The sequence below is a fragment of the Anomaloglossus baeobatrachus genome, chromosome 6, assembly GCF_048569485.1.
Source record: "Anomaloglossus baeobatrachus isolate aAnoBae1 chromosome 6, aAnoBae1.hap1, whole genome shotgun sequence".
NCBI lineage: Eukaryota > Metazoa > Chordata > Amphibia > Anura > Aromobatidae > Anomaloglossus > Anomaloglossus baeobatrachus.
Window position 1 is genome coordinate 252,085,839 of NC_134358.1, and position 144,179 is coordinate 252,230,017.

Below are 144,179 nucleotides of genomic sequence, written 5' to 3' on the forward strand. Positions count from 1 at the left end.
TAATTTTGTTCTGGCACATACTGTATTTCGTTTTTTTCTCTATTTAATTTAGTGCCTTTTTGGGACATTCACATTTTCTAGGATTACAATCTTCTGTATCTCAGATTGGAATAGCAAAAACCTGGTGACAAATTCCCTTTAAAGCCTCTGATTTTATAACAGACAGCCCTTCCTTTTAAAACAGTCTGGCCACTTTATCTTTATATGATGCCAGTCTATCTCCTCTGTGATGGCAGACCTAGGGATCATGTTTTGGCTACACAACATGGCATGACTACAAGTGGTCAATTTTGTATACTGGAACAATTAAAATCACCCTCCATCCAATGAACACATCTCATAGTTTTAAGGTTTGAAGAAGACTCAAATTTATAGGGTTCAACCTATAGCCCTACATTTTGATCCAGAGGAAGGCAAAAACCCCAAGAGGCAGATGCTAATTGCCCCACATTAGGGAAAAATTCCTTCCTAACTCTCTAGATCAACATTCTATCACAGTATCTAGTACCCGTAACTTGTAATATCAAGAAACACATCCAGGCCTTCCTTGAATCTCTATTTTTATTGTATCAAATATTACAATATCATGTGGCAAACAGTTCTATAGTCTCACTTACTCACACAGCACAATGGCAGTCCCCAAGGACTTTAGTTCAAGGTGTAGAACCGAATTTCATGCACATAATGTCAACCTAATAGTTCCCTCAAGTGGACGCTATAGGCAATCAGAGACTCGATATATATTTTAGAAAAACATAAGATTTCAGATCATGGGAATCCTGGGTGCTGAGAGTAAAAGCCAAGTGTCAGCGTCATTATCCCGTACCCCAAGTGTCGGTGTACGTGGTGGGGGGGCTTTGGTCTAAACTTTGCACTGGGGCCCATCAAACTCTAGTTATGTCACTGGTGTGCTTGTTGCCATATGTGATTTTTTACACAGAACAACTGACTCATTTTATTATATGTACAACTTAAATACAATTTTGTAACTATTAGGTAGCGTATCCTTAAAATCTAGTACTTTCTGCCAAATGACAAAGAAGTTTGGAAAGTGTTTTGGAAACAGAGGAGGAAAAACAACTTGGAATGCCATTCTTCTCATCAGTTGGGTGGTTTTCTAAAACATTTACTGGACTGATTATTGTATGTTCAGCACTTAGTAAGGAATGTCTCCATTCTTCCTGAATCCTCATGGTATTATGTCTAGTATACATGATCATGTATTAGGTTAAAAGGGATATCCAGCTTGAAAAACATTTGTATTAATATACAGTACAGACCAAAAGTTTGGACACACCTTCTCATTCAAAGAGTTTTCTTTAGTTTCAGGACTCAGAAAATTGTAGATTCACATTGAAGGCATCAAAACTATGAATTAACACAATGTGAACTGAAATACTTAACAAAAAAAGTGTGAAAAAACTGAAAATATGTCTTATATTCTAGGTTCTTCAACGTAGCCACCTTTTACTTTGATTACTGCTTGAACACTCTTGGCATTCTCTTGATGAGCTTCAAGAGGTAGTCACCGGAAATGGTCTTCCAACAGTCTTGAAGGAGTTCCCAGAGATGCTTAGCACTTGTTGGCCCTTTTGGCTTCACTCTGCGGTCCAGCTCACCCCAAACCATCTCGATTGGGTTCAGGTCTGGTGACTGTGGAGGCCAGGTCATCTGGTGTGGCACCCTATCACTCTCCTTAGTCAAATAGCCCTTACACAGCCTAGAGGTGTGTTTGTGGTCATTGTCCTGTTGAAAAATAAATGATGGTCCAACTAAATGCAAATCGGATGGAATAGCATGCCGCTGCAAGATGCTGTGGTAGCCATGCTGGTTCTGTATGCCTTCAATTTTGAATAAATCCCCAACAGTGTCACCAGCAAATCATCCCCACACCATCACACCTCCTCCTCCATGCTTCACGGTGGGAACCAGGCATGTAGAGTCCAACCGTTCACCTTTTCTGCGTCGCACATAGACACGGTGGTTGGATCCAAAGATCTCAAATTTGGACTCATCAGACCAAAGCACAGATTTCCACTGGTCTAATGTCCATTCCTTGTGTTCTTTAGCCTAAACAAGTCTGCTGCTAGAACTCTGTGTGTCATTGACCTGGTCTCTAATCTGAGCTGCTGTTAACTTGCGATTTCTGAGGCTGGTGACTCGGATAAACTTATCCTCCGCAGCAGAGGTGACTCTTGGTCTTCCTTTCCTTGGGCGGTCCTCATGTGAGCCAGTTTCTTTGTAGCGTTTGATGATTTTTGCCACTGCACTTGGGGACACTTTCAAAGTTTTCCCAATTTTTCAGACTGACTGACCTTCATTTCTTAAAGTAATGATGGTCACTCATTTTTCTTTACTTAGCTGTTTTTTTCTTGCCATAATACAAATTCTAACAGTCTATTCAGTATGACTATCAGCTGTGTATCCACCAGACTTCTGCACAACACAACTGATGGTCCCAACCCCATTTATAAGGCAAGAAATCCCACTTATTAAACATGACAGGGCACACCTGTGAAGTGAAAACCATTTCCGGTGACTACCTTTTGAAGCTCATCAAGAGAATGCCAAGAGTGTGCAAAGCAGTAATCAAAGCAAAAGGTGGCTACTTTGAAGAACCTAGAATATAAGACATATTTTCAATAGTTTCACAATTTTTTGTTAAATATTTCCTTCCACATGTGTTAATTCATAGTTTTGATGCCTTCAATGTGAATCTACAATTTTCAGACTCATGAAAATAAAGAAAACTCTTTGAATGAAAAAGTGTATCCAAACTTTTGGTCTGTACTGTATGTACAGTGGGTGAACTAAGTATTGAACACGTCACCAATTTTATAAGTAAATATATTTCTAATGGTGCTATTGACATAAATTTCTCACAAAATGTCGGTAACAACCCATCCAATCCTCACAGGCAAAGACATTAAATCTTACGGTAGATGTCCATAAATTTAGCAATGTGTAATAATGAAAAATGACACGTTAACTTAATATTGCCTGGATCACCTGCCTTGAACATCTCTTTTATGTGGATTGCCTCATACAGTGCCTACAAGTAGTCTTCAACCCCCTGCAGATTTAGCAGGTTTGATAAGATGCAAATAAGTTAGAGCCTGCAAACTTCAAACAAGAGCAGGATTTATTAGCAGATGCATAAATCTTACAAACAAACAAGTTATGTTGCTCAGTTAAATTTTAATAAATTTTCAACATAAAAAGTGTGGGTCAATTATTATTCAACCCCTAGGTTTAATATTTTGTGGAATAACCCTTGTTTGCAATTACAGCTAATAATCGTCTTTTATAAGACCTGATCAGGCCGGCACAGGTTTCTGGAGTTATCTTGGCCCACTCCTCCATGCAGATCTTCTCCAAGTTATCTAGGTTCTTTGGGTGTCTCATGTGGACTTTAATCTTGAGCTGCTTCCACAAGTTTTCAATTGGGTTACGGTTAGGAGACTGACTAGGCCACTGCAACACCTTGATTTTTTCCCTCTTGAACCAGGCCTTGGTTTTCTTGGCTGTGTGCTTTGGGTCGTTGTCTTGTTGGAAGATGAAATGACGACCCATCTTAAGATCCTTGATGGAGGAGCGGAGGTTCTTGGCCAAAATCTCCAGGTAGGCCGTGCTATCCATCTTCCCATGGATGCGGACCAGATGGCCAGGCCCCTTGGCTGAGAAACAGCCCCATAGCATGATGCTGCCACCACCATGCTTGACTGTAGGGATGGTATTCTTGGGGTCATATGCAGTGCCATCCAGTCTCCAAACGTCACGTGTGTGGTTGGCACCAAAGATCTCGATCTTGGTCTCATCAGACCAGAGAACCTTGAACCAGTTTGTCTCAGAGTCCTCCAAGTGATCATGAGCAAACTGTAGACGAGCCTTGACATGACGCTTTGAAAGTAAAGGTACCTTACGGGCTCGTCTGGAACGGAGACCATTGCGGTGGAGTACGTTACTTCTGGTATTGACTGAAACCAATGTCCCCACTGCCATGAGATCTTCCCGGAGCTCCTTCCTTGTTGTCCTTGGGTTAGCCTTGACTCTTCGGACAAGCCTGGCCTCGGCACGGGTGGAAACTTTCAAAGGCTGTCCAGGCCGTGGAAGGCTAACAGTAGTTCCATAAGCGTTCCACTTCCGGATGATGCTCCCAAAAGTGGAGACAGGTAGGCCCAACTTCTTGGAAAGGGTTTTGTACCCCTTGCCAGCCTTGTGACCCTCCACGATCTTGTCTCTGATGGCCTTGGAATGCTCCTTTGTCTTTCCCATGTTGACCAAGTATGAGTGCTGTTCACAAGTTTGTGGAGGGTCTTAATTAGTCAAAAAAGGCTGGAAAAAGAGATAATTAATCCAAACATGTGAAGCTCATTGTTCTTTGTGCCTGAAATACTTCTTAATACTTTAGGGGAACCAAACAGAATTCTTGTGGTTTGAGGGGCTGAATAATAAATGACCCTCTGAATAAACTTTTCACAATTTAAAAAAAAAAAAAAAAGAAATAATATTCTTTTTTGCTGCAGTGCATTTCACACTTCCAGGCTGATCTACAGTCCAAAGGTCACAATGCCAAGTTAATTCCGAATGTGTAAACCTGCTAAATCTGCAGGGGGTTGAATACTACTTGTAGGCACTGTATATACCTCATGGCACTGTGTCGCCCTGGGCAAGCCAGGGGACACAGATCACCAACCACCACACCCTACATCCCAGGTAGGCACATCTAAGCTGAACCAAAAATCCATGTTGCCTTCCTCCAGAGGCTGATGATTCACACCAGGGGGTGGGCCAGGCGGTTGGCTCCGCCCACCAAGGAGATCACAGCTCTGGAGGCGGGAAAAACCAGGCAGATTAGCCTGGGCAGGGCAAGAGAACAGTCAGGGAGGAGGAAGTGGAAGGAGTGGAGGAGTAGCCCAGACAGGGCTAAAGTAAACAGCAAGTGAAAGTAAGGAAAGTAAAGTGGTAAAGGAGGAAAGCAAGAGTGGTGACAGAGAGAGAGAAAAGCCTGAAGAATCCAGCTAAGTACAGGACAGGTCAGCAAGGTCAGCAACGGCAGTGACTATCTGGAGGGGGACCGTTTGGAAGTTCCTGGAAGGACCCCGTAGGCTGTGTGCCCGGTGGTCTGGAGCAGTGTTCCGAAGGACAGTCAGCACCAGGGCAGGGGCCTCTCGGACCCCGGCAAGGCTTGGAGTCGCCACAATTTGCCGAATCCGTCAGTGAAGGGGACGTAGATCCCCCAACAACTAAGACCCGAGTGAAGGCAACAGCTCAACCTGTACAACAGAGACACCGCCACCGCCAAGGCACCAGTTTCTGAGGGCCAGCGCCTGCAGGCAAAGAGTAGAGCTCCTCCGGCCCAGCTTGAAGCCGGGGAGCGGGTTACCGGTGGGGACCCATCGCAACCAATTAGTACACAAGGTGCAAGGAAGAGGGACATCACCGTCACCTTCTGGGAGAGCAATTGCAGCCGTCCGTGGGACCGTCTTACCAGCCGTTTGGTTAACCGTACAAACTGTGTCCACGTCTCAGGCTGAGTGAGTACCACAGTGCCGCAAGGCACAGCGCTGCCCCCCGCGTCCCTGCGCCCACCAGGCCCTGCACCTCACAAGCCATCACCGGGCCCCGGGATCACCAACCCCTACCCACGGAGGGGCAACACAACACCTGGCTGCTCCGCATCACCATCCCTGGGATCCCCGTATTGAGCAGCGGTGGTGAAATCACCACAACCGTGGGTGGCATCACGGACTATAAACAATTCCCACACCCAACAAACCCCTTTCACTCACGGGCGAGGAGTGCCGCTCGAGAAACCCCCGGGATCCGGCCTACAGCTCGAGCCACCACTGAGCAGCGGCCGCCGGACCCGAGCAGAAGGGGTGAGCGTAGTGTGCTGACACCCTCCTCCCCACCCGCGACAACTTGGCGTCACGAACAGGATCTTACCGCTCTGCCGTTTGGTAGAGGTGCGCCTTGTTACCGCCGAAGGTATCCGGCAGAAAAATTTCAGAAGTCGCCATCTTTGGCGCGAAAAGTTCCCGCTCGAGCGTCTTCTCGAGCAGTAGAGGCGCGAAGGGCAAAACCCCGCCCCGAGAGAGGAGGGGCCGGAAAGAGCTAAGGGGGACGGAAACAAGATGTCTGCGCCCGACGGAGCCGCTGGAGGAGCGGTGGTCGCAGCCGCAGCGGCACCCGCGGATGGGAATGGACCTGCCCAGGTCCCGGCCATACCGGCGGGAGGTGCCGTGGCCCCCACGCTCGCTCAGGTCATGCCGTTCTCCTTGCCCTATGCGCCCGGAGCTGCCTGGCTACCGCAGTATGACGGGAAACCGGATGCCCTGCAGGCCTTCCGGGAAAAGCTTAACCCGTTGCTAGAGCTGTACCCCCTGACCGATAAGCAACGGGCAGCGATAGTGCTAGGCCAGTTAACCGGTGCGGCGGAGCAGGAAGCGGAGACCTGGGCCGAGGGGGACCGGCTCTCTGTAGCCACCATCTTTGAGAAGCTACAGACTGCCTTTGAGACCCGGACTGAAGCTGAGCTGAGGATGCAGTTTTACCAGTGCCGGCAACGAGCTGGGGATAGCATTCGGGACTATGCTCTACGTCTGCAGACCGCCCTCCGCACGCTGAAGCGGGTGAACCCTATTAATGAGGTGGATAGCAACAAGATGTTAGTGGAGCAATTTGCGCAGGGGATGAGGTCCCCTGAGGATCGTAAACAACTCCGGCTGTGGGCCCTGGAGCACCCTGATGTGGACTTTGCTGTGTTAAAGGAGCGGGCCATTAAAGCATTACAGCCTTCAGTAACCGAAGTTCTGGAACCCGCCCCGTGGCCCGTCGAGACGGCTCCCTTTATGGCGGCCTCAGCCAAATCTACCTCTCCAACACCTGCAGCCCCGAGCAGCACAGTGGAAGAACTGGCAGCCCAGGTCCGTCGCATGGACGGAGACCTTGCCAAAATCCTGGCTGCACTACAACCTCTGACCAGACCTCAGCCTCCGGCGCAGATACAGCTTGCTGATAGTCCCGAGGACGTTCCCTGGATGCAGCGGAGAAGTGCCGACAACCCGCGGAGCAGACCCCCAATCTGCTACAAGTGCCGTAAGCCGGGTCATTACTACCGACAGTGCCCGTTAAACGAGCAACCCCTGGGGCCCCGGGCCAATCCTCAGGAGTAGAACATCGTGGCCCCCCCGGACTGGCGGGACTGCTATATCGGGGCCCGCCCTATCATCCCCGTGGCTGTGGACGGCATACCAGTGATGGCTCTCTTGGACACTGGATCACAGGTAACTACCATCCCGTACACGTTGTACCAGCGGTATTGGGCCGTAGACGAACTGGCGCCCCCAGACAATAGTATAACATTGATTGCCGCTAATGGACTCCCATTGACCCAGGTGGGGTATAAACAAGTGGCTATGACAGTGGGGCAAGCCGAACTGCAACACCAGGGTATGATTGTGATCATGAATGAGCCCAGTGATCATAACCCGAAAATAGTGCTGGGAACCAATGTGATGGAGCACTGCATGGCTGATGTGTTAACCCTATTACAACAGCTAGCCGCCACAGCAGCAGGGAGCCGGCAGAGGGCTGTGCAGCGTGAGATCCGAGCCCTGATGTACCGCCAGCATGTAAGCTCAACAGGAGGGGAGATTGGTGGAGTGAGAGTGATGGATGTTGCTCCATTGACTGTGCCCCCTAGGAGTGAGATGATGATCTGGTGTAGGGCAGCAGTAGGGCCTCAGGGGCGTGATTACCCTGCGATGATGGAGCCCATGCCTTCCGAGCACTGGCCCACTGTAATGGCCGCCCGAGGGGTGGTGGATGTGAAGAAAGGGAGAGTGCCTGTGAGAGTGCTGAACTGTGGAGAGGAAGAAGTCAGGCTTCCCCGGTATGCCACCATTGCCAAGCTGCTCACCCTGGATCCTCACACTATCCATGAAGCCAGTCCATCCACACTTCCACCTACCACCAGCACTTCCCCACCCCAGGGGGAGACAAAGGAGTGGCATCAACAGCTACATGTAGGCACTGATGATACCCCTACACATCACAGGGCAGGGGTATACAGGGTGGTGCAGGAGTACGAACAGGTTTTTAGTAAGCACCCCCTAGACTTTGGGCAGATCAAGGGGGTCCAACACCACATCCCCACCGGTGAACATCCCCCTATCAAAGAGAGGTATAGACCTATTCCCCCTGCACATTACCAGTGTGCCAAGGATATGTTGAGGAATATGAAGGAGGCAGGGGTTATTCGGGACACCTGTAGTCCTTGGGCCACTCCGTTGGTACTGGTAAAGAAGAAGGATGGTACCATGCGGATGTGTGTGGACTACCGGAAGATCAACCAGATAACCCATAAAGACGCCTATCCATTACCTCGTATTGAAGAGTCTTTGGCTGCGCTGAGAACTGCAAACTACTTCTCGACCCTTGACCTCACCAGCGGATACTGGCAGGTGGCCGTGGCCCCAGAGGACCGGGAGAAGACCGCCTTCACCACCCCGATGGGGCTTTGCGAATTCAATAGCATGCCGTTTGGGCTGTGCAATGCCCCCGGAACCTTCCAACGGCTGATGGAGTGCTGTCTGGGACATTTAAACTTCGAGACCGTCCTGCTGTACTTGGATGATGTGATTGTTTATTCCCAGACGTATGAGGCCCATCTGGATCACCTGGCCGAGGTGTTCGCGTCCCTTGCCAGGTACGGGATGAAATTGAAGCCCTCTAAATGCCACCTGCTGAAACCCAGGGTGCAGTATCTAGGGCATGTGGTGAGTGCGGATGGTGTCGCCCCCGACCCTGAGAAGATTACTGCCATCCAGAGCTGGCCGAGACCAACTACAGTAAGGGAAGTAAGGCAGTTTCTGGGTCTGGTGGGGTACTATCGGCGCTTCATAAAGGGGTATACGAAGATGGCTGCCCCCATGCAAGACCTCATCGTGGGACAGACCAAAGGTGGTAAACCCATTGGAGCCCCACTGTCGTGGGAGGACAAGCATGAAGAGTCCTTTTGTCAGCTGAAGGCGGCCTTGACCGGAGAAGAGGTCCTGGCGTACCCTGATTATGGGCGCCCGTTCATCCTCCCCACGGACGCTAGCAACGTGGGGCTAGGAGCGGTCCTATCCCAGGTCCAGGATGGAAGGGAGAAGGTGATTGCCTATGCTAGCCGAAAACTCCGGCCAACTGAAAGGAACCCTGAGAACTATAGCTCCTTCAAGCTAGAGCTATTGGCGTTGGTGTGGGCTATCACGGAGCGGTTCCGCCACTACTTGGCGGCAGCGACATTCACCGCGTTTACGGACAACAATCCGCTGACTCACCTGAACACGGCCAAGTTGGGCGCGTTGGAGCAGCGGTGGGTAGCCCGGCTGGCCAACTATGATTTCACCATAAAGTACCGAGCCGGTCGCGTCAACGTAAATGCGGATGCACTCTCCCAAATGCCTCATTTGTCAGAAGAAGGGTGCGAGGACGACGATCTCGAGGAGATTGAGTTGCCTGCGTTTCACCAGCCGCCTACTGAGAGGGTACAAGTACATCAGCAACGAGTGGATCTGGACCCACGGCCCAGTCAAGAGTGGCAGGAAGCTCAGGACCAAGCGCCAGCTGTTCGCCTTGTCAAGACTCTGGTGGAACAAGGTGCTACGGGAATAAACCCTGCCGCTCCAGCCGAAGCCCAACGCTTGTGAAAGGAACGGAAACGGCTTTACTTACACCAAGGGAGGCTGTACCGTGAGCTGATCAACCCGAAGACCCATGAGAAGATATGCCAGTTGGTCATTCCCCAAGCTGACGTCGCTACTGTCCTGCGGGCATACCATGATGGTGCTGGCCACTTCGGGTGGAAGAAGCTGGAGATGCTGTTGAGGGAGCGGTTCTATTGGAGTGGGATGCGTGGATCGGTGGAGGCCTGGTGCCGAGAGTGCGGTCCTTGTACGCTGAGGAGAAAGGACGAGACTAGCCAGAGGGCACCCTTGCATCCAATAGTCACCCATCAGCCGCTGGAGTTGGTCGCCCTGGACCATGTCAAGCTCACCCCTAGCCGAAGTGGGTACGCCTACGCATTGACCATTGTAGACCACTACTCAAGGTTTATGGTGGTGGTCCCCGTTAAGGACCTGACTGGTCGAACTGCTGCTCGAGCGTTCCAGGCTTATTTCTGCCGACCCCATGGGTACCCCGAAAAGGTACTGACTGACCAGGGCCCGGCCTTCGAAGCAGAGGTGTTCCACGAATTCTGCCAGTTGTACGGCTGCAAGAAAATCCGGACCACTCCGTACCATGCCCAAACCAACGGCATGTGCGAGAAAATGAACCACTTGGTCCTGGGGCTTCTCAAGACATTACCGCTGGAAGAACGGAACCTGTGGCCGGAAAAGTTACCCGACTTGGTCGACATGTACAATAATATCCCCTCTAGCTCGACGAAGTGCACCCCAGCGTACCTGATGAGGGCTCGGCCTGGCCGACTGCCGGTGGATCTGGAGATGGGGTTGGAGGCCCCAGAAGCACTCCCTTCGACGGCGGAGTGGGAAAGTCGGAGGAGAGCACAATACCGGCAAATCCAGGAATATGTGGAGAAAAACCTTAGTCGCAGTCGAGAACAGCAGGAGCACCGGTTCAATCAGAAGGCGTCCGCGGGTCCTTTCCAGCCAGGAGATGTGGTGCTGAAGCGGAAGAGGAAGGCCCACAAGCTGGATGATCAGTGGGAGCAAGTCCCTTACGTCATACAACCCACAGCATGGGGAGATGGGAAGGCCTACCAGATCAGTCGTGACCAAGGGGGCACCCTGGCCACAGTTTCCCGGGACCATCTAAAAAGGTGCCCCCCGGCGTTGGAGGCAGAGGCTGAAGTACCGGTTCCTCCACCAGCAGAGAAGGCAGCAGAGGTAATCCACACTGTAATGGGTGACTTCCCAGCAAACTGGCCTACACAGAACGGCGCGGTGATTCTTCCAGTGATACTGTTCCCACAACCCGTGGATGAAGAAGTAGCGGAAGCGGTTAACCGTGAGCCAGAACCAGTACCAGTGCCCAGGGATGAACCTGTACCCAGCTCCCCTACGCCCCCGCCTGCCCCACACTATAGCCGGGAGGAGGAGCCGATTGTTCCCTCTACCCCACTGCCTAGCACCACTGACACCGGTCCCCGAAGGTCGACCCGTTCCAACCTAGGTAGACCTCCACTTAGGTACCGGGAGACCGTTCTGTGAGTACAAGGGGGCAGGGAATGTAAAGTGTGTTTGTTGTTGAAAAAGTTTGAAAAGTTTTGAAAGAATGATAAGAAACAGATGATTACCGAAGCTTCACCTGATTTAGTGTGATTTGCAACCGGCAGGAGCCGGCACCGTTGTCCCTGTGGGGACCGTTTAAAAAGGCATGGGAACTATACATGGACAAGCCCGTGAACTTGCAGGGCAACCACAGACGTTAGTGGCTTGTAAATATGTTGGTTACCGTTACCGTTTTCCGCAGTGCCGTCTCCGGAGAGGCAGGTTGGAGGGAGGGCCCTCAGCAGAGCAGGCTGGGGCCCAGCCACCAAAGGAACCGGTGGCTACCCTCTGGAGGGAAGGACAGATCCCGCTCGGGTACCGTGTGCTGGACTGTGGGTCAAGGGGTGCTACCTGGGCTTTAGGGGCAGCATCAGGGCCAGGTTGCTTGGGTGGGAGAGAGCGGAAAACGTAACCGTAAACCGTTGCAACGTTAAAGTAAATGTGCCTCCCGTCTTGGGAAGAGTTATTAAAAATGTATATATGTTAATTTCCAAATGTTATCTTTTGCAGAAAAATAAATCCGGTGTAGGACGGCAGCCCGCGGACGGTCTGCATTTTGCTAAGGGGGAATGTGTCGTCCTGGGCAAGCCAGGGGACACAGATCACCAACCACCACACCCTACATCCCAGGTAGGCACATCTAAGCTGAACCAAAAATCCTTGTTGCCTTCCTCCAGAGGCTGATGATTCACACCAGGGGGTGGGCCAGGTGGTTGGCTCCGCCCACCAAGGAGATCACAGCTCTGGAGGCGGGAAAAACCAGGCAGATTAGCCCGGGCAGGGCAAGAGAACAGTCAGGGAGGAGGAAGTGGAAGGAGTGGAGGAGTAGCCCAGACAGGGCTAAAGTAAACAGCAAGTGAAAGTAAGGAAAGTAAAGTGGTAAAGGAGGAAAGCAAGAGTGGTGACAGAGAGAGAGAAAAGCCTGAAGAATCCAGCTAAGTGCAGGACAGGTCAGCAAGGTCAGCAACGGCGGTGACTGTCTGGAGGGGGACCGTTTGGAAGTTCCTGGAAGGACCCCGTAGGCTGTGTGCCCGGTGGTCTGGAGCAGTGTTCCGAAGGACAGTCAGCACCAGGGCAGGGGCCTCTCGGACCCCGGCAAGGCTTGGAGTCGCCACAATTTGCCGAATCCGTCAGTGAAGGGGACGTAGATCCCCCAACAACTAAGACCCGAGTGAAGGCAACAGCTCAACCTGTACAACAGAGACACCGCCACCGCCAAGGCACCAGTTTCTGAGGGCCAGCGCCTGCGGGCAAAGAGTAGAGCTCCTCCGGCCCAGCTTGAAGCCGGGGAGCGGGTTACCGGTGGGGACCCATCACAACCAATTAGTACACAAGGTGCAAGGAAGAGGGACATCACCGTCACCTTCTGGGAGAGCAATTGCAGCCGTCCGTGGGACCGTCTTACCAGCCGTTTGGTTTACCGTACAAACTGTGTCCACGTCTCAGGCTGAGTGAGTACCACAGTGCCGCAAGGCACAGCGCTGCCCCCCGCGTCCCTGCGCCCACCAGGCCCTGCACCTCACAAGCCATCACCGGGCCCCGGGATCACCAACCCCTACCCACGGAGGGGCAACACAACACCTGGCTGCTCCGCATCACCATCCCTGGGATCCCCGTATTGAGCAGCGGTGGTGAAATCACCACAACCGTGGGTGGCGTCACGGACTATAAACAATTCCCACACCCAACAAACCCCTTTCACTCACGGGCGAGGAGTGCCGCTCGAGAAACCCCCGGGATCCGGCCTACAGCTCGAGCCACCACTGAGCAGCGGCCGCCGGACCCGAGCAGAAGGGGTGAGCGTAGTTTGCTGACACCCTCCTCCCCGCCCGCGACAGCACCAGCAATGGCATTACATTGGCACTGTGCTTTGGTATGTTCATCTAAGTATTTAGACATTGCTTGGGACTAACATGAGTAACATATCATATTGTATGATGGTGGAATAAAAGGTGTATATAAACTTTATTATCTCTTCTTTTAGCTCTCTCTGATCCAGCACCACTGCTCTGGTGTTCTGTTTCTATCTCTGTTGAGCTCCTTGCAGCTGATCACAAATTGTCTCACCACAAGACCACTGGAGAAAATTACTGGCCTAAGTGCTGTAATGCAAAAAAATACTGAGGCCCCTTTCACATTGCGTTTTACCTTCCGCTCACAGGTCCCGTCAGAGCATCTGTCCGAATCACCCCTCCCCCACTCTGCCAAGCTTGTTCCAGACGCATGTGCCCGGCAGGGCCATTCACTGCTATGGAGCGCACTGCGTTAGCGTGTGTTCTGTTTTGTGCCATTTTGTGCACATATACGTTTCTGCAGACGGACACCCGAACGTAGTCCACCTACGTTCGGGTGTCCGTCTGCAGAAACGTATGTGTGCGCAAAATGGCACAAAACAGAGCACACGCTAACGCAGTGCGCTCTATAGCAGTGAATGGCCCTGCCGGGCGCATGCGTCTGGAACACGCTTGGCAGAGTGGGGGAGGGGCGGTTCGGATGGATCCTCCGACGGGACCTGTGGACGTAGAGAAAAACACAATGTGAAAAGAGCCTGAGGTAAATGAATGACTGCAGTGATTCCATAAATAGACAACTTATTAACTACAGGGAATTAAACAGAGGCTAAAAAATGTGATTTATTTTTTCAATCATTTTCTGTCTTTAAAACTACACCAGGATGGGGACATATACACCTGCATGGAGACAAATATACCAGAATTTCCCAGAATTTGGACAACTGTACCAGGTTGGGCTCATATATACCATGATGAGGACAAATATACCAGGATTGGTTGAAATATACCAGGATAGGGACAAAAGATACCAGGATGTGGACATATATACCAGGATGGGCGCAGGATGGGGACATATATATAAGGATGGGGACATATACCAGGATGGGCCCAAGATGGGGACCTCTACCAGTTGGAATGGCAGCATTTCAAAGGCCAGTAATTTTAAATTGCTGCTATTCAGGACCTTTCTCTCCAGTGTTTGGGGAATGGATAGCTGAACGCTTCCATGGGACGATGTGGAGATGCTCGGTGAAAACTGCTGGTGGTGGTGCTGTTACATCCTCTCTTTGCAGGCAGCCAGATAGCCCTGTTACTCGGGAGGGGGAGGAAGAGGCCAAGACCACTGCAGAAGAGGGAGCAGGAGGAGCCTCAGATCTTTCCAGGTTTTTTGGTTGTGTACTCCACTGCAACTTTTGCTTTCGCACTGAGATGCTTCATCATGCAGGTGGTGCTCAGGTTAAGAACATTTATGCCTCGCTTCATGCTCTGACATGAATTGAAATACTATGTCCCAAGAATGACAAAACTATTTTAGGAGTGATACCTTTATAGGTTAACCAGAAAAATTGTATTAGCACTACCCATCTCTTGTTGTCAGCACATTGCTTGAAGAAATGCCTTGCCAGGAATCTTTGAGCTGCCTTTGGTGTACTCAGTATGTTGGCTTGGTGGGAAGTAACAGCCGATGTACTGGCTAGGGGCTGTCCACTATACTTTTGCACCCAGCTCCCTCTTTTTCTGTTAAGCTGGGGCAGCATGACCGCCACCTCTTCTTCCGAACTGGGCACAACATTGGGATGGCCTTAACTCCTTGTGGAGTCTAGGACCTTATGATTCCCGCATTATTTTCCACCCAATGCTCACCCCTGCCCTCTTTGTAAGTCTGCAAACTGCAGAAAGCAGCAACTGTTGGCACCTGTATTTCATCCTCATGAATAGAAATGTGCTGCAGTGGTCTTCTTTCAATGTGCACTAGCCCTCCCACATCCTCATCCTCAAACTGAACAAGTGGTTGGGCATCAGTGCACTCAATCTCAGCCACTTCTTGGCTAGGGCCAGCCAGTGTCATCATCAAAATGCAGAAGTGACTGCTAAATGACTTCGGGCTCAGACTGCTTGCCTAATTAGCTATGGGATGAAATGTAACACAAATGCCCATGGTCCGCAAGTGCAAACTCTGTGCTTTCAACAGGGAACCAAATAGAAGACAAACTGAAGGAACTGGGGGCACTCTCAGCCATCCAATCAAAAACTGCCTCTACTTGTTCTGGCCTAACTATTCAAGCAGCGGTACTCGGGCCTAATAAATTGTCCGGTGCATGCACAAGAGAAAGGTGTTTCATTTGGGCATGTAGCACAGATTGACCACATCTTCTCTCTGCAGCAGATCTACCTGTCACACTAGGCACTTCGGAATGCCAAGAGAATGGCAACAGGGAAGGAAAACTCTGTGTCTAGGGAAAGGAGAAGTGGGGACCCCTGACCACTATTACTGCTGGTCCGTGGGGTGTATCACAACCCTAGATAAATTCCGGACAAATGGGCTGAGCAGGATACCTGACCCTAGGATGACCCTAAAGCTGAGACCTAGATAGGGAATCGGTGGGATGAGCTCTTCGTCAACCTGACTTAACACTAAAGAATACACAGGGAGCACACACATGGGAAGCACATGAACAACTTATCTTCAGATGCCACAGGAAGAAGTTTAGCAAAGAGCAGCAACAATCCTGCAGATGAGTGCAAGCCACCTGCTTGCATCCAAAGCTTGTGAAGGAACTGAATATCTCCAGTACAAGTCCAGGGAAAATGACAGTAAACCCAAGGGGAAATACAGATCATTAGCAGCTAAAGGGAAGAAGAGCTCCATAGGCTCCTAGAGGGAAAAAAATGAAAACCCAGCAGAAGAGATACCTAGTACACTGAATACTAACAGCAGGAATAATAGAAAGTAGTCAGGGAGCCAAATGCACTGACCTTCGATTGCCGGACACCACAGGACACACCCGTGACACTACCCCCACTAGCAGCAGCAACAGCAGCACCATGGCCACATCCCCTATTATAAAAGTGCAGAGTATTACATGGCCTGTATACAGAGAGAGAGAGTGCTCAGCAGATTGTTACACTGCCTCTATGCAGACTAGCCACACAAATCCTTTTTTAAAACTACCCCCAATGAGCCTTAATTAAAATTCCTCCTACAGACCCTTTTTTGAGAGTACCCCCACAGAGCCTGGTATAGAGTGGCAACACATACCTTTTTTTAAGAGTACCCCCACAGAGCCTTTTTTAAGAGTTCCCCACAGAACCTCATGCAGAGTGGCCACACAGACACTTTTTTAGGAGTACGTCCACATAGCCTTTTTTAAGAGTACCTCCACAGAGCCGTTATTAAAATTCCTCCATAAACCCTTTTTAAGAGTACGCTAACAGACCCTTTATTAAAATTGCCCCCCACAGACCATTTTTTCAGTGTACATTTCTATATACACCATCTGCTAATCATGGAGGGGATGGAGTCAGACCTGTGTTCACGAGCTTCTGGTTCTGACTAATGGTAAAGTTAGGAACCTTAAGCTAACATAATAGATAAAAAGAAACAAAGTTTGTGATAATAGACACAGGGCTGAATTCTCTGTTTTAACTCTTACAGCATGGTGTCTTCAGATTATATGCCAAAACACTGCTGACAGATTCCCTTTAAGAGTACTACCACAGACCCTTTTTAAGTGAATCCCCACAAATCCTTTTTTAAGAAGACCCCCACAAACCCTGGTATAGGGTGCCACAAAGAACAAAATGTCGGCACCACCCATGATGCAGCGTTTATACAGGCCAAGTCATATGGTGTGCCAGCCAATCACAGCCATGCCAATACTCGGCTGTGCCCACATTTGAAAAGCTTGGTGATTGGCTGTGCTGCATCCTTTCAACGAGCTTTATTCAGCATCGAGCTACGAATTCGGTCACGGACTTCCGTGAAAAGTCTGTATTCGGGTTTGACCACCAGACACTAGGTGTCTGGTATGAACAGTTTAGGTTCACTCATCCCTAATGATGACGCATCTTTAATACTGCACAAGTTGAATTTAATGTCAAGTTCATTATGTGACAATTATAGGGATAATTTAGTTATTTAGTTTAAAGGTACCAGCCCATGATCAGGTACAAGACGCAGCGGGTCTTGACCTATGCAGCCGCAGTCTCCTCCGCAGGAGACTGCAGCTGCTCATGCCCACGATCCGGGATCGGGCAGTTGCGGTCTCTTTCTTCTGTTCTCCCTGCGGAGAACTCTTGCGGCTCCTCAGCAATAAATTGATATGCTGCGGCTCTGGAGGTCAATTTATGCTGTGGGCAGTACACGCACATTGGGCATGCAATTTCTATAAATCCCATCCACTATTCTTGTACTGTGCATCGCAGCATTTTGGACACAGCTGAAACATGCTGCGTCCAAAACGCTGTGAGCCCTGATCGTGGGCACACAGGGGATTTTCCCAATGTAAACATGTATCATTGAATTATCACTACTTCACACAATAATGGGCAATGCTTTTCAGGGGCGTATGAGAATCCTGTGCAGTTACATTATATGCACATATTGTTATCCGATGTGCGTCGGTCTACACCTACTACAGTAAGAACTTGTATGTTGCTTATGAATATTAATTAGTTTTGCTTTGAAAGTATTTTGTCCAGCATTAAACCACTGATAGAAAGTTTGAAAGGTTGGCACAAACGTCTAGGTTAAATCTGATTCTTGTTTTTCTACTCTTATTGTTGATTGAAGGACTATTTATTTTAAGGGCTTGATATCTTACAGGACTTTTGTTTGGTTAATAGAAAATGTCATGAGATAACTTGCTGCCTATTTGTTTAGTATTAGGTATTAATAACTGGTTTTAGATGGCATGGTCACTAAAGTAAAAAGACTTTTTAACAATCTAATTGCCAGTGAGGAAAATCAAAACCTTGTACAGGATATTGTTCCGGTAGGAAAGACATTTGATGCAATTCTAGACTAGGCCTTCAGTCACTGTATCGACCTACAAATCGTCCACTAATATTAAAAATTCACTGGCTGTGTGGACAGTACAATAAAATATATCCTTTATTATTAAATACTATTAAAAATTTTTGATAATTCCTCACAATTTTGAAGCCTATCTGAAACACACAGTTAAAAAGAACAGATACAGAATAGCAGGTAGACTGGTAGTTGTTATCTCAGTCAAAGCTGCTACAGTTAATTCTATAAAATATGTCCAGGCCTTCACTACTATTACTTAAATCATTTGATTTTTTTGTTTTACATTATATTCTACTGCATTTGTGGCACATTCCAGAACCTTAGGGCTTGGCTTTTACACAAACGAGCCCAATCCGATAAAACATCGGATTGCACTCGCTCCAGTGTAAAACTATGGGGCAGTGTCTACCTGCTATTCTTTTCTCATGCCATATTGTTGCCATATCACTTCTCATGCCATATCGTAGTCTTCAAATTATAAAGATTTATTCCATATAATCATGGTACAATCGTAATTCTATGCTTGTACCATGATTATATGGAATAAATCCTTATAACTTGAAGAATTTGGAGTGGACAAGTCCCGGACTTGTGCACCGGAATGTGAGTGCTGCCTCAAAACTTTCTTTAGTAGAATCTGGCAAGGATTTGTAATTGTCCCGCTGATTTAAAGAGATTGGGAAAACTAATCAACGTCGTGACGGAAACTACATCTGTCTTTCCAAAGAATGTTGAAATTCCACTTCTCTTCCTTGTCGGAAATGAGCATGACTACCTCTTCACTACAAACAGCCAACAGAGGAAGGAATTGTTTTACTTTGTAAAAGTAAACAGGAAAAATATAACCAACTTTTACAGATGACTCGCTAGGGGAACTCCAGAGAGAACCCTTCAATCATGGGACCAATGGATTGATACTCAACCAGATATTTCTTCACTTCCAGACTAGGACAGACAATCTTTGATGTATGAAGCGTGAACGAACATGTTATTTTAAGTAGACATGACTGCCAAAATATCTACTGTTAACTGTTTTTTGTTTATTTCTGCTAAATCCACCAAATTAGCAAATTCCTTATTCTGCTGAGTAATGTAATTTTTAGTGTATATATATATTTATTTATTTTCAAAAGCAGAAAGCTAATAAGATAAAGTTTTTTTAGGTTTCTGAACATACATTAATATTATATGTTCCAAATACAGAATATAGAATAGTATCACATCATAATATCTGAAAATATGAATAGCTGAACATTTGAAAGTGTGTCACTTCTGCTTAAAATTATTTCTGTAGGTCCTCTATGGACTCATTAAAAGGAAATCTTACCAGACTGATTTTATCTGGAGGCTATAGAACAGGTCTTACAAAAAAAAAAGTCATAAGCAGTTTTATTTCCTCTCTTGATATTCTACCTTAATATGATTAATATACAATGTCAATGGGCAATACACTTTTAGTTTCCTGAAGGTAATCACTCTGCTCTGATTGTTGTAAGTCACTGTAAATAATATGGTTATAATGCTATGAAAATCCTGCTTGGTTTATGAAATATACATATTTATGCCTTATAACTTTACATATATATAGGGAATAAAGTATAAAATTAGACACACTCTAGCTGTAGAATCAACTTTCAGAAAGGACAAATACATATTTTATTCTACATAATCTCCCCTTTTTTATACATCTGTCAACAAGCTTTCGCATTCCTTCATTAAAAAATATTTTAGGCTGAGTACCGCTGTCTTCACTTTTTCACTGTGAATCTTTGTCCTCATAGGGCTTCTTTCAGGGAATATAGTCCACTATCGGTCATCTATCCAACAGAATCAATTCACAGACATGATTGCTCAATATTAATAGTCATGGATGTGGTTGGGCATCTGGATAATTTTTGACTCAACCTCGTAAATAGTCTATTTGCTTACTAATATTTCCCTTGCAAAACATTTTTGGAAAATACTGACCACAGTGCTGCTTCACGGCTACGGCAAAGCTATCCTATTAGTAGTTGATAATTTGCATTCTTGGTACAGCCCCTTAAAAATGAAAGATATAGGTTTTACCAAATTTTTGCAAAAAAACTATAAATCACTCTACCCAGCTCCTCCTAATCTATATTATGTCGTCCCCTGATCAAATTGCATGATTGATCTAATCATACCTGATCATCATTGGCTAATTATATTGAGGGGTGTCAATGATGTCAATGCAAAATTGAACAGAGCACTTCTGATGTAAGAGTGGGTGCTCTGGTAGGGTCCAAATCCCTGCAGATAAATCTGATTAAACCAGTTTCTCCAAAATGAGAAGTAGAAAAAAACTTTTATTGTTAACAGCAAACAGTTCAATGGAAACGTTTCGGTCAATATGCTTACCTTCGTCAGAAGAACAAGCTGTATAAGGGCAACAAGGAATTATCATAAGGTCAAAAAGAAGGTGATGTAAATCAATCGTATAGATCGGGAAGTACAGTGGAACCTCGGTTAACGAGTAACCCAGTTAGTGAGTATTCCGCTTAACAAGCAAAGCTTGCAGTAAATTTGTAACTCACTTTACGAGCAAGCTTTGCCGTATCAACGAAATACTCACCGCACACACTTCCAGTTCCGTACATCCACCGCGCTCTGACCCGCTCTTACAGTCCGCACAAACACATACAAACACGCACACATACATATTATGCTCACTTTACCTTCCATTCCATCGCCAGCCTCATGGTTCTTGTAGTTCGCCACTACAGGATGTGTATCGGTAACCATCGCAACGAGGGAGGAACTTCTGCTGTCAGCCGCTACTTAAAGGCAGCACGCTGACCAATCAGAGGCAAGCGGCTCCTGCCTTTGACGTCAGCACTCTGGCAGAAGAAGGTCCTCCCTCGTCGCGATGGTTACCCGATACACATCCTGTACCGGCGAACTGCAAGATCCAGGGGGGCGGCGAGGGAACAGAAGGCAAGGGGAGCATAATATGTGTGTGTGCGGGCATTTTTGTGTGTGTTTGTGTGTGTGTGTGGAATGGCACAATAGGGGACCAAGATGGGACATTTAACAAGTTGTGGAACGAATTGTCTGCATTGCAACGATTTCCTATGGGAAATCTTGCTTTGCTAGACGAGTCCACTGTATATGTAAAATGTCATGTGAAAAAAGCAGGAAGGCTAAGAATGAAGAACCAAGATAAAGCGCAAGAACGATTGCTCGTTTCATGAAGAAGCAAGTTGAAAAAGGTCACCAATAATGGGAACAAAATCAGGTGATGGCAATGCCCAAGTCTAGTCACAGCGGGAATCAGAAGAAGAACAAAATGCGGTATCCATCACTGGGGTAATGGTGAACGCAATGATGTCAATACAATCTGTGTGTATATACTGTATATGTAAAGTAGATATATATATATATATACACAGTATATATATATATATATATATATATATATATATATAATGTGAGGTAGCAGCGTTGCTTGGGCAAAAACGTGAGGCAGTGAGGCAGCAGCGTGTTCACACCAACAGTCTATTTATTGTTGCAGCATAAATAGATCCAATTTCCCACTGTCAAAGTCTCTTCAGGAATAAAAGCCGGTGCATATAGACAAATTCTTTGCATCAAAAAGTCTTGTTACCTTAGGACCCCGTTAACCGCAGGGATCTGTGTAAGGTTCTCCTAGGCTCACACTCTTGGCCTGTGTTCACTCCACACAGAGCCAGCCCAGCTCACACGGCATGTGTTAGCTTCACCAAGCCTGGCTCTCAACTGAGACACACCCTGCTGTGCTCTGCATGATTTTAAACGAAAATGCCGGACATGAGGATTGCTACAAAACCTGGACTGGGAGGAGGGATCTGTCTCCCTGTTACCCTTTGTGCTATACTCCCAGTAATAGCTATAGCAAACTCAGAGGGTTTCCAGACACATTCTGGGGGACACATAGCGGTCTTCAAATATTACCCCTGTCACTGCCTCACATATCCCCCCCTCAGTTCAAACGGGCGGGGTTGAACTTTTGCCAACATACAGGGACCTCTAGACAGGGCATCCGCATTGCCCTGCAACCTACCAGCCCAGTGTTCCACAGAAAAGTGAAAGTTCTGCAAGGAGAGAAACCACCTGGTGACTCTAGCATTTCTCTCCTTAGCATTCCTCATCCAGACCAAAGGGGAGTGGTCTGTCACTAGGCGAAAGTGTCGCCCCAGCAGGTAGTAGCGTAGGGATTCCAGAGCCCATTTTATGGCCAGGCACTCCTTCTTCACTATGCTATAGTTCTTCTCTGCCGGGGTGAGTTTTCTACTCAAATAGGTGACCGGGTGCTCTTCTCCATCTACCTCCTGGGACAGAACCGCACCCAGACCCACCTCAGAGGCATCTGCCTGTACTATAAACTCCTTTTGAAAGTCAGGGTTGACAAGGACAAGCTGACCACATAGGACTACCTTTAGCACCTGAAAGGCTTCCTCTGCTTGTGTATTCCAGTGGACCATGACCGACTTCTTCCCTTTTAAAAGATCGGAAAAAGGCGCCGACCGTCCAGCAAAATTGGGTATGAATCGTCGGTAATACCCCATTATACCCAGAAAGGCTCTTACCTGTTTTGTGGTAAGGGGACGAGGCCAGTTTTGAATGGCTTCGATTTTGTTTACTTGTGGCTTGATAACCCCTTGGCCTATCACATACCCCAAGTAACGGGCTTCTTTGAGACCCATAGCACATTTGCTTGGATTCGCCGTCAGACCAGCAGCTCTGAGCGAATCCACTACCGCTTGTACCTGAGATAAGTGGGTGCTCCAGTCACTGCTATAGATGATGATGTCATCCAAATATGCGGAGGCATATGGTTGATGGGGTTCTAACACTATGTCCATTAATCTCTGAAACGTGGCCGGAGCCCCATGTAAACCAAATGGCAAGACGACATAGTGATAGAGCCCCCCTGGCGTGACAAAAGCGGTCTTTTCTTTTGCCGCCTCTGTCAGCGGCACCTGCCAGTAACCTTTAGTGAGATCGAGAGTCGTGAAGTACTGGGTCCGTCCCAGTCTCTCTATCAGCTCGTCGACCCTGGGCATGGGATACATATCAAACTTCGATACCTCATTTAACTTTCGGAAGTCATTACAGAATCTTAAAGAACTGTCTGGTTTCGGGATCAGCACAATGGGACTGGCCCATTCGCTCGTGGATTTTTCAATAACCCCTAGTTGGAGCATCTTTTTTACCTCCTCCGCAATGGCTTGCCTACGAGCCTCTGGTACCCGGTATGGCCTCAGGCGTACCCTTACTTGAGGCTCGGTGACAATATCATGGTGGATTACGGTTGTTCGGCCGGGTAGGCTTGAGAACACATCCGTATTCCGCTGCACTAATCTCCGAGACTCCCGTCTCTGCTGTTTTGAGAGAGAATCCCCTATCCTCACTCCTAATTCATCATCAGGGGACTCCTCCTTTGTTGTTGTCAAGGCACCTGAAAAGGTTAGGTCCAACGTTACGTCAGCCACCATACATTCCCTGTCTTTCCATGCCTTCAGCAGATTTACATGGTAGATTTGCTCTGGTTTTCTTCTACCTGGCTGATACACCTTATAGTTTACTTCCCCCACTTTCTCCCGGATCTCATAGGGACCTTGCCATTTGGCTAAGAACTTACTTTCTGCAGTAGGTATTAGGACTAAGACACGATCTCCTGGTTTAAAAGACCTGATGGAGGCCTTTCTATTATACTGAGTACTTTGGGCTGCCTGAGCATCCAGCAAATGCTCTTTAACAATGGGCATTATTGCCGTGATACGATCCTGCATACCCATAACGTATTCCACTGTGCTTTTGTTAGGGGTGGGCTCCTGTTCCCAAGTTTCCTTAACTATATCCAGCAGTCCCCGCGGATGTCTGCCATACAGTAACTCAAATGGCGAGAACCCGGTGGAAGATTGTGGGACCTCGCCGATAGCGAACATTAAATAGGGCAACAACATGTCCCAATCTTTCCCCTCTTTGGAGACCACCTTTTTCCACATAGCCTTCAGAGTTTTATTAAAACGTTCCACTAGACCATCAGTCTGGGGATGGTACACCGACGTGCGTAGCTGCTTGATCTGGAGGAGTTTGCACAGTTCCTTTGTAATTTTTGACATAAAGGGATTGCCCTGATCGGTCAGGATTTCTTTGGGTAACCCCACGCAACAGAACATAGCAAACAACTGCCGAGCAATAAGCCTCGCCGAGGTGTGACGTAGTGGAATGGCCTCCGGATAACGTGTCGCGTAATCCATCACTACCAGGATGTGCTGGTGACCACGGGCTGATTTTACAATGGGTCCGATCAGATCCATAGCAATCCGCTCAAAAGGCACCTCTATAATGGGTAAAGGTATCAGAGGACTACGGAAACGGTGCGTTGGTGCAGTCAACTGACAAACTGGGCAGGACTCACAGAACCTCTTAATTTCTGCGCCGACCCCTGTCCAGTAAAACCGCTGAAACATGCGTTCCCGCGTTTTCTCTTCACCTAGGTGCCCACTCATTAGGTGGTTATGAGCCAATTCCAAGGTCTGACGGCGGTACGGCTGAGGGACCACCAACTGTTCCACTATTTCCCCCCGGATTGTATCAACCCGATAGAGCAACTCTCGCTTTAGAGCCATGTAGGGAGTTTCCAGCCTGGCACCAGACCGCTGGGGTACTCCATCAATTACCTGTACATTTCCACGTCCAGGAGCCAATGTGGGGTCCCGGAGCTGTGCTGTTCCGAAATTATCTGGAGACACGTTCAACTCCGGGATTGCCTCGGGTGGCTCAACCTCTCCTGCCATTACCTCTAGGGGAAACCTGGCAGGGTTACACTCTGTCCCTATACTGGTGACCCCTACGGCAAGTATCCCTGAGTCGGGATCGTCCGGCTCAGGGCCTGGTTCAATCATACACCTCGGAGGGCTAGGTCGCCTCCCACATAATGTCCAGAACAGGGGCAAGTCTCTTCCCAAAATAACAGCATATGGAAGTCTTTTCATTACCCCCACTTCATGTTGTACCTCTCCACACGAGGTAGCAATGGTGACCCTTTCCATAGGGTATTCACGTAGGTCTCCATGAATACAAAGTACCCCTACTTTATGTCCCGTAGGGTTTTCCCCGGAGACCAAGGAGGCATGTACAAGAGTCACTAAACTTCCTGAGTCCAACAAAGCCTCTGCTGTATAGCCATTAACACGTACTTTGCAGAGATGGGGCTCCTCCCCCATAGTAACAGTGCTTACGGTACAAACAGTATGAGCATACATTGATACCCGGCGAGCGTACCGGCAGTCCATGGGTTCTGATGTGAGTGGGCACTGTGCCATCACATGCCCGAGCTGATGGCACCGCCAGCACATAACAGCAGAGGTGTCCCTGTTTCGGGTGTCTGACTTTGGGGAACCGGGACTCCTGCTGACCTTAGTCTGGGGTTTACTCTCTGCCAGGGCTGAAGACGGGGCAGCACCCGAGGAGGGACGGGAGTCTTTTACCAACTGTGAAGGGGGCGTATCCCTACGGAGTGCCCGCCGTGAAGCAGAGTCCCGGACCAACTCCTGGGTAGCTGTGTAGCGTTCCACCAAATTCACTAGCTGGTCTAGGGTACCGGGGTCCCCCTGTCCCACCCACCGTTGAATGGGGGCTGGCAAAGTCCGCACAAACCGTTCAATCACCACCCGCTCAATCATCTGTCCGGGGTTCAAGGTCTCCGGCTGCAGCCATTTTTTTACAAGGTCCAGTAAGACATGGGCCTGTGAGCGTGCAGGTTTTCCCTCCTCAAAGGACCACTGATTCACTCGTTGGGCCCGGAGATAAGTGTTAACCCCCATTCGTGCAAGGATCTCACCTTTCAGTGTGCCATAGTCCTTGGCATCCTCCGTGCTGAGATCCAGGTAGGCTTTTTGGGGTTCACCTACCAAGAATGGGGCCACGACATCAGTCCAACGGTCGATAGACAATTTCTCTCGCTCAGCGGTCCTCTCAAACACGGAGAGAAAGGCTTCTGGGTCATCCTCTGCACTCATCCTCGTAAGTGCTGCCCTTACTCTGTCCTGGGCCGCAGGAAGGACTGGATGACATGGAGTTACCGCTGGGAGCGCTTCTCGCAGAGCAGAAAGCTGCTTAGCCAACAAGCTGTTTGTCTCCTGTTGCTGAATGAACGCCCGCTGGAGCTGGACATTGGTTTGTTGCTGCTGAGCATTAGCCTGGGCCAGCTGCTTTACAAGATCCTCCATGGTGGCTGCTGAGTTAAACTGTAACTTTGCAGGCTTGATCATAAACATGTGAAAACTGGGTTGTTGCCCCTAGCAACCAGGCTGCAACGCCTGTAAGCTTCGTGGACCCGCCGATCCACCGCAAACAGTCAGTAAAAAAAAAAAAAATCCTTTTTTTTTTTTTTCGGGTAAGTACCTCTTAGGCCATTGCCCTTAGCAACCAGGCTGCCATGCCCGCATTCTCCACCATAATGTGAGGTAGCAGCGTTGCTTGGGCAAAAACGTGAGGCAGTGAGGCAGCAGCGTGTTCACACCAACAGTCTATTTATTGTTGCAGCATAAATAGATCCAATTTCCCACTGTCAAAGTCTCTTCCGGATCACAGCCGGTGCATATAGACAAATTCTTTGCATCAAAAAGTCTTGTTACCTTAGGACCCCGTTAACCGCAGGGATCTGTGTAAGGTTCTCCTAGGCTCACACTCTTGGCCTGTGTTCACTCCACACAGAGCCAGCCCAGCTCACACGGCATGTGTTAGCTTCACCAAGCCTGGCTCTCAACTGAGACACACCCTGCTGTGCTCTGCATGATTTTAAACGAAAATGCCGGACATGAGGATTGCTACAAAACCTGGACTGGGAGGATGGATCTGTCTCCCTGTTACCCTTTGTGCTATACTCCCAGTAATAGCTATAGCAAACTCAGAGGGTTTCCAGACACATTCTGGGGGACACATAGCGGTCTTCAAATATTACCCCTGTCACTGCCTCACAATATATATATACACACAACTCTGGCAAAAATTAAGAGACCACTTCCAAATTTTCAGTTTTTTTTATTTTTCTCCTTATAGGTATATTTTTGAGTAAATTGTAAATTGTTCTTTTATTCTATAACCTACTGCAATATGTCTCCAATTGTTCAAGCAAAACATTTTGTATTTATTTTCTGAAAATGAGAAATGGTCAAAATAACAAAAAATGCATTGCTTTCAGACCTCAAATAATGCAAAGAAAACAAAATCATTTAGAAACAACAATACTAATATTTTAACTCAGGAAGAGTTCAGAAATCAATATTTTGTGGAATAACCATGATTTTTAATCACGGCTTTCATGTGTACTGGCATGCTTTCCACGAGTCACACTGCTTTTGGGTGACCTTATGCCACTCCTGGCGCAAAAATGTAAGCAGTTCTTCTTTGTTTGATGGCTTGTGACTATCCATCTTTTTCTTGATTACATTCCTGAAGTTTTCAATGGGGTTCAGGTCTGGAGATTGGGCTGGCCATGACAGGGTTTTGATGTGGTAGTTCTTTATGCACACATTGATTGACCTAGCTGTGTGGCGTGGCGCATTGTCCTGCTGGAAAAAACAGTCCTCAGAGTTGGGGAACATTGCCTGAGCAGAAGGAAGCAATTGTTTTTTCAGGATAACCTTGTATGCGGCTTAATTCATACGTCCTTCGCAAAGATTAACCAGCCCAATTCCACTCTTGCTGAAGCATCCCCAGACCATCACCGATCCTCCACCAAATATCACAGTGGGTGCAAAAGACTGTGGCCTGTACACCTCTCCAGGTCTCTGTCTAACCATTAGATGACCAGGTGTTGGGCAAAGATGAAAATTAGGTAAAGAAAATTCAACAAACATCTTTGCAAAGGATGTATGAATCAAGATCTCACTTGTATTGTTATACTATTGCCAGTCTTGTTTTACAAGTTAAAGAGTTTGGCCACTACTTTAACATTGATGACCTATCCTCAGGATAGGTCATCAATGTCTGATCGACTGGGCTTCCGGCAGCCTGCACCCCTGCCAATCAACTGTCTTTGGTGCCAGCGGTAGCAGCAGGCAGCCATAAATGTTCAGTTCTGGAGCTGTCCCATCAACTGAAAATGGCCACTGCCAGGTACTGCATATACACCTCTCATTCAACCCAATAGAAGGCAGATGTGCACTACCCGGCCTTCGCTATCCGAAGATGGATCAGCTTTGGAACTGAGTGCTGCCAGCTGTCTGCTGCCAGGACCGAGAACAGCTGATGAGGGAGGGATGTGGGAAGTCAGACCCCGACCGATCAGACATTGATGACCTTTCCTGAGGATAGGTCATCAATGTTAAAGTAATGGACAACCTCTTTAAGAGTCCTTACAAGTCTGTGCTGCATATAGATAACTTAGACTTACATTGTATTGCTTATTGTCTGATTTGTATACCTGTTACACCTGGACCACATTAAATACATCATCATACCTCCCAACCATCCCAGATTCAGCTGGATTGTCCAGGTTTGAGAGCTCCCTCCCCCAGTCCCGCTGATTACAGCTGTTGTCCCGACTCCTCCCCTCAATTCATTGAATAAGTTAACTCAGTTCAGTGCATAAATTAAATTCTCATCTGCTCTGGTTTACCGAGAGGGTCGGAACTCATTGTCCAAAGGCAGCAGCTCTACCATTGAGACACTGCCTCTATTGAAAGACATAAGAAGATTTGGTAATCTTGACCTGTATTGCAGGCATAAACAAACAGAAGAAGATTATTCAGCTACATAGATACATGATAAATAGATATATGATCGATAGATACAGTCATATGAAAAAGTTTGGGCACCCCAATTAATGTTAACCATTTTTCTTTATAACAATTTGGGGTTTTGCAACAGCTATTTCAGTTTCATATACGGTATTTAATAACTGATGGACTCATTAATATTTCTGGATTGAAATGAGGTTTATTGTACTAACAGAAAATGTGCAATCCGCATTTAAACAAAATTTAACCGGTGCAAAAGTATGGGCACCTCAACATAAAAGTGACATTAATATTTTGTAGATCCTCCTTTTGCAAAAATAACAGCCTCTAGTCGCTTCCTGTAGCTTTTAATGAGTTCCTGAATCCTGGATGAAGGTATTTTTGACCATTCCTGTTTACAAAACAATTCCAGTTCAGTTAAGTTTGATGGTCGCCGAGCATGGACAGCACGCTTCAAATCATCCACAGATTTTCAATGATATTCAGGTCTGGGGACTGGGATGGCCATTCCAGAACATTGTAATTGTTCCTCTGCATGAATGCCTGAGTAGATTTGGAGCGGTGTTTTCGATCATTGTCTTGCTGAAATATCCATCCCCTGCGTAACTTCAACTTCGTCACTGATTCTTGCACATTATTGCCAAGAATCTGCTGATACTGAGTTGAATCCATGCGACCCTCAACTTTAACAAGATTCCCAGTGCCGGCATTGGCCACACAGCCCCAAAGCATGATGGAACCTCCACCAAATTTTAATGTGGGTAGCAAGTGCTTTTCATGGAATGCCGTGTTTTTTTGCCTCCATGCATAACGCCTTTCTGTATGACCAAACAACTCAATCTTTGTTTCATCAGTCCACAGGACCTTCTTCCAAAATGTAACTGGCTTGTCCAAATGTGCTTTTGCATACCTCAGGCGACTCTGTTTGTGGCGTGCTTGCAGAAACGGCTTCTTTCGCATCACTCTCCCATACAGCTTCTCCTTGTGCAACGTGCGCTTATTGTTGACCGATGCACATTAACACCATCTGCAGCAAGATGATGCTGCAGGTCTTTGGAGGTGGTCTGTGGATTGTCCTTGACTGTTCTCACCATTCTTCTTCTCTGCCTTTCTGATATTTTTCTTGGCCTGCCACTTCTGGGCTTAACAAGAACTGTACCTGTGTTCTTCCATTTCCTTACGATGTTCCTCACAGTGGAAACTGACAGTTTAAATCTCTGAGACAACTTTTTGTATCCTTCCCCTGAACAACTATGTTGAATAATCTTTGTTTTCAGATCATTTGAGAGTTGTTTTGAGGAGCCCATGATGCCACTCTTTATAGGAGATTCAAATAGGAGAACAACTTGCAAGTGGCCACCTTAAATACCTTTTCTCATGATTGGATGCACCTGCCTATGAAGTTCAAAGCTCAATGAGGTTACAAAAGCAATTTAGTGCTTTAGTAAGTCAGTAAAAAATAGTTAGGATTGTTCAAATCAAGAAATTAATAAGGGTGCCCATACTTTTGCACCGGTCAAATTTTGTTTAAATGCGGATTGCACATTTTCTGTTAGTACAATAAACTTCATTTCAATCCAGAAATATTACTGAGTCCATCAGTTATAAGATATATGAAACTGAAATAGCTGTTGCAAAAACCCAAATTGTTATAAAGAAAAATGGTTAACATTAATTGGGGTGCCCAAACTTTTTCATATGACTGTATCTATCGATCATATATCTATTTATCATGTATCTATGTAGCTGAATAATCTTCTTCTGTTTGTTTATGCCTGCAATACAGGTCAAAGAAAAGAGGTTAACATTAATAGGGGTGCCCAAACTTTTTCATATGACTGTACATGATAGCTAGATAGATACATGATAGATTGATAGATCCATAGATACATGATAGATACATGATCAATAGATTGATACATGATAGATTGATAGATAGATACATGATAGCTAGATAGATACATAGATTGATAGATTCATAGAGAAATGATAGATACATGATAGATAGAGAGATAAATAGATAGATACATGATAGATAGACAGATAGATAGATAGACAGATAGAGGGATAGATAGATAAATAGACAGATAGAGGGATAGATAGATATATACTGTGTCTCTAGGTGAAGGAAAGAATCAGATTCAAGATTCATTTGTTCCTATAAAACTACCATAAAGAAATGAGAAAAAGAAATACAAACATATATACAGTGCCTACAAGTAGTATTCAACCCCCTGCAGATTTAGCAGGTTTACACATTCGGAATTAACTTGGCATTGTGACATTTGGACTGTAGATCAGTCTGGAAGTGTGAAATGCACTGCAGCAAAAAAGAATGGTATTTCTTTTTTTATTTTTTATTTTTAAATTGTGAAAAGTTTATTCAGAGGGTCATTTATTATTCAACCCCTCAAACCACAAGAATTCTGTTTGGTTCCCCTAAAGTATTAAGAAGTATTTCAGGCACAAAGAACAATGAGCTTCACATGTTTGGATTAATTATCTCTTTTTCCAGCCTTTTCTGACTAATTAAGACCCTCCCCAAACTTGTGAACAGCACTCATACTTGGTCAACATGGGAAAGACAAAGGAGCATTCCAAGGCCATCAGAGACAAGATCGTGGAGGGTCACAAGGCTGGCAAGGGGTACAAAACCCTTTCCAAGGAGTTGGGCCTACCTGTCTCCACTGTTGGGAGCATCATCCGGAAGTGGAAGGCTTATGGAACTACTGTAAGGCTATGTGTCCACGTTGCTTTTTACCTGCTTTTTACCTGCTTTTTTGCTGCTTTTTCAACTGCAGCGTTTAATGCCGAAATGGATGTGTTCTGCTTTTCAAGCAAAGTCTATGGGAATTTGGGTTTCTTGTGCCCACTATGCAGTTCAAACTGCAGCCTTTTTCTGGCAGAAATTTGGACAAAAACTCAGCTTTGCAGTGCAAAACCCAAATGGCAAAAACAATTGACATGTCAATTGTTTTTGACATTTGCGTTTTGAACTGCAAAGCAGAGTTTTTGCCCAAATTTCTGCCAGAAAAAGGCTGCAGTTTGAACTGCATAGTGGGCACAAGAAACCCAAATTCCCATAGACTTTGCTTGAAAAGCAGAACACATCCATTTCGGCATTAAACGCTGCAGTTGAAAAAGCAGCAAAAAGCAGGTAAAAAGCAGGTAAAAAGCAATGTGGACACATAGCCTCAGCCTTCCACGGCCTGGACAGCTTTTGAAAGTTTCCACCCGTGCCGAGGCCAGGCTTGTCCGAAGAGTCAAGGCTAACCCAAGGACAACAAGGAAGGAGCTCCGGGAAGATCTCATGGCAGTGGGGACATTGGTTTCAGTCAATACCATAAGTAACGTACTCCACCGCAATGGTCTCCGTTCCAGACGAGCCCGTAAGGTACCTTTACTTTTTAAGCGTCATGTCAAGGCTCGTCTACAGTTTGCTCATGATCACTTGGAGGACTCTGAGACAGACTGGTTCAAGGTTCTCTGGTCTGATGAGACCAAGATTGAGATCTTTGGTGCCAACCACACACGTGACGTTTGGAGACTGGATGGCACTGCATACGACCCCAAGAATACCATCCCTACAGTCAAGCATGGTGGTGGCAGCATCATGCTGTGGGGCTGTTTTTCAGCCAAGGGGCCTGGCCATCTGGTCCGCCTCCATGGGAAGATGGATAGCACGGCCTACCTGGAGATTTTGGCCAAGAACCTGCGCTCCTCCATTAAGGATCTTAAGATGGGTCGTCATTTCATCTTCCAACAAGACAACGACCCAAAGCACACAGCCAAGAAAACCAAGGCCTGGTTCAAGAGGGAAAAAATCAAGGTGTTGCAGTGGTTTAGTCAGTCTCCTGACCTTAACCCAATTGAAAACTTGTGGAAGGAGCTCAAGATTAAAGTCCACATGAGACACCCAAAGAACCTAGATAACTTGGAGAAGATCTGCATGGAGGAGTGGGCCAAGATAACTCCAGAGACCTGTGCCGGCCTGATCAGGTCTTATAAAAGACGATTATTAGCTGTAATTGCAAACAAGGGTTATTCCACAAAATATTAAACCTAGGGGTTGAATAATAATTGACCCACACTTTTATGTTGAAAATTTATTAAAATTTAACTGAGCAACATAACTTGTTGGTTTGTAAGATTTATGCATCTGTTAATAAATCCTGCTCTTGTTTGAAGTTTGCAGGCTCTAACTTATTTGCATCTTATCAAACCTGCTAAATCTGCAGGGGGTTGCATACTACTTGTAGGCACTGTATATATATATATATATATATATATGTATATATATATATATATATATATATATATATATATATATATAGTACAGATCAAAAGTTTGGACACACCTTCTTATCTCTAGAACAAATATAAAGAGGAGACTTTGAGCAGCAGGCTTTCATGATAAAATAGCCGCTAGGAAACCACTGCTAAGGACAGGCAACAAGCAGAAGAGATTTGTTTGGACTAAAGAACACGAGGAATGGACATTAGACCAGTTTAAATCTGTGTTTTGGTCTGATGAGTCCAAATTTGAGATCTTTGGATCCAACCACCGTATCTTTGTAGAAAAGGTGAACGGATGAACTCTGCATGCCTAGTTCCCACCGTGAAGCATGGAGGAGGAGGTATGATGGTGTGGGGGTGCTTTGCTGGTGATACTGTTGGGAATTTATTCAAAATTGAAGGCATACAGAACCAGCATGGCTACCACAGCATCTTGCAGCGGCATGCAATTCTATCCGGTTTGCGTTTAGTTGGACCATCATTTATTTTTCAACAGGATAATGACCCCAAACACACCTCCAGGCTTTATAAGGGCTATTTGACTAAGAAGGAGTGAGATGGGGTGCTACGCCAAATGACCTGGTCTCCACAGTCACCAGACCTGAACCCAATCGAGACGGTTTGGGGTGAGCTGGACCGCAGAGTGAAGGCAAAAGGGCCAACAAGTGCTAAGAATCTCTGGGAACTCTTTCAAGACTGTTGGAAAACCATTTCCGGTGACTACCTCTTGAAGCTCATGAAGAGAATTCAAAGAGTGTGAAAAGCAGTAATCAAAGCAAAAGGTGGCTACTTTGAAGAACCTAGAATATAAGACATATTTTCAGTTGTTTCACACTTTTTTAAGTATTTCATTCCACATGTTTTAATTCATAGTTTTGATGCCTTCAATGTGAATCTACAATTTTCAGAGTCATGAAAATAAAGAAAACTCTTAATGAGAAGGTGTGGCCAAACTTTTGGGCTGTAGTGTGTGTATATATATATATATATATTTTTTTTTTCTTTATTTTCATACTCTTGGATTCATACCAGCAACTTTCAAACATGTGTCAAGCAGCCGTAAGCTGTTGAGCCACAAGGAATGATGATGTTAGAGGAAGGATTTTATATAGATGAACTTACAATGCAGCCTGTTACACAGCAGATTGCACAGGACATAGAGATCCATTGTACACAGCAACGTCTCTGTGTCCTGTGTTCTAGCGGGAGGAAAATAGATTTTTTTGTTCTTCTAATAAAATTACTAAAAATATAATGAAAACATTATAATATTGTAATTTTGATTGCATTTTTTTATTAAAATAATAAACATCACAAATCAGCAAATAACATGGATATATTTTGTGTCCCTGTAATCATAACGACCCGAACAACACAGTGATCAGGTTATTTATGGGGATTGGTAAATGGCATAAAAAAAATGGTGCAATTTATTATTTTTCTTTATTAAAACCTATAAAAAATGTAATAAAAATGTATTGCTGAGGCTGTGTTCACACATAGCGTAAATGCTGCATTTTTCTGCATGTGTCTGCACCACACAACGCAATAACAATCTTCTCTGATTATTGCGTGGTTGCGGTACTTTTTATGCATTGTCCCCCTTATTTGATACATGTTTGTTGCAAATGTGAATCCTGAAGCTTATAAAGAAAAAAAACCCACTCAGTTCAGAGGTGTCATTTAATGCATTTTCACATGTAGCGTAAATGCTGCATTTTTTTCTGCTGTTTTTTTGCACATATATTTTGCTGTGTTTAATTGTCCAATCAAAGTGGATGTGATTCCATGAGAAGATGCCACTAAACTCTGCAGTTTTGGTGCTTTTTTTCGCTAGAGGTTTCTATGTGGAGCATAAAAAAAATGCATGGAAAAATCTTTTCTGTACTGTACACTTAAAAACTCAGATTCACATCTGCACCAAAAACACATGAAATAATGGAGAAAAGGCATAAAAATGCAGCAAAAATGGAGTAACCAGAGAATATTGTTATTGTGTAATTTGGTACAGACACCTGCAGAAACAAAAAACACTTGATTTATACAACACGGCTTTACAGGCACAAATAAGCAACATGTCATATAGTGACACATATAAATATAAGAAAATTCTGGTTGCTATGACTATGAATGAACAGTCCAGGGCATCTGTTGAATGATCCATACTGCCAAATGGGTGTGGTAGGGGTGTGGCCAAAATTTGCCAAAGCGCGCTACGCACGTCGCAAAGTTTGTCTCTCTTTCCTTACTTCAAAAGTTGAAAAGTATGTACATCATATACAGTATGATAGTAATCTTGCTCATATCCGCATGTAGACATTCCATTTTTATTTGTGTAGATTCCATTTTATTTTTGTTTGTATTGCATTTTGACACTAATAAAGTGAAGTAATTTTATACCGTGTGATGTGGTGTCTGCTCTCATTGTATATAGGTGATGTAACATCACCATATTGCAATTATTTCAATCTCTGCCCAAGCAAAGAGAATCTTTAGATGTGATCAAGTATTGCTATAAAATAACTGCCTATGAAATAAAAAATATTACTATCAAATCAACAATTAGCGCGGCATGATACCCTATCTTTAGCACTTTATAAAATAAATGCAGTATATATCATTTTAAATAAACATGAAAAGTCTCACTCTAAAGCTGGCTTTACACGCTACGATATCGTTAATGAATTATCGTTGGGGTCACGGTGTGTCATTAACGATATCGCAGTGTGTGACACTTATGAGCGACCTTAAACGACCGCAAAAGCGATCAAAATCGTTTGCAGCGGAGAGGTCGTCCTGAAACAAAAAATCGTTTTCTTTTTATTAGCGATGTTGTTCCTCGTTCCTGCGGCAACACACATCGCTGTGTGTGACACCGCAAGAGCGATGAACATCTCCTTACCGGTCTCCACCGGCAATGAGGAAGGAAGGAGGTGGGTGGGATGTTACGTCCGCCCCTCCGCTTCTATTGGACGCCTGCAGAGCAGGTATGTGCGTGTGACGCTGCCGTAGTGATAATGTTCGCTACGGCAGCGATCACACAATATCGCACGTACGACCGGGGCGGGTGCTATCGCGCTCGACATCGCTAGCCGATGCTAGCGATGTCGTAGCGTGTAAACCCCGCTTAGGCTGGAAACACATCTATGCGAGTAAAATCGGTCCGAGTTGGCTGAAAAAACTTGGCTGATTTTAGTTCACGTTAGGTCAGAGTGCAATGCAACTGCACTGCGATCCTGAGATTTTTCTCATGATTGCAGTGCGTGTGCAATGCCTGTGTGATCCGTGTGTGATCCTTTTATTTCTCAGCAGCTGTCATCTGCCATTCAGCTCTGCTACATGGCTGCTTACAGCAGCCACAGACAGCCATGTAGCAGAGCTGAATGGCAGATGACAGCAAACACAGACAGAGCCGCATGATCAGAATGAACTCGGGTGACCATCACCCGACTTCATTGTCATCCTGCGGCACTGTCTGTGTCGCGTCCTGATTAGCGGTCACCCGTGAAGCACTCACCGAGTGACTGAATTGAGCAGCGTGATTAGCGCTGCTGTCACTCAGGTTACCCGCGGCTAGCTGGATCCTCCCCCCGTGACCGCAACTCACCTGTGACTTTATCGCTGTCACTCGGGTGACTTGCTGTCACTGTTGGATGATCCAGCGGTGTCCGCGAGTAACCTGACTGACATCAGTTGACCGCGCTTCTCACCTCAGTTGCTGCGTGGAGGTGACAGGAGCGGCGGTGTCTTCTGCAGCTCCTGTCACCTTCATGTAGCTGAGCTGGAAGCGACGCGGGACCTCCGTGGATTACGTCAGACAAGGATGGGTTTTTTGCGTACGTAAAAAAAGTGGTGAACGAGGGTCTTTGTTACTGTTTATTATTTCAAATAAAAGTTTTTTTCACTGTGTGAGTTTATTAACTTTAACTTGCAGGTTAATCATTGGCGGTGTCTCATAGATGCCTGCAATGATTAATCTAGGATTTAGTGGCAGCTATGGGCTGGATTTTATGGCATTTTAAAAATCTATTGAAATAAAGACGAAGTTTTACTTTATACAGACATGGATGCTGGAGTTCTTTCTATATGCTGGACTTAGACGAGCGTATGGCATCCGATGCGACAGCATCGGATGCGATATGCTACTGACTCCCGGCCTAGGCTCTGCTGGGAGCGTGAGCCGAGTGTCATGCGACTGTGACCCGATCCTGCAATCAGGTCACAGCTGTGAAGCTGAGGATGGGCGCTGCAGAGGAGATGGAGGGGTTAATCCCCCCATCTCCTCCATTGTCAGCCTGTGCGTATATCGCACTGGGATAACATCCGAGTGCAGTCCGATGTATCTCTCACACCCATTCACTTGAATGGGTGCGAGGGATACGGCTCTAGCAGAAAATCGCAGCATGCTGCCGCTTTTCTCGCATCCAGAATCTGGATGCGAGAAAAGCTGACTAACTGCTCTCCCTCATTGATTAACATAGGTCCGAGTGCAATGCGAGATTTTCTCGCATTGCACTCATCCGATTTTCACGCTCGTGGGTTTCTAAATTGGTTTTCAGCTTATATATTGGGGCTTCATGAATAAGCTGAAAAGACTGGAGAATGTAGCACATTTCGTATAACAGAGTTAGGTTTTGTTGAGTAATGAACTGGCAGAGATCACATTGACACATTCCACATCTGTGCGGAAGCAGTAAAAATAGAGCCTTTCCTAAAGGGATTTATTTTTTCCCTCAAGCACCTCCTCCAGCATTGTCCCTGAAATTTCAAAAATAAACTCATTACTCGTTAATATTTTCCATGAACTGAATTAGATAAAGATACAAAAAGCACTTTATGAGCAGCATCTATACAGATTCCTATATACATATCTCCCAACTTTTACAGACCAGAAACAGGGTTAAAGAAACAGGGTTAAACTCAGATGTGATCTGCTCCGCAGCTAAGATGGACTATGCCCCAGCAGCCCACCCGAGACTAGTGATGGGCGGACCCGGACCCGATCCACCCACGCCTGTTAACCCCCTACATCGTGCTGTCAAAATGTGACATCTCCATGTACATGTCCGCAGCGGTAAGCGCACACTCACCCGCCACCATGGAAGTCATGTGACGTGATCACGTGGAGCTGATGGTTGTCATGATAGCACAGGGTTATGTGATGACTCCTGTAGCTATCATGAGTCACGACCTCTCACTGCCAGCAGAGTGCCGTGTGTGAGAGGAGAGAAACAGTTAGGCCAGAATCACACTTGCTAGTGCCTCGCGTGTAACTCGCGCAAGTCTCTCATGGTAGAACCCGGCATGGCCGTACACTCTCCTGACAGGAGCGGGTCGGTTGCATGTATCTCTATGCAGCTCAGACGCTCCTGTATGCATAGTGTGTGGCCATGCCGGGTTCTACCATGAGAGACTCACGCGAGTTACACGCGATGCACTAGCAAGTGTAATTCTGGCCTTAAGCAGATCTCAGCTGGGCAGCTGTGATCTACAGAAATGAACAAGCAAACAGACTGCTGATACTTAGGCTATGTGCCCACGGGAGCTTATTTGTGTGGATTTTGCCACGGAAAACCTGCGGATTTTTCAGGATTTTCCAGATAAATCCGCAGGTTTTAGCATGTACAGTCACTCCCCATGTTATCCTATGGGACATGGGGAGTGCTGTGTCCACGCTGCGGAAAGTGTGGCTGCCGAACATGCTGCAGATGTCTGCATCCGCAGGTATAATTGCATGTCAATTATTCATGCGGAATTACCTGCGGATGTCCCGGCCCTCCTCTATGGAGATAGAGGCCGGGACGTCCGCAGGTAAGCCGCATGAATGTCCGCATATTTCCCGCAGCTATTCCGCTGTAATGTCGCAGCTAAAAAAAGCTGCAGACGCCGGCGGGCAGCTGTGGGAAACATGCGCTCGTACCTGCGGATACATCCGCAGGTACGAGCGCCCGTTGGCACATAGCCTTATAGTCCCCTAGGAGCACTAGTAAAATAAAAAAAAAGTTAAAAATTTTTTAAAAAATTAAAAAAAAAACCCTAAAAGTTCAAATTAACCCCATTTCCCCCATTGAAAATTAGAGGGTTAAAAAAATAAAAAATATACCCATGTTTTATATCGCCGCATTCAGAAATGCCCTATCAAAATATAAAATCGATCAATCTGATCAGTAAATGGCGTAGCCACATAAAATTACAAATTACGTTTTTTGGTCGCCACAAACTTTGTGCAAAATGCACTAACAGGCAATCAAAGCGTAGCATCTGCGCAAAATTGTTATCGTTAAAAATGTCAGTTAGAGACGTAAAAAATAAGCCATCACTGAGCCCCAGATCCCGAAAAATGAGAACGCTACGGGTTTTGGCAAGTGGCGCAAAAAGTGTGCCACTTTTTTTGGACAGGCTTGTGAATTTTTTTTAACCACTTAGATAAAAGTAAACCTATGCATGTTTGGTGTCTACAAACTTGTATTGACCTGAGGCATCACACCAAAATATCAGGTTTATCATATCATGAACATGTTGAATAAAATAACCCAAAAACAATTGTATGATCACACTTTTTTGCAATTTTTCCGCACTTGGAATTTTTTGCCGTTTTCCAGTACACTATATGGTAAAATGCATGGCTTCATTTAAAAGTACAACTTGTCTCACAAAAAAAAGCCCTTATATGGCAAGAAATATAAAAAAGTTACGGCTCTCGGAAGAAGGGAGAGCAAAAAAAACAAAACGGAAAATCCCACATCTACTTTACATTAGCACAATTTTTTTTTAAACATTGTTTGTTACAAAGTTCACAGTTTATCAAGAATTTCTATTTGTTCTATCAAAATTTACAAAATCATTTTTTAATGGACCACATCACATTCGAAGTGACTTTGAGACGCCTAGAAAATACCCAAAAGTGACACCATTCTAAACACTGCACCCCTCAAACAGCTCAAAACCACATGCAATAAGTGTATTAACCCTTTAAGTGCTTCCCAGGAACTAAAGCAATGTGGAAGGAAAAAAAAAGCAAAATTTTACTTTTTCCCACAAATATTTTATTTTAGCTCCAAATTTTGTATTTTCACAACAGTAATAATTGTTGAGCAATTTCTCCTGAGTACAAACATGCCTCATATGTGGTGGAATCTATTGTTTGGGTGCATGATGGGGCTCGGAAGGGAAGGAGCGCCATTTGAACTGTAGAGTGCAAAATTGCCTTGAATCAATAGCAGACGCCATGTCACATTTGGAGAGCCCCTAATGTGCCTAAAAAGTGGAGCTCCCCAGCAAGTAACCCCATTTTGGAAACTAGATCCCTCAAGGACTTTATGTAGATGTTTGGTGAGCACCTTGAACCCCCAGGTGCTTCACACAATTTTATAATGTTGAGCCGTGAAAATGAAAAAATAAATTTTTAACCACGAAAATATTGCTTTAACCCCAAATTTTCACTTTCAATAGGGTAACAGATGATAATGCACCATACAATTTGTAGTTTTTTCTCAGTACACCAATACCACATATGTGGCTGCAAACTACTTTTGAGTCACACTACAAAAAGAAGAAGAGAAGGAGAACAATATTTGAGTTCAGATTTAGGTGGAATGGTTGGAGGGTGCCATATCACATTGGCAGAACTCCTGAGGTGCTAAAACAACAGAAATCCCCCACAAGTGACCCCATTTAACAAATTGCACCCCTCAATTAATTGATCTAGGGGTGCACTAAGCATATTGACATTACAAGTGCGTCAAAAAATGTTATACTATTAGGTGGTGAACAAAAAATAATTACATTTTTACCACTAAAATATTGTTTTAACCCCAAATTTCCAATTTTCACAAGGGGAATAGGTGAAAAAAAGACCCCATCATATGTTACAAAATTTATCATGAATGTGGCAATACATCACATGTGACTGTTCAGTATTGATTGGCCCCACCACAGCACCATTTGGTTTTTGGAGTACAGATTTTAAAATAGTTTGCGGACTCCATTTGCAGAGCCCCTAAGTGCCAGTACAACAGAAATCCTCTTAAGTCCCCAAATATTGGAAATTACGCCTCTCTGGAAATTCATCTTATCATCATATGTTGATTTAGTCTCTGGAAAACACCCAGGGTGTCACACTCAGTAAATGTTGCAGAATTAAAAAATGAAATAAGCCCTTGTCATGCCCAGTAAATTGTAGTGCCCGTACATTGTGCCCAGCTCATGTTTCTGGAAGCCTTCACCCAGTAAATTAAGTGGGCCTTCTTCACTACAAAAATGCCAAACATGTGGATGCTAACTGTTGTGGGGCTCAGTAGGGAGCAGGGAGCAGGGAGGGGGCATTTGGATTTGGGAGTGCAGATTTTCCTGGATTTCTTTTTTTAGGGGGGAAGCCATAGAGTTTTTCCAGAGCCTTTGTGTTACCAAGAATGTGGAAGCCCCCTATATTTCCTTTAACAGATGACTAACCTGAGTGGGGTCTTGTGTTTTTGTGGATTAAGTTGACTGCTATTTGGTTGCGATTTGGGAACAGAACATTTTGGATCAGTTCACATTTATTCTGTGCTGTATACTGAGTATTTACATTGGGGTTTCCATCTACATCTCTGAAATACGCGAATCAGGTAAAATCTCCAACGCATCCATTCACTAATGAGGCAGCAGAGTTATTCTGGATTCTATTTGACCTCTTTTCAGCTATGTCTGTCTGTTCAAATGTGAAGAAAACTATTGATGACCATACTTTTGTGCATGTCTAAAAAGATGCATAAAAAGATGGACACCGCCAGATCACAGGACAGACAGAGTGCAAAGTGACTCCCTCTGGCTTATTACAGTAAATTTTCAGTTGGAAATTTTGTGTGAATAATGTGTTTCAGAGATTTACATGTAATCCCTGGTGTAAGCACTCAGCACAGAGCACAAGATAAATATGAGCTGCACCAGTTCCTATTACTGAGACAGGAGATGACAGTTGTTACTCATGAGATTCTATGACAAATAAATGAAGGGGTGGAGCTAAAAGAAGGGGTGGAGCTAAATGAAGGTGATGGAGCTAGATGCAGACCTCTGCCCCCTAATCCCTCTTGTAGCTACATAGAATCTTAGCAGTAACAGCTGCCATCTCCTATCTCAGTAATGGTAAAGTCTTCACTGAATACAGATTTTACTCCAGAATTGAGAATTTAATAATGACTGATCAATTTTGGCAAAGAAAGAAGGAAATTTGTCTTATTTGTTTTATTTTTATGTGGATTAATGATTTATGAAATACAAATTAAAATCACGGTTACACTTTAAGTTCCAGGCTACAGTATAATGTATCATTTGCAAATTGCTCCTAGATTCAGACTTTTTTCATGTTTCCATGTCAGTAGCACTAATACAAGCTGGATGTTAGTTCAGTGAGTTTAGGATAATGTTATCTTCACGATCTCTCATGTGTTGATTCCCTTTCTACAGCCTATTGGGTATCTCTTCTTTCCAATGCTGACAAAAACTAGTGCTGAAGAGCATTTAATTTCCTCCATGGTCTGTCATGCGAGCTCTTCTTTTTCTCTGATACACAGCTTGTATAATTTACTCCCTCTCTCTTATCATTTGAACTTTCTTACCAATTTCCAGCCTGCTTGATCTGCCCTCCCTGAAGACTAAGGCAGGCTTTACACATTGCGACATCGCTACCGATATATCGTCGGGGTCACGTCATTAGTGACGCACATCCGGCGCCGGCAGCGACATCGCAATGTGTAAATCCTAGGTGCCATGATGAAATAGCGCAAAAGCGCAAAAAATCGCTGATCTGTGTCACGTCGTTCATTTCCATAATGTCGTTACTGCTGCAGACACGATGTTGTTTGTCATTCCTGCAGCACCACACATCGCTGTGTGTGAAACCGCAGGAACGACAAACATCTCCTTACCTATGTCCATTGGCAATGCGGAAGGGAAAAGGTGGGCGGTTAGTTATGTCCCGCTTATCTCCGCCCCTCCACCTCTATTGGCTGGCCGCTTAGTGACGTCACGGTGACGTCGCTGTGACGCCGAACGCACCTCCCCCTTAAAGGAGATACCGACCAGGCATGTGCGTGTGAAGCTGCCGCAGCGATAATGTTCGCTACGGCAGCAAGCACCATGACGGGGGCGGGTGCTATTGCGCTCGACATCGCTAGCAATTGCTAGCGATGTCACAGCGTGTAAAACCCGCCTTAGATCCTTGTTTCCCTTACTGCACACTGATCCATCTATACAAATTGTTCCTTTCCCTGCTGTTACACTTAAAACTGAGAAAAGGGAAGTAGTTAGCAAAAAACACAGTTAGATCTGTCAGTAGCATTGGGACATCCAGCTCAGTGACGTACATATCGTTGGTCAAACCTGAGCAGCTGCATAGGGGACCAAGAGGTCTATGTCTACCTCCAAATCAAGTGGAATTGTGCGCTATCATGCGTTAGTGGATGTTAAAGTGCCCATATACTGTTCTTGTAGAGAGGGCCTCTTCTGTCTGTGTTCACATGGGATTCAGCTGTATAGAAGACAAAAATGCTGCAACAGCAAAATGATATTTTTTAATGAATAATATTTTAAAATTTTATTTATAAATTTAGCAAGCAAAAGAAACTAAGTCTAAAGAGGTTATATACTTCTATTAATCGGGTATATTGCATCTACTAATTGATCCAAAGTGCAAAACAGAAGAAAGCACTCTTGAGAAAATGTGCATGTCACTTCTTTTCCGCAGGTACCTGCTGTATTTCACTCCATTCACTGTAATGTACCGCAGGTAGCAAATGATGTGCGGTATACCCTCGGTATAGCCGCGGTTTACCTGCGGTAATGTTCAGCACTGCCTGTGTTTTGCAGGGAAGTGATGTCATTATGACAAGAAGAGGAAGCGGAGCAGAGAGTAAACACACACACATCACACTCCCTGGACGCCTCACGGAAGCACTTCCGTGTGACCTCCGTCGGGTGCCCGTGCAGTTTGTGTCCCGCTCCAGCCCCGCAGCTGCCTGCACTGCAGTGTGTCAGTGTCTGCCCGCCCTGCAGTATCAGCAGCTTCTCACACTGCAGTGCTGGCAGCCGCGGGGATGACGAGCGCTGCTGTCAGGAGGTTAGATGAGATCATTACCTGCTGTGACGATCTCTTGCTCTCCTGACGTCAGCGCTGTCACTGCCTTCCATTGCCCGCCGCATTCTCACATGACGTCTCGCGGCAGCCCGAGACTGTGACTAGTGATACTGCTGAGAACGCGGCGGGCATAGAAGTCAGTGACAGCGCTGACGTCAAGAGAGCAGGAGATCGTCACAGCAGGTAATGATCTCATCTAACCTCCTGACAGCAGCGCTCGTCATCCCCTGCAGTGACCTGGACTGACCTATTGATGTTAGCTCAGGTCACTGCATTACTCTCCCAGCCAATGGGGAACATTTTGTTCTTCATTGACTGGGACAGTGACTATGGTATGGATCGTCATGGGACCCCCGTATTGGATTACGCCGGACCTGGAATTGATTGTTCTTTTCAATAAATTGGTGAAAGAGGGAATGTTTTGGGCATTGTTTTATCAAATAAAACTTTTTTTGTTGTATATTTTTTATTTCTTACTGACTGGGTTTTGTGATGTCAGGTATCTGATAGATGCGTGACATCACTAACCCCAGGGCCTGATGCCAGGTGACATTACACATCTGGCATCAACCCCATATATTACCCCATTTGCCACCACACCAGGGCAAAGGGATGAGTTGGTGCAAAGCGCCAGGATTGGCACGTCTAATGGATGCGCCACTTCTGGGGCGGCTGTGGCCTGCTATTTTTAGGCTGGGGAGTGTCCAATAATGGTGGACCTCCCTAGTCCGAGAATACCAGACCAAAGCTGTCTGCTTTACCTTGGCTGGTGATCCAATTTGGTGGGACCCCACATTTTTTGTTTTAAATTATTTAATAATGTAAAATAACAGCGTGGTGTGCCCTCTGTTTTGGATTACCAGCCAAGGTAAAGCTGCCAGCTGTGGTCTGCAGGCAGCAGTCGACTGCTTTACCCTAGCTGGCTACAACAGATAGGGGGGACCCCACGTTGTTTTTTTTTTAATTATTTATTTATTTATTTTTTGGCTAAATACAAGGCTAAGCACCCTTTAGTGTCACATGAAAGTCACTAAAGGGTGCCAGCTTAGAATATGCAGGGAGGTGGGACATTATATAGGTCTTTTTCATCTATTATCTATCTATCTATCTATCTATTCATCTATTCATCTTTCCCTCTATCTATTATCTGTCTGTCTATCTATCGATTATCTATATTATTTATTGCAGTTTCAGCATAAAAAACTGCAGGGACCAACCAGCAGAAAAACCGCGGCAAAAACGCGGCAAAAAGGCATGCGTTTTTCTCGCGGTTTTGGTGCGTTTTTTTACAGCAGGTACAGTAATCTTCAACTCCCAGAAGTTTCTCAAGAAATTTTCTTTAGAAAAATCACTTTTCTAGTGCGCACCCTTAATGTACATACCGCAGAGCTTCGAGCCATGCTAATTTAACCCATTGTCTTAAATTAGCTCATTTTCATTTATTGCACTTTAGTTTTTTACTCTTTCTTTGAAGAGACTTATGTCTATTTTTTCCATATAATATACTAAAAACTAAAACGTTCCAAATAGGATGAAATGATTTAGGTTTTGTTCTTATGACACTCATTGTAAGGTAGATATGTCCCTGATGATTCTCCAAGTCAGAATGATTATAGTGATACTGAACTTGCATTGATTTCGTTTTTAAGTGGTAAAAAAAAGAAAAAAGTTGTGGAAATATTTTTTTTTTATCATCTCAGCGATCCATAACATTGAGGCTAGGGCCCCACTTTGCGTTTTCCTACTTGCAGTTCTAAACGCACGTTTTGGGCTTAATTGATTTGACCAAAGTTGCCTTTTTCAGAAATTTAGCGCTGAAAAGGCATGCATATTTACCGCGTTTTAGATGCGTTTTTAGCGCTTTTTACATGCTTTTCCACCTGCGTTTTGATAGATGCGTTTTGAACATCAAGACACTGCTAAATAAAGTTAAAACAGTCAAACACAATGAAAAAATTGGAAAAAAGTAACAAATCTATATTTCTGTGAAAATAATGAAAATAGATTAATTTAATGAAATTATAGCGGTAATATGATATTTAATGCAAAAATTGCAATAATTTATTAAAAATCTTATTTTTAATTGTCGGACTATGTGTGTGTCTAAATGGACATATGAAATCATTATTTTGATGTCCAAAAAGCATGCGTTTTTGAAGTCCAAAACGCATGTTTTCTGGACAGAAAAAGCAGGTAAGACCCGCAACACACATCCGTTTAATTTGTACGTGTGCGGTACGTACTTGCACGTACCGGAGACACGTACACACGGAGACCCATGTTATTCAATGGTAGATGGCACACACACGTAAAATTACACAGAACAAGTGACGCTTTTCACAAGTGTGCGCTTTTCTACACGGACGACATGTCCGTTTTTGGCCGGCAGCAAGCAGGCTCGGACCCGCTTTAGTCTATGGGTCCGTGCCTGCACGTACCGCACACGGAGTATCTCCGTGTTCAGCACGTTTCGTGCGTGTGCGTTTTTACACTAGCGATCTTATTTTTTTTTTTTTTTTTAAATTAAAGTCAGTATACTTACCTTTTTTTCTGCTGTTCTTAGTCATACTTACATTGGCACTCGGTTTTTTTCTTCCCCCGGCTCATACCGCTCCCTGATCACCAGCGCGGCGAGGAACAGCTGTGCAGAGAATACGCGGCAACAATTACTTTGAATATGCTGGCCGCTCATTAATCAATCTCGTATTCCCTGCTTTCCCCACCCACAGATGCCTGTGATTGGTTGCAGTCAGACACGCCCCCCACACTGAGTGACAGATGTCTCACTGCACCCAATCACAGCAGCCGGTGGGCGTGTCTATACTGTACAGTAAAATAAATAAATAAATAATTAAAAAAACCGGCGTGCAGTCCCCCCCAATTTTAATACCAGCCAGATAAAGCCATACGGCTGAAGGCTGGTATTCTCAGGATGGGGAGCCCCACAGCCTAACAATATCAGTCAGCAGCCGCCCAGAATTGCCGCATACATTATATGCGACAGTTCTGGGGCTGTACCCGGCTCTTCCCGATTTGCCCTGGTGCGTTGGCAAATCGGGGTAATAAGGAGTTATTGGAAGCCCATAGCTGCCAATAAGTCCTAGATTAATCATGTCAGGCGTCTCCCCGAGATACCTTCCATGATTAATCTGTAAAATACAGTAAATAAACACACACACCCGAACAATCCTTTATTAGAAAAAAAAAACACTAACAAATTGCCTTGTTCACCAATTTAATAAGCCCGAAAAAGCCCTCCATGTCCGGCGTACTCCAGGATGGTCCAGCGTCGCTTCCAGCTCTGCTGCATGAAGGTGACCGGAGCTGCAGAAGACACCGCCGCTCCTGTCAGCTCCACGCAGCTAATGAAGGGAATAGCCGACATGTATCAACGACATTGTGCAACACACAAACGGACATTCCACACGGACATTCCACATACACATACACGGGCATTTTACACACAAACACGGACATTTTACATGTACACACGGCTCGCATACGCCATCACACGGATGCCATACGTACCGGAGAAACGCCCCAAAAAAACGGAACACGGACCCGAAAAACGGACCGTGTCACACGGATGTTTTTTTTGCGGAAGTGTGTTTTAGGCCTAAAACGCAGGAATTTGCTGGAATCTTGCTTTTTGCCATTTCATAGACTTCAATATTAGCAAAACGCACCCAAAATGGCAAAAACAATTGACATGTTGCTTCTTTCAAACGCATAGTTTTTGCCACAAAATATGCAAATTAAACGCAGCGTTTTAAAACGCAAAGTGGGGTCATAAATTTCACAATTTCCATAGGATAACATGGAAAAACAAAACGCAAGCCATTTGGCCATAAAACGCTGCAGCTCAAAACGCTGCAGAACCGCAGGTTCAAAGCGCAAAGTGGGGCCCTAGCCTGAAGGTTTTATTGGTATCAATCAGAGGTATGTAAAATGTTTTGATCACTTTCATTGCAATTTTTACTGATAAGTGACCCCAAATGATATGGTAATCGATTGGTGCCTTTGTGATCGTGTGATGGAGACCAAGAGAGCCGCTGTGTGTGAGCACAATAAACTAAGCAATTTAAATGCTGCTATCAGAGCTTGACATAGGTATCTAAATGGTTAACTGCAATGTATCAGAGTTCAACTCCAGACACTTACATGCTACCATGGCCTACAGCATTTCCAGAATTGGATCCGGGACATCTCAGTAAATACAAAGGGAGCTGCCAGCAGCAGATCTTGATGATTTATGTACCCAAGTGCAATCAGTGTGGTGGAAGATTCCTCCCACAACCATTAATAACCACATAGATAGCAGCCAAGGCGTGTACATGTGGGTACTTCTGCAAGTGGCACTCATAGTCAATGATGAATAAATCAGGGTGTCTCTTTCAAAATTGTCTATTGATCCTTTTATTTTCATAACTGCGTGATTTTTTTTATTTTTGATGTTGTCATTTGAATATCAAGAAGTGTATATTTCCTTTTTACCAGGACTTATAGAAAAAGAATTGTGATGAATGGTATCTTTATTTTATGCAAGATACTTCGTGCACATAAATAGTAATAAGATTACTGATTCATAGGCATTCACACATGAATTCAGTTTGCAGCATAATTCATTCCCGTTATTCAGACTACATTAAAGACCTTAAGTTAATCTTTAATAACCTGCTTACTTCCAAAATTGAAGTACAAGGAACACTGATAAAAATAAAAAATGACAAATTTCATATTTGATGCTTGTTACATTTTACTGTTCTACATTAAGCTATTGGATTCCATTTTTGGCATTTCCTCCTAATTTTCTGGTGGCTTCCTATTTCCAGTATGAGCCAGTCCCACTTGCATTGTTGCGTTATACCCTGCTTGGATCATGAACAACCGATCCATGACACTCTTATGCGGGCGTCACATGAGACGATCTATCGTGCGATGCATCGTCGAGGTCACGGTTTTCGTGACGCACATCCGGCATCGCTTGCGACGTCGTCTCGTGTGACACCTCCGAGCGACGCTGACTCGTTCACAAATCGTCAGTCGTGTACACGTCGTTTAATTTAAAAAAATCTTTTAATTTTAATGGCGCCGGTTGTTCATCGTACCCAGGGCAGCACACATGTGACACCCCGAGAACAATGAACACAGCTTACCTGCGTCCCGCGGCACCCGCCGGCTATGCGGAAGGAAGGAGGTGGGCAGGATGTTTACGTCCCGCTCATCTCCGCCCCTCCGCTTCTATTGGCCGGCTGCTGTGTGACGTTGCTGTGATGCCGAACGTCCCACCCCCTTCAGGAAGTAAATGTTCGCCGCCCACAGCGAGGTCACTCATCAGGTAAGTACGTGTGATGGCGGTTTAACGACTTTGTGCGACACGGTTAGCGATTTGCCCGTGACGCACAAACGACGGGGATGGGTACGACCGCTCGTGCGATTGCACGATAGATCGTACCGTGTGACGCCCACATTACTTTAAAGGGACTTTAAATTTTGATCATTCCCTACTTGTTAGAATAGTCAGTAGACACAAAGTTCATTACAAAGTGTGCTCATGCTGGGATCCCACAGTGATCAGCTGTGATCCATGGGAAAAAAGGCGAAAAGTATTCAATTTATCAGGAAATTAGTCATTTCATCAAATAGGTCATTGATATGTAAGTGTTACATATCATATAACTCACGGAGTTAATAGGGTGGATCCAAAACCACTGACGCAAACGCCTACGCCGTTGATGTTGCTCCTCTGCAACCGTATATGCCAACATGTTGGCTTGATAAGAGTATTCCATAAAAGCCAGCATAATTTTAGAAGTAACACCATCCATCTTGATTCTTCTTCTCCAACCTCTACAGATGATCTGTGAAAACACATTTATATACATCTCCAAACGTTCTGCCACTCCCAATGGGCTGTCCCAAAAAAAAATTTAAAAAAAAATTGACGGATGACGACGGATCCGTTGCAAAACAGACGCATAGCGGATGTAATGGACGCGAAGCATGCGTTATTTCACAGGAAATCGCCAACGGATTCCTGTGAAAAAACACAACAATTGCGTCCGTTGCAGAAAAAAATGACGGATCTGTTGTTTCCATGCAACGACGGACTCGACGCAAAAGAAAGGACGGAAATGTGAACCTAGCCTTAGCAAACGTTTCTTAGTGACACTTTCACAGGTTAGCAGTGTCGGAGACAGCTAGATTGGTGAGCTGTGCATGGCAACATATTAGAAGGAGGGGTGGAAGCGCACGCTGCCAGAGAAAACACTGAAGAAACACAAAGGTGGACTGCAAAATAGAAATTTCACAGACTACACTCCAAAAGCAACAAATCTGAATATCTCTACAATTGTCATGAATGTGTCCTGCTCTGGGGAGACCTCTGGTGAGTCTGGGACCAGAAGGTCACAACACTTTCTTATCGGCAAGTCTACAACTTGTATTTGAGTTAATCTACTTTCTTTTAGGGCTAAGGAGTTAAGAACTCTTTCCTATCTGACTGTCCTTTGCAGTCTAAATCTCAGGTGCAACTCTTTTATGACCACTCTCCTTTGCTATAAAAAGTCACATGTCTTCCCATCTGATGCCAGTTATAGATTCTCATTCTATGCTGACCAATTTGAAAGGAGCCTATTTCTGAAAGATGCTGAGGAGTCATGACTATTGCAGGTGTGGTGTTTAGCTGCATTGGAGGAGCATAGAGTGTTTTCCTTTTTGTCTATTTTCCATTTGTCTGTCTCCCTTACCTTGTGTTGTATTTTTCTAGTGGTGAGACTAGTGTTCTCGCTAGCCAGGGTGAGTTTAGAGCAAACGACAGCCTGGGCAACTGGGGAAGGACCCATATAGGGATGTTCGTGAGCGTAGGGTACAGACTAAGGTGAGTTGCAAGAGGTGACCCTTCTCCTTATCACCAGGACCTTCCTTCTATACCATTCCCATTGTTACCCTTGTGTTGCACTGCACACTAAGCATCTGTACAAGCTGGCATGATAACAATCGAGCGTCACAGTGCAAAATGGAAAAAAAGAAGCAGAATTAGGGAAGCTCAGGTTATTTTATAAGGCATTTCACTCAATTTTTTAGCAAGTGACAGGTCTTTTTTAAATTCTGTAATATAGGCTTATCTAAGCAAGTAACACTGCATAATTAGCTAAATGTTAATGTCATTGTGTAGTCCTATGTGATTATATCCTAACACAAGTAAACTAATAGTATTTTAACCTTACTTCATAAATTGAATTTTTTCAAAAGCACATAATAAAAATGTAAATGAGATAAATGAAAAAGAATACTGATAAAAACTAGAGAACACTTTCAGATACCTGCAAGTTATTGATGTTAATCTGACACCTGGTGCTAAGTTCCTTAATTATCTGACAGACCCTATTTAACTGGCAGCCTAACTTTCCAGTTTGCACTGACTTTGCAAAAATGGTGTGCCGTTCCAAAGTGAATGAATCCTTCCGGGAGCAGGTTGTCCAGATGAAGGCCAAAGGGGTGACCCTATCAGCCATAGCAAGAGAAGTTGGTTATTCAAACTCTGTGATCTGGAGAATATTGCATCTTTACAACATCACAAACTTTGTCAAGTCCCCAAAGATGCCTGGTAGCCTTCAAAAGACAAATGCAAGAGAGGACAGGATAATGCAGAGAATCTCCATGGGTAATCATTTTAACACTGCAGCTGGAATTGCTCACCAAGTTCAGCGCTGAACAGGGTAAGGATGTGTCTCATCATACAGGGTCACGATGTTTAAGAGCATTTAGACTGAAAGGACACTCTGCAGTGACCAAACCTCTCATTAGCAGAAAGAATCAAAAGGCTAGACTCACCTTTGGTGAGGAGTATGTTGTGTGGACAGAGAAGTGGTCCACAGTTCATTTTAGTGATGAAAGAAAGTTTCATTTATTTGGGTCTGATGGGAAGTATTATGTTCGTCAACAAACTGGTGAAAGACTGAACCCAAAGTGTGTTAAGGTGGTGGAGGAAGTGTCATGGTTTGGGGAATGTTTTCTGCAGCAGGAGTTGGACTTCTCATACAGCTACATGGCAGAGTGAATACAAGTGTGTATCAGAACCTTCTTCAACAACACATGGTTCCTTACTTGTGTTCATCACCTAATCAGCCAGCAATTTTCATGCAGGACAATGCCCCCTGTCACACAGGAATACGGGAAAAGCAGTTCCTTGAAACAGAAAACATTGAAACAATGACATGGCCAGCACAGAATCCTGATCTAAACCCAATAGAAAACCTCTGGAAAATCCTTGGTGACAAGGTTATGGCCAAGAAACCCACAACAGTCAAAGAATTATGGAAGAGACTGGAGGAAGAGTGGCCAAAATCACACCAGAGCAGTGTGAGAGACTAGTGGTGTCCTGTGGCCGCAGATGTGCTGAAGTCATTCAAAGCAGAGGCCTGTATACTTTATACTGATTGGTGACTGTTGTTACCTTCAGAAAATTTAGTTATAATCTTTCACTGTGCTAAAGTCAATACTGTTCTCTAATTATGATAATCACATTTGGGACAAAATAAAGGGTTTATGGTGATAAACTTTGGATCTTTTGTCAAACACTGTTCTATTGGCATGGTGTACCCCTTACAAAAAAAACTTCAAAATGTTGATCAATGTAGATTACATTATTTCGGAAAAAGCAAGTGATCATGTATTGTTCACTAATTTTGATCTCCAGTGTACATGTTTGCTTTTCACAGAAAGAACACATACCACTTACCATGGGCAGGTTCACATTACTTTTTTTTCCGGGGGTAAGGCAGACCATTTTATTCACTAAGATAAAGTGTAACTATACTCGACTCCTTCAATAATATTCTAGTTTGTTATAAAATATATATTTTACCATATGTACTCAGAATCTTTAAATAATCCTTTATTAGATTGTGTTGCGGAGTGCTTCAGGCACTGTCAAGTTGTTGAAGGGTTGACATTTCATGTGAGCTCATTTCCATTGCGCTATATATTTAAAAGAATTTTTGGCCTATTTGAATCAACCTTAACTATGATATAATGAACAGTTTTGAAACTTTCTAATAGAAAGTTATTCTCAAGATTGTCAAACTATTACTGAAAAGTGATCACATTACTTTTACTGTTCCTTATACTTAATTTTAATAGCAAAACTATTCATATTATGATAAGGACTTTGATGCCAACAACAAGCACGCTATGTATTAAAGTGCACCTCAGATGATGCTAAATCTTGTATTTGCAAACTGTCAAAGGTAAACATTGCTGCCATGTCCCACGACTTGGGAATTGTTCACTGTTTTGCATAACTGTGTATTGTATTTCTGTTCCTAGGTAGAAGTTTTGCCTTTCACTGTATTTTGCCCCTACTTTCTCCCTGTACTGTAGCTCTGATGTCAGTTTCCCCGCCCTTCTTCTCCATGTAGTGTTAGTACCAGCTATCTTATATACATGTTGCATGCTCTCTGGAGAAGAATTACTCTTTGTACCTGCAGCATTGTCATCAATACAAGAAATTCAGTTTAAGCATCCCTCCTTTCCTGGAGTCTTCTTTCAATGACATTGTGGCTGAGTTAAGCTATCTGAGGAATCGATATGAATGCGAGTACAGGTCAATACGAAGGGCCCCTGAGAAAGCAACTGTTCAAGCACCACCACATTCCACATATCCGTGAGTCAGAATAATTGCTGATATCGCTGCAATTGTAAATCTAAATATGGAATAAAATAATCTGATCAGTAAATGGCATACGGAGAACCATATTGCCTGGTCAGTTTTAGGGTAAAATTAATGGTATTAATATAAAACCCCAAAAACCATTGCAGTAATTTGCTTTTTTCCCATTTAGCCACAGTTGGAATTTTGTTCCTGCTTTCTGGTGCGCCACATGATAAAATGGTGTCATTTAAAATTACAACTTATCCCGCAAGAAAACAAGCCCACATACACGTATATTGATGGGAAAATAAAAAAAGTTATGGCTCTCAGAATAAGGTGAAAAAAAAATGAAAAATTGCCCGGTCCTTAAGGGGTCAAACCGTCTTGTGAAATGATCTTTGGGTAGGCCATTTTGACTCAGTGCTACATATCCAATCCATATGGATTAATATTTTGAATATTCTGTAATGTTTTACAATTCTGATATTTTATGAACTGGTATTATTTCAACCAGCATAAGAAAAGAAGAAACATGATGCCTAGGGTAATATTACTTTCCTACAGTAAAATACCATTCGTACAGATTAGAAGAGGAAGCCTAGCCTCCAGATAGCCTGAAATGTAGAAACAAGATGTTCTAATGAATATGCTGATCAGATAACAGACTGTAGCTTCTAATTGTAGCCCGTGGGTTCTCTCACCTTGTTATATCTCACCATGTTCAGTGTAAAGACAAAATACGTGTACTCCCCCATGTCTTCATATTTATGCAAAGTCAATGGCAATCTCTCCACTCTGTCACCTTATGGAGTGTAACAAAAAGAAAAGCCTTGGTAGTTTTTTTTTTTGTTAAGCTTGCTGTAAAAGTTGTGTTGTATTTGATAAAAAAGTTGGATAAAAGTATTACATAAAAAAATTACATTATCTCTTTATCAACTTCTCTCTCCCCACTGAAATATATATATGTATAAATGTTTTTACTGGAGGATGAAAGTGATAACTGTTTGGTGACAGCTATAGTTATAAGAGAATGTTAAGATGTATTCAGGGCAAAGACCATTCATTTTAATAAGCAATGGACATTAAAGTGCACCAATCACCAGGACTTTTCTGTATAACCTAGTGCCAGTATAGCACTGACTTTATCAGGCTGATTCTATACATACCTGTATTTGTCAGCTAGGATGTAAAGGTTTTGAAACACAAGCAAGTAAAGTTTGGAAAATGAGCAGTTTATTGAGTGGCAGCAGCTGCTGATCAGCTGATAGCTGGGGTGGGTATTCATAGTGATTCCTGCCCCTGTCAGTTCATTCTTCCAATGTTATTTATGCTAATCTATTATAGAATTGTTTTACTAAGTGACTAGAAGAACGTGTGCTGATGTCATGCCCATCTGACCAGAAGAGGTGGGGCCTTAGCCAACAGAAAAATAATGTTGCTTCCTGGTATCAGGAATGTTGGCTGATGCCCCACCCCTTTTGGTCAAAGGGGTATGACATCAACACAGGTCCTTCTAGTCACTTAGCAAAACAATTCTATAATAGAATTAGCATAAATATCGAAGATGATGGACAGGCAGGGGGGCAGAATTCTCTATGAATAGCCACCCCAGCTATCAGCTGGTTGGCAGCTGCTGCCACTCAAAAAGCTGCTCATTTTACAAACTTTTCTTGTTTGTATTTCAAAACCTATACATCCTAGTTGACAACTAAAGGTATATATAGAACCAGCATGATAGTGCCAGTATAGCACTGGCTTAAGGTTATATAGGAAAATCCTGGTGATTGGTGCACTTTAAGGTCTCATAGCTAAAACTGAAATCAAACCAAAGTTTCTACTTGACTGTTTTTTTGTCAATGAACATTAAAGGGATTGTCTGGTCTCAGAAGAAAAGGGTGCAGTCACCCTATGTGACTGCAGACTGCCAAACTGAACACCATGAAATGCGCACACTGTCATGTTCCCCCTGCATTCCAGGTGGAGGTTGGCAGTTACATGATACCATGCATGCGATTTGCATACTTAAGCTGGGTTCACACTAAGCGACAGCGTCAACGACGTCGCTGTTACGTCACCATTTTCTGTGACATAACAGCGACCTTGTAAGTCGCTGTTATGATCGCTGCGTAGGCTGCTTTCACACTACGTCTTTTTAACATGCGTCCTGAACGGTTTTTTGCTGCAAAAGCGGATCCTGCTTTTACAGCAAAAAATGCATGCAAACGCATGTCTTATTTTGCAGGATCCTGTCACTGGATGTTTAGGGGCGGGCATTGGAGTCATGTGATCGGGAGTGAGGGGAACTAAACGTGCCAGACTGGGAGCCGGCATCTGACAGCTGCGAGGCTCGTAACCAAGGTAAACATCGGGTAACTTGCTTGGATACCCGATATTTACTTTGGTTACAAGCGTCTGCAGCTGCTAGGAGCCGGCTGCCTGCGCACGTTACCAACGTAAACATCGGGTAACTAAGAGAAGTGGTTAGACCGATATTTACCTTGGTTACGAGTGTCCGCAGCTCTCAGGTGGGAGAGAGGGAGGGGGAGAGACAGAGAGAGAGGGAGGAGAGAGACAGAGGGAGGAGAGAGAGAGACTGATCATGGAGGCTGGCTTCTGTGCATGCTCAGTAGAGCAAGCAGGATCCTGCCTATCAGCACGCCAGCGTTCACATGCGTTTGCGTGCTGTTTAGTCAGGATCCAGCAATTTGCAGAAGTTGGACGCAGCTCAAAAACGCTACAAGTAGCGTTTTTGAAAGATGTTAAAAAACTGCAAGTCGCTGGATCCTCACTATAACGCACGCAAACGCAGGTGAACGCATGTTAACGCGAGTCCATTGCAAATGCATTGAAATGAAAACGCATTTGCACTGGATCCATTTCTGCGTTAATAAAACGTTCAGGACACATGTTAAAAATACGTAGTGTGAAAGCAGCCTTAGCTGTCAAACACAGCAGCCGAAGCAGCGATCATAACGACACGCGTCGCTGTGCTGCAACATGTGCAGAGAGCAGGGAGCCGCGCACACTGAGAACTGGCTCCCTGCTCTCCTAGCTACAGTACACATCGGGTTAATTACCTGATGTGCACTGCAGCCACATGTGCAGAGAGCAGGAGCCGGCACTGGCAGCGTGAGAGCGGCCGATGTTTACCTTGGTTACAGCTTACCGCAGGCTGTCAGACGCCGGCTCCTGCTCCCTGCACATTCAGGATTGTTGCTCTCTCGCTGTCACACACAGCGATGTGTGCTTATCAGTGGGAGAGCAACAATAAAAAAACGAACCAGGGCTGTGTGTAACGAGCAGCGATCTCACAGCAGGGGCCAGATCGCTGCTCAGTGTCACACACCGCGAGATCGCTAATGAGGTCACTGCTGCGTCACAAAAAACGTGACTCAGCAGCGATCTCAGTAGCGATCTCGCTGTGTGTGTAGCACCCCTTACAGTTACATGCTGATTAGACTTCTACACGTCTCTCAATTCTCTTCAATTAAGAGAATCGGGGTGAGGCCAATCAGCATGTAACCACAAGTATTCATTGTAATCTGTAAAATGATGATAATTACAGTCAAAATAATTTGTGCAAGTTTCTTCAGCTTTAAAAAATCATGGACGCCTTAAGTTTTTTTTTTACGGACAGGCCAAAAAAGTGCCTTATTTTTACGGTTTATCCTGGAATATCTACACAGTTGGCAACCCTTAAGGCCCCGTTACACGCTACGATATATCTAACGATATATCGTCGGGGTCACGTCGTTAGTGACGCACATCCGGCATTGTTTGAAATATCGTAGCATGTGACAGCTACGAGCGACTGTGAATGAGCAAAAATACTCAACTTATCGTTGCTCGTTGACACGTCGCTCATTTTCAAAAAATCGATCGTCCTTCTGCGCACCGGTTGTTCATTGTTCCCGAGGCACCACATATCGCTCCGTGTCACACCCCGGGAACGATGAACCGCAGCTTACCTGCGGCCGCCGGCAACGCGGAAGGAAGGAGGTGAGCGGGATGTTACATCCCGCTCATCTCCGCCCCTCTGCTTCTATTGGGCGGCCGCTGTGTGACGTCGCTGTGACGCCAAACGTCCCTCCCCCTTCAGGAAGAGGATGTTCGCCGCCCGCAGCAAGGTCGTTCAGTAGGTAAGTACGTGTGATGTGGGTTACCGACTTTGTGCGACACGGGCAACAAATTTCCTGTAGTGCACAAACGATGGGGGCGGGTGCGATCGCACATGCGAACGCACGATAAATCGACGCGTGTAACGGGCCCTTTACTGTCACGATTTGGCAGCTTTCAGTCACATAGAGTGACTGCAGAATTTTTTTTCTGAGACCGGACAACCCCTTTAAAGAGAACCTGTCAGGTCCAATATGTACCCAGAACCAGGAGCAGTTCTGGGTGCATAATTCTAATCCCTGCCTAACGATCCCTGTATCTAGTAGCATAGGTAGCATAGATAAAGAAATCTTTAGAAAAAGTATTTTTAAAGAGCCTTTATGATATGCCAACGAGTGCAGGGACTAGTTGCAAGGGCATTTTTTTATCCTGGCAAGTCCGCCCTCTTAGCATGTTAGCACGCCCACAGGGGTGTGTTAACATGCTATTCAATCCCCATTGCCCAGCGTCGTCAGTGGTGACGCACATACCTGTGTCCGTTGTCATCACCTCAGACGCCGTGCTTAGGGTCAGTACACATAATCTGGCACTTCCGGTAGTATGAACTAGGCTTCTTTGAAGCCGGGACATGTACACCCGGCCTCATAGTGTGCATGACCGGAAGTGCAAGGGCTTCTGATCATATGCACTGCCCAGCGTCTGAGGCGGTGACAACGGACACAGGTACGAGCGTCACAGCTGATGACGATCGCCAATGGGCATTCAATAGCATGTTAATTTACAATTTGCCAATGGCAACTAAATCCCTAACTAAAGACTGATCAATTAATATATAACTTTTAATTAATTTGTTAAGATCATAGGACAAACAATACTATTGAAAACGCTGAGCGCTGTGATCTGTCTCAAGTCATTGTCAAGTCAATACTATTAGTAGTATTAGCCTCAACCCCCTGATGATGCCAGTGTGGTGAAACATGTTGTGGAGGGTACTGTTTGATTTGTAACAGCGAACGCTGTTGTCACCAACTACAATATAATATACAGTACAAGCCATGCTATAGATATAAGACTAGTAAACCTAAATAGGGATTGATAATGTCTGATGGCTAGAATGGCTGCTTATATGACTTGAGACAGATCACAGCACTCAGCGTTTTTAATAGTGTTGTTTGTCCTATGATCTTAACAAATTAATTAAAAGTTATATATTAATTGATCAGTCTTTAGTTTAAGGATTTAGTTGCCATTGGCAAATTGTAAATTAGTGTTTATTTATCCCTACGCTGACTGATAGAACAAGTTTCATGAGTAAATTCAATAGTATGTTAGCACGTCCTGGTGGGGGCAAAAAAAGGCCTTTGCGACTAGTCCCTCCGCTCATTAGCATATCATAAAGGATTTTTAGAAATACTTTTTCTAAAGGTCTTTTTATGTATGCTACTACGTTAGGACAGTTAAGGGTGCTTTACACGCTGCAACATCGCTAGCGATCTCGTTAGCGATGTGACACTCCAGATCACAAATAAGATTTGCTGAGATCGCACATGTGACCGGCACTATAAAAAAAAAAAATGACCTATGTGCGATCTCGGCAAATCTTATCTATGATCCGGCTTGTCACATCGCTAATGAGATCGCTAGCGATGTCGCTGCGTGTAAAGCACCCTTTAGGCAGGAAATAGCAATATGCACCCAGAACTGCTTGTGGTTTTGAGGACATATGACGTGCCCACGTGGGTCTGGGGGATAACTCGTCACTGGGCCAATGTATGGGGTTTGGGATGTCACAGCGGCCAGGCCCGGTTCCGTGACCCCAGCAGTGTCAATAAAGACGGAAGGGCTATTTACAATGGATGATAGAGTTTGTATTCGTGATGCCACCTGTGGTTTGCGGCTAACATAGGAGCCTCCACTGCAGATGATGTCCTCTGGGGCAGATGGTAGTGCAGCTGGGTTGGTGCAGCTCTCCACAGGCAGAGCTCAGGCCCCAGGGAAGTTGGGAGTAGTAGTCTCCTGCTGCTGTGCAGCTAAGGCACGGGAAGGATTGGACGACACAGGGGTTGCAGTTAAAGTTCTTTACTCACTCAGATGTCACCGCCTTTGGACTGCTGGATTTTGCTGTCATGAGCTCCAGCCAATCCTGGATAGTTCAGAGGTCAGAACCGGTGTTTCTTTATGTGAATCCTTCCTACTTGCGCCTTGTTGTGTGAGTCCCTGCGACTTGAAGCTACGCTGGGACCCGAGTCCTTGGAGGGGCTCCGTTCCTGTCCTGTATAGCAGGCAGAGCGAGTCCGTTACTGGTGCCACTCTTTTGTCACAACTCCTGGCTCTATGTGCTGCTGTGCCCCGGGCACTTTGTGTGGGCCAGAAGACTTGAAATCCTCTGCCCAGCGGATTCTGCTGGCGGGACGTGCAGTGCCCACCAGACTAGGGCTCCGCACACTGTTCTGTGCACTCAGTCCTGAGGGAGCTATAGCGCAGCTCTCCCTTCAGTGACCATCTTCTCCCCACGCCTCACTTGTTCCCTGGTTGATGACTAACCGTCACTGACTGTCTGTCTGTGTGTGTATTGCCTCGCTCCCCATTGTCTGGCTTCACCCCCCAGGCTCCTGAACTAGTGAGTGGGAGGTACCATATCTTATGGTGACCATCCAAATGACCCTACCCTAACCCAGTCCTGGTGAGAGGGGAGACTAAAGGGGGCTTTACACGCTACGATATCGTTAATGTTTTGTCATCGGGGTCAAGTTGTTAGTGACGCACATCCGGCGTCATTAACGATATCGCAGCGTGTGACACTGACCAGCGACCTTAAGCGACCTCAAAAATGGTGAAAATCATTCACCATGGAGAGGTCGTCCCAAACTCAAAAATCGGTAAGGGTTGTTTATCCAGGTGGTTCATCGCTCATGCGGCAGCACACATCGCTATGTGTGACACCGCAGGAGCGAGGAACGTCTACTTACCTGCCGCCGGCCACAATGCGGAAGGAAGGAGGTGGGTGGGATGTTACGTCCTGCTCATCTCCGCCCCTCCGCTTTGATTGGCCGGCCGCTTAGTGACGTTGCGGTGACGTCGCTTTGATGCCGAACATCCCTCCCCCTTGAAGGAGGGATTGTTCGGCAGTCACAGCGACGACGCCGACCAGTTAAGTATGTGTGACGCTGCCGTAGCGATAATGTTCGCTACGGCAGCGATCACAAACAATCGCATGCGCGATGGGGGCGGGTACTTACACGCTCGCTATCGCTACAAATTGCTAGCGATATCGCTACCGTGTAAAGCCCCCTTAAATGTGTGTTTTGGTGAATTGTGGTGGTTTACCTGCAATGACGTACTCTGTACCCGGGTTGATTACTGCACCTCTGGTGAGGCGCAGTATCCTGTGGCGACTGAAGCCTCAAGGGCGCCACATATAGGGGACCTGAAAGGTTCAATTTAAGGTAAAGTGTTATGATCTGTAACGATGGAAGATCACAATAGGTCATTGGCAAAAAGGAGACATGCAAAGGTTGCATTGGCAACTAATCTGTCCGCCATCCCCTTACTAACCATCAACACTAGAAGTAGCTGAGGGGTGAACTAACATCCTAAGCACCACGAACCCAGCTTGAGAACTAGCTATCCTAAAGGAAGGAAGGATCAATAACTCTCTGCCTCAGAAACAGACCGCAAAAGGTATAGCAAGCCTCCCACATTCAAAGACTACGGTGATATAGGAAAATACAATACACAGATGGATGATAGGATTAGCAAAGGTGAGGCCCCACTGACTAAATAGGAAATTATAGGAAAGGGGCTGATGGTGGCCAGAGAAAAATCCTACAAAAACCCAAATACCTGATAGTACAAAAAGGTCCTCAGATCGCACGATCTGCACTCTGTCCTATATCAGGCGCTCTTCTCAAACCAATGAACAGAAAACAGGAACAATTACAAATTCAAGAAGCAACAAACACATGGACTTATAGGAGCAAAACGCCAAACATAGCTGCAGGGAGCTTCCCAGCTAACCAACAGAGAGGGAAGATTCCTGCATGCAAATAAACTGACAATAACCACAATAATTGACCCAGATAAGAACAAAAGAACAAAAATAACATAAGAAAGAACCAAGCACTTATCTGGGGTAGATGTGGTCAGAAGCAAGATGAAAAGGCTGGTGAGCTACAGGACAATGATAACCGGCTCAGACTGCCAGCAGGCCAAGGTTTAAATAGGCAGAGAGTTAGCAATGGAAATGCCCATTGCTCCAGCACACCTGGTCTCTGTCCAAACCATTCTGGCCACAAGAGGGAGCCTCACAGCAGCAAAAGCAAAACTGACATTCACAACAGTAAAGCTTTGATCTGTGATTACAGTTTGTCTACAATGCTTGCAGGTAGTCTACAGGAGTCTGCAACACACCCCATGTCACAGCTAATTCAGGCTGCATCTCTCCTCTGTCTCCTCCGATTGGCACAAGTCTAGCACAGGCTCTAGGAAGTCAGTATATAAACAGCATATTTCTGTTACAGCAAGAACAGATTGATTTTAAAGCACAGTGACAAAAAGATGATTATCTATTTGCTGCACATAAGAACAGTGAGCTTTAGGCTGGGATCATATAGCATTTGGCTCTACATTCAGTGCCTCTGTCAGGGCTTATGCCAGGCCCCTGCAAAATGGGATTCAGGGGTATGCGTCAATGAGGCCATTGACTATAATGATGCAGACGATGGCATCACAGTGTGCTCTGTGGTGCATTAATTTTGGCACAATATGCCAAAGAGAAGATGCCTAACAGAAAATAGAGAGATCCAAATCATACCTATGAGTAAAAATATTTGGCCTTGCTATTTTTTTTATTCAGGAAATGATCCAATATCACATGTTTATGAGTAGCAAAAGTATGTGAACCTTTTCTTTCAGTATCTGCCCCCCTCCCCCTATACAGCAATAACTGTATTTAAAGGGAACCTGCCAGAACCAAAAGCGTTTCTGTGCACATATCTGTAATCCCTGCCTAACAGTCCCTTCATGTAGTAGCACACAAACAGATCTTTAAAAAAACTATTTCTAAAGACCATTTATGAGATGCTAATTAGGCCTGTGACTAGTCACAGAGGCATTAGTTGCCCTGACTAGTCGGCCTACAAAGCATGTTATCATACCCCTGTGGGAGCGTGATAACATGCTTTGCAACAGTCAGCGTGATCGGCAGCGTGTTATTAAGCCACGCGTGCACATGACTTTGTATCCTTCAGCATTGAGCTTCTATGACACATCTTTAGAAAGTGATGTTAGAAGAGCTTCGGAGCTTCGGAATTCCCCTGGTGGCAATTTTAGCTGAAGTTGGCTCATTTGAATGATTGGTCTGTGCCAACAAAAGGTGCTTTTCTCCCACTTGGTATATGCCTTGGTGTCATGCCTCAGGTCTTGATCCAGTGACCTCTTGCTCCTTGGTCTGTTTTCTTCCCTGTTGAGCCACAGCCTGGTCAATCTCCATCCAAGTGTTGATGGTTCATTTACCTTTGCTTTTCTCCTTGCTTTACTGCTAGTCAGGTATTCTCACTTTTCCATTTTGTTTCTGTCCTAGAATATTCGGGTGGAGCTAGTTGTACTCTCCTTTAGCCAGCCTCCTTTGCTAGTTATATTTCTTTTCTTTGTGAATTTCAGCTAAGGCTAGGTTCACACTTCCGTTGTTTTGCATCAGTCACAATCCGTCGCCTTGAGGAATTACGGTATCCTGCAAAATATTTTGCAGGAATCCAGTTTTTCCCCATAGACTTATATTAGTGACGGATTGTGACTGATGATGCTGCGTTGCATCCGCTGCGTCGCGGTCAGTTGTTTTTTAACTGACCGCCGGGCGGGAGCAACGCAGCCTGTAACGTTTTTTGAGCAGCGCAATCCGTAGGATTTTGCTGCGCATGCTCTCTCTGGCTCCCTGCACACGTAACCAGGATACACATTGGGTAACCAAGCAATGCGCTTTGGTTAGTTACCCGATATTTACAGTGGTTACGTGTGCAGGGAGCCAGCGCTAAGCGGTGTACGCTGGTATCCAAGATAAATATCGGGTAACCAAGCAAAAAGTGCTTTGCTTTTATTTACCCGATATTTACCATGGATACGTGTGCAAGGAGGCTGACACTTCCCCACTCGGCTCTGCCCCCTCCCGCACTCCGCATGTGTACACACTCACACACACTCACACACACTCACACACACTCACACACACACACACTCACACACTCACACACACACTCACTTGTCCCCAGCCCTGCAATCCCCGCGGCACTGACGTCCTCAGCGTCACGGCCCCGCTTGGCTCCGCCCCCTCGCGCTCCGCCCCCCTCGCACTCCACCCCCGCAAACAACGGAGTCCAACAATGATTTCTGTTCTTTGTCATCCGTTGTACAACGCATCAGTCACATGCGTCAAGCAACGCATGTGACTGATGCAAAACAACGGAAATGTGAACCTAGTCTAAGGAGTTCCAGTCCTGCAGCAAAGGGATTCTTCCTATTGGGCAGAGACCAGTCTTGTATTTGCTCTGTGTATTTTTCATTTGCCTTTCCTACACCTTTCTTCTGTTTGTTAGGTTTGTAGGAGGTTACCCTTGCTTGAATTTATTATTTCTTATTTTTCCGCTTGTGCACGTGCTTGATGCTTGCTCAATTTGACTTCCCTGTATGAATGTGTGAACATGTTTTTAGCAATGTATCAAATTATTAATGTTATTACATCTGCTATTAAAATACATAATACAAATTCTAGTGATAGGTTATCTTTAACTTCATTTTTCTTTAACCATTCTTTTGTAGGCTGAATTGTGTGCAGTCGTTGTCGTGCTGTATTACCCACATTCTCTTGAGATTCAGCTCACACACTAATTTAAGGACATTTTTTTGCTAATAAAATCCAGAATTAATTGTTCCTTCAATGATGGCAAATGGTTCTGTCCTAAGCCAGAATTCCAGCACCACTGTGTCTCACAGATGGTATGAGGTTTTAATGTGATGTTTTTGTTTATACAAATATAATTTCACAACGTAAATTCCAAAAGCCTTGTTTGGTCTTTTAAAGGGAACCTGTCACCAGATCTGGGGCCTATAAGCTGTGGCCACCACCAGTGGGCTCTTATATACAGCATTTTATCATACTGTATATAGGAGCCCAGACCGCTGTGTAGAATGTAAAAATCCCTTTATAATACTTGTCACGGGCGGTGGGGCGCTGCGCTCGCCAACACTCGGGTCCTCGCCCGTGAGTGAAAAGAGGGTGGTTTGTTTGGGGATTTAGTCTGTGACGCCACCCACGGGTTGTGGTGAAGATGGGCACCACCGCTGCTGGTGACGGGGATCCCGGGAGCGATGGTAGGGAGCAGCTGGGATGTTGTTTTCCCCCTCCGTGGATAGGGGTTGGTGGTCCCGGGGCCCGGTGGTGTGACGGGGAGGCAGGGTCGGTGAGGTGCAGGGTTACAGGGACAGCGAGGCGCGGTGCCGGATGGCACAGGTGTACTCACTCAGCAAGAGATGCACAAAGTCTCCGTTAAACCAAACGGCTGGATGGACGGGTCCCGCAACCGGCTGCAGTGTCTCTCCCCGGACAGGTGATGACGGCTGTCTTTCCCTGCACCTTTGTGTACTGTCTTGACTACGATGGGTCCCCAACGGTAGTCCGCTCCCCGGTGTATGGATGCCGGAGGAGCCCGTTTGCCCGCAGGTGCTGGCCCTTGGGTCTCTAGCCTTTGGCGGTAGCTGTATACCCTCACGGTGCAGACGGTTGCCTTCTAACAGGTCTTTGGTTGTTAGGAAACCCCTGGGGTTCCTGTCACACTCGGATTTGACTGTTGACGGCGACTCCAAGCCTAGTCGGGGTCCGATGGCCCTGCCTGTGTGTGCTGGCTTCACTTTGCTCCCCGGTCGGTACCGGCAGGCCACCGCCTGACACCGGTCCTACGGTTCCACGTCGATCCACCACTCCTGCAGATGGCCACCACCGTCTGCCAACCTTGTTGTCAGTGCCTGGGCCACAAACTCAAACACTCTCCACTTTACTCCTCTCACTTCAACCTCCTAAACTGTTCTCCTTCCTTTTCCCGCCTCCAGGCCTGTGAACTCCTTGGTGGGTGGGGCCAACTGCTTGGCTCCGCCCCACCTGGTGTGGACATCAGACCCTGGAGGGAGGCAACAAAGGTTTTGTGTTTGGCTAATGTTACTGTCTAGTGGGGGTGGGGATGTGTGTGTGTTACCTGTGACGACCTGGCTAGTCCAGGGCGCCACAATACTCACCTAAGGGGCGTTGCGGTTCAGACTGGTCAGATGCGTGTCTCCATTCTCCGGTACCGGAGTCTCCTCTTTCGGCCAACTTTATCTTCACGCCCCTTAGGTGAGCATTATAAAGTGATTTTTACGTTCTACACAGAGGCCTGGACTCTTATACTGTATACTGCATGCTAGAATGCTGTATATAAGAGCCCACTGGTGGTGGCTGCATCAGATTATAGTTGCCAAATCTGGTGACAAGTTCAATTTAAGTCCACAAAACATTGTTTCAATAACCTTCTGGCTTGTCCGGGTGATGTTTAGCAAACCGCAGACAGGCAGCAATTTTATTTTTTAAGAGCTGTGTTTTTCTCCATGTAATCCTGCCATACACATCATTGTTCTTCAGTGTCCTCTTGATCATGGATTCATGAACATTAGCATTAGCTAATGTGAAAGGCCTTTAGTTGCTTATAAGTTACCTTGGGTTCCTCTGTGACGTCATGGACTATTATACAACTTGCTCTTGAAGTTATTTTTGATGGTTTCCCATTCCTGGGGAGCGTAATAATTTTCTTGAATTTCCTCCATTTGTTCATGATCTGTTTGACTGTGGATTGGTGGCGTCCAAACCCTTTAAAGATTGTTTGTATCCTTTTTCAGCCTCATGAGCATGAACAACTTTTTTTCAGAGGTCCTCAGAAATCTCCTTCAGTTATGATTTGATATACTTCATGATGTAAACATCATATTAAAGGGGTGGTTCACTACTCTGCAATAGTGGCCACATTCCTTTAAAACTGATAGAGAAGGCAGTAGTCAAATACCTTGTTCAGCTAATTCTGCCTCTGAGCAGCGCTAATGCGGCTCGCTCATCCCCATGAAGTGACCTTCCCCCAGGGCTCCATAACCTCTGAAATATGGTGATGTCACGTTAGCTTCCAGTTGACCCGACATCACCGAGCTCGGCACCAGTCTCCGTGAGTGAATGGGCTGTGGGCAGCATTTCACTGCTACTCACAGCCCAGCGTCACAACCCAGCATGTCACTTGCTCTCTCCTACTCCGCAGAGCGCCACAACCAGAAGAGATGCTGGGCTGTGATGTGCAGTGAAACTCTGCCCACAGCCCAGTCACCCAGGAAGACTGGGGCCGGTCAAAGTGATGTTCCGTCAACTGGAAGTTGACATGACATCACCGGATCTCAGAAGTCACAGAGCCCGGAGATCACTTCATGGGGATGAGCGGACTGCATTATCGAGGCAGAATTGGCTGAACAAGGTATTTAGAAAAAGCCTTTCCTATCAGTTTTACAGAGATGTGGCCACTATTGCAGAGTAATGAACCACCTCTTTAATATTCTCACCTACCACTAACCTTTTCGATATCCAGTGCCTTTCCGCTCCTCTTTTGAGTGATGTTACCACTCTTCAGACTGTTTGGATCACTCTATGCTCTAAGAGTGAGTCGGAAGTCTCTTTTAAAATGTAAGGCTATGGAGCCTTGTTCTGATGCCAAAAAGAATTATATTACCACGCAGCATGTAGGGTGACCAGAGAGTCTAAACAGTGGTGACATCATACAGAATAGGACAGGAGCAGCACTGGACACTGGGGAAGACAGGGGTAGATGAGTATGATAATATACTCACATTATAGTACATACACATATACATAGGTTTAGGGAATAAGCAGCATAATGATGTCACATGACGTATTAAATTTAGTTTAGGGTAACTAAACAACATGTTAAGCTATAAATAGATTGTGGGAAGAAGCAAAATTAGTGTTTTTATAAAAATGAGTTTTCATCTAATGAGGCTATCATTAGATCCAAAACTATGAAACAAAAAAGCATCCACCGGCATACCTATTTTACTGGAAGGCTACAGGAGACATAACAGGCTTCTTTGAACTCATCTCCATCATTAATAGCTGAACAGAAAAGTAATGAATGCCGTATAAATGAGCACAGTTTGTCACACTTCCTCCTTGTTATGGATTGGCAGTAATAGAAGAAAATGATGTTTGTTCCTTAGTTTTGCAGCATTAAACAGATTATCCAACTAGTAGAAATGTTGTAAAAGCGGCTGCCAGCACTTACCAAGTTTTCCAGTGCTGAGTCTCCTTTAGGACTCCCAGCCTCATGCGGGCGTCACACAAGACAATCTATCGTGCGATCGCATGAGCGATCGTACCCGCCCCCGTCGTTTGTGCGTCACGGGCAATTTGTTGCCCGTGGCGCACAAAGTCGTTAACCCCCGTCACACGTACTTACCTCCCGGACGACCTCGCTGTGGGCGGCAAACATACTCTTCCTGAAGGGGGAGGGACGTTCGGCGTCACAGCGACGTCACACTGTGTCCACCCAATAGAAGCGGAGGGGCGGAGATGAGCAGGACGTAACATCCCGCCCACCTCCTTCCTTCCGTATTGCCGGAGGGACGCAGGTAAGCTGTGTTCGTCGTTCCCGGGGTGTCACACGGAGTGATGTGTGCTGCCACGGGAACAATGAACAACCGGAGCACAGAAGGAGGACCGACTTTTTGAAAATAAACGACGTGTCAACGAGAAATGATAAGGTGAGTATTTTTGCTCGTTCACAGTCGTTCCGAGGTGTCACACGGTACGATATGTCTGACAATGCCGGATGTGCATCACTAACAACGTGACCCCGACGACATATCGCCCGATATATCGTACCATGTGACGGCGGCATTAGTTTTCATGCGGGTGGCTAATCAGTGCCAAGGCAGTCAAGTCCAGCCAGTAGTATTTCATGTGATTGTGGAAGCAGTTTCGTCCTGCCTGTGAGTAAGGCTATATGCGCACGCTGCGTTTTTGTGTCATTTTTTGGTGCAGTTTTGTTGTCAGAACTTTCTCTCATTTGACTTCCCAGCAAAGTCTATGAGAAGCCAGATTTGCTGTGCGCATGTTGCAGTTTATCTGTCAGCAATCATTTTGACAAAATTTTGTGACAAAAGAAGCAGCATGTTCATTCTTCTTGCATTTTTGTCAACATTTGTCACCCATTGAAATCAATGAGGGAATGAAAAACGCATGGCAAAACGCATAGTGACAAATTGTTTGCGTTTTACATATGTTTTATACGCGGTTTTGTCAACAAAAATGCAGCTTACGAGCTTAGTTCCAGAATGACAAAATCAAATGCTGGAGTGATTTTGGGGTGTCGGTCTCTCTCTCTCTGTCTCTCTCTCTCCAAGCGCTTCATACTCACCGATCACTGGTGTGACGCAGTAGTTACACTGCTCCCTCTGCCTCTCGTTCTTTTTCCCGACCCGCTCATTAGCCTTATTACATATTCACTGCACCCACTCATTAGGCTCATACATATTCACTGCTTCCCTCATCTGTGATTGGTTGCAGTCAGATGCGCCCCTACGCTGAGTGACAGCTGTCTGACTGCAACCAATCACATCCGCTGGTGGGCGGGTCTATATCGTACAGTAAAATAACTAAATAAATGATTAAAAGAAAACGGCATACGGTCATCCCCAATTTTGATACCCAGCTACGATAAAGCCTCCCATATGAGGGCTGGTATTCTCAGGATGGGGAGATCCATGTTATTGGGAGACCCCCCCAGCCTAAAAATATCAGCCAGCAGCCGCCCAGAATTGCCGCATCCATTAGATGCGACAGTCACGGGACTTTACCTGCCTCATCCCGATTGCCCTGATGTGATGGCAATCGGGATAATAAGGAGTTAATGGCAGCCCATTGCTGCCACTAAGTCCAAGGTTTGTGTTGACAGGCGTTTATGAGACACACCCCATCACTAATCTGTTAGTGAATGTAAATAAACACAGCACAAACAAGCATAAATCAGGCTGTGACTGAAGTGAGCCGCAGGTGGAGGACTCACGTGAGTGATGACACTGCTGATGGCGTGGCTCACTTCAGTAGCAGCCTGGACCTCACAGAGGTGAACCCGTGAAGTCACTGCTGCGACACACGCCGTACTGTGGCGCCCGCAGCTGTGACATCAGGTGTTCACTGGAGTTCATTCTGACCGCTGCAGCTCTGTCTGCACTCACAGTTGGCAGTCATGTTCTATGACGCTCGCTGTGACAGGACAGAGATGTAGCAGAGCTGAATCGCAGTGGGACTTCGTGTGGATTACTTCGGATCTGGAGAGTGTTTGGGGGGTTAATATATTTTATATATATATATATATATATATACACCTCAAGAACATCTCTAGAATCCGCCCCTTTCTCACAATGGAAACGACAAAAACCCTCACCGTGGCCCTGATCCACTCTCGCCTTGACTACTGTAACTCTCTATGAATTGGTCTCCCCCTAACTAGACTCTCTCCTCTACAGTCCATCCTTAATTCAGCAGCCAGGGTCACCTATCTGGCTAACCGCTACTCGGATGCCTCTGCTCTTTGCCAGTCATTACACTGGCTGCCCATATATCACAGGATCCAATTCAAACTGCTTGTTCTCACCCACAAAGCTCTCCACAGTGCAGCACCCCCCCTACATCTCCACCCTCCTCTCTGTCTATCATCCCACCCGTTCTCTACGCTCTGCAAATGACTTTCGACTAACATCCACACTAATTCGAACCTCCCACTCCCGAATCCAAGACTTCTTCCGAGTTGCACCAAACCTCTGGAACGCTCTACCCCAAGAAGTTAGGACAAATCACAACTTACTCAGCTTCAGACGCTCCCTAAAAACGCATTTTTTTAGGGCGGCCTATCACACTCCCTAGCCAAACTAATTTCACCTAATCCCTCTACAACTTCTCAGAACATAACCCCACGTCAAACTCCATGGCACCCAAATGCATCTCAAGGCTCTGGCCAACTGGTCCAGGAAGCCATTATCTATCCCCCATGAGATGGCTGGATTGTCATTGTAAATAAGCACTTGTACCTTGCCCCTCCCCCCATCTCATTGTAGATTGTAAGCTCTCATGAGCAGGGTTGCCATTTCTCCCTTTAAATATTGTATCTTCTATAATTGTTACTTGTTTGTATATGTTTATGTATATGATATGTATATGTGCCTCCTGAATTGTAAAGCGCTGCGGAATATGTTGGCGCTATAGAAATAAAGATTATTATTATTATTATTATTATATATATATATATATATATATATATATATATATATCACAAGCACCCTTGGATAAAGCTTCGGCGAAACGCGTCAGGGTGTCCTGTGGTAAGATGCAGCATGTGACTACATTGAGGATATTGTATACTTGCATGTGACCTCTATATAGTGTGGTGCGGTGTGTCAGGACTCTTATTTATAATTATTGTTCCATGTTCTACTTTGTTGGTCATGGCATTACTTACCTTTATGTGTTATTGACTCCTGACACTCCCTGTTACATCTTTGGATGTTCATGCTTTTCTACAGTCCATGCAATGTGACATCTGTTATCATTATAATGGACATGCTGTCCCGTTCCTGTCTGCCATCCATCTGCTTTTCAGAGTGTATATGTTTTTGAATCAACTTAAGTATAAAATTCATATGTGGTGTATATTGATTAGACAAAGGTCATCGGATGATATTAAGAGTCCAATTTTGGATGTTAATGTTGTGATAGAGATTGAAAATATTGAATGCATCTGATATTGAACCCTGGTCTTTGATACCAGTTATTGAGAGATTGCACGCCATGTGAAGTTGCTCCTCCCATGTCGTCATTTTTCTGTGCATGTTTTTATCTTGTATTTTATACATATTCTTCAATAAATACATCTTAATATTAGATGTTGTAGTTCTTTATAGGATTTGTTCTGTTCACTGTGAACTACATTAGTGTTTTGATCACATAGGCTCTCTTTGAGTGGTGATCAAGCTTTTGAGGTTTGGGTTAATATATTGGTGAAAGAGCGTGCTTTTTATTTTATTTAAAATAAAGGATTTTTCGGCTGTTTGTGGTTATTTACTTTGACTTACAGATTTTTGATGTAGGGTGTCTATAGACGCCTGACATCACTAACCTAGGGCTTAGTGGCAGCTATGAGCTGCCATTAACCCCTTATTACCCTGATTGCCACCGCACTAGGGCAATCGGGAACAGCTGGGTCCAACGCCAGAATTGGCACATCTTATGGATGCGCCACGTCTGGTGCGGCTGTGGGCTGCCATTGTTAGGCTGGAGAGGGCTAAATAACGATGTCCATTACCACCCTAATAATATCAGCCCTCAGTTGTCTGCTGTACCTTGGCTGGTTTTAGATAAATGGGGGGGACCTCACGTAATTTTTTTTTTTTAATAAATCAAATAATTAAAAAAAAAGATGTGAGATCCCCTCTATTTGTCATAACCAGCCAAGGTACAGCAGACAGCTGAGGGATGCAGCCTGCAGCTGCTGCTGTTCCTGTGCTGGATATGAAGAATGGGGAAGACCCCAAGTCATTTTTTTTTACCCACCAAAAATAAAACAAAACAGCTGGCTATCACTCCATCAAGCTATTCTGTATTTCTTTCTATCTATTCTATATGTTCTATCTATTATCTATCTCTCTATCTATCTATTATCTATCTAATATCTATCTATTCTTTCTATTTTTTCTATCTACCTATCTATTCTAGCTACAGTATATATCAATTATCCTATCCTATCATGTTTTGTTTCTCCTTTAAAAACGCATTAACAAAAACGCAGCAAATTTGCTGCTAAAACGCACCATCATTACCAGCAGATTTTTTGACAATTCCAGGCTTTCTGTGACAAGGTGCAGTTTTAGTTGCAGTTTTATGTGCAGGAAAAACTGCAGCGTGCACATAAAGCCTAAACAAAGGCTTGGGGTGCAGGCAGGGATTCATAGTTGGATAACTGAGAGAGAGTAGGTGAGTAGTATTTTTAACATGCAGAGGTTCTACATCCATAAATGCTAATATTGATTTCCCTGTTGGTATATGCACATGTTTAGTATTTGTTGTACAAATTTCTGTACCATTTCTACATATCTTGGTATGAAAAACACAGCAGAAAATAATGCATTTTTGCCACGTTTTCAGTGTGTTTTTGATGCATATTTTTTGTAGCAGCTTTTGGGTGCAGATTTTTCCCATTCAATAGCATGAGGAAAAATCTGCAGCAAAAACGCTCCAAGAATTGCCATGATGCAGTTTTAAATCTGCATCAAATATGCAAGGAGAAAATGCACACCATATGCATGAGAAATCATGAGTCTCATTGACTCTGCTGGCATCAGGATTCCCTTCAGGTTTTATGACTAATCTGCACTCATAAACATATAAATAATGCAATGTGTGCACAAAATTCTTCACTAAAGGACCAAAGATTTTTTTATGATATTGGTGCCTAATTCCTCTCTTTCTTGCCTCTGTTATACCGGTGTGGACTAGCCGGCAGACCACGAGCACCCTGGAACATTATATGGCGTTGATTTTTTCATATGTTCACACTTTAGTCCATTTTCTAGCATTCTGTCATCCGCTATTCCAGTACTACATCCATGAAATCTTGAGATAAATAGTTTTTTGAATGTGTAAACAGCCAAATATATAAGCACTCCTTGGAATTCTTGTAAAGATTTTTTGGCCAAGACTCCATTTTTTCCACATTGATTTGTGGTTTATGTGATTCCCACATGGATACTGCAGCCCTCTTGGACAACGAGGAACGCAACAAGCGTGTAGACTCCATTTTTGCTGACTGAGGATGCCCACCCCACTACAGAGAGCCTTAAGGCCACTTTACACACAGAGATAAATCTGCGGCAGATCTGTGGTTGCAGTGAAATTGTGGACAATCAGTGCCAGGTTTGTGGCTGTGTACAAATGGAACAATATGTCCATGATTTCACTGCAACCACAGATCTGCCAAAGCTTTATCTCTGCGTGTGACGGGGCCTTTACTGCGGAGGATAACATCTACACCTTCTGGGACTTAGAAAAGGTGTCTATACAGCGTTTAAAAACTTGGTGGGATTCCAAAACTCCTGGGAAGTATGTGGAAAGAAACATGATACCTAGAGGACTGAGACTAAAGGAGGTACCCACCTTCAAGTTTAAATTTTTAGAGGATTGGAACTCCATTTTGTCCTCCTGTTCATTAAAACTAATGGAACTAATCATTAAAGAGGAAAACTCACATATATTGGAGCTGGATCGCAATATTAAGTGCATACATGAGTACCTTACTAGAAAATACGACACTCCGGACTTTGATAAGTTGAACAACAGACTTAAAGACACTATTACTAAAATCGAAAATAGCATAATGGAATTGAAGCAGAACAAATACAAACAAGATGCCAAAGACTACGAGCTGGATGAAGTATATACCTGGCATATCTCTCGTAGAACTAAATCTATTCTAAGAAAACAAAACAAATTTCCATCTAATGAAAAATCGGTGTATTTTTCTTCAACAGATTTAGGCAGGCTTTGCACTCTGCGACATCGGTAACAATGTGTTACCGACGCTGCAGCGATAGTCCCCGCCCCTGTCGCAGGTGCGATATCTTGTGATTGCTGCCGTAGCGAACATTATTGCTACGCCAGCTTCACATGCACTCACCTGCCCTGCGACGTCGCTCTGGCCGGCAAACTGCCTCCTTACTAAGGGGGCGGGTCGTGCGGCATCATAGCGACGTCACACGGCAGGCAGCCAATAGAAGCGGAGGGGCGGAGATGAGCAGAACGTAAACATCCCGCCCACCTCATTCCTTCCGCATAGCCCACCGGGACGCAGGTAGGAGATGTTTCTCGCTCCAGCGGCTTCACACACAGCGATGTGTGCTGCCTGCTGGAACGAGGAACAACATCGTACTGTCGCAGCAGCGGCATAATGGAAATGTCGGACCCTACACTGATCATACGATAATGACGCTTTTGCGCTCGTTAATCGTATGTAAAAGGCTTTACACACTACGATGTCGACAGTGACGCCGGATGTGCGTCACTTTCGATTTGACCCCACCGACATCGCACCTGCGATATCGTAGTGTGCAAAGTACCCCTTAGACTCCACAGAAGGCAGTTCTACATCGTATGAATCTGGCAGAGAAACGTACACTCCCAGACCCCAAAAAAACGGGTCAAAAAATGCAGATCACGTAGGGGGGCAAGAGACATGCCAAATAAAGGAGGCAGATACCTGCCATGCCCCAAACGCAACAAATATTGGAGGAACTAAATCAATCCAAGCAATCCGATATTTCTGTTCTCAACTTGTCAGTCTGCACTTTAAATACAAACCAGCTCCAAGTCCTGAGTAAAGGGTTACATTTTGCCCCTACATCCAGGGCAAACCTCTTTCAAACAAACAATCAAGGATGTGAACCGTTTCATTAGAAACATTACAGTCAAACATTTTCTACATGTATCCTCGGAGGATGCTGAGATGGATTCACACCACGTTACAGAGGGTGCGATTATTCCTATTCCTTTATCTATGAACCTCAGTGAACAAATCTCTACCATGACTCTACAGGAATTAGGGGATCTCAATGCAAACATATCTACGATCCCCAAATTCCAGCTGAAGAACACCACCTTTTACCCCATAGCCTCAAGGACACCAGCCGTGGATGTATATCAGGACTTGATTGAAACGGAGATCCATAATATCATTTCATTAGAACCTGTGTGACGCCCTGGACTAGACAGGTAGTCACAAACATAACATCACACACACCCCCTCCCCTGGATAGTTAACAACAGTCAAACAAAATCCTTGTTGCCTCCTCCAGGGTCTGATGTCCACACCAGGTGAGGCGGAGCCAGGCAGTTGGCCCCACCCACAGAGGAGTTCACAGGCCTGGAGGCGGGAAAAGCAGTTAGTTCAGTTTTGGAGTTCAAGTGCAGTGGAGTGGACAAGTGGAGTAGAGAAACTGTTAGTGTCTGGGTAGGAGCCCAGGCACTGTCAGCAAGGTCAGCAGACGGTGGTGGCCGTCTGCAGGAGGTGGTGCAAGTCAACGGAACCGTAGGACCGGGGATGGGCGGTGGCCCGCCAGTACCGAGCCGGGGAGCAGATCTGCACCAAGCACAAAGGTAGGGCCATCAGATCCCGACCAGGCTAGGAGCCACCGACAACGGTCAAATCCGACCGGAACCCCAGGGGTTCCCTAACACCCAAGACCCGACAGAAGGCAACCGTCCATACAGTGAGGATAAAAAGCCACCGCCATAGGCTAGAAATCCAAGGGCCAGCGCCTGTGGGCAAAACAGGCTCCTTCGGTACATACACGCCAGGGAGCGGACTACCAGTGGGAAACCATCGGAGTCAATTTATACACAGCCGTGCAGGGAAAGACAGCCACCATCAACCTGTCTGGGGAGAGAAAAGACACTTCAGTCGGCTGCGGGACCCATCCATCCAGCCGTTTGGTTTACCAGAGACTCTGTGAATCTGTGCCTGAGTGAGTACAACAGTGCCATCCGGCGCCGCGCTGCCTCCGCAACCCTGCACCCCAGCTACCCTGCCTCCCCGTACCACCACCGGGCCCCGGGATCACTAACCCCTACCCACAGAGGGGGAACCAACATCCTAGCTGCTCCCTGCCATCGCTCCCGGAATCCCCGTCACCAGCAGCGGTGGTGCCCATTATCACCACGACCCGTGGGTGGCGTCACAAACTATCTCCCCAAACAAACCACCCCCTTTTCACTCGTGGGTGAGGAGCGCTGCTCGAGTCCCCGGGTCCGGGCCACCGCTCGAGCCACCGAGCAGCAGCAGCCCCGGACCCGAGCGTAGCGAGCGCGGCCCCTCCGCCCGCGACACCTGCTACATCTAAAAACCTCACTAAACAGGAGAGATATGCTTTGAATGACTTTGCTGGAAATGTATACATCTCAATACAGGCAGCGGACAAAGGTGGCTCAGTGGTCGTCTTAGATAAGGCCCTATATGAGAATCAGATCATGAGCATACTCGATGATAGTTCCACATACAAACGACTAAGTTGTGACCCCACGAATATTTTCTCAAATAAATTAAGGGACATTCTACAGAAGAGATTGGATTGGGGGATCCTGAATAAAAGAACACATGAATATCTTATGGTGGACAATCCCATATGTCCAATATTCCATCGTCTCCCAAAAGTCCATAAGAACACCTCTCCCCCCCCACTGCGCCCCATCGTTGCCAGTATAGGCTCCTTGTCCAGCCATCTACCGGATTAGTTGGACAACATTTTACAGCCTCTGGTTAAGCGTACCACCGGATATGTCAGGGACACTAAAGCCCACTTTACACGTTGCAATTAGTTGTACAATCGCATTTGCGATGTGACACGCCCAGGTTGCATATGGGATCTATGAGATTTCACGTTGGTCGTTCATTTGCTGTCACACGAGCGTTAGTAGTCTATGTTAAATTGATCAATGTTATGTGCGATCCTTTAGATCATGTGATCTGTGACGTATGCATTGGGCACCTTTTTTTTTTTTTTATTTATTGACTTGCCAAGCGTGTGTAATGTGTAGGGATGTGTTTTTACTATGTCATCTGCCATTCAGCTCTGCTACATGGCCGCTGACAGCAGACACAGACAGCCATGTAGCAGAGCTGAATGGCAGATGACAGCAGACACAGAAAGAGCCGCACTGTCAGAATGAACTCGGGTGAACTTCACCCGACTTCATTGTCATGCTGCGGCTCTGTCTGTGTCGCGTCCTGATTAGCGGTCACCAGTGAAGGACTCACCGGTGACCGCTAATCTCCTAAATTACTGAAGTTAGCAGCCCTCTCTCATACTCACCAATCCCCGGCGCTGCACGGCATTCACACTGCTCCGGCGGCTTTTACTGTTTTGAAAAAGCCGGCCGCCCATTAAACAATTTCGTATTCCGTGCTTTCCCCGCCCACCGGCGCCTATGATTGATTACAGTGAGACACGCCCCCACGCTGAGTGACAGGTGTCACACTGCACCCAATCACAGCAGCCGGTGGGCGTGTCTATACTGTGTAGTGAAATAAATAATTAAATAATTAAAAAAAACGGCGTGCGGTTCCCCCCAATTTTAAAACCAGCCAGATAAAGCCATACGGCTGAAGGCTGGTATTCTCAGGATGGGGAGCTCCACGTTATGGGGAGCCCCCCACCCTAACAATATCAGTCAACAGCCGCCCAGAATTGCCGCATACATTATATGCGACAGTTCTGGGACTGTACCCGGCTCTTCCCGATTTGCCCTGGTGCGTTGGCAAATCGGGGTAATAAGGAGTTATTGGCAGCCCATAGCTGCCAATAAGTCCTAGATTAATCATGTCAGGCGTCTATGAGACACCCTCCATGATTAATCTGTAAATTACAGTAAATAAACACACACACCCGAAAAAATCCTTTATTAGAAATAAAAACACAAACATATACCCTGGTTCACCACTTTAATCAGCCCCAAAAAGCCCTCCTTGTCCGGCGTAATCCAGGATGCTCCAGCGTCGCTTCCAGCGCTGCTGCATGGAGGTCACCGGAGCTGCAGCAGACACAGCCGCTCCGGTCACCTCCACGCAGGTAATGAAGACAGCCGCGCGATCAGCTGCTGTCACTGAGGTTACCCGCTGTCACTGGATACATGGACAGAGAGTGAGGGACAGAGATAGTGACCGACTGACAGAGATTAGTGACTGACAGACATTGTGAAGCGCTTCAGAACGCAGCTTTTCAGCTGCGCTCTGAAGCGGACCTTTTTTAAGCTGCGGTGCAGAGCGCACACCTGCGCACATAGCATCAGACACCAAAATCGTATGAGGGATGTCACACGTTACAATTGACTAGGTTCGTGCAACAAAACGCTCAATTCTAGAGAATGATACGATGTGTTTGCGATCAACGGTTTTGCGTTCAATCCTGATCGCAAGTAGATGTCACACGCAGATACCTCACAAACGATGCCGGATGTGCGTCACTTACAACTTGACCCCAACGACAGATTGTGAGATATATTGAAGCGTGTGTAGCGGGCTTAAGAGCTTGCTGCAAAATTTACACAATATTGAATGGACAGAACACTCTTTTTGGATGAGAGATGTCAATTCTCTTTATCCCAGCATCCCCCATGATCAGGCATTGCAAGCATTGTGCTTCCATCTTGAGAAATATAGCTCCCTAGACTGCATTCACAAAGAGTTCATTCTTATGGTAACTGTTTTTTTGTTAAAACATAATTTTTTTCAGTTCAATAATATTTATTATCTTCAGATTTCTTGCTGCCCAATGGGAGCTAGTTTCTCTTGTGCTCTGGCCAATCTTTATATGTCCTTCTGGGAAGAGCATTATATCCACACTTGCAGCAACCCTTATCTCAGACATATCCGGTGGTACGCGAGGTATATAGACGATCAAGTTTTCATTTGTGACAAACAAGCAGGTTTGGACCCACTGGGCTTAACTATTGCCTTAGATACATACTTGAATGACAATCAACTTAATTTATCATTTACCATTAGTCATTTTGAAAATTCAAATTGATGTTTTACTTATTGGCAATCCTGACACAGGTAAAATATACACGTCCCTATACCGCAAAGCCATCAGCGGTAAAACTATTTTGCATGCCAACAGTTGCCATATCACCCATACGATCCAGAACTTACCAGTAGGTGAATACTTACGGGCTAAGAGGCTCTGCTCCTCAGAAACATCCTATCTTAAAGAAGCTGATGTTATTAGTGATAGACTCAGGAAAGAGGATATAAAAATTCATCCTTAAAAAGAGCTCAGAATATAGCTAACAATCAATCTCGCAGAACCCTCTTAGAGGATGAACCCAAATCACAGGAATATACGGGTCGTATCACCTTCTCCACTCCATACAGCATAGATTTTCCTGCAATAAGAAGAATTCTTTTGAAATTTATTCCTATTCTGCAACAGGATAAGGAAGTGGATCAGATATTATCACAAGGCATTAATGTGGTTGCTAAACGTGCCAGGACCATCGGTAACAAGGTTTCCCCTAGTTTCCTTACTACGGAGGGCACAAATCAGACATGGCTTAGTTAAACGGGTTCATACCGCTGTGGATCGCAGAGATGTGGTCTCTGCAGATACATGCGGTCTGCTCAATCCTTCCAGGGGAGGGATAGCAATAACTTTAAAATCACATACTTTTTAAATTGTTCCTCTGCACACGTTATATACAAAGCCTCTTGCAGACTTTGCAATAGGGATTTTATAGGGTGCACCTCCAGGACACGTACCGTATATCTGAACACACTAGATCCACATCATTTGCCCTGTTCACAACAGAGGCTAAGAAAAAACGTTCACTATCAGGTCTCACCCGACATTTTCTAGATCTACATGGAGGAGATTTTACCTCCTTGGAAGTGGTGGCTATAGAACATGTTCCCAAACCCCCTAGAGGAGGCGATTGGTTTGCGGTTTTATTGCAAGCAGAGGCAAAATGGATTTTAAAACTAAATACCCAATATCCAACAGGGCTGAATTTCCAATCGGACCTGGGGTATATTATCTGAACCTCACTTAGAACTGCTATGCAAAGGCACCAGCAAGGATAGAGGAAAGTTTACATACATAATATTCTATTTGGAACAATAGTCCACATTATGTCAGGAGTTTTTCCAGTAATTACATATTTATATGGTGGACAGCAATATCGATATGGATAGAAATACATATTTTTTTCTGAATATTTTTCTTAATATTTTTTCTTGTTACACCCTATTGATAATCATGGAGAGTAACATATATTTTGGGAATAATGAGGATAATGGGTGAAAAAAGAATAGTCGTATTTTGAGATCATACACCCAACAATTAGCAAACTTTGTAGTTTCATATTCAGCTCTGATGTTTGTCCCATATAGTAATTATTATGTAGTTGTTGAATTTATATTTACATTCATATACATTCCTCATATGTTCTTCTCCTACCCCCCTTTTTATTGCTAGATGCCATTTTTATTGCATGCCATATAACCATTTACTAAGCTGCATATTGGAAACTCTGAGTATTAACGCAGAAATTGGTTATTATATCATCTTGACATTCACAGACATAAACTAGTGATTGTATTTCATGATCGTTGACTGGGGGAGATTTTTTTTGAGCCTTTTTAGTGTTAAATCCATGAAACATGCGATTTTTTTTCCATTCAATCCTGTGGGACCCGGGTGATAATCATTCAACACCTGTGATTAAACAACCCCTCCCTCCTTTACTAAGATTTCCGTTTTCCTGGAGGGACCCATATATACTCTGTCTTTGGCCTCATACATGTAACTTATGATTAAGGTCTTTTTTGTTTTTATATGCCTAGTCCGAAGCGTTTTTTGGCTAACTTTTAACAAAATTCTTCAATAAAGGACCAAAGATTATTTTATGATACTGGTGCCGGATCCTAATTCTTCTCTTTCTTGCCAATGTGTGCACACAGCCTCAGTGTCACACACTGTGTAGGAGATGTCCGTATGTACCAAGTGACACACGCGTTTAGACCGACGGGGGTCTGGCGCACTACAAAAATACCACAAACAAAGGGGGGACACTTTAACAATGGTGGGCCCTATGGCTAGGGATAGGGGTTAGGGGATACCTCCTGAACTCACCACAAGCTGTTACCTGAGTTCCCTAGCGTCACTATATGGGGTGTTTTAACCTGTCACCAAGTCGTATACCTAATCCCTCTCTAGCCCTGCAAACACGCTGGCTAGGGAAATGGCCGGCAGAAGGCACTAGTCCCACCGCTGCACTAATAAAGATAGCGGGAAAAGAAAGACAGACAGAGGGATAAACAGAAGGATACAAACACCAAACTTCACGGCAGCAGACAGACTCCAAAGTAGCAGATGGATTGGCACAGGACAATTCCTCAGCTCCTTCCACTAGGATGGCCAGAGTATATTGAATAACAACAGCAAGGGCTGCTGGGAAAACTCCACTATTTAAACCTAAATAGGAATAGGCGTGAGCTCAAAGCAGCTACAGCTTATCTGCACTGCTCAGACATGCTGGCAACAAAAACTGACACTAACTAATAAGGCCCCAAAGCAAATGAAACTTTGTTTAAATGAGGAGTCTAGATGGAGATGGGAGGCTCCAGTCTTCAAAGGCTGTCACTGATCTCAAAACAGATGGGAGACAACCATGACACTCAGTGGCCTCGTAGGTAAAGTGACTTTAACATCTGGATTTATGACCTACTAGGCTGACATACACATTGGAGTACTGTAATTCAAGATCTCTGAGGCAGCACATCTACTGCCTTTCTAATTGCATCAAAAATATCAGTTTTATCATTTTGGCTTATCTCAATGCCATGGTTCAACATCTTTGGTAACTACTGCATCTTCGATGAGGAGGCCTCTGTGCTTTTAAAACTCACAAATATAAATTTTTCTGTTTTTTCTTCAATACATAAGACTGAATGTATTACATAGTGTGTCACATAGCATCGTCCTTCACTGGCCATGCTATTAAGACTCAGTCATCGCTACAGAAGTCAGCACTTCAAGTTCAGTTGTGAAGCCCCACAGGTGTTGTGTAGCATTACTTTCAGAGACTCCACGTGGGATGGTCTGGTCACAGGTAGGTTATCTTCTTTTGGATTTTTGTGACGCCACTCTCGGTATTGCGGTCAGGGGACCGCCGCTGAAGGTTAGGGGACGCCTGGGGCTGGTGTTGTGTGCAGCTGGGTGTCGTGGCCTCCCGAGAGTGAGGCAGGCACCAGGGTCCGGTTGGAGTATATGTGGAACCACAAGTAGCAGAATGACTCAGGCATAGTCCAGACAGTCTTTTAGGGTTTTTACTCACAATTGATGGCAGGGTGAGTACCCAGGCGTAGCTGGGATGAACCAGAGGAAACCAGGCACTCCGTCAGGCTGACTTTTGAGGGAGACTACCGACTCGCCTTTCTAGCCCTGGCGTTTTTGGGGTGACCCCGACTTGTAGTTCTGCTGGGGTCACCCAGGGAAGTTGCTGCTGCCTATTCTCCCCTCGTTTCGGCCCGTTTGCTTGTAGCCTGGATTAGGTCACTCCGGCTGCTTGCCTCCTGTGAGCTATGGGCCCTCTCTTTGCTACGTGGCTGCGGACTCTGGTGTTATGGTGAGGGTCTGAAATGCCCCCTCCGGCAGGTTTGGCAGTGAAAACTGAATGAATCTCTGCACTGGGACCTGTAACCCTTACGGGCCTGGTACCTCCCTGGCAGTCCCCGTACTCAGCCACCCCTCTGCTCTTTCTAGCCTTGGGTGGATTTCGGGTGGCACTACCAGGTGACCGATCTCCCCTGTCATTAGCCACTGCGCGTGCGCTGTCAGATTGTGCCAGGCTCCAGGGTCTGCTTCTTGCGTCTGCTCTCCCTGAGCTGCACTCACTCACTAACTGGCTCACTACTCCCACCCCACTGTGCCTGCCTACGCAACTTAGTAACCAGGCTCTCTACCCCACCCCTTGAGTGGACATGGAGGCCACGCCCCCTCCTGGATTTCCCAGGGGTCCCTATCAAAGGTAGATATGGGAGACCTGATTACTATGCGCCTGTGTAATCACACCTCGGTCAGCCTTCTGGATTACCTGTATTGTACTGCCCCCAGCATGGGTGCAGTACTCAGTGGTGCCTGACCAGGTCAGGGGCGCCACACAGTTACTTCAAGAGGACGTGTCACCATGTCAAAAGTGCCAGATATTGTTTTTGTTTTATTATTGCTGTTCCCCTGAGTAATATGTTTTGGTCTTTTTTATATCTGCCACACGATTTAAGAAATATTGGCCACTTATTTTGTGAAAATGTATGTAGTCTAAAGCAAGGAGGTGTGGCTTACAGATTTATCTGTGGACAGGTCATTAGGCTCCTCTGCATTATTACCATGTGATCCACATAGCCTGTGGGGGGCCATCATACCATATGGAAGGCTATAAGGGATCATCCCTCATACTATATAGGAACTGTGGGGGAACCAACATAATATATGGGGGGCTGTGGGGACCATTATATTATGTAGGGAGACCATCATACTAAATAGGGAGCTGTGGATGGCTCATCATACTTTATGGAAGGATATGGAAGAATCATCATATTGTATCAGGGCTGTGGGGGCACATCATACTGTGTGGGGCGACCAACATACTATATTAGGGCTGTGGGCGACCATCATACTGTAATGGGGCTACGAGAAACCATTATACTACTTTCAAGGCTGTGTGGGGACCATTATATTGTATGAGGGGGTGATCATATTATATGGAAGGCGGTGGGGAGAACGATCATACTATATGGAGTATTGGGGAGTCATAATACTATGTGTGGTGACCATCATACTGTGTGGGGGGTTGTGAGTAATCCATCATAATGTATAGGGGACTGTGGAGGAACCATCATAGTGTGTGGAGGTCAGTGGTGGCCATCATAATGTGTGGGGGGCTGTGGTGGAAATTATGCTGTGTGAAGAGGCTGTAGTGACCATTATACTGTGTGGGGAGGCTATGGTGACTATCATACTGTGTGGAGGGTTGGGGTGACCTTCTTATTATGTGGGGTTTATGGGGCCATCATGCTGTGTATGTGGAAGAATGTGGGAACATTAGTCTTTGTGGGGGCATTTTTTTGGAGCATCATATTCTATGGGGTCATGAAAGGGGCGTCATAGTGGCTGAAAAAACTAAGGGGCTTCAGTAGGAGTGAAATATAAGGCTATGTGCCCACGTTGCGTTGTTATGTAAAGAAAATTTGCACATAAAACCGCATGTTTTGGCAGGAAAAATCAGCTGAAAAAATACGCATTTTTTATTGCGTTTGCGCATTTTTTACATTTTTTCCATGCTTCTTCTTGTGCATTTTTTTAGTTATGGTGGCCACGGGGGTTCAGGCGCTGTACCACCGCGGTTACCGCTGGGTCTCTGGCTGATCTTACAGCCAAGACCCAGCTCTCGCTGCCAGGAGCAGTGCCCATGCTGCTCCCAACAGTTTAACCGTCTAAATGCTGCGATCAGCGCAATTGCAGCATTCAGGAGGCAGGGAGAGGAATCGCTTACCTCTCCCTGGCAATCGTGTCCCTGTAATGCAGGGACCTGATCACTGCCATGGTAACCCTGGATCACCACCATAACAACCCTCGGTTACTGAGGTACAGATCGCCTTACAGACCACGGCACCTACATCATCAGAGTTCCCTGCAGCAAGGTCCCGCAGTAAAGACCGCAAGGCCTAAGTGCAGGGAATCCCGGTGATGTCACAAGGTGAACTGAGTTCATGCTGGCGGATCTGCAGGAAACCCCGGTGATCCGCCAGCATGAATTAGATTCACCTTGTGACATCACCGGATTTTCCTGCAGCAAGGTCTTGCGATAAAGACCGTGAAATGAGGAAATGGCTGCAGAGAACCCCAGTGACGTCAAAGAAGCACATAAAAATGTACAAAAAAAGCAACGTGTGCATTACACGTGTTTTTTTTCAGCAACAAAAACTGCAAGGAATAAAGAAGCAATGTGTGCACAGCAAGTCAGTATTCTCATACACATTGCTGGGATGCTTTTTCCTTGCTTTTATTGATTAAAAGAAGCAAGGGAAAAAGCATGAAAAAAGCAACATGGGCAGAAAGCCTAAGGCTATGTCCGCACGTTGCTTTTTACCTGCTTTTTACCTGCTTTTTTGCTGCTTTTTCAACTGCAGCGTTTAATGGCAAAATGGTTGTGTTCTGCTCTTCAAGCAAAGTCTATGGGAATTTGGGTTTCTTGTGCCCACTATGCAGTTCAAACTGCAGCCTTTTTGTTGCAGAACTTTGGTCAAAAACTCAGCTTTGCACTGCAAAACCCAAATGGCAAAAACAATTGACATGTCAATTGTTTTTGCCATTTGGGTTTTGCACTGCAAAACTGAGATAATGCAAACTTGCATCCGAACTTCGAACTTAGACTTTACAGTTATGGGATGGGGCGGGGGGTCTGTAAAATAAAGAATATAGTTAACAATAAACATTGTCATTATACTTAACTCTCTCGCAACGCGTCCTTCAGATTCTGTCTCCCAGCAGCTTCTGCTTCCACGTCCGATCATTGCTGTGCCCTCCCGGTAAGCACCACTGCCTAAAGGACCTTCCATGACGTCACAGCCATGTGCCCAGTCTGGTGTGAATGTTGTACAGACATTGGCTTACAGACTAGTCACATGGCTATGACGTCATCGAAGGTCCTGTTAACTGTACTTTGTCACTGTGCGAGTGTCACATCGGCATCACCCGGTAAGGCTGCACACTCTCCTGACAATAGCGGTCGGCTGCATGTATTTCCCTGCAACTAAGGCGCTCCTGACCAGAGAGCATCAGGCCGTACCGGTTGATACCGATGCGAGACGTAAGTGGAATCATCCCCTCACTGTCAGCCTGCTTCTCGCTCTGTACAGAACGATAAAGCAGAGCTGACATGGCTCTCCCTGCTTCTCTCTCTGTAGAGACATTTGTCTGTACGGAGTGATGAAGCAAAGCTGACAAGGCTCTACCTGTGGACTACGTTTGACTAAGGATTTTTTATAATAAAGATGGAGTCTCTCAATTTTTTTTGTTTTATTTCTAATAAAAAAAATTTGTATTTTTTTTACTGTTTATTAGAAATTCATGGTGGCCATGTCTAATTTGGCGTGGCACCATAAATTTCGGGCTTAGTACCATCTGAGAATACAAAGCTGGTATTAACCCCTTTATTACCCAGTGTGCCACCGCCATCAGGGCTACTGAACGAGCCAGGTAAAGCGCCTGGAAATGGCGCTAAGAAACAATGCGCCATTTCCAGGGGCAGCTGCGGGCTATTCAGAATTCCATCCCCCAGCTGCCTGGTTTTACCTGACTCGCTTCTGCTTCCAGGTCCGATCATTAACTTCCGGCGGTATTCACTGCACTGCTCGTCACTTGACAGTCTTCGGCTGTCTTCAGCCATGTTTGCGGTGACGTCAGGGTTCACCTGAGTCGATGAGCCATGGACTCGATTGAACTTTCTCACTGTGCGAGTCTGGCATTGGTATCACTCAGCACAGCGCACACTCTCCTTACAGGAGCGGGTTGGCTGCATGTATTTCCGTGCTGGGTGATACCGATGCGAGACTTGAAGGAGTCATATGCAAGTGGAATCATACCCTCAGTGTCAGCCTGCTGCTTGCTCTGTATAGATGCTTGACTGCACAGAGCGATGAAGCAGAGCTGACATGGCTCTTCCTGTGGACTACGTCAGACTAAGGAGTTTTTTCTAATAAAGATGGAGTGTTATGATCCGGAACCATGGAAGACCACCATAAATCATTGGTAAAAGGTGACAAGAGCATTGGCAACTAATCTGGCCGCCATCCCCTTACTAACCATCACAACTAGAAGTAGCCGAGGGGTGAACTAACATCCTGTGCACCGCAAACCCAGCCGGAGAACTAGCTATCCTAAAGGAAGGAAAGATGAATAACTCTCTGCCTCAAAAAATAGACAAAAATAGCAAGCCCCCCACATTCAAAGACTGCGGTGATATGGGAAAACACAATACACAGATAGATGATAGGATTAGCAAAAGGTGAGGCCCCCACTGATTAAAATAGGAAAGGACAGGAAAGGGGCTGATGGTGGCCAGAGAAAAACCCTGCAAAATTCCAAATTCCTGATAGTACAAAAAGGCCCTCAGATCGCACGATCTGCACTCCGTCCTATACCAGGCGCTCTTGTCATACCAATGAACAGAAAACAAGAATCATTACAAATTCAAAAAGCCACAAACACATGGACTTATAGGAGCTATACTCCAAACAAAACTGCAGGGAGTTTCCCAGCTAAGCAACTGAGAGGGAAGATCCCTGCATGCCAATAAACTGAACACAACCACAGTAAAAGACAAACCCAGATAAGAGTAAAAGAACCAAACAACAAATAAAGAGCAAAGCACTTATGTGGTGTGGAGCAGAATGAAACAGGCTGGTGAACAAGGAACAACTGACATCCGGCATAGCCTGCTATCAGATCAGGATTTAAATAAGCAGAGCGTTAGCAATGGAAATGCCCATAGCTCAACACACCTGGTCTATGTCCAAACCATTCCTGGCCACAAGAGGGAGCCTCCCAGCAGCCAAAGCATAGCTGACATTCACAATAATGGAGTCTCTAAATGTTTCTTTTTGGGTAACAGTTAGAAGAAGAGGTAGGGGGAAAAGTGTCAGGGAGCCTATTCCTGACCTGGCACAACCAGAATGAAGGGCCAGGACTAGGGTCACTACAGCAGGACGTTGCTCCTAGCAACCAGGAAAATGACTGCTGTTGGAAGGAGGGAAATAGGAGTGCAGCAAAGGCCAGACAGATGTTGGTGGTAGGGGACTTTATAATTAGGCGTACAGACAGCGTCATCTGTCGCCGAGACCGTGAATGCTAACAGTGTGTTGTCTGCTGGGTGCTCGGGTTCGGCATATTGCGGATCGGATAGACAGATTGCTGGGTTGGGGCTGGGGAAAACCAGCGGTCATGGTGCACATTGGTACTAATGACAAAGTTAAAGGCAGGTGGAAGGTCCTTAAAAATGATTACAGGGAACTAGGAGAGAAGCTGAAGTCCAGGACCTCCAAGGTGGTGTTTTCAGAAATACTACCGGTGCCACGAGCGTCACTAGAAAGACAGCGGGAGCTTAGGGAGATAAATACGTGGCTTAGAAATTGGTGCAGGAAGGAAGGGTTCGGGTTCATGGAGAACTGGGCCGACTTCTCAGTCGGCTAGAGGCTCTACGGTAGGGACGGGCTGCACCTCAATAGGGAGGGTGCAGCTGTGCTGGGGGAGAAAATGGTCAGACGGATGGAGGAGCTTTTAAACTAGGATCTGGGGGGAGGGAGGGTAGTGGAGCAAAAAAGGGGATAGATAGAGCAGATAGAGACAGTGAGATGGTAGGGGTCAATGAATGATTACGGGGGATGGGACATGCAAGGAACGTAGGGAGGCTAGGAGTAATAAAGGTGTTAATTGTATTAAATGTCTACCCTCAAATGCAAGAAGTCTTGCAAACAAAATGAATGAATTGGAGACTCTTATGTCAACCATGGATTATGATGTGGTGGGCATTACGGAAACCTGGCTGGATGAAAGCCATGACTGGGTGACAAACATACAGGGTTATAGTACATTTAGGAAGGACAGGAAAGACAAAAAGGTGGTGGGGTGTGTATATTTATCAAATCTAACCTGAAACCTGTGTTGAATGATGACATTGGGGGGAACTGCACCAATGTAGAGTCAGTATGGGTAAATGTACATGGGGAGGGGAATAATGGAAAAATGCTAATTGGAGTTTGCTATAAGCCTCCTAACATACCTGAACAAATAGAGGGTGAAATGCTGGAACAAATTGAAAAGGCAGCTAATGATAATAATAATAATAATAATAATAATAATAATAATAGGGTTCTTATTATGGGGGACTTCAACTATCCAGACATACAGTGGGACATAGAATCTTCTGGTTGTGCTAAAAGCTGTAAGTTTTTATCTACTATTCAAGACAATTTCCTCTCACAGATGGTAGATGAACCGATCAGGGGAGATAATTTGCTAGATCTGGTCCTGTCAAATAGACCGGATACCTTTTCAGATGTGCAGGTCCGGGAGCACTTGGGCACCAGCGATCATAATATGGTAAGCTTCAACGTAATATTCAAGAGAACATTTCAAAGGGGAAATGCTAAAACCTGGAAATTTAGGAAAGCTTATTTCAACAAATTAAGGGAAGAGCTTAAATGTGTAGATTGGGACAAAGCCATGGTAACTGGGGATACCGAATATAAATGGAATAAGTTTAAGGATACACTGCTAGAGTCCTGTAAAAAACTTATACCCTCTGGTAATAAAATGTCCAGGAATAAAAAGAAACCACTATGGATAAATAAGACTGTGCAAAGTATAATAAAACAAAAACAAAGGGTGTTTAAAATCTTAAAGGCTGAGAATACAGAAATAGCATTTCAGAAGTATAAAGATATCAATAGGAAATGTAAAAAAAGAAATCAAGCAAGCAAAACTAGCTACTGAAACAAAAATCGCCAATGACATTAAAATAAATCCCAAAATCTTTTATAAATACATTAATGCCAAAAGGAACACAAAGGATAGTATCGGCCCCTTAAAATATAAAGCAAGTTAGTTATAGAGGACAAACAAAAGATTGAGATATTAAATAGGCATTTCTCATCCGTGTTTACTAAGGAACAGACTGTTCCAGGGATCATTCAACAAGTGAAAAATCAAAGTTCACCACCCGATATAATTCATTTAACACAAGATGAAGTACGCCTACGTCTGAGTAAATTAAACACTGGCAAATCCCCCGGGCCAGATGGTATTCATCCACGAATATTGAGGGAATTGAGCTCCATAATCGACAGACCGCTGTATCTCATCTTTTTAGACTCGCTTGTAACAGGGTTGGTGCCTCAGGATTGGAGGATTGCTGATGTGGTACCAATATTTAAGAAAGGTAAGAGGGTAGATCCAGGCAACTACCGTCCAGTAAGCCTGACATCAGTAGTATGCAAAGTTTTTGAGGACATTTTAAGGGATGACTTGCAAAAATATATTGCAGAAAAGAATATAATAACTGACAAACAGCATGGATTCATGAAAGATAAGTCATGTCTAACCAACCTGTTGGGGTTCTATGAGGGGGTAAGTACAAACCTGGATATTGGTAATGCAGCTGATGTGATTTATTTGGACTTTGCAAAGGCATTTGATACTGTACCATATAATAGCCTTAGGCTATGTGCGCACGTTGCGTTTTTTTTCCGCGGAAATGCTGCATTTTGAACTGCAGCATTTTCAGTGGCAAATTGCATGCGTTCAGCTTCCCCAGCAAAGTCTATAAGAAAGCCGAAAAATCAATGCACACGCTGCGTTTGTAAACGCAGCGTTTTGGATACCCAAAATCGCTTCGGAAAAAAATCCCAGCATGTTACTTCTTTTGTGTGTTGTAGCTGCGTTCTCCACCCATTTATATCAATGATGTGGGTCAAAACGCAACCAAAATGCACTTGGACTGCATTTTTGTTGCGTTCCGCATGCTTTTTTGACAAGCAAAAATGCAGGTCTTTTCAGTCTCTCTCTGTCAATGTCGGTCAATCTCTGTCTGTGGATTTCGGCAAATTTCCCTCTGTCTGTCGGTCTGTCGGTCTCTTTCTCTGTCAGTTGGTCACTCTGTCTGTCTCTCTCTCTGTCGGTCGGTCTCTCTCTCTGTCTGTCCCTCTCTATGTCTGTCAGTCAGTCTCTCCCCCTCTCTCATACTCATCGATCCCCGATCACTGGCGCGGCGCTGCACAGCTGTCACACTGCTCCGGCGGCTTTTCCTCTTTTGAAAATGCCGACTGCTCATTATTCAATCTGGTATTCCCTGCTTTCACCGATCACCGGCGCCTAAGATTGGTTGCAGTGAGACAGCTGTCACTCAGCGTGGGGGCATGTCTGACTGCAACCAATCACAGCCGCAGGTGGGCGGGTCTACAGTTAGTTCCAGAAATATTTGGACAGTGACACAAGTTTTGTTATTTTAGCTGTTAACAAAAACATGTTCAGAAATACAATTATATATATAATATGGGCTGAAAGTGCACACTCCCAGCTGCAATATGAGAGTTTTCACATCCAAATCGGAGAAAGGGTTTAGGAATCATAGCTCTGTAATGCATAGCCTCCTCTTTTTCAAGGGACCAAAAGTAATTGGACAAGGCACTCTAAGGTCTGCAATTAACTCTGAAGGCGTCTCCCTCGTTAACCTGTAATCAATGAAGTAGTTAAAAGGTCTGGGGTTGATTACAGGTGTGTGGTTTTGCATTTGGAAGCTGTTGCTGTGACCAGACAACATGCGGTCTGAGGAACTCTCAATTGAGGTGAAGCAGAACATCCTGAGGCTGAAAAAAAAAAAAAAATCCTTCAGAGAGATAGCAGACATGCTTGGAGTAGCAAAATCAACAGTCGGGTACATTCTGAGAAAAAAGGAATTGACTGGTGAGCTTGGGAACTCAAAAAGGCCTGGGCGTCCACGGATGACAACAGTGGTGGATGATCGCCGCATACTTTCTTTGGTGAAGAAGAACCCGTTCACAACATCAACTGAAGTCCAGAACACTCTCAGTGAAGTAGGTGTATCTGTCTCTAAGTCAACAGTAAAGAGAAGACTCCATGAAAGTAAATACAAAGGGTTCACATCTAGATGCAAACCATTCATCAATTCCAAAAATAGACAGGCCAGAGTTAAATTTGCTGAAAAACACCTCATGAAGCCAGCTCAGTTCTGGAAAAGTATTCTATGGACAGATGAGACAAAGATCAACCTGTACCAGAATGATGGGAAGAAAAGAGTTTGGAGAAGAAAGGGAACGGCACATGATCCAAGGCACACCACATCCTCTGTAAAACATGGTGGAGGCAACGTGATGGCATGGGCATGCATGGCTTTCAATGGCACTGGGTCACTTGTGTTTATTGATGACATAACAGCAGACAAGAGTAGCCGGATGAATTCTGAAGTGTACCGGGATATACTTTCAGCCCAGATTCAGCCAAATGCCGCAAAGTTGATCGGACGGCGCTTCATAGTACAGATGGACAATGACCCCAAGCATACAGCCAAAGCTACCCAGGAGTTCATGAGTGCAAAAAAGTGGAACATTCTGCAATGGCCAAGTCAATCACCAGATCTTAACCCAATTGAGCATGCATTTCACTTGCTCAAATCCAGACTTAAGACGGAAAGACCCACAAACAAGCAAGACCTGAAGGCTGCGGCTGTAAAGGCCTGGCAAAGCATTAAGAAGGAGGAAACCCAGCGTTTGGTGATTTCCATGGGTTCCAGACTTAAGGCAGTGATTGCCTCCAAAGGATTCGCAACAAAATATTGAAAATAAAAATATTTTGTTTGGGTTTGGTTTATTTGTCCAATTACTTTTGACCTCCTAAAATGTGGAGTGTTTGTAAAGAAATGTGTACAATTCCTACAATTTCTATCAGATATTTTTGTTCAAACCTTCAAATTAAACGTTACAATCTGCACTTGAATTCTGTTGTAGAGATTTCATTTCAAATCCAATGTGGTGGCATGCAGAGCCCAACTCGCGAAAATTGTGTCACTGTCCAAATATTTCTGGACCTAACTGTATATCGTGCAGTAAAATAAATAAATAATTTTTAAAAAACGACGTGCAGTCCCCCCAATTTTGATACCAGCCAGGGTAAAGCCACATGGCTGAAGGCTGGTATTCTCAGGATGGGGAGCCCCCCAGCCTAACAATATCAGCCAGCAGCCGCCCGGAATTGCCACATCCTTTAGATGCCACAGTCCCGGGACTCTGCCCGGCTCATCCCGAATTGCCCTCGTGCGGTGGCAATTGAGGTAATAAGGAGTTAATGGCAGCAGCCCATAGCTGCCACTAAGTCCTAGGTTAATCATGGCATGCGTCTATGAGACACATTCCATGAATAACCTGTAAGTGAAAGTAAATAAACACACACACCCGAAAAAATCCTTTATTTGGAATAAAAGACAAAAAAAACATCCTCTTTCACCACTTTATTAAAATCCCCAAATACCCCTCCAGGTCCGTCGTAATCCACAGAGGTCCCGCGACGCATCCAGCTCTGCTACATGAAGCTGACAGGAGCGGCAGTAGAAAACCGCCACTCCTGTGAGCTCCACGCAGCAACTGAAGTGAATCGCGCTGTCAGCGGGGTCGTCAGTGAGGTAATGCCGGTTTGTGTGTGCGGTGATGATGAGGGCTGTAGTGTCGGAGTGTGTGCGGCGATGTAGGCGGTAATGTCGGGATGTGTGTAGTGATGTAGGCGGTAGTGTCGGGATGTGTGCGGTAATGTAGGCGGTAATGTTGGGATGTGTGCGGTGAAGATGGGGGCTGCAGTGTCGGGGTGTGTGCGGTGATATGGGCGGTAGTGTCGGGATGTGTGCGGTGAAGATGAGGGCTCTCTCGGCTAAAGAAAACTTAACACAACGCATTATTTCACTGGAATCCATGGCTTTTATTATCACACTTTTTGCAAGGCATCCGTCACATGCGTTACCAAAGTGTGAAAGTAGCCTTAACCTGAGTGATGGCAGCGCTAAACGCGCTGCTCACTTCAGTCACTCAGGGGATTAGCGGTCACCGGTGAGTCCTTCACGGGTGACCGCTAATCAGGCTGCCACACACAGACAGAGCTGCGGTATGACAATGAAGTCGGGTGAAGTTCACCCGAGTTTATTCTCATCGCGCGACTCTGTCTGTGTGTGCTGTCAGACGGCATGTAGCAGAGCTGAATTGCCGGGGGAACACATTGTCAAAAATGCATCCAAAACGCATGCAAAATGCATGGAAAAAGCATCCAAAATGCATGCGTTGTGGATGCATTTTTTTTTTTACAAATGCAGTATCCAGTCTGCCAGAGGGTGCGTTCTTTTCTGCACTGCAGAGAAAGCAACGTGCGCACATACCCTTATTCTAAAGCTCCAGAAGCAAGGACTAGGGGAAACTATATGCAACTGTCTAAGGAATTGGCTAAAAGATAGGAAACAAAGAGTAGGTACATTCTCTAAATGGGCTATAGTCAGCAGTGGGGTGCCGCAGGGATCTGTTCTAGGACCGATTCTTTTTAATCTCTTTATTAATGACCTTGTGGATGGGATTGATAGTAAAGTGTCAGTCTTTGCAGATGACACCAAACTATGTAGGATATTAAAAACTGACCTTGATAGTACAATATTACAAAACGATCTGGATAAGATGTCAGAATGGGCAGATACTTGGCAAATGAGATTTAATCTTGATAAATGTAAAGTAATGCACCTAGGACGGAGTAATCCTATATCTGGGTATACATTAAATGGAAGTAAACTCGGGACTACAGAACAGGAGAAGGACTTGGGTATTCTCATTACAAATAAGCTGAGCTGCAGCACTCAATGTCAAGCATCAGCTGCTAAAGCAAACAAGATTTTAGGGTGTATAAAAAGAGAGATTAGATCCCGTGATCCCAATGTATTGTTACCCCTCTATAAATCACTTGTAAGGCCATATCTGGAATATGGGATCCAGTTTTGGGCTCCACATTTTAAAAAGGACATTCAGAAGTTAGAGTCAGTTGAAAGGTGGGCAACTAGACTACTACAAGGAATAGAAGGCCTCCCATATGATGACAGGTTGAAAAAGTTAGATATCTTTAGCTTAGAAAAAAGACGTCTCAGAGGAGATCTCATTTATATGTATAAATACATGTGTGGTCAATATAAAGGACTATAAAGGCACATGACTTATTTCTTCCAAAGACAATACTAAGGACCAGGGGGCACTCACTGCGAGTGGAAGAAAAGCGATTCCGGCAGCTAAATAGGAAAGGGTTCTTTACAGTTAGAGCAGTCATACTGTAGAATGCCCTACCACAAGAGGTAGTAATGGCAGATACTGTAACAGCTTTTAAAAAAGGGCTGGATGATTTCCTCAGTACACACAACATTGTTGGTTATAAATTACTTAGTGACCAAATGTAGAACTTTTGGAGGAAGGTTGAACTAGATGGACCTAGGGCTTTTTTGCAACCTAAGTAACTATGTTTTATTTCTAATAAAAAAAAATTCTGTGTTGTGGTTTTTTGTACTGTTTACTATAAATCATGGTGGCCATGTCTAATTTGGCATGATACCAGGAATTTCTTGCTTAGTGCCAGCTCAGAATACAAAACTGGTATTTTAAACCCTTCATTACCCAGTGTGCCACCACTATGAGGGCCACTGGACGAGCCAGGTAAAGTACCTTGAAATAGCGCTAAGAAACAATGCGCCATTTCCACGGGCGGTTGCGGAGAATCCCAGTCCCGAGCTGCCTGGTTTTACCTAACTGATGATCATAATACAGCAAGAGCCCATGCATTTTTTTTTTTTCAATATTTTTTTTAAATAATTAAAAAAAAAATATGAATGGGCTTCCCTGTATTTTGATTGGTAGCCAAGGTAAATCAGGCAGATGTGGGTGGCAGCCAGAAGCCATCTGCTTTATCTGTGCTGAAAATCAAAAATACCATGGAGCGCTACGTCATTTTTTTTATGATTTATTTATTTTTACAGTACTGTGATATGTCAGGTAATCACAGACCCAGCACAGAGAATGTGTTTGGTACGGACCCCGAACTTTACAGTTCGGGTTCGCCCATCACTACATCTGAGTGCATCTGCCCCTTCATCAAGAACTGTGCGAAATTGCCAGTCTTAATGAATCAGCACCTATATGAATTTGGTAACGCTATACAGTAACTATACTGACCACTGGAAAAAAAGGTTTTGTGCTACTTACATTGTAATGTGAAAGGTAAAATAAGACAAAAAGATGTAGAATAAATACATTGTTTATTAACAAGAGTTACATTTAAATTTACATTTTATAGAAAATTCTTGATATATGAAATACTTATCAAAGTTTTACATTCTCTGCCAAATATATTTGTCGCTTACTAACATGAAGCCGCTTCTGGCCTATAAAGATGCAACAACATTAATAGTCAAGGAAGATATCAGTGTCAGATTTTTATACACATTGCCGGCTGTCATGGCGTTGTCAGGTTCTGTTCAGCCTACAGATTCTGACACTCCGCTAGCTTCTCTGATGTCTGTGATCAACACAGGCAGATTCGGGCATTGACCTGCAGAGTGGTAATTCATAGGCAGGCAAGCAAGACTTAATCTCTTTTAGTCTGCTTGCTAGTCTCCTTTGATCACATGTTGTGGTGAAGCCAATCACATCTGCTCCCCTGCTATATATGCTGGCTAGATCCTTCCACCTATGCCAGCTATAGATTATGTTAGCTGGTCTGGTGAGATGTGGTGATCCAGACTATCTGGTGGTTTTTATACTTGTTGTTAAGTGTGGTTGTGGAGCTAACCCTTGTTGCCTTTTTGTTACCTTCCTGCTCTTGTTTTACTCCTGTCTCTCATTGTGTATTCCTGTGTGTGTGCAGTGTGTCAGAGTTTTGGTTTTTCCTTGTCTGTTTTTATCTGTTTTCTATCACATTCCTGCCCCATCGTTCTCTAGTGGGAGAGGGGTATCAGAGTAGTACTGGTCAAAAGATTAGCCAGGATCGGGACTCAGGCATCTTCACCATCAGGAGTAACGCTGAGGTTAAATATAGCCTAGGGTCCCCTAGTGTGAGGGACAGCATAGGAGCCCCTGTTCACCATTATCCTAACAGTCGCCAGTTTATAAAAAGCTTAGTAGCTTGTATATAAGTGCATAAATCTTTATTATTAGTTCTAACCTCAAAAAGTCTAAATAAAATAAATGTAACTGAAAATGTTCTGTCTCAAAAATTATCTTAACTATAAAAGCAATGAAACGACCTGAGCGAAGTCCACAGTTCAATCCCAAAAAAAGATGTGAAAAGCTCAAAGTCTAAAGGCCGCTTTACACGCTGCGACATCGCTAGCGATCGCATCCGCCCCCCATCGTGCATCATGGGCAAATCGCTGCCCGTGGCGTACAAAATAGCTAGTACCCGTCATACATACTTACCTTCCTAACGACGTCGCTGTTGCCGGCGAACTGCCTCTTTTCTAAGGGAACGGTTTGTGCGCCGTCACAGCGACGTCACACGACAGGCGTCCAATAGAAGCGGAAGGGTGGAAAACAGTGGCATGAAAGTCACACCCACCTCGTTGCCGGAGGACACAGGAACGCTGTTGTTCATCGTTCCTGGAGTGTCACACATAGCGATGTGTGCTGCCTCAGGAACAACGAACAACCAAAACAGACGAACAGTCCAAAATCAGCAACGACATTTGGGAAATGGACGACGTGTCAACGATCAACGATTTGGTGAGTATTTTGCATCGTTAGCGGTCGCTCGTACGTGTCACACGCAACGACGTCGCTAACGAGGCCGGATGTGCGTCACGAATTCTGTGACCCCCAACGACATCTCGTTAGCGATGTCGTTGCATGTAAAGCCCCCTTAAGTGTATTAAGTAGATGTGAAGACATACTGACATGCTGGAGATTTGTAACAAATATTCTATGACTACTTCATATACTTTTATGTTTTTTTCTTTCTCAGAGGTTTTACATTGCAATGTCAATTACTTTCTTTTGGAAATACCTAACTAGCAGTTCTCATAAAATCATTTTTACATTTATAAAATCTCTTACTTCCTCCAGATTTGATATCCGCTAAGAACTTTAAATTGCATATAAATCACTGAGAACCACCAGACAATAATAATAAAAACAACATGTCTTAAAAAAAGTAATTATCACATTCATGTTATCGAAAAGAATTCACTGCTGGAGGTTTCCTTTGATTTGTGCCATGTATTATACACATTAGCCATTCCTTGATAAGTCTGCCACCATGCTGCGTTATTGTTATCAAGGCAGTTTTATTTTGCTTATAATAATGGGACATTTTGCATAATTTTTGGGGAATTATTTTATTGCTTCTTTTATGAAGACAGTAAAAATGGAAATATTACTTGGATTTTCAGAACATACATGCTTATATGTTTCATGTAAATGATTTTATCATTAACTATTACAGGAGGGGCCCGTGTGTAGTGTTAATGGGGAGCATTTAAAATTAGTCTTATGTATCTTGCATCTGATGGTTTAATTATCTTAAAATGAGAAAGATGAAAGTACAAGTAATCACAGTCATCTCCTATTATACATTTTATTTTCATTATATATCTAGACTACAAAGTATTAAAGTATACCTGTCTATTCATACAAACCATGTAGAAAAGTGTAGTCTTGCTTTCCTCATCCCCCATAACTAGTTAAGAATACTGATGGTGCACATAGCAGACTAATATACCCAAAAATTGTCACAATTTGAATGCTTTGTAAGTTTATCCAAGCAACCTTACTTTTATGTGAGAGGTTCCTCTTCATCAGCATTCTGTCAGCACTATAGGTGCTGGAACTTTCATTTCCATCAATGGCTTGCCTTCCCCAAAATGAAAAACCATCTCTTATACATGTATACATTTTGAAAGACAGGAGAATAGGTGCAGCAACACAACGAATCACCCTCATTTGTTATTTGTCTTAATGTTTTAGTGCTAGAAACAGATTACATTTGACAACAGGCGGTAGAAGTTAAGTTTGTAGAAGTGAAACAGAAGGGAAACCCATAGGGTATGTGCCCAAGATCAGAACTCACTGTGTCTTGAACACAGTGAGTCCTGAATTGCGGGTCCGCAAGTCTCCTCCACAGGAGAACGCAGGAGACTGCAGCTGCTCGTACCCACGATCAGGGTTCAGTGCGCTGCAGTCACTCTCTTCTGTTCTCCCTACGGAGGACGCATGCAAATCCACAGCAAACAATTGACATGCCACGGTCTGGAAAGATGCACCGCAGGTCAGTTTTTGCTGCGGAAAAAACAAACACAGTGAGCACGGGATTTCTAGAAATCCCATCCACTATGCTTGTACTGTACAACGCAGCGTTTTAGATGCAGCTGAAGCATACTGCGTCCAAAACACTGCAAACACAGATCGTGGACAAGCACCCTTAGGCCCCCTTCACACGTCCGTGTCTCCGGTACGTGCTACGTCCGTGCCCGTATGTACCGGATACACGGGCACACGTATACCCATTAAAATCAATGGGTATATGTGCACGCACGTGTTCTGCCAGTGGCCCGTGCCTCCGTGTGGAGCAGACGTGTGCCGTGTGCTTCACACGGATGCATGTCCGTGTTTCTCTGGCAGCACGGGCCCGCACACGTACCACACGGATGTAGTGTGGATGCGGGTGCACTGACACGCGCCGGAGAAACGCACGTGGCATTTAAAAAAAACACAAACTCACCTCTACGAGTCCTGCAGTCTCTGCCGCGGCTGTCACCTGCATCCTTCCCCCAGTGAATTTGAACAACGCGTCTTCTTCACTGGGGGCCGGAAGCAGCATCAGCGGGGCGTGGCCTGTGCCGGACACTGTCATTCAGCACCACAGACAGCTCTGGAAGAAGCAGGTAAGGCTGGGCTTTCCGTTCTCTGTGTGTTATTACGTATAACACACAAAGAACACGCATGTGCCACAAACACGGCACACAGGGAGCAAACCACCTCTTTAACACGTCGTGGAAAAACGGATCGTTTTTTTCACGGACATGTGAAGGGGGCCTTAGAGACAAGTACACTATCAGCCTATTTAAATTGCCTGGTAATCACCTGATGAATGAGCAAACCATTTGTTTATAAGGTGTGATGATTGTTTTTTACAAGGAGGTTTTTACAAGCATCGCTGACTGTTATGGTGGCATCAGGATCTGTGGAGACTACAGATTATGGCACTCTGCCTGCTAACTTCTCTGATATCTGTGATCAGTGCAGACAGACTCAGGCATTGACCCACATACATGTAGTTCATTGGTAGGCTATCAAGAGTTTAGGCTATGTGCGCACGTTGTGTTCTATTAGTCACTGCATGTGTGTCTCAGAACGCAGTCGAAAAATCTGCATTCTGAGATGCATTGTTACAGCAGAATTCCTGCTGAATTTATGTGTTCTGGATGCTTCTAGAACGCACATTTTTTAGAGCGCGGTCCCACTCGGCTCTGCAGCATCCCCATAGACTTGCAGCAGAGCCAAATGGGACCGCACTGTCAAAATGAGCATGGCTGGCTGCGAGACAGAGCTGCGCGATCAGAATGAACTCGGATGAACTACACCCAACTTCATTGTGATCGCAAGGCCGTGGCTTGATTTGCGGTCACACGTGACGGACTCACCTGTGATCGCAAATCCCCTGAGTGACTGCAGTGAGCTGCGCGATCAGCTGTGCTTTCACTAAGGTTACTCGCGGCCACAGCTGCAGTCCTCCACCTGAGAGCGGTGGCCGCGAGTAACCTCAGTGACAGCACAGCTGATCGCGCGACTAACTTCAGTTGCTGCATGGAGCTCACAGGAGTGGCGTTGTTCTACTGCCGCTCCTATCAGCTTCCGATGTAACAGAGCTGAAAGCGTCGTGGGACCTTGCGTGGATTACGTTGGACCTGGAGGTGTTTTTGAGGGGTAAATAAAGTGGTGAAAGAGGGTGTTTTTTTGTCTTTCATTACAAATAAAGGATTTTTTGGATGTGTGTGTTTATTTTCTTTAACTTATAGGTTAATCATGGAAGGTATCTCAGGGAGACGCCTGCCATGATTAACCTAGGACTTAGTGGCAGCTATGGGCTGCTGCCATTAACTCCTTATTACCCTGTTTGCCACCACACCAGGGCAATTCGGGATGAGCCCGGTAGAGTCCCGGGACTGTCGCATCTAATGGATGCAGAAATTCCGGGCGGCTGCTGGCTGATATTGTTAGGTTGGGGGGCTCCCCATAACGTGGAGCTTCCCATCCTGAGAATACCAGCCTTCAGCCGTGTGGCTTTACCCTGGCTGGTATCTAAATCGGGGGGGACCGTACATCGTTTTTTTTAAATTATTTATTTATTTATTTATTTTTACTGCTCGATATAGACATGCCCACCAGCGGCTGTGATTGGTTGCAGTGAGACAGCTGTCACTCAGCGTGGGGGCGTGTCTGACTGCAACCAATCATAGGTGCCGGTGGGCGGGGGAAGCAGGGAATACGAGATGGATTAATGAGCGGCCGGCATTTTTAAAAGAGGAGAAGCCGCCACAGTGTGAACGCCGTGCAACGCCGCACCGTTGATCGGGGATTGGTGAGTGTGAGAGAGTGGGTGGGAGGGAGAGACCGACATGGACAGAGAGAGATGGAGACAGAGAGAGAGAGAGACCGACCGACCGACAGACCAACAGACAGAGAGAGAAAGACCGAAAGACCTGCCTTTGTTATGTCAAAAAAACAACAAAAATGCAATGCAAATGCACTGCTTAACATTTGGCAGCGTTTTTCAATAACTCATTGATATCAATGGGTGTAGAATGCTGCCATTTTCTAAACGCAGAGATTTTGTCAAATTTTTGACAATCAAAACGCTGCGTTTTAAAAAGCATCGTGCGCACGGATTTTGCATGATTCTCATAGACTTTGCAGAAGAACCAGAACATATGCATTTTGACACTGTGACGCTGCTGCTCAAAACACTGCAGAAACGCAAAAAAAACGCAACGTTCCCTGTCTGTCTTGATCTTTGTTGCCATCACACTCCTGCCCTTTCCTTTCCAGGGGAGGGGGGGGACAGATGAGTTCTGATCAGGATAGCTAGGTATGGGACTCCGACATCTCCACCATCAGGGATAATCCAGAGTTAAGAGATAGACTACGGTCCCCTAGCGTTAGGGACAGTATAGTAGCCCCCTGTCTTTCGCTATCCTACACTCACATCAAGATATTTTTATGCCAAAAAAAACAATTGTTCTCAGCAGCACATTGTCATGTGTTAAGCAAGAGATATGCTGCTGATAGCACAATGATTTACACACACAACACAATAATACTAACAATTGTTCTGTGAGCATAAAAAATTCATAGGTCTGTCTAAGCAGGCCAGTAATTGACCTTTCATCGGCTTGTATGTAGCTGATTAGCAGTTGCTTAACCACCCTTATAGTGGCCATAAATCATGATGTGTAAAAACAAGCTTATCATGGCTTAGCTTTACTTAGTATGTATTTTTTCAGAGGTTCAAAGGGCTGTACTGATATACCAGGGAACAATAAAAATCCATCTTTCTGACACAGTACATAAGTACATCCAAGTAAAGCAAAAACAATCCTAATCTTGCTGAGGTCTATCACTATTTGGGCTATTTAAAAATTCATGTCATTATATAGCAAGCAACAGTGAGGAGAACATTCACCTATTTGACTGGACCTCTGGAATAATATCTATTGGTGGGACCAAGGTCTACCAGTAAGACATTGAAAACTCTCCATTAGTATAGACATAAAAATATTGTGTAAAGGAACTCCATTGCCAGAGATAAAATAACAATAAAATTGGATGGCTGGAACCTACATAATATTGGACATAGACAACTGCATGCTGTCATGATTGTTTCTGGTGGCTCTGCTTTCTTGCAGAGCCAATATGTTTTGTGTGTGTTGTATTTTCTGGTTCTGGGTCCGGTGGTAGGAGCCTATTCGGTAATGCCTCATTCAGGGTGATCGCTCTGCCTTATCTTAGAGCCTTTTTCACCTGGAATGCCGCAAGTTATGGTCCTGCCTTGCAGTATACGTTTCTGGTTCCCGTGAGTGGTTCTGATCTTGTCCTACTAACTTAGTTCTGTTTCCTGTTCCCTCTCCTCCCCTGCTCTGACTGAACTTCCTGCTTCCTTGACCTTTCTGTGACTCCGGCTCCACGCGCTCCCTGATCCCTGACAAGTCTCCTTGGCCTCTGACTCTAGCTCGTACCTCGACCTTGTCTCTGTTCCCCTTCGGTTATTGACGCTCCTTCCTGGCTACTGACCCTTGGTTCACACGCAATCTCAGCTTGTCTTGCTCCCTCTGTATATAGGAGCCTATATGGGGACTCCTGCTGTATATAGAAGGCTATGTGGGGGCTCTTGCTGAATATAGGAGGCTATGGGGGGCTCTTGCTGAATATAGGAGGCTATGTGGGTGCTCATGCTCTATATAGTGGCTATGTGGGGGCTCATTCAGTAATTAGGAGCTACATAGGGACTCACGCTGTATATATTGTAGGCTGTGTGAGGGCTCATACTAAATATTGCTGTGTGTGAGCCCATACCGTATATAGGATGGGTGTCAGCATACATAATTCTGCTCAATATTAAGTGATACAATTAACATAAAATAATAATTATAATTAATAATAATAGTGATTATGTTAATATTAATATTGAGCAAAATTAATTTTAGCCTTTCACTTCAACCCTCCCCAACAGTCACGGTCTCTCATGTGGTCCCTCGGGAAAATTAATTTACCACCCCACTATATTAAGCATAGTGTTGTTACGTATAGTGCTGTACAAAATATGCGTGGTGCTGTCTTTCATTTTATGTCTGCAAATGGGCACCTGTGCAATAATCATGACTTTTCACATGATCTATCAAGGGATTCGTGGGACATGTCACCTGATACAACAGGGCAGAGGGGGCCCACGTCTTCTAAACTGCCTGTGGCCCTGCCTACTCTTAATCTACCTCTGGTCTGGATGAATCGGGGGGTGTTTATACTGTCAGTTTGAGATGAAAGATTTCTTTAAATTTAAGAAGCCCAGTTTTATGACACAAAAAGTGGACACATCATAATTCTGTAACAGAAGATGAGGAGCTGTACTGAATTTTTCTTTTATCTTTCACATCTTGAGATAACTACACCTTCAGGTGCAAAGCGAAACCTCGAGATTCCTAACCGAGCCTTCAATGTAGTTGTGAGCAGAGAGCATTTCATCACCTAAAAAAATATATTTTTCTGTTAGTATTGAATAAAAAAAACTCACTTTCCGTCAAGAAAAGACATTCAATGTTCCCTACGCCTTCCATCATTGAATAACAGGTCACTCCTTTTTCAGTGACCTGCCTCCATTGTTTGAAATCTCCTCTTCAAAAAGAGGAGGCAAAGGGGTCGGGGAATCACAGACAGGGAGGAGAAGACCCAGTGTACTTTGCAGCGTCTGTGCATCAAAATCTAATTGGCAAAAAAATTAAAATGGTGATTAAAAAAACCCCAGTATATCTGAATTCTTCACCAAAGATATCAATTACATCACCATTATATGTATTTACTTTGCATTACAAAACAATGCTGACAGGTTCTCTTTAAATAATTGCCCTGTGTCTAGATATTGCTGGTGTATACTTTTTGGCACTCCATATTATTATTTTAGTACACTTTTTGTATATCCACCTAATGTGTTGAGGTTTTTTTATTCTTTTTGATTGCCCTGCACAATAGCATTTACTCATTTTCTCTGCTGTTCGTGCATAAAGCATTTTGACTGAGCTTCTATGTCATTATCAAATGGCATTCGACACTCTAGGTACATGTCCTGAAAGTCAATTAAAGGAACACTATGGGTCCACGATAACAAGTCTGCGGCAGCCAGATCTCTACACAGGAGAATTTTAAGTCCTTCCAATTAAAAAGTAACGTTTTCAGAAAAAATCACTACTTGTTTCCAAAATTAGTATTTGGTGAGCTTGTGATGTTGAAGAATTTCTGCAGCATTTCTATACCTATTAACTAAATGAGGTTCCTTAGGTTTTTTTAATTGAGTTTTTTACAATTGTTTTTAATTTTGTCTTTGACAGTGCGGTAATTGTCTTTCTCGGTATGTCATCATTTAAATAATAGATCCAGTTGGATAAAATAAATTAGATGTGCTGCTGGAGAAAACCGATTCTTCAACAATGATGATAGGAAAACTAAATTGTTTTTTAAACCAAAACCTTAGTCTCATCCTTGTTGAAGAATGGGTTTACTCCAGCAGTCCATCTAACGTGTTTTCTCCAACTGGACACATCATTTCCTGGAGGATCTATCCATCAGCGACGGGGCAGCAGCAGCTGTGTTTCTTCATGCCTACATATGAGTTGTACCTGTCATAACGCCACTAGGTGAGCGTTAACTCAAGCACTTACCACTCACCTTCCATAGGGTATCCCCCCATTGTGCGCTCTGTTGCCCACATTTAGATTTCTTGATTTTTTTTATATAAAGCTGCATTATTTTTGTTGCTTCCTGGTATTTGGATTTGTCAAAATATATACAGTCATGTGCAGATTATAGCAAAAAAAAAAAAAATAAACACCACATGCAATGTTTTCCTGAGGATTTTCCACATCTAATATAATTCTATGGGGAAAATTCACCCATAAAACTTAGGGGTACTTTGCACGTTGCAACATCGCTACTGCAATGTCGTCGGGGTCAAATCGAAAGTGACGCACATCCGGCGCCAGTAACGAGGTCGCAACATGTAAAGCCTAGATTCACCGATAAACGATCGCAAAAGCGTCGTAAATCGGTGATCTGTGTAGTGTCGGTCATTTCCATAATTTTGCTGCAGCAACAGGTACGATGTTGTTGCTTGTTCCTGCAGCAGCACACATCGCTGTGTATGAAGCCGCAGGAGCGAGGAACATCTCCTTACCAGCGTCCCGCCTGCAATGAGGAAGGAAGGAGGTAGGTGGGATGTTTACGTCCCGCTCATCTCCGCCCCTCCGCTTCTATTGGCCGCCTTGGCCCACCCCCTTAGGAAGGAGGCGGGTCGCTGGCCAGAGCAACGTCACAGGGCAGGTATGTGCGTGTGAAGCTGCCGTAGCGATAATGTTCGCTACGGCAGCTATCACAAGAGATCGCATCTGCGTCGGGGGTGGGGACAATCGCGCTTGGCATCGCTACCATCGGCTAGCGATGTCGCAGCGTGCAAAGTACCCCTTAGTGTACCCACACATGAAATCACCATGCTGCAAATTTCAAAAATAACCCACAGATGGGTCAGATCATGCACAATAAAAATAAAGTATAGTGGGCATGATAATATTGGGCTATGTGCCCACAATGAGGTTTTAGTGAGTTTTTGAAGCATCATATTATATTTTCAATTTTAGGTATTTGCTAATATTATTATTAACGCACCTACTACATATTGGAATAGAATCTTGGAGATGGAAATACCTCTTTAAATTTATTTTTTAAAATATGTATTCACCAATCCAGGGGCTCTATTTGCAGGTGTTACCATAGTTGTTCCAACCAATAAAGTGGTTGTCATTATGTATATGAGATTATTATATTCAAAATCGCGCCATCTCTATACTTATCTCCGGTAAGAGGAAGCTCGTCATATTCCCCTTCCTGCCGGATTGATACATACAGCACGTAATATCCAGGTCCCATGGACTCCATCACTGTCCGGCTTGATATGCATAAGATGTGTTACATACAGTCCTGTGCATACACTTTTGATCACACGATACATCGATACATACCGGTCACATATTTTATTCAGTGTAGAGACACATTAAGCGTGTCATTAATCTCCAGGGAGCTCGGATATTATTCCAGTAATTTAATAAAACATTACCACATGATGCTCGACCCTCTCAAAAAGGGATCATCTATTACAGCTGAAACCAGAAGTTTACACACATACTATCTAAAAAGAAACATCTGCAGGTTTTTCTCACTATATCTGACATGAAATCAGAATATATCTTTCCCATTTTAGGTCAATTAGGAACCAAAATTATTATACAGTGCCTACAAGTAGTATTCAACCCCCTGCAGATTTAGCAGGTTTACACATTCGGAATTAACTTGGCATTGTGACATTTGGACTGTAGATCAGCCTGGAAGTGTGAAATGCACTGCAGCAAAAAAGAATGTTATTTCTTTTTTTTTTTTTTTTTTTAAATTGTGAAAAGTTTATTCAGAGGGTCATTTATTATTCAACCCCTCAATCCACCAGAATTCTGTTTGGTTCCCCTAAAGTATTAAGAAGTATTTCAGGCACAAAGAACAATGAGCTTCACATGTTTGGATTAATTATCTCTTTTTCCAGCCTTTTCTGACTAATTAAGACCCTCCCCAAACTTGTGAACAGCACTCATACTTGGTCAACATGGGAAAGACAAAGGAGCATTCCAAGGCCATCAGAGACAAGATCGTGGAGGGTCACAACGCTGGCAAGGGGTACAAAACCCTTTCCAAGGAGTTTGGCCTACCTGTCTCCACTGTTGGGAGCATCATCCAGAAGTGGAAGGCTTATGGAACTACTGTTAGCCTTCCACGGCCTGGACAGCCTTTGAAAGTTTCCACCCGTGCCGAGGCCAGGCTTGTCCGAAGAGTCAAGGCTAACCCAAGGACAACAAGGAAGGAGCTCCGGGAAGATCTCATGGCAGTGGGGACATTGGTTTCAGTCAATACCATAAGTAACGTACTCCACCGCAATGGTCTCCGTTCCAGACGAGCCCGTAAGGTACCTTTACTTTCAAAGCGTCATGTCAAGGCTCGTCTACAGTTTGCTCATGATTACTTGGAGGACTCTGAGGCAGACTGGTTCAAGGTTCTCTGGTCTGATGAGACCAAGATCGAGATCTTTGGTGCCAACCACACACGTGACGTTTGGAGACTGGATGGCACTGCATACGACCCCAAGAATACCATCCCTACAGTCAAGCATGGTGGTGGCAGCATCATGCTGTGGGGCTGTTTCTCAGCCAAGGGGCCTGGCCATCTGGTCCGCATCCATGGGAAGATGGATAGCACGGCCTACCTGGAGATTTTGGCCAAGAACCTCCGCTCCTCCATCAAGGATCTTAAGATGGGTCGTCATTTCATCTTCCAACAAGACAACGACCCAAAACACACAGCCAAGAAAACCAAGGCCTGGTTCAAGAGGGAAAAAATCAAGGTGTTGCAGTGGCCTAGTCAGTCTTCTGACCTTAACCCAATTGAAAACTTGTGGAAGGAGCTCAAGATTAAAGTCCACATGAGACACCCAAAGAACCTAGATAACTTGGAGAAGATCTGCATGGAGGAGTGGGCAAAGATAACTCCGGAGACCTGTGCCGGCCTGATCAGGTCTTATAAAAGATGATTATTAGCTGTAATTGCAAACAAGGGTTATTCCACAAAATATTAAACCTAGGGGTTGAATAATAATTGACCCACACTTTTATGTTGAAAATGTATTAAAATTTAACTGATCAACATAACTTGTTGTTTTGTAAGATTTATGCATCTGTTAATAAATCCTGCTCTTGTTTGAAGTTTGCAGGCTCTAACTTATTTGCATCTTATCAAACCTGCTAAATCTGCAGGGGGTTGAATACTGCTTGTAGGCACTGTATTTGCCAAATGCCAGAATAACGAGAGAGAGAATGTTTTAAGGTAATAAGACTCAAAACAGGTGTTGTAATTACATTTTTAATGTATTCTCAATTCTCACATCTCCATTATTAGATAGTTAAATGTGGTATACATAAAAAAGTATGACTCCAATCCAATTCTTGTTTGTAGATTTTGTTTTAGAGGAGGCAACAAAAGAAAATGTAATCCAGTTTATCTCAAGGTTTCATTTGTGATGTAAGTTTGAATCTTAGTTGATGATATACAGTATATAGGAAAACATCCAATATTGAGGACATTATCAGGAAATTATGTCACAAAGTTAAAATACATTACAAGGGGAGCAAACAGTAAGAATATGATGCTATGTCACTTCTTGTGGACAAGCCGTGAGGTGGGGATTTCAAAGAGTCCGAGGTCAAAAGCCAGGAGAGTACATCAAAGACAAAGGGATAAGACAAACGAATAGTCCAAGTCAAAGTCTGAGGTCAGGTAACTAAGTCAGAATGCGTCAAGGAAAAGTGATAATCCAAGCGAGTAGTCAAAAGGTGAATCCAAGGTCAAGCAACAAAAATCAGTGTATCACTGGTGGGTGCGGACCCACTGCACCCTGTGCTGCGTCACCCTGGAGGGTTGTAACTAAGTGATTACCAGACTTTTACTAAAGTTTCTGGTGGTGAGGATGGGCTGGGTCACAAGTAGTCACCAGGTACTACTTGCAGGGCCTTCCCCAGGACTGCAGCAGCTAATCGAAAGGTCAAGGCTGGTTTTAGGATGGAAGAGAGGGCACAAGCAGAGACATAATCAGACAGTTCGATATCAGGGTAGGCAGTACAAGTTCAGTATACGTAGCCGAGGTCAGGAGAGGAGAGGAGAGGTTAATGAGAAAGCAAGCCAGGCCAGGAAATAGGAGTGAAGATACTAGAATCACCTTGTAGGAAACTTGACAGAAACTGAACAAGAACCACTGCTGCTTGTGGATTGGTCTGTGTAGGTAAACCTTGTAAGACAGGGGAGGGTTAAATCTCGGCATGAATTGGCCGTGCCTCCCTAAGACAGTGTCACGGGGGACAAGATGACTCGACAAGGACACCTAGGCTGGCCTACAGACTGGGGACCATTAGCTCAGAGGTACGCTTAATGGTAACGAGGTATGAGTCACTAGCGTGACCCCAACTTCTGTCCAAGTCCTGGTTTAATTCCCTTACCCCTCCTCCACCCAAGGGGTGAGCCGGGACTGTAGTCACAAACCCCACAACTAAATACAGACAGGAGAAAACACAAAACTTGTACACACGGCAATCAAACATAGAGGAGTGACAATACGTGCACAGAGGAAAGTAACATAAAAGGGAGGAAGCAAACAAACAACTGAGAAACTTTCACACGCACAATAAGCACACCACACTTCACCAAATTGGATAACCACAATAAGACTGGAAATGCTGCACAAGCTGGAGTTATTATTGGCACTGAGTATCAGGATCCATATTATTATATAGGAAGGAGATTGCTGTGATTGGTAATTAGCAACCTGAGCTCCTAGCAGAGTTCCCCTAGTCAGCGGGAATTATCTCACATAGACTGAGGAACAGAGCACATAAAACAGCCAGCACCAAGCTCTGGCTAAACAACTAGGAGAAATCAGGTTGCCTGTCAGGCTCTACAGAACAGAGCCCGACGCCTCCGTGACACCTAATGATAATCGAACTGAACATCACATGACATCCAGATGGAATAGTAGGGATATGCAGCAGAGTGGAAAAGTTGCATGAGGGCTCAGTGCAGCAGCCTAACACAGGAAGGAGTAGAGCGGCGAATGCGGCGAGTAGCACGTCGGCGATGGTGACACGTGCGCATTACCACAGTGACAATCAGAATATCAGAATATAGAGAAAACACACCACTGGGCAAAGTTACTACTGGCAGTGTTCTGAGCAGATGACACTTGGAGGAAACCCTGCAGGCCTGGCTAGATAGGGCAGCTTAGCTGTGAATCACAATAACGACAGACAAGCATGCCCCTGCCTCAGATTGGACAAATGGGCTATCACTCACAATACTGACAGCCCAGCATGTCCTTGCTCCTATAGGGTGGCTGAACTGTTACTCACATCAACCTTAGGACTTTGTGAGTGGTGGAATCGTGACAAAGAGATTTAGATAAAACATCAAAAATTGACTGTTTGTTTAGAAAAAAACAGGTGACATGGCATTGAGACGAAAAAAAAATCCATCTCACTGCTCTTCGTAGGATCAATTTGTCCTAATTCCCTCTTCTTGCTAATCTGTTCACCTTGTCCATTCCCACAAATTTCCGAACTTTACCGATTCCATCATGCTTATTATTATCCTTAGTCAAGGGCATGTCTCTTCAGTCTTTTATATTTCCAATGTGGTCACCCACTCTTTTTATTAACTTCCTTCTCATTTTCCCAACATATTCCAGACCACAAGTGCAAGTTGCCTTATATATTACTCCCTGAGTATGGCAGGTAATTAATCCAGTTATTATGAAACCTTCATGTGTAACGTTATCCTTAAAGCTTTTGCTAGAAAATATACAGGGACATGCTGCCCAATTACCTAATTTATAAAAGCTTTTACTGTCTGAATGGCGCGAAGCGGAGAGTTTTGGTGCATCAGTGTGGCCATGTACCAATGTATCTCTTAAGGATTTGCCCACAGAATATTTATCATAAATGGACCTGACTTCTCAAGCTTCAGTGTCATATATGGTAATGAATCTTGTAATATTGTCTTTGACTGTTTTGTTTAGTGGGGTTAGTCGTTTGTGCCTATTTTTTTATAATGTCTCTTTATAGGCCTTTTTTTAAGGGGACCTTACAGGTATCCTGTTTTTTGTAAATAAACTATTTTGCAGGTCTTTTACTTGGCTTAAAAACACCATCAAAGCTGAGCAGTTTCCCCATAACCGCATATATTGACTTTCTGTTTTCCTCTTTTCAGAGGTTCTGGGTGGTAAGTGTCTCCTAAGTTTCCTGTATGTGAGGATGTCCACATCTTCTGTCCCTGTCTTCCTAACTATCACAAGCAGGAATGGTAGACTTACAAGGTCAATTTAAAACATGAAATGTAAGAATGAAAGAATGGAGTTTAACCCATCTACAAATGCTGTAAATTCCTCAGTCATTCTTTTCCATATGACAAAAATGTCGTCAATATAGCCTGCCCACATGTTAATGCTACCCACACCGAGTCACTTTCATCTCTAAATACTACCATTTCTTCCCACCAGCCCAGAAGCAATTTCACAGATTTGTAATAAATAAACTTTGCTTATTTTTATATATCATGCACCGTGCTCCTTTTTCCTCTGGTTATATTACAAATTCACATATGTAGTTGCACAAGGGCTCTCCATTGCTATGCCCTTGAGCTGGTCATAGTACTTGTGGTTAAATAAGAAGTAGTTTCTCTTAAGGCAGTACTGGAGTGCTTTGATGATAAACTCATTATGGGAATGATAGTGCCATCCCCTCAAAGATATAAAATACTGTGGTGTGGTGGTCTGTGGTGTTCCACCAGTAAGATTTTAGGGCTTCTACAAAGGTTGTTAGATCCTGATGCAAGTAGATATTCACGTTATGAGAGTTAAATCCCTGAGACAATGTATCTACCTATTGTATTTTGGGAAAGTAGCAGAATGTTGATAATACTATATTTACAGGTAAAGGAAAATAGAAATCTATTTTGTTTATTACCTTTATTTTAAGTCCATCATCAAGAATCACTGTGAGTTCTTCCAAAAAATGCTCGTGGATTAGAACGTAATACAGAGTAACACTGCGTGTCTTGAAAAAGTTATGTTTTTGTTTACTCTTTTTGGCAATTTTTAGCACTTTTTCAGATGGCAGAATCTGCCTGAAAAAGATGTCATGGTCATGCGCACATACCTTTAGAAGATAGCAATTGGCAAATATAATAATGTAGTGAGGGGAAAAGACATAAAGAAGAGGGCTTCTGTAAAAGAACAGTAAATGGGGCCTTTGCAGTTCAGCAGTTCATCAAAATGTACACTTTATACATTTGCGACAGAGTCAGAGTTCCGGGATTTCCAGTTTTCTTTTGAAGGATCTTGCCCTTTGTTAACATGGAGTTTTCTGTTCTGTTGCCCTACTTCCTGTTCATCTGTTTAAAAGCCCGCCCCTAAGCTTAGTCTAGTTGCCTGAGTATACTGCTTCCTGTGCACTCCTGCCCTGCTGCTCTCATCTCCTGATTGCTGTTTGGATCCGGTTGAAACACCTGACACCAGCTCTGGACTTCACCTCTCATCCAACTGTGCTCGGACTCTGTCTGCCGTCTCTGGTCGGCACTTCTGCCCGGTCCCTTCCGTTCATATCCACCCTAGGACTCACATCACGTACGGACATTTTTTGGACTATATCTGTTGCCCTTTTGTGTCCCGGCTGCTGTACATTTGGTCCTTCTGGGGTGATTGCCGGACAGCCCCTGTATAGGGGTTTGCTTCTGGCGGTCTCCCTGGGGGAGTCCAGTGCACGGCCCCGGGAATTCCCCTTTGCTCTGAACCCGGCAGGTATTTACTGTGTTTATGTTCCACTGTGTATATTCTGTTCTGTGTACATATTGCAGTTACATATTACTGTGTATATTTTGTTCTGTTTACATATTGCGGTTACATATTATTGTGTATATTCTGTTCTGTGCACATACTGCGGTTACATATTATAAAACGTCTTTTGCACCAAGAACTCGTCTCTGGTTGTCATTGCCCTAACGCAATCGAAATCCTCAGTACATACAATAGTATTACATTATACTCAGGCCAATAAGAGGATTTCGCTGGGGCAATGACTGAGACACGAGTAGATCAGCTTTTCTCCATGATTAACTCTTTGCAGCAGGAGATGGAGGCGGTGCAAACTAAGCTTAGAGATGTGGAGGTACAGCTGGGCCATGATCACCAGGTACTGGGTCCGGCTATTCAGGATTTGCAAACCAGAGTGGAGGCTCAGGAAGCCACCCCCACTACGTCCATATCAGCTGCCGGTATGCCTAGGTTACCCCCATTTCGTTTCAGTGGTGATCGAAGTCAGTTCCGTGGGTTTGTTAACCAGTGTATACTGTTTTTTGATGTACATGCTGATTATTACCGGTCTGACCGGTCAAAAGTGTTATGTATAATCATGTTGTTAACCTCACGAACACTGGCTTGGGCTAATCCTATGATAGAGAATCGTGAATTCCGTTTAAATAACCTGGATGACTTTTTAACAGCAATGGCGCAAATGTTTGATGATCCTAATCGCCGTGCTACCGCTGAATCGGCTCTGCTTTCCTTACGTCAGGGAAAGCGGTCTGTCGTCGAATACGCCACTGAGTTCAAAAGGTTAGTGGTAGACACCGACTGGGGAAATAATGCGCTATTATCAGTGTTCAGAAAGGGTTTGTCCGGTACCATCAAGGACGAGTTAGCTCGTGCCGAATCTCCACGGGATTTTGAACTGTTTCTCCAACACTGTGTGCGTATCGATACCCGCTTGACGGAACGCCGACAGGAAAAATGGGCAGCTGTAAACCGGGTAACCAACTTTTCGTTTCCTTATAGAGAGCCCGCTCACAAGACGCCACGGGAGGCCGAGGATGTTCCTATGCAAGTGGACTCTCTACAAAAGCGAGAGACCAACGAACGTCGTGAACACCGGCTCCGTGAGCGTTTGTGTTTCTATTGTGGTCAATCGGACCATTTTCTGATTGACTGCCCAAAACGTCAAAATCGCCCGAATAAGGTACTGGCAGCAATGGCAGAGTGTGACAACACGGACGCAGAGTCCGATATCTCTGAGGCAAGTTTACACCTGGATGCGGTATTTCCCTCGACATTGATGTCAACTTCACCTAAGGACCCAGAAGGGAAATACACCCATTGCTCGCTTCCCATTCAGATACGGCGGGAGGGACAGTTAATTCCTACATCTGCTATGATAGACTCTGGGGCAGGGGGAAATTTCATGGACTCTTCTTTTGCCAGGAAACACGGTATCCAGACTCAACAAAGATCCTCACCAGTTACCATGGAGATGGTAGACGGTTCTCCATTAGTTTCCGGACCAGTTGATCGGGAGACAGTACCCCTTGAATGTGTGATGAAACCAGGTCAGCAGGAGACCCTTGTTTTCATGTTGATTTCTTCTCCCCATTTTCCGATAATTTTAGGAATTCCTTGGCTGCGGTCTACAAATCCAGTCATCGATTGGGAGACTAAAGAAATATCCTTCCCACCCCAGAGTGGTCCGACCATTAGTCCAACTGTACCGGTTCCAGTAACACCGAATGCGGAGGGCACTGTACAGGTACCTGTTCTACCCCTGGTTTATAATGACTTCGCTGATATATGCGACAAAAGAAAAGCAGATCGGTTTCCCCCGCATAGACCGTATGATTGTCCCATAGACTTACTCCCAGGGGCAGAGATCCCGTTTGGTCATGTCTACCCGTTGTCGGCACCTGAGTTACAAGCACTAAAAGATTACATCGATGAAAACCTAGCCAAGGGATTTATTCGACCTTCTACCTCACCAGCAGGGGCACCCATCTTTTTCGTGAAAAAGAAAGAGGGGACTCTGAGACCTTGTATCGACTACCGGGAACTAAATAAGATAACCATCCGGAACCGGTATCCGTTACCGTTGATTCCCGAACTATTGGAGAGAGTACAACAGGCCAAAATATTTACTAAATTGGATCTCGGTGGGGCATATAATCTACTCCGCATACGTCCCGGGGACGAGTGGAAAACAGCGTTCAGATGTCGGTATGGACATTATGAGTATCTAGTGATGCCTTTTGGACTTTGTAACGCCCCAGCGGCTTTCCAACACCTAGTCAATGATATTTTTAGGGATATAATGGACCAGTTCATGGTGATTTACCTGGATGATATCTTGATCTTTTCTAATTTCCTACAGGAACACCAGGAGCACGTCAAGACAGTACTTACCCGTCTGAGGGATAACCACCTGTATATTAAACTGGAGAAGTGCGAATTCCATTGCTCAAAGATACAATTTATAGGATATGTCATCTCTCCTCAGGGACTGAACATGGAGTCTGGCAAGATACGGGCAATTCTAGACTGGCCGGAACCGGGAAACATCAAGGAGGTACAACGCTTTGACGATTTTGCTAACTTTTACAGACGCTTTATCCGTAACTTTTCAGAGATCGTCCGTCCTTTCACTCTGTTAACCAAAAAAGGGCAGAAGTTTGTGTGGTCCGCCCAGGCCCAGGAAGCTTTCAATCGTCTCAAGGTTTGTTTTATCTCAGCACCAATACTAATACACCTGAATCCCGCACTCCCTTTTATTGTGGAAGTCGATGCTTCCGATTATGCATTAGGGGCTATCCTTTCACAAAGGACTGGGGACAAGAGTCTCTTGCACCCGTGTGCTTTCTTTTCTCGCCGGTTGTCCCCTGCAGAAAAGAACTATGACATTGCGGACAAGGAATTGTTGGCGATTATTTCTGCTTTTAAGGAATGGGGACACCACTTACAGGGAGCAGAGCAACAAGTGATAGTTCTCACAGACCATCGTAACCTAGAATTCCTTAAATCTGCCAGGTGCCTGTCTCCACGGCAAGCCCGTTGGAGCCTGTTCCTTAACCAGTTTAATTTTATCGTTACATACCGTCCAGGGTCACGTAATGGGAAAGCCGATGCCTTGTCCCGAATCCACGTCATGGACTCTGAGCCTGGAACCCTGTCTCAGACCGTTTTATCAGATGCCAATTTTGTTGGAGTAATCCGGGACCAGGACTTGTGGAAGGATATCAAGCTGGCCTATGATGGTGACGTATTTCTTGCTGCCTCCCCGAATGATGTGACTCTTGTCCTTCGGAATGGTGTGTGGTTGAGAGAGCGACGTATTTATGTCCCGAAGGCTGTAAGACTTCGGGTTCTCAAGTTGGTCCATGACTCCGTGTTGGCAGGTCATAGGGGGGTACAGAAGACGCAGGAATTTCTGAGTCATTTTTCTGGTGGCCTACCTGTTTAAAGGATGTGAAAGACTATGTCCACTCATGTGTTGTTTGTGCCTGTTGCAAGGTCTCTCGTGTGGCTCCTACGGGACTCCTTCAACCGTTACCCGTACCATCTCGCCCTTGGGGATCCATCTCAATGGATTTTATTGTGGAGTTGCCCATCTCAGGCGGTAGCAATACCATTTTGGTGGTGGTGGATCGGTTGACAAAGGCTGCTCACTTTATTCCATGTACCGGTCTTCCCTCATCCGCAGTGACAGTGGATTTGGTTATCCAGAATATATTTCGATTGCATGGGGTACTGGATGAGATCATCTCTGACCGGGGCGTGCAGTTCACGTCTAAGTTCTGGAAAGGGTTTTGTTCGGCACTCCATATTGATGTCTGTTTGTCTTCTGCATACCATCCCCAGACAAATGGGCAAACCGAACGGACTAATCAAACCCTGGAGCAGTACCTACGATGTTATGTCAGCCATCTGCAGGACGATTAGTTGCAGCTGCTTCCTTTGGCGGAGTTCTCGTAACAACACTCAGAGCAGCTCCACTAAGGTAACGCCCTTTTTCGCTAACTTGGGTTACCATCCGAATATTTTGCCTAGGTCACCGGTGGCGGTTTCGGTGCCAGCGGTGGAGGACAGATTGATGGAGCTACGACGGAATCTGGAGGTTTTAAAGGACTCTTTGGCTTCGGCTCAGGAGCATTACAAGAAGTCGGCAGACACTCACCGGAAACAGGCACCCATTTATAAGGTAGGGGACTCGGTGTGGTTATCCACCAAAAATCTGAAATTAGGTATTCCTTCGCAGAAGCTGGGGCAGAAATTCATTGGTCCGTTTAAGATCACCGGGATAGTGAGCTCTGTGGCCTGTCGGCTGAGGTTGCCGCACAATTTAAAGGTACACCCGGTCTTTCACGTTTCTCTGCTAAAACCAGTTTCCCCTAATACGTTTCATGGTCGTATCGTGCCTCCTCCTCCGCCGGTGATGGTTGATGGCCAGGAGCAGTTCGTGGTTGAGGACATTATTGACTCCCGGCTCCATCGGCATCGGCTTCAGTATCTGGTACGTTGGCAGGGGTACTCCCCCGAGGACGATTCCTGGGAACCTGTGGGTAACATCCGAGTGCCCCGGAAGGTTGCTCAGTTTCATCGGAGGTACCCGGACAAGCCTGGCCCTGATCCGTCCTGAGGCCGTTTCTGGGGGGGGAGTACTGTCAGAGTTCCGGGATTTCCAGTTTTCTTTTGAAGGATCTTGCCCTTTGTTAACATGGAGTTTTCTGTTCTGTTGCCCTACTTCCTGTTCATCTGTTTAAAAGCCCGCCCCTAAGCTTAGTCTAGTTGCCTGAGTATACTGCTTCCTGTGCACTCCTGCCCTGCTGCTCTCATCTCCTGATTGCTGTTTGGATCCGGTTGAAACACCTGACATCAGCTCTGGACTTCACCTCTCATCCAACTGTGCTCGGACTCTGTCTGCCGTCTCTGGTCGGCACTTCTGCCCGGTCCCTTCCGTTCATATCCACCCTAGGACTCACATCACGTACGGACATTTTTTGGACTATATCTGTTGCCCTTTTGTGTCCCGGCTGCTGTACATTTGGGCCTTCTGGGGTGATTGCCGGACAGCCCCTGTATAGGGGTTCGCTTCTGGCGGTCTCCCTGGGGGAGTCCAGTGCGCAGCCCCGGGAATTCCCTTTTGCTCTAAACCCGGCAGGTATTTACTGTGTTTATGTTCCACTGTGTATATTCTGTTCTGTGTACATATTGCAGTTACATATTACTGTGTATATTTTGTTCTGTTTACATATTGCGGTTACATATTATTGTGTATATTCTGTTCTGTGCACATACTGCGGTTACATATTATAAAACGTCTTTTGCACCAAGAACTCGTCTCTGGTTGTCATTGCCCTAACGCAATCGAAATCCTCAGTACATACAATAGTATTACACAAGGCCTGGTTCAAGAGGGAAAAAATCAAGGTGTTGCAGTGGCCTAGTCAGTCTCCTGACCTTAACCCAATTGAAAACGTGTGGAAGGAGCTCAAGATTAAAGTCCACATGAGACACCCAAAGAACCTAGATAACTTGGAGAAGATCTGCATGGAGGAGTGGGCAAATATAACTCCAGAGACCTGTGTCGGCCTGATCAGGTCTTATAAAAGACGATTATTAGCTGTAATTGCAAACAAGGGTTATTCCACAAAATATTAAACCTAGGGGTTGAATAATAATTGACCCACACTTTTATGTTGAAAATGTATGAAAATTTAACTGAGCAACATAACTTGTTGGTTTGTAAGATTTATGCATCTGTTAATAAATCCTGCTCTTGTTTGAAGTTTGCAGGCTCTAACTTATTTACATCTTATCAAACCTGCTAAATCTGCAGGGGGTTGAATATTACTTGTAGGCACTGTAGGTATTCATGGTTACAACCACTAGCAACTAACTAACTGTGACTATATGTGTGTTCATAACCATAGATACCCAAGGTCCTGCAATGCCTTGCACATGAAGTAAGCAACATAGTGAATCAGAAGAACTATACTACATTTCTAATTGGAGGTATTTTCTAATATTAATATTATTATTATACCTACTACATTATAGGATAGGATCTTGGAGATGGGAATACCTCTTTAACCCCTTAACGACCCATGACGTACTGGGTACATCATGGATCGTGTGCGGTTAATACCCGCCCCCTGCCGTGGGCAGGCCACGGCGATCCATGCACATATCAGCTGTTTTCAACAGCTGACATATGTACCTGCTAGTCGCAGGTGGAATGGCTTCCACCCACGACTATTAACCCCTTACATCTCACTGCCAAAATCTGGCAGCGAGATGTATATGCGCGCCGCCATTATGCTGACTTACCCTGCCCCCATCGGAAGTCACGTGACATGATCACGTGACTTCCGGTGGTGGCCATGGTAGCACAGGGTCATGTGATGACGCCTGTAACTAACATGAGTCATTTACTCTCAATGCTGGAATACTGCCGGCATTGAAAGTAAAGCAGCATATCTGCAGATCTTACCTCTGTAGCTGTGATCTGGAGATATGGCAAAGCAATCAGATTGCTGATCGCTATAGCCCCCTAGGGGACTACTAAAATAAAAAAAAAAGTTAAAAAAAGTTTTAAAAAATTAAAATAAAAAACTAAAAGTTCAAATCACCCCCCTTTCACCCCAATGAAAATTAAAGGGTTAAAAAAATAAAAAATATACACATATTTGGTATTGCTGCGTTCAGAAATGCCCCATCTATCAAAATATAAAATCAATTAATCTGATTGGTAAATGGCATAGCAGCAAAAAAATTCCAAACACCAAAATTACGTTTTTGGTTGCCACAAATTTTGCGCAAAATGCAATTACAGGCGATCAAAACGTAGCATCTGTGCAAAAATGGTACAGGTAAAAACGTCAGCTCGAGACGCAAAAAATAAGCCATCATTGAGCAATAGATCCCGAAAAATGAGAACGCTACGGGTTTTCGAAAAATGGCGCAAAACGTGCGCCACCTTTTTTGGACAGCTTTGTGAATTTTTTTTAACCCCTGAGATAAAAGTAAACCTATACATGTTTGGTGTCTACTAACTCGCACCATTAACAACAACACAACAGTTTTACCATATAGTGAACACGGTGAATAAAATATCCCAAAAACTATTGTGCGATCACACTTTTTTTGCAATTTTTCCACACTTGGAATTTTTTTGCCGTTTTCCAGTACACTATATAATAAAACTTATGGTTCCATTTAAAACTACAACTCGTCCCACAAAAAACAGGCCCTTATATGGCAAGATTGACGGAAAAATAAAAAAGTTACGGCTCTCGGAAGAAAAAGAAGGAAAAAAAAAAGGAAAAACGCAAAATGCCCGGAGGCTGAAGGGGTTAAGGCTTAGTTAACGTGTTTATCCCTTCTGTTTGTCTGCTCCGTTTAGAACAGACTAATGGAACAGTTTAAACAGAATTAGGACCCATAGCAGTTCTGTTTTTTTAGAATGGAAGAAAATCTCCTGCAGAACTTTTTCTTTCATTCTAAAATAAACAAAACCTATCAAATATACCCAGTAAGCAGTATTTGGCCAATTCACATGAAAAATCAATAAATTAAATAAAAAAAGATGTACAAACTATACTAAAAAATCAGTTGAGATTGCTTTAATGATAAGATATTAAAATCACATCTATTAAAAACAACACAAGAAAACACAGACATAAAAATTGATGGGGAGAACAGGAGTAAAGCAAATTCGTAAGTAAAGAAAAATACAGATATAATTTAAGCATTCTTTCAAAAATAAATAACCTGAAAGAAATGGGTCTTATAGCCAAAAGGTTCTTGCTATATAGATAAATTTAACCAGGAAAAAATGCTTCCCGGAAGAAGCTAATGCAAAATGTGTTGGGGTTCCTCCAGATAAAAAAATATTAAGAAGGAAATTGTTTGAAGTGGGTAAGATGGAATAATCCTTTTCTGTATTTTATTATGATTTTTTCCAAAGGGGAATTATTAAACAGAAACAATAAAGTTTTTTGTTTTTAAGTTAATCTCTGTATATATAGAGGGACTATGTCGGGGCTCATACTTTAGGTAGTGATCTGTGTATGTTCTCCTACTGTAAACAGGGGGGCTGTGTGTAGGCTCGTACGGTATATAGGGTGGGTTCTGTATAATTAATTCTACTCAATATTAAGTGATACAATTAATAATAATATAAATTAACCACACCAGTCACAGTCTCTCATGAGGCCCCGAAATTAAAGAGTAAATTTACACATCGATATAATAATCAAAAGTGTCCACTCCATTACCTCTGAGAAAGCAACTATTTTGTGTGGCAATATGTGTGGGGTCCACTCCTCTCCTCTCCACCTCCTAGATGGCGCTTTACTAGAGATGAGCGAGCCTCTGAAGGCTCGAGTTCGGTTCGACGAACTGTTCGACAAACCTCTCAAGCCCCATTGAAACCAATGGCAGGCAAACACAAACACATAAAAACACATTATAAATGTACACATACAGTTAATAAACATTGCCATTACACTTACAGGTCCCCGCGACGCGTCCTGTACTCTGTCTCCCGCCACTTTTGCTTCCGATAATCGCTGCGTCCTCCCGGTAACCAGCACTGATGATAGGACCTTCCGTGATGTAAAAAAAAAGTTTGTGACCAGTCACGTGTCTATTATCTCATTGGCTACAGACATGGCTATGACGTCATGCTAGGTCCTGTCATTGCATCTCTCCGGTACGCGGTGATCGTTCCTGCATCTCCGTGTACCGGCGAAATGCTCTGGCACATAGTCGGCTTCCCCGTTCCGTTATTCACCGGCTGCCACAGCCGGTCAATAACGGAGATCACCGTTGCTATAGCAACCCGCCTGTCAGCGGTGACGTCACCGCTTTACAGCCTGCAGCCTCTGCTCACTGACTGCGTGATTAGACTGCACGGGGAGCAGCAGCATCCTTCCTCCCATGCAGCGCTGTCTGATGTAGCAGGGCTGCATGGGTTGAAGGAGAAAGAAGACAGAAGACCATGGATCGTGGAGGGCTGACAGGAAGTAATAAACATAGAGTCTCTAATGTGTCTGTGTATTTATTTCTATTAAAGTATTTTTTCTCTGTGTGGTGTCTTTTTTTTTTAACCCTTTATTGGAAATTCTTAATGGCCGGGTCAAATTTGCCTGACATTAAGAATCTCTGACTTAAGACTAGCTAGTAAAACAAAGCTAGTATTAACTCATTATAACCCAGCGAGCCACCCGGCTTCAGGGCAGCTGGAAGAGTTGGATACAGCGCCAGATGATAGCGCTTCTATGAAAGCGCCATTTTCTGGGGCGGCTGCGGACTGCAATTCGCAGCAGAGGGGCCCAGAAAACTCAGGCCAACATGTGCTGTGGATTCCAATCCCCAGCTGCCTAGTTGTACCTGGCTGGACACAAAAATGTGGCAAAGTTCATGTCGATTTTTTTTTTAATTATTTCATGAAATTTATGAGATAATTAAAAAAAGGGCTTCCCTATTTTTTTTTGTTCCCAGCAGGGTACAAATAGGCAGCTGAGGGTTGGGGGCAGCCGTACCTGCCTGCTGTACCTGGCTAGCATACAAAACTATGGCGAAGCCCACGTCATTTTTTTGGTGGGCAAACAACTCCTGCATACAGTCCTGGATGGAGTATGCTGAGTCTTGTAGTTCTGCAGCTGCTGTCTGCTCTCCTGCATACACTAGTGAATGGAGCATGCTGAGTCTTCTAGTTCTGCAGCTGCTGTCTGCTCTCCTCCATACAGACAGACAGCAGCCGCAGATAATGAAGTCTCAGATTACAGCGCGTTTCACTTCAGGTGCTATGTGGAGAGGACACAGAACGCTCCCTGTCATCTTCATGTAGCAGAGCTAGCAGAGCTGACACTGTCGTGTGGATTACGTTGGACCTGGAGGGGTATTTGGGGATTTTAATAAAATGGTGAAACAGGATTTTTTTTGTCATTTATTCTAAATAAAGAATTTTTCCTTGTGTGTGTTTCTTTACTTTCACTTTCAGTTTAATCATGGAAGGTGTCTCGGGGAGACGCCTGGCATGATTAACTCATTATTACCCCGCATGCCATCGCACCAGGGCAATTCAGGATGAGCTGGGTGGAGTCCCGGGACTGCCGCATCTAATGGATGCGGCAATTCCGGGCGGCTGCTGGGTGATATTGTTAGGGTGGTGTGCTCCCCATACCGTGGCGCTCCCCATCCTGACAATACCAGCCTCTAGCCATGCGGCTTTATCCTGGCTGGTATCAAATATGGGGGAACCGCATTTTTTTTTTATTATTATTATTATTTATTTATTTATTTTACTGCACGATATAGAGCCACCCGCCGGCGGCTGTGATTGGTTGCAGTGAGACAGCTGTCACTCATCGTGGGGGCGTGTCTGACTGCAACCAATCATGGGCGCCGGTGTGCGGGGAAAGCACGGAATAACTGATTGAATAATGAAGCGGCAGCCATTTTCAAAAGAGGAAAAGACACCGCAGATTAGTGACAGCGTGCAGCGAGACGCCCGTGATTGGTGAGTAGGAAAGAGAGAGGGATTGTGCTGGGGACGCAGGACGCATGCAGATAGCAACATGTGCACATAGCCTTACTGTGAAAAGCCACGTTTTTGGTGCTCGATCTGTTCTCGAACGTAACTCGAACTGTCGAGCTTTTAGCAAAAAAAGTTCGTCAAACGTCTCGAACACCCCCCAAAATCACTTGAACATGAAATTGGCGAACCTCGAGCCTCGAACATCGCTCATCTCTCCCGGGACCTTGTATTGCAGTTTTTGGTAACCTTCCTTAGTGACTGTTTGGACTCATTGTTATTATTTTTTATTTTTGGCTAGTTTAGTCTTTGTTATATACCATTTGGTGACAGTCTCAGGATACCCAGTAACAACTTGATGCAATACAAGCACATTTTTAGCATAGATGGAGTATATACTTGATATTGTATAAGAATACCCAGATAGGGGGCAGTATTGTTGTGTTTACCCTCAATATGCTTGTCTATGCAATTCATATGTCCCATGTTGGAGGCAGTGTTTAGTGTTTATGTCTGATTTTAAATGATTTTAAAATTGTGAGTGTTTTGCCACCCTTTATAAATAAATAAATATTGTATTTTTTGCACACATCAAGGTCTATTCCATATTAATTATTTATTATTCATAAGTCTGGTGCCTCTTTGTGCCATATTGTGTGTGTGTCCAGGTGATTTGATAGGTACATGGCACATGATTTGTCTAATAATTCAGGTGGTGCCGAGCAATCCCCCCTTTGTTAGTGCCCTCTTACCTCTCTTGTTTAGAATTCTGGAGTAAACTGACTTGAAAATTTGGTAAATTGTTCCGCAACTTGGATTTGCAAAAAAATATTGTGGCTATTGTCATTTTTACGTCAGTTTCTCCCAGATTTGCTAAAATGGGAAGAGCTGGTGTGAGCAGGGGCATGGAGGAGTGTCTAATTCATGGTGAGTTGTGGCGTTTATTAGTCTAGAAATCCTACTCCAATCTTACTGGAGTAAGAGTTCTTGTCAGGCGCACAGAAGTGGTCGCCACTCTTCAGATACACTAGATTCATTAAGAGGCGTGCACTTCTTAATGAATCAGAAATGTCTGACTTCAACACCCCGCTCATCAAGACAGGCAAGAAAATCACCCTTGTTGATGAATCTGGGCCATCATTTTCGGCATGAAAAAAAAATGCACCAAATTTATTACAACGCGCATTCATATATACATATACATTTCATATTATCTCAGTGCATAGCTTTTTAAGGTTGGTGTCAGTTTTCAGAAATATCCCCAGTGTGTGAATGAACCGTAATAAGATGATCCTCGAGTCAACTATTTTAATAGAAAAAAACTGCTTTGCTTTCAGGAAGACTTCTTTCACTACCTTATATGCTTGCTATGCCCAAGAAACAAGCTCTACAAACATTGCTGACTTCAGAAGTCAATTGTTTCACTTCTCTTATATATCTCTTGCCATTTTTCAGCTAGTGAGCCTTAATTTTTGTGTATCTCCTAAGGATTTTGTTTCAGATGGTATATTTTTACTATTTCGCATGGGACATCAAACAGGAGGACATAATCACAGAAAAACAATAATGGATTCATTCATTTTTCAATTTGCCCCTGTTATTTTTTGTCAGGTTTTTAGGCCCAGATCTATCATTTGAGGGGTATTTTAAGTCACTTTTCTGTTTTGTTTTGCTGTATTTATTGTCTTTTTTTTTGTGCCGAATTCTCCAAGATGGTGCACAAGGTTGTTGAATTTAGAGCAAAGCAAAAAATGGTCTATAAAGTAGCACACTTGGTGAAAAAATCGTGCCAAAGAATCTCGCATAAATGAAATCCCTCCTACACTCCATGAAGGGAATGAAGTACATATGTGAAATATATGCTAAATATAGCGATTTTTTTTTTAACATTCGCAAATTATGAACCAGCCGAATACATCTAGGAATACCTCAAACCATGCCCATCATGGCAATGGAAAAAAAAACCAACAAAAAAAACAGGCGAACGTAAAAAAAAGACTTAAATAGCACAAATGAAAAGATGAATAAAGCACAAGCAAAAATGAGTGCAAAGCAATAAAAACTCGAAAAAAGTGCAATAATGAATCAGCCCCATAGTTTTTTCAACTTTTTTTTTTTGTTGTACCTTATTCATCTTTTCAGTTGTGCATTTTCAAAATAAATGTTATATGTTCACCTGGTTTTTTTTTTGTTTGTTTTTTTTTTAGTTCATCACTGTGGGAGGACTTTAAAGGGAACCTGTCAGGTGCACTATGCACCCAGGACCACGAGCAGTTCTGGTTACATATTGCTAATCCCTGCCTAACCGTCCCAGGATCTAGTAGCATAGATAAAGGGATCTTTACAAAAAGTATTTCTAAAGATCCTTTATGATATGCTAATGAGGCCAGGGACTAGTCGCAAGGGCGTTAGTTCCTGCGCTCATGCCACACTCTTAAGGGGGCTTTACACGCTGCGACATCGCTAATGCGGAGTCGTTGGGGTCACGGAATTGGTGACGCACATCCGGCCGCATTAGCGATGTTGCTGCGTGTGACACCGATGAGCGATTTTGCATCGTTGCAAAAAGGTGCAAAATCGCTCATCGGTAACATGGGGGTCCATTCTCGATTATCGTTACTACAGCAGTAACGATGTAGTTCGTCGCTCCTGCGGCAGCACACATCGCTATGTGTTACACGTCGTGGCTCTCTTGTTGCAAGGAATGAGGTGGTCCCCCATTCCTTGTCTGCCACGAGCCCTCCTGCTCGGCAGCGCCAAAGGTCTGGGAGACTGTGCAGTCTGCAGGAGTTGCCTCCTCAGAGATTCAGCAGAAGGGTGACACCTAGTGGTTCTCCCCTTGCAAGGAATGGAGCGGTCTCCCATCCCTTGCCTGCCACGAGCTCTCCTGCTCAGCATCACAGAGGCTCTGGGAGGTTGCGCAGTGTGCAAAGAATAGATGCTCAGGGAAGCAGCAAGACTTCCCATGTCTCTGCACATTGTGAAACCGAGGATCCCGCCTTTATGACCCAGAGGCAGGAAGATGAGCATGTGCTCCACGTGACGTCTTCTGATTCGCTCACTGATATCACACGGCCCCATGACGAGGCTGGTGATGTGCTGAATCCTGACTGGCTGGGCCAGGACGTCACGAACCCTGATTGGCTCACGCCCGTCTCGCGCCCGCCCTTGGGTGGAGCTACACCTCCTTAAAAGCTCCCCCTGCCATCATGGCGGTGCGCAACCGTCCTTCTATGTTTGGATGTCTGGCAGCGTGCTGCCACGCCACTGCTCAGGCATTACTGTCTTCTGTGGGCTTTGCCCTTGCTGCTTAGGCAGTACCTCGTTTGCAGGCCGTGTTCCTGCCTTGCTGCTCCGGCAGTATCCCCTTCAACAGGCCGTGTTCCTGTCCCAGGTGAGCTCCTCAAGCCTCCACCGGACTCACCTGGTTATTGAAAGCACACGTGCGTGGGCACCTCTGTGCTACCCTCGTGCCATATTCTCGTGACTTCCACTGGCACACGTGCGTGGGCACCTCTGTGCTTCCCCGTGCAACAGGTACACCGAGCCGTGAGATCCCTGCCATACAACCCTCACGGGTTAGGGCAGATCGGTGTACATAGATCGTCTGTGACATTCCAGACGATCGCTAGCAGCAACCCGCTCACTCTTCACCCACCATAGCGGCGGTCCCTTACACCGCACAGTGGACCTTGACCGGCGGAAGCTGTCCATTTCCCATCTTGGCACGCTTCCCCGGGTCCCCCTCGTAACAGCTATGTGTGACGCCGCAGGAACGAGGAACCTCTCCTTACCTGCCTTCCGGCCGCTATGAGGAAGGAAGGAGGTGGGCGGGATGTTCCGGCCACTCATCTTCGCCCCTCCGCTTCTATTGGGCGGCCGCTCAGTGACGTCGCTGTGACGCCGCACGGACTGCCCCCTTAGAAAGGAGGTGGTTCGCCGGTCACAGCGACGTCGCCGGGCAGGTAAGTATGTGTGACGGGTCTGCACGATGTTTTGCGGCACGGACAGCGATTTGCCCGTGTCGCACAACAGATGGGGGCGGGTACCCACGCTAGCGATATCGGGACCGATATCGCAGCGTGTAAAGTAGCCTTTAGGCTATGTGCGCATTTTGCTTTTTTTCCTGCTTTTCCACTGCTTTTTCAACTGCAGCGTTTTCATACCAAAATGCTTGCGTTATGCTTTTCAAGCAAAGTCAATGGGTCATTGAGCTTTCTTGTGCGCACTTTGCTGTTCAAAACGCTGCATTTAATTTGCATAAATTTGGGCAAAAACTCAGCGTTTAAGGAAGCAACATGTCAATTGTTTTTGCCATTTTGGCTGCGTTTCCCATCCATTCAATTTAATACAAAACTGCAGCGTTTTTAAAAGCACCGGAAAAGCACTAAAAACTCATGAAAACCGCAAGGTGCGCATAGGCTACTTTCTTTGCATTTTACATGCATTTTTAAAGCCAAAAGCATTGTCCTTTCTGCCAGAGGATGCTTTTTGAACTGCAACTACCTCGACGTGAAGCGCGCACATAGCCTTAGCATGTTAGTATGCCCCCAGGAGGTGCTAACATGCTATTCAATGCCCATTGCCTAGCGTCATCATCAGCGGTGATGTGCGTACCTGTGTCCATTGTCAGCGCTTCAGAACACTGGGTTTAGGGGCAGTGCACATTATCAGAATGTCCTGCCCATTCAGTCATTCGCAGGATAAAGCCGGGAGTATGCGCACTGACCCTAAAGCCAGCGTCTGTAGCGGTGACAACAGACACAGGTACGCGCGTCACCGCTGATGATGACGCTGGGCAATGGGCATTGAATAGCGTGTCAGCTCACCCCTGTGGGTGTGCTAATATGCTTAGAGGGTGGTCTAAGTGAAGGAATTAATGCCCCTGCAACTAGTCCCTTTGCTCATTAGCATATAAGAAAGGATCTTTAGAAATACTTAGGCAGGGATTAGCAATATGCACCCAGAACTGCTCATGGTTCTGGGTGCATATTGTACCTGACAGGTTCCCTTTAAGGTTTTCCAGATTTGTTCACTTGATTCATCATTTGCATCTTTTTAAAAAAATTGCAACATGTGTTGCAAATGTACATACTCCATTCTCCCCCTGATCAGAGATGCAGTCAAAGGCCTATGATCACTCTGGATGAACTGCAGAGATCTACAGCTGAGGTGGTAGAGCATATCCATAGGACAACAATCAGTCGCACACTGCACAAATCTGGCCTTTATGGAAGAGTGGCAAGGAGAAAGCCATTTCTCAAAGATATCCATAAAAAATGTTGTTTAAAGTTTACCACAAGCCACCTGGGAGACACATCAAACATGTGGAAGAAGGTGCTCTGGTCAGATGAAACCAAAATCGAACTTTTCGGGCACAATGCCAAACTATATGTTTGGCGTAAAAGCAATACAGCTCATCACCCTGAACACACCATCCCCACTGTCATACATGGTCGTGGCAGCATCATGGTTTGGGCCTGATTTTCTTCAGCAGGGACAGGGAAGATGGTTAAAATTGATGGGAATATGGATGGAGCCAAATACAGGACCATTCTTGAAGAAAACCTGTTGGAGTCTGCAAAAGACCTGAGACTGGGACAGAGATTTGTCTTCCAACAAGACAATTATCCAAAACATAAAGCAAAATCTACAATGGAATGGTTCACAAATAAACGTGTCCTGGTGTTAGAATGGCCAAGTCAAAGTCCAGACCTGAATCCAATCGAGAATCTGTGGAAAGAGCTGAAAACTGCTGTTCACAAACGTTCTCCATCCAACCTCACTCAGCTCGAGCTGTTTGCAAAGAGAGAATGGGCAAGAATTTCAGTCTTTCGATGTGCAAAACTGATAGAGACATACCCCAAGCGACTTGCAGCTGTAATCGCAGCAAAAGGTGGTGCTTTAAAGTATTAACTTAAGGGGGCCGAATAATATTGCACGCCCCACTTTTCAGTTTTTTATTTTTTACAAAAGTTTAACATAAGCAATACATTTTGTTCTACTTCACAATTGTGTCCCAGTTGTTGTTGATTCTTCACCATAAAATTAAAAAAATTTATCTTTATGTTTAAAGCCTGAAATGTGGGAAAAGGTTGAAAAGTTCAAGGGGGGGCAAATACTTTCGCAAAGCACTGTATGTGAATTACTGACCAGAATACTGCTGTGTGAAAGTGACCTTACTATATTTTCATATTGTAAAAACCCATTTATATTACAAAAAGCACTATATACCCTGTCATTGTATTTCCAGTTACTAATCTACGAAACCTGAGAGGCTTCACTAGTATTGGGATAAAACATTGAATCTCAAACAGGTGCAAACTCAGATAAAACCTAGCTGTACTGTGTATATAATCTCTCCACTATTACATTTTACCTAAATCTTTCCAACTAAAAACCCCAATGGTGCAAGTATCAATAGCCTTATCTAATAGATTGGCAAGACGGGCACGTAAGTACTTAGCAGGTGTTAATGCTAACTGCCAACATTATTCTTTCCTTTATGGTAATCCCTTCAATAACAGTACAAAAGAAACAAACTCATTTTTTAGATTATTTTTTTTACAAAATGCACATTAAATGGAATTGCTGCTATATTATGAACTGCAAATTGGATTACATACAGTATATTACACAAGTGAGTACACCCATCACATTTATGTAAATATTTCATTACATCTTTTCATGGGACAACACTGAAGATATGACACTGTGATACAATGTAAAGTAGTCAGTGTACAGCTTGTATAACAGTGTAAATTTGAACCAGTCACAGAAGAAGTTACCAGGCTCCTTGCATCTTCTCACCCTACTACCTGCACCAGTGACCCTATGCCCTCACACCTCCTTCAGTCCCTTTCCCTGGCTGTCACCACTCACCTAACTAAAATATTGAACCTCTTTCTTTAAGGCTAATGTGCACACGTTGCGTATTTGCATGTAGTTACGCTGCGATCAGCACCGCAGCGTAACTGCATGCATCCTGCGTCCCCAGCATAATCTATGAAGATTACGCAGGAGACGTGCGCACGTGGCGTATTAGAGCGCAGCGCTTCAGCTGCTGCCCGAAGCGCGCGTTCTAAGAAGTGACATGTCACTTCTTTCCTGCGCTCTGCATACAGTCCCCGCTCTGTCTATGGGAGGGGCTGCACTCAGAGCGCATGAAATCGCCTTTTTTTTTTTCTTCATTCAGACTCCTTCTGCAGCGATTTGAAGCGCACGTGTGCTGTTTTGAAATTTCTGCAGGGGCAAACGCTACGTGCGCACATAGCCTAATCTGGTGTCTTTCCCTCCTCATTCAAACATGCAGCATATACTCACTAATGAAAAAAAAAAGCATCCCCGGACCAAAACTGTGCTGCGAACTACAAACCTGTCTCTAATCTCACCGTCATCTCTAAGCAGCTGGAACACTTGGTCCAGTCCCGTCTAATCCACAATCATTCAGATAACTCTCTTCTTGATCCTCTACAATCCGATTTCTGCTCCTTACACTCTATGGAAACTACTTACTAAAGTCTTTAATGATCTACTAATACTGATGGGCGATCCCCCCGATGTTCAGGATAGGGAGCCTCGCCCGAACATTTTGTAAAAATCGAGATTGGGATCCAGAGAGCGAACTTGCGTCCGAACACCGAACTCGGGCTTTACAGTTATGGGATGGGGCGCGGGGGCTGTAAAATAAAGAATATAGTTAATTTTAAACATTGTCATTATACTTACAGATCCCGCAACGCGTCCTGCAGACTATGTCTCCCAGCAGTTTCTGCGTCCACGTCCCATCATTGCTGTGTCCTGCCGGTAAGCACCCCTGCCTAAAGGACCTTCGATGATGTCATAGCCATGTGACCAGTCTGGTGTGAATGTTGTACAAACATTGGCTTACAGACTAGTCACATGGCTATGACGTCATTGAAGATCCTGTTAACTGTACTTTCTCACTGTGTGAGTGTCACATCGGCATCACCCAGTACAGCTGCGCACTCTCCTAACAGGAGCGGTCGGCTGCATGTATTTCCATGCAGCTGAGGCGTTCCTGTCCAGAGAGAAAAAAAAATTGAAAAAAATCCAGCACTCAAAGCATTCAACTGAAATTGTTTTATATTTTATTCATTGATCTGTGTAATTATTAAATTTTTTTTTTTTTTTTTTTTTTTTTTTTTTTTTCAACTGAAATTGTTTTATATTTTATTCATTGATCTGTGTAATTATTAAAGACGTTTCGGTCATCCGACCTTCATCAGTTTACACTACAATAAAAAGATACATGAAAAATTTTTTAGTGTACAGAAATAATGGCATTATACAATCATGGTAACAAAAAAGGGCAGAAATATTCACCACATTATAATGCATGAACCATAAACTATGATATACAAAAAATGTCAACAAAAAGACAAAAATGAAGAATCTGTCAGTTGAGCCGCTTCACTAGCAGATATACTGTCCACCTAAAGATATAATTGAAATACAGATAAAATGTAGCATAATAGAACCATTATACAACAAAAAGGGGAACCAAACAGGAAACCCAAAAATTTATCCAAAAAATGTATATCTTGCTAATATGGAAGGACAAAGAGCCTAAGCACTAGCACTGAGACACTATTCTAATCTAATAAAACAGACAATACACAGAAATGCCATGTAATGAACACTCACCAGAAAGGGCTCTGTAGAAATATATGGAAAAGCTGGACCAGAGGAAAAAGCTGCCCGTCCGGGTCTGCAGTCAATGTAATCTGACAGTCCAATGTCCAGATTTAAATAGACCGCTCAATTAGCTCATTAACAAGTTACAGAGCGTCACTTCCGGTCCGATGACCGGAAGTGACGTCACGGAGCGTCATTTCCGGTCCGAAAACCGGAAGTGACGTCACCGGCTGGCAAAGTGTAAATCCTGATGGTTGGCAACTGTAGACATACACAGACAGCCACTCCTCACCGCAGGACGTCACTTCCGGTCCGCAAACCGGAAGTGACGATCCTGGTTGGCAAAATGTAAACCAGATGGTTGGCAATTTAAAGACAAATTACCTAAAAGATCAAATAAAAGAAAAAATAGAAGAAATAAGACAAGAGGACTAAGGGAATGGTGTATTTATTCAGAATCAATTTAATAATTCTTTAATTTTTTAGGATTTACACTTTGCCAGGGTTTAGGAATCATAGCTCTGTAATGCATAGCCTCCTCTTTTTCAAGGGACCAAAAGTAATTGGACAAGGGACTCTAAGGGCTGCAATTAACTCTGAAGGCGTCTCCCTTGTTAACCTGTAATCAATGAAGTAGTTAAAAGGTCTGGGGTTGATTACAGGTGTGTGGTTTTGCATTTGGAAGCTGTTGCTGTGACCAGACAACATGCGGTCTAAGGAACTCTCAATTGAGGTGAAGCAGAACATCCTGAGGCTGAAAAAAAAGATAAAATCCATCAGCGAGATAGCAGACATGCTTGGAGTAGCAAAATCAACAGTCGGGTACATTCTGAGAAAAAAGGAATTGACTGGTGAGCTTGGGAACTCAAAAAGGCCTGGGCGTCCACGGATGACAACAGTGGTGGATGATCGCCGCATACTTTCTTTGGTGAAGAAGAACCCGTTCACAACATCAAATGAAGTCCAGAACACTCTCAGTGAAGTAGGTGTATCTGTCTCTAAGTCAACAGTAAAGAGAAGACTCCATGAAAGTAAATACAAAGGGTTCACATCTAGATGCAAACCATTCATCAATTCCAAAAATAGACAGGCCAGAGTTAAATTTGCTGAAAAACACCTCATGAAGCCAGCTCAGTTCTGGAAAAGTATTCTATGGACAGATGAGACCAAGATCAACCTGTACCAGAATGATGGGAAGAAAAAAGTTTGGACAAGAAAGGGAACGGCACATGATCCAAGGCACACCACATCATCTGTAAAACATGGTGGAGGCAACGTGATGGCATGGGCATGCATGGCTTTCAATGGCACTGGGTCACTTGTGTTTATTGATGACATAACAGCAGACAAGAGTAGCCGGATGAATTCTGAAGTGTACCGGGATATACTTTCAGCCCAGATTCAGCCAAATGCCGCAAAGTTGATCGGACGGCGCTTCATACTACAGATGGACAATGACCCCAAGCATACAGCCAAAGCTACCCAGGAGTTCATGAGTGCAAAAAAGTGGAACATTCTGCAATGGCCAAGTCAATCACCAGATCTTAACCCAATTGAGCATGCATTTCACTTTCTCAAATCCAGACTTAAGACGGAAAGACCCACAAACAAGCAAGACCTGAAGGCTGCGGCTGTAAAGGCCTGGCAAAGCATTAAGAAGGAGGAAACCCAGCGTTTGGTGATGTCCATGGGTTCCAGACTTAAGGCAGTGATTGCCTCCAAAGGATTCGCAACAAAATATTGAAAATAAAAAATTTTTTTTTGGGTTTGGTTTATTTGTCCAATTACTTTTGACCTCCTAAAATGTGGAGTGTTTGTAAAGAAATGTGTACAATTCCTACAATTTCTATCAGATATTTTTGTTCAAACCTTCAAATTAAACGTTACAATCTGCACTTGAATTCTGTTGTAGAGGTTTCATTTCAAATCCAATGTGGTGGCATGCAGAGCCCAACTCGCGAAAATTGTGTCACTGTCCAAATATTTCTGGACCTAACTGTATATATATATATATATATGCAGTATATAGCTTTATCGCCATATAAGGGGGGGCAAGCACAATTTCTTGAACAAGGGCCCCAAGCTGTCAGTGTCCGCCCCTGATCTTCCATACACCTAATTAATTAGCAAAATATCCCTAAGTAATCTTTCACCTGAAATGTATTTACAGCTGACTGTAGTTGTAACAAAAAAATATTTTTTCGGACTCAAATCCCAATAAAACCGAAGAGGGTTTCCATTGTTACTTATTTGAGATACACAATTTACAACCTCTCCTCAGCAGAGTTTTTACCTCTTTTACACTGCATTTCCCCAAGAAAGGCCTGCATTGCAGTTACTTCATTTTCCAACTGAAATAGAATTTAAGACAATTTTACATTCTAAATCTTCAAAAATTGATTCAGCATTTCTATTCCGCAAACCAAATATGTTACATAACTCTCACAAGGGTACCACAATGGAGAGTGGTCCTTCTTATTTCTGGTATCAGAAGATCGCAGAGCAGGGCTACACACACACTTGCACAGGTTAATACTGCTGGCTGTGCAGATTCTCCTTGTTCTAGTGCTCTAGGATTAAATAAGATTAAAAAGTTTGTCTGGTGTCCTAAACTCTTGATGAAAGCAGGAATCAGCTGTTATGAGTTTACTAATTATCTTTGCTAATAAATAAACTTTTTGACATACACACCACCATCATAAATATTACCAATTTCCATTCAATATATATTCATATAGATGGTGCCTGCGCATATGAGGACCTTGGATAAATCGCATAACAAACAACAACAACCAAAGAAAAAGGCGATCAGACATCCAATGCAATTAAAATATATATTTTTATTATTAGTGCAAGTGCATGGCATAGGAATAGACATATGAAGGGGGCATAAAACGGTGGTGTCAATCCATCATAATAATACTGACAGTGCTAATGACATTGCTGGTGGCAGGGAGTGCCTGGGGAACGCAGCAAACAATGGTAATGACCTCAATATTAAGTCCCCTACAATGGGGTATAACTCACGTATCAATGCTGATGGGCTCCACAGAGACACCCCACCAACCAGCGGCACAACAGATCTTTACCTATCACATGTATGTACATAACCCACCATGGACATAATAATGCACTCACCGGAGCCCCCCACCCGACGGACGTCAGTTTCGGCGGATGCCTGCGTCAGGGGTGGTGCCATACAGGGGAAATGTCGTGATTTAAAAAGAGACCCGGAGCCAATCATCAGCCGGTGACTAGGGATGACGCATGAGCGTCCATAGTGACAGAACACCACCGCTCCCGGCCGCGTCAGGAGGCGGCACCGCCCACCCGATCACGTGATAATCACATGACCGGGAGGACCGCCACGCCCCCAAGACATGACCAAGGAGCCGGGGGGACGCCACTACTAACGCACACACGCACATCACCGCCACCAAAATTTAAAGCTATTGTGATACCCATATCCATGGATTCTCCAGCAATAATGCCAGTACCGGTAATCCGCGATCCTGCGCGAGCGTCCACAGTAACGGAACCACCCGTCCCCAGCCACGTCAGGAGACCAGCACCGCCCACCCAGTCACGCGGACATCACATGACCGGGAGGACGACGACGCCCCCAAGACATAGCCGGGAAGCCGGGAGCACGTCACTGCCAACACGCCCGCGCATCACGCCGACACCGGTACTTAGAAAAATTCAAAACAACAATGTCAGACACATGTGTGTTTCTAGTGGTGTTACTACTATGGATTTTCGCAGATATATATAATATTATATCATGCTGCCCTATGGCAGTAAAAATAAGGTAATCAACCCATTTACCACAAATAGTACAGCGATTATCCTGGCAGTCCAATCCCCCCCATCCACCTAAGGGTAACAAAAGGGGTTACTGCCCCATAATAACACACATGTAATCAATCATCGGCCTAATTGTCATAAAACATAGCAGACAGGCCATAGCCCATAATCGAAGATAGTGACAATTGGCGACGCATGCGCCCCCACAGCAACGGAGCCCCCGATCCCCCACCGCGTCAAGGGTTAGGTATCGCACCCCCGAACACGTATCACACATGTTCGGGAGGACGACACCACGCACAGAGATACGGAGAAAGATACGGGGACCACGCCACCACCGGGCCCGCATGCGTACATGTCACCACCCTGATAGCAATATACATATCCCCCATTCTTGTCATATAACAACAACACCAAATAGCATAATAACTTATATCAATGTTTTACAATATCAACAACACGGATAAAACATCCTATCCATATACATAGTCAAAGATGTTGAAGAATAATGACAGAATTTGCCAATATAGAATATGGGGTGATTACTATATTACCAATTTAAATCAAAGTAAATAGGCACAATATGTCTACATAGTTAAATGATAAGGTGAATCCTAAGGTATGTGAAGTAGTTTCCATCAACAACCAATCGTGGTGTGGCTTCATCGGGAAGAACAACTATATTAAAAAATAAAAATAGAAATAATTAAAATTAAGAACATTCGTATTGCATAGCAAGTGATCATAAGAACGCAGCAAAACCAATATTCTCGTTTAAACCAAGAGGATGTAAGGTTTTTAATGTCCAGATCCATCTGGCTTCAAGGCGTGCTAAATCAGTGCTAACTCTCCGACCCCGAATATTAGTTTCAATGTAATCAATGCCGCGAAATTTCAGCAATGTCCCATTGCATTGATGACACAGCTTAAAATGTCTCGGTAATGTTTTTAAACACGAGACATCTGCTTCGTCAATGGCGGCATTGATTCCATTGACATGTTCTCTGACCGGAAGTTTTAGAGGGCGTGTAGTTAACCCCACATATATTTTGGGGCAAGGACATACAGCATAATAAATCACTGCACTAGTAGTGCAAGTGATAGATTTCTTTATTTGATAAGTCATTGTCCCTGCTGAATTCATAAAGCTATCACAGCGTTCCATATTCATGCATGCTACACATTGACCACAAGGTCTGGAACCACCTTTACGCTTATTCGTATTTAAGAAAGATGGAATTGTATCTGCCACCTCATAATGACTGGATACCAAAATATCTCGTAGGTTCCTGGACCTACGTATTGAAATAAGTGGTCTCTGTGGTAGAACTCGGGATAAGATTGGATCCGTCATTAGGATCGGCCATGCTTTCTCTAAACATTTCCTCATTTGGGGAAATCTAGCGTGATAATTAGTCACGAAACGTAACGGCTCCAGACCTGGAGTTTTCTTAGAAGTATAAAGCAGGGTATCCCTAGACGCATGCTTAGCCCTGTTATAGGCCCGCTTGATGGCCCGATTACTATATCCCCGCTCTCGGAATCTAGCTTTTAGTTCTTCAGCCCGATGTTCAAACTCTGAACCGACGGAACAGACCCTACGTAATCGCAGGAACTGTCCCGTCGGAACCGAGTTAATCATGTATTGAGGATGTGCCGAAGACGCGTGCAGCAGCATGTTGGAAGAAGTGGCCTTCCTGAATATATCAGTTTGTAACACATTCTGTCCATCCCTTTTGACTGAGACATCCAAAAAGTCCACAGAGCTCCTGTCATAATGGTACGTAATCTTGATGTTTTTATCATTGTTATTGAGTGTCAACATGAATTTTTCCAATAAACACTCCGTACCCTGCCAGATCAAGAATATGTCGTCGATGTACCGCGTCCATAAAAGGACGCGGCCCATCGACGACTCAAGATCCGGCAGGGAGAGGTCCCTCTCCCACAGCCCCAGGAACAGGTTGGCATAGGAGGGGGCAAAGGATGCCCCCATCGCTGTTCCCTGGAGCTGTAGATAGAAGGACCCCTTGAACACAAAATAATTATGAGTTAAGGAAGACTCCAAGAGTTCCATAACTAATGAGATGAAGGCTGTGGGCAAATTGGAGGTGCTCAGAAAAAAGTAGACTGCTGCAAGACCATCCACATGGCGAATGCTCGTATATAGAGACTCAACGTCTCCTGTAACCATCCATGTGTCCTCTTCAATGTATAATCCGTCCATTTTTCTCAGGAAGTCACCTGTATCCTTAATAAAGGAGGGTAATCCCTCCACAAATGGATGAAGAACTGACTCGATCCACTTATTAGTGTGTTCCAAGAAATTACCCCTACCTGACACAATAGGTCTACCCGGTGGATTTAAAATATTCTTATGGATCGCGGATTACCGGTACTGGCATTATTGCTGGAGAATCCATGGATATGGGTATCACAATAGCTTTAAATTTTGGTGGCGGTGATGTGCGTGTGTGCGTTAGTAGTGGCGTCCCCCCGGCTCCTTGGTCGTGTCTTGGGGGCGTGGCGGTCCTCCCGGTCATGTGATTATCACGTGATCGGGTGGGCGGTGCCGCCTCCTGACGCGGCCGGGAGCGGTGGTGTTCTGTCACTATGGACGCTCATGCGTCATCCCTAGTCACCGGCTGATGATTGGCTCCGGGTCTCTTTTTAAATCACGACATTTCCCCTGTATGGCACCACCCCTGATGCAGGCATCCACCGAAACTGACGTCCGTCGGGTGGGGGGCTCCGGTGAGTGCATTATTATGTCCATGGTGGGTTATGTACATACATGTGATAGGTAAAGATCTGTTGTGCCGCTGGTTGGTGGGGTGTCTCTGTGGAGCCCATCAGCATTGATACGTGAGTTATACCCCATTGTAGGGGACTTAATATTGAGGTCATTACCATTGTTTGCTGCGTTCCCCAGGCACTCCCTGCCACCAGCAATGTCATTAGCACTGTCAGTATTATTATGATGGATTGACACCACCGTTTTATGCCCCCTTCATATGTCTATTCCTATGCCATGCACTTGCACTAATAATAAAAATATATATTTTAATTGCATTGGATGTCTGATCGCCTTTTTCTTTGGTTGTTGTTAATTATCTTTGCTATAGAGCAGGGGTGGGGAACCTTTTTTCTGCCATTTGGAAATTTCTACCACACTTCGGGGGCTGCACAAAATTATCAACCTGAAAATTACCCTAATATATTTGGTCAAACAATTAACTCACTCTGGCGGGTGGAGCTTCTACTCTTTGGTGCGGCTGTGATGTTAAGTGATCTTGATCCTGTTGCTTCTCACAACTTGTTTTCCAGGTTTCAGTTGGCTGTGACCGCTGTATATACATCACAGGAGTGGATGGGGACATATACATCTTAGGGGAGGGTTGGGAGGAATATAGATCACTGGGGAGGCTGGGGGACATAGACATGAATAGGGAGAATGGGGACATAGACATCAAAGGAGAAGCTGAAGGCAAATACATCACTGGGGAGGGCTGGGAGGAATATACAACATTAGCAAAGTTGTGGGGCATAGACGTGGCTGTTTGCATAGACATCACATCTCTGCACAGACATAATTGGGGGGCATAAACATTGCAGGGGAGGGCTGGGAGGAATATACATCACTAGGGAAGCAGAGGGGCATAGACATCACTGGGGGTACAAACATCACTGGTCGGCACAGACATCACTGGGGGTATATATATTACTGGGGTGCACAGACATAGCTGGGGGCATAGACATAGCTGGGGTAGCACAGACAGACCTGGAGGAGGCTGGAGGCAGACAGACAGACAGACCTGAAGGAGGCTGGAGGCAAACAGACAGACAGACCTGGGGGAGACTTGAGGCAGACAGACAGACCTAGTGGAGGCTGGAGGCACACAGACGGGCCTGGGGGAGGCTGGAGGCAGACAGGCCTGGGGGAGGCTGGAGGCAGACAAACCTGGAGGAGGCTGGAGGCAGACAGACCTGGAGGAGGCTGGAGGCAGACAGACCTGGAGGAGGCTGGAAGCAAACAGACAGACATGGATGAGGCTGAAGGCAGACAGATAGACCTGGGGGAGACTAAAGGCAGAGAGACAGACCTGGGGGAGGCTGGAGGCAGAAAGACAGACCTGGGGAGGCTGGAGGCAGACAGACAGACCTGGAGGAGGCTGGAGGCAGACAGACAGACCTAGAGGAGGCTGGAGGCAGACAGACAGACCTGGGGGAGGCTGGAGGCAGACAGACAGATAGACCTGGGATAGAGCGCTGCTGCCACCGGGCACAGAGAGCGTTGCTGGCGCCGGACACAGAGAGCGCTGCTGCCGCCTGGCACAGAGAGCGCTGCTGCCGCTGGCGACTGCTGCAAGCACAGTAGGACCTGGGAGATGATGGGGCAATCGCTCTTCTTCTGCTGGACTGGAGTGCACCTCGCACCTACCCCGTGTCTATCCCACCTACAAAGTATGTCCTCACGCTAGCCAGTGCCAGTGTGGGGACGTAGTCCTTCGGTATAGGAATTGCAGCGTTCAGCATTGAAAGCGCTGTGCGGGGTTTTAAAGGGCCAGCAGCCAGCAAGATGCGGCTCCTACCCCAGCACTGCGGTCCCTGGGAATCTGCCCGGCAGGTGCAGAAAAAGTCATTACTGGCCACATGCGGCCCACGGGCCGGAGGTTACCCACCCCTGCCATAGAGACTCCTCTATCAACTAGGGATTTACCAGTGATAGCTTTGCTTAGTTAGCCTCTAGAGGGAACCTGTGATCTGTGAATCTGTGATCTGTGGACCAGGAAGTCATTTTTGGAACCTTAGCTGGAGTTTGTTGTCTTGTGTCTTCCCTTCCTGAATCCCATTTGAGTTTGCCTGATTGATCCGTTCCCCATTACTCCTTCCTGTAATTTGGAGTGCCTAGTATGATTGGTTTCTTTTATCCCTTTTTGTCTTGTCCTCTCTGTGCCTTTAACCTAGAGCGAGACTAGTGAACCACTGCCCTGCATAATAGACAAGGCTGTGTCCAAGGACAGACAGGGATATTAACCCCTTAACGACCGCGGGCAGTAAAGTTATTCCCTAGTGGTCATAGTGTTAATCCCCACCTGCTGATTTATACAGCTGACATGTGTGCATAGAAGGTACGAGTGGAATCGCTATCCACCTGTACCTGTTAACCCCTTAAATGGCACAGTCAAGATGTGACAGCGCCATATTAATGGCGATCGCGGTAGATCTGTACTCGCAGGGCGATACCGGAAGTCACATGACGTGATCACGTGGATCTGGTGATTGTCATTGTAGAACAGGGTCATGTGATGACTCCTGTAGCTCACATGACTAAGGTCCTGTAAGAAGCAGCCGAGTACTGCAGCTTAAAGGAGATGATCATTTCTCCCAGTCTGAGCAATGCTGCTCTGATTGAGAGAAATGAATGAGCAATCAGACAGCTGATCGTTATAGCCCCCTAGGGGGACTAGTAAAATTAAATAAAAAAAGGCTTAAAAAAGAGTTTTGAAAAATTTTAAAACATAAAAAAACCTAAAAGTTCAAATCACCCCCCCCCATTCGTCCCAATGAAAATTAAAGGGTTACAAAAATATACACACATTTGGTATTGCCGCGTTCAGAAATGCCCAATCTATCAAAATATAAAATCAATTAATCTGATTGATAAACGATGTAGCAGCAAAAAAATTCAAAATACCAAAATTACGTTTTTTGGTCGCCGCATGTTTTGCACAAAATGCAATAACAGGCGATCAAAACATAGCATTGGCGCAAAAATGGTACCACTAAAAACTTCAGTTTGAGATGCAAAAAAAAAACATTACTTAGGCATAGACTCTGAAAAATGAGAATGCTATGGGTTGCGAAAAATGGATCAAAACGTACTTTTTTGGACAAACCTCTGATTTTTTTTAACCTCTTAGATAAAACTAAACCTATACATGTTTAGTGTCTACGAACTCATACTGACCTCAGGCATCACAGCAACACATCAGTTTTACCATACAGTGAATACGGCGAATAAAATATCCCAAAACCATAGTGCAATTGCACATTTTTTGCAATTTTTCCGCATTTGGAATTTTTTGCCATTTTACAGTACACTATATGGTAAAACTCATGTTTTCATTTAAAAGTACAGTTCGTTCTTCAAAAAATGAGCCCTCACATGACCAGATTGACAGAAAAATAAAAATGTTACGTCACTCGGAAGAATGGTGAAAAAAAAATCGAAAGCGCAACATTGGCCGGTCGTGACGGGGTTAACATAATCAAGCCTCGGGGTGAAAGAACCCATCTAGGGATATCAGTGAGCTCAGACCTACTTAGGGTAAGTGTCAGGGGTTGCTCCTCCCTACCCTTCATTAGTAGCAGTGTAGGTTAAGTGTCAGGGGTTGTTCCTCCCTACCCTTCATTAGTAGCAGTGTAGGTTAAGTGTCAGCGGTTGCTCCTCCCTACCCTTCATTAGTAGCAGTGTATCTCTTCTCCTGTCTCGCCTTGCGCCGACCTTGGTGAAGCACATCAAGCTGGAGCTGCCATGGAGTGGTACCTGGTGCCTATCAGTCACGTGCATAAGGACAGACACAGGATCAGCTTTCTCATTTACCATCTGAGATCATGCACTTCAAATATATTTTTTTTTCTTTGGCACATTAAGGTTTAATTCCTTAACTGGTGCAGCTGCAGACTTTCTCAGCTGTCAGCACTTAGCCACTTCCATCCAGGATATAAGCCCTCTGCTTCCTGGGTATTGTGCTAGTTATTCTATCCAGTTAGGAGCTAGCCTGGGAGCTGAGAGGAAGTGATGGTTGCTGCTGTGCTGTCTGCTGCAGTTTGTGCAAGTTGAGTGTTTTTGTTCTACCTCCTTTCCCTTATTATTCCTCACATGTATTTCATTGATTGTTCCTGGTGTATGTTTTTGGCGTTTATGAGATTTTTGTTATCCCTGTCTCTTGTTTTGTGTTGGTGCATTTTTGGGTTCCGTCCGGTCAATCACCTGGTTGGTGGGGACTCAGTTGTTAGGGCCTAGACAGTAGACAGGGTCAGATTGGAGGCTCGACCCTGACTACCACTAACCTACCGTTGTGATAGGGGACAGCTCAGGGTCCCTAGTCGTAGGGTCAGCCTAGGAGCCCTGTATCATCCTATCTCCCCATATCACCCCATTACACTATCATCAAACAAGTGCAAACTCACCATCAGAGGCTCTGGTGGAGGATAGGTAGGCACTTAGTCACGCCCTTCTCAGGGTAAGCCTGGTTCTGGGAACATTACATTCTACTTCCCTCTTTTCCTCCTTCACTGTACCATGACAAAAACACTCAGTGAACCTATGCCCACTCTCTAATATTTTTTAATAGTAGTGCTAAATAATACAGATTTAAGCTGATAAAACTTCTTCTACTTGTTTTGTCTGCAGAACTCTTTTGTTATGCTTACTATGCATCCCTTCACATTTGCCTCTCTTCCATATAAGCTTATTTACCCTTTTGAAATAGTATTAAAAATGTTTCCCTCCAACCAATCAGAATTATTTACAATATGTATATTCTGGGGGAATACTTTTCAGTAAATTGATAAATTTCTGTCTGGCATCAGCCAATAGAGA